General features: G+C 40.2%; 6 protein-coding genes across 17 annotated transcripts in view; 4 read left to right on the top strand and 2 right to left on the bottom strand.

The window, feature by feature from the left end:
* Positions 1-8899, bottom strand: part of GJB7 (gap junction protein beta 7) — a 12900-nt gene extending 4001 nt beyond the window's left edge. The window contains exons 1-2 of one of the 3 annotated variants that reach the window (XM_053937050.1): positions 8827-8899; positions 2575-2631 (exon numbers count right to left, since the gene is read on the bottom strand). The gene's annotated coding sequence lies outside the window, so the exon portion shown is untranslated. Of the gene's footprint in view, positions 1-2111; positions 2464-2574; positions 3169-4327; positions 4408-8826 lie in introns of those variants that run through there. The other 2 variants (XM_053937051.1, XR_008429726.1) reach the window with 2 other exon arrangements.
* A 3728-nt stretch (positions 8900-12627) lies between these two features.
* On the top strand, positions 12628-15208 carry SMIM8 (small integral membrane protein 8). Of its 3 annotated transcripts, none has more exons than XM_053938295.1 (3): positions 12628-12686; positions 13764-13905; positions 14858-15208. In XM_053938295.1, exons 2-3 carry the CDS (start codon positions 13786-13788, stop codon positions 15014-15016), a joined length of 279 nt encoding a protein of 92 aa, XP_053794270.1. In that variant the 5' UTR covers positions 12628-12686; positions 13764-13785; the 3' UTR covers positions 15017-15208. The 3 variants fall into 3 exon arrangements, with proteins under 3 accessions (XP_053794270.1, XP_053794269.1, XP_053794271.1); XM_053938294.1 differs by lacking the exon at positions 12628-12686 and adding an exon at positions 12878-13292; XM_053938296.1 differs by lacking the exon at positions 12628-12686 and adding an exon at positions 13306-13486.
* Positions 15209-41706: 26498 nt separating this feature from the next.
* CFAP206 (cilia and flagella associated protein 206) lies at positions 41707-57544 on the top strand. The gene is made up of 12 exons (XM_053937310.1): positions 41707-41961; positions 43247-43330; positions 43630-43720; positions 44764-44952; positions 45211-45369; positions 45836-46044; positions 46780-46899; positions 49347-49545; positions 50287-50424; positions 52389-52582; positions 53593-53736; positions 56016-57544. Exons 1-12 carry the CDS (start codon positions 41854-41856, stop codon positions 56244-56246), a joined length of 1866 nt encoding a protein of 621 aa, XP_053793285.1. The 5' UTR covers positions 41707-41853; the 3' UTR covers positions 56247-57544.
* A 310-nt stretch (positions 57545-57854) lies between these two features.
* On the top strand, positions 57855-74320 carry SLC35A1 (solute carrier family 35 member A1). 2 transcript variants are annotated; one of them, XM_053937311.1, is made up of 8 exons: positions 57855-58122; positions 61195-61372; positions 66497-66656; positions 67006-67158; positions 68399-68465; positions 71739-71915; positions 72315-72449; positions 73757-74320. In XM_053937311.1, the coding sequence occupies exons 1-8, from the start codon at positions 57894-57896 to the stop codon at positions 73819-73821; spliced, it is 1164 nt and encodes a 387-aa protein (XP_053793286.1). In that variant the 5' UTR covers positions 57855-57893; the 3' UTR covers positions 73822-74320. The 2 variants fall into 2 exon arrangements, with proteins under 2 accessions (XP_053793286.1, XP_053793287.1); XM_053937312.1 differs by lacking the exon at positions 57855-58122 and adding an exon at positions 58422-58688.
* A 1381-nt stretch (positions 74321-75701) lies between these two features.
* Positions 75702-106368, bottom strand: RARS2 (arginyl-tRNA synthetase 2, mitochondrial). 3 transcript variants are annotated; one of them, XM_053937308.1, is made up of 20 exons: positions 106285-106368; positions 105573-105646; positions 104830-104935; positions 101338-101421; positions 99922-100019; positions 98758-98813; positions 97123-97206; positions 93634-93710; positions 92017-92172; positions 90427-90533; positions 89720-89815; positions 87203-87263; positions 84004-84080; positions 82581-82705; positions 81245-81312; positions 81036-81145; positions 79948-80043; positions 78116-78190; positions 77134-77197; positions 75702-75844 (listed from the first exon to the last, which is right to left on the bottom strand). In XM_053937308.1, the coding sequence occupies exons 1-20, from the start codon at positions 106321-106323 to the stop codon at positions 75758-75760; spliced, it is 1740 nt and encodes a 579-aa protein (XP_053793283.1). In that variant the 5' UTR covers positions 106324-106368; the 3' UTR covers positions 75702-75757. The 3 variants fall into 3 exon arrangements, with proteins under 3 accessions (XP_053793283.1, XP_053793281.1, XP_053793282.1); XM_053937306.1 differs by lacking the exon at positions 75702-75844 and having other exon boundaries at positions 75851-77197; XM_053937307.1 differs by lacking the exons at positions 75702-75844; positions 106285-106368 and adding an exon at positions 106013-106104 and having other exon boundaries at positions 75851-77197.
* A 221-nt stretch (positions 106369-106589) lies between these two features.
* Positions 106590-141461, top strand: ORC3 (origin recognition complex subunit 3). Of its 5 annotated transcripts, none has more exons than XM_053938287.1 (20): positions 106590-106647; positions 109071-109125; positions 110790-110887; positions 114743-114887; positions 116134-116238; positions 116948-117102; positions 118044-118180; positions 119812-119971; positions 120777-120890; positions 122298-122431; positions 122920-122983; positions 125837-125953; positions 126874-126953; positions 130691-130824; positions 132723-132808; positions 133281-133378; positions 134266-134407; positions 138538-138654; positions 139711-139790; positions 140911-141461. In XM_053938287.1, the coding sequence occupies exons 1-20, from the start codon at positions 106624-106626 to the stop codon at positions 141014-141016; spliced, it is 2151 nt and encodes a 716-aa protein (XP_053794262.1). In that variant the 5' UTR covers positions 106590-106623; the 3' UTR covers positions 141017-141461. The 5 variants fall into 5 exon arrangements, with proteins under 5 accessions (XP_053794262.1, XP_053794263.1, XP_053794264.1 ...); XM_053938288.1 differs by having other exon boundaries at positions 106598-106647; positions 132726-132808; XM_053938290.1 differs by lacking the exon at positions 106590-106647 and adding an exon at positions 106884-107000.
* The last annotated feature ends 844 nt before the right edge of the window (positions 141462-142305 follow it).

Below are 142305 nucleotides of genomic sequence, written 5' to 3'. Positions count from 1 at the left end.
TTCAAAGGAGCTGCAAGTGTGCTTTGGAAAGGTTGTTTGCTTTATGACCACTGTTGCTATAGATGTGGATGTTAACTAATGCTTTTGCATCCTTTGAAGATACAATTAAATCACTGAAGCATTGCAAAGAACATATAGAATGGAAAAAATAAAACAGACTTCAAAGACAAGGAGTTACTCAACAGGTAAACAAGAGAAAAATGATTTATGGGACAGCACAGGCACAAGACTGATGAGGGGTCAAGTTAGCTCAGGCTAGAGAAGAGACATTAAGTGGGCTGTATGAAATTCAGAGGAAGGTGAGGATTCAGACAACAAAAAAGAAAAATCATCTAGTGAGCACATAGCTGGGCAGTAGGAAAAATATGGCAGTGGTATTTTGTAACACTTAAAGAAGTGGCAGCACACATGGCAGCAGATGCTGAGTAGTGTCAGGACATGATGCTTTAGCAAAATTATATTCTGGCTAATCTAAGGACAAGAGAGGAAAAGTGTGATCCAAATCCTTGCAGCCAAGGAGAGATTTCAGCCTTAGAATCTGGAGAAGGTTCATTTTGTGCAGAAAGAAACAAAGGGAGTCACAAAGAGAAGCTAGCTAAAAAAATTGAGTAGATTGTGGGAAATGTAGATGACATCAATTTGTGTCAGGGTAATGTCCAATGCTGAAGCTAAAAATGAAATTACTCAAAGTTTAAAAAAAGTTACAAAAGCATTAAAGTGGGATCTCTTTGGCACTGTGGACATAAAGACCACAAAAGAGACTTGGTCTCTACTGGAAACTACCAAGGAGGCATTAGAGAGTCTTAAACAGTAGAAGACAGGTTATTTGCACCAAGTAGTCAAGGAAACATTAAATGGAGCAAGAAGTGAAAAGCAGGGATTTGTGGTTAGATTTACTTCAACCCTCTGCTCAACAAACACATGCACACTGCAGTTTGATCAAAACTGCAGATTGGAAATATGTTGATTTGTTTTCCTCATTTCTAGCTGAAGTGAGAGTGATAAGCATGAAAACAAGATCTGCCAGTTAGGAAATAGAGCACATAATCTCTCTTTCTCATCACATACATCCTTTATTCCCTATATGGGATTTAAACACCCCCATCAACATACACATACACTTTGTCCTGCTCATGAAAGGCACAAATGACCAGAAGAGGCTTCCACCCTGTTTCCCTCACATGTATCAGTGACTTGATTTTCCCTCTTGGGGTTGGGCACGTGTTCTGCTGAGCAAACAGAGTAACCTGAATGCACCATTAACTTGTGAGTGTGCTGAATGTACTTTATTGAGTAAAGTGATTGAATAATGCCATTGTTGTGGAATATATTCATCAAATATTAATTTCTGTCATTCACTGACGCCTACAAGAGGTTGGCTAATGTGCATTGAGTAATGCATCCATTGAAAAGCACAGTGCTCAGAGAATTACTTCACCTAGATTTCAATCAGCTCTGCTAATTTAATTATTTTAAAAGCAGAAAAGGTATTTTTGTGTGGAGGAAAATGGCAGGCAGAAGACAGTGACAGGAAAGTAAGAAAATGCAAGAACAAACTGAATAACTGGAGAGGAAGTGGGGAAGCATCCTAAGTGTTAGAGGCACAAAGGGCAGACAACTTGGAGCTCAAAGAGCTGGCAAATTACAGAAAGAAGGCACAGTAGATTGGGAAATGGAGATGGAATAGTGAGAAATAAGAGAAAGAACACAAGCCTCTGAACAGTTGATCTATCAATTCTAATACAAGCAAGCTAAATTATCCTCACAGTTTGAGAGATGGAAGAGCTCCTTTTTCTGATCTAAACATTGCTGGAGAGTGTTTGCTTCACCTACAACTTATCTTTATTTATTTATTAATAACAGGAAGAAAGAGAACCATAAATAGTGACAAAAAATGATAAAGAAGAGAGCAGAAGTAGAATCCACAGAGGATACAGGACCATAAAAAAGCAGAGCTGGTAACAATCTTTAAGTCCATTCTCTCCTTTATTTTTTACACTTTAATCAAAACATCATCACAGCCTTTTTTTTTTTCTTTTTTTTCCCAAACACCGAGGATCCTCCCAGTGTTATGAGGAAAAGAAAAAACAAGTACTGGCACAATGGTTTCCATAAACAGCCAAACAAATAATGAAGCTTATCTCCAGGTGTTCATTTAGTAACTGCATTTTGCCCTCATCTTTTCTATTTGTTGATATAAGTAGGCAATGCATCCATTTTCTGGTTGCTGAGTCTGTTTCATGGACTGCCTACTGCTTCCTTACTGACTACCAGAGGTGTGATGTCCACACGCCGAGCAACACTGATTTGCTTTGCTCTCTGGCCCTGAAAAGGCTTAGCTGTGCAGAAACTGTTCCTGGCAGTTCAGTCTCTTCTTAAGTTGATGGCTGCTCCACTAGTCCCCTCAGCATGCTGCATCTATTCTATTGCTCTGCTAGAGAAGAGGAGGGATCAGGAAACCTCCTGGGAACACCAAGGAACAGTATCACTTGATTCAGAGTCACATTACCAAGCTGTGCAAACTATTGCATATCTGCAATAGGAGCTGAAAAACTCTTGCTACAAGTCACTAACCTTGCAATGACTTTGCTTCTTGTTAAATGGTGAGAGTGCCTCGGTGATCTCCACGTCCTTATGAGAGAGTCAGCAAGAGAAAACAGAAGACATAAAAATTAACTTTGCCTTCTTCAGACAACTCACCTCTTTTTATAAAATAAGTAAAGCTATAACATTAATGTAGTAGTGACACTTGTCTTTTAAGGCTCTGCAAAAAACAAGCCAGGTAGAGCCTGAAAACCCATGAGCAAACACAGCCCTCCCGGGTCTGTGTCCTGGCCAAGCTGTTCACCTCTGCCATGACCACTGCTAGTCGTTGGTAGTGCAGCAAAGCCCATGGCTCTAAGGCTGATGTGAGCCAAAATTTTCCCACCTAGTTCATCCTTCAGGTGCTTCCAGAGGAAGGAGAGGCCCTCAAATGGCAGAGGTAACCTGGCAATAGCATGCTCTTCTCATGCGCAGACAAAAAGTAGACACTATAGACACTTTAGAATGAAATTCATTGAATTGAACCCTTCATTAACATGTAATGAGAAAGGGCATCCTCTCCTACAAACACTGTCAATCTAGACAGAGAAAACGTGCTGTCAAGGGGCAGATGTGGTTTATCCAGCATCACTCAGCACAGCAGAGGCAGAGCTAAGAAAAGAACCATGGTCTTTTCATAGCCCAGCCACTTGCTTTCACCTGACTTAGCTTGCTGATTCTAACCTCTCACTGTTCCATGCCTTTTTTTACTTTTAACTCCTTGGAGCAAGAAAAAAGCTCTTTGGTCCACTGGAAGATAAACTTCTAACTGCTGTGATATTAAAAGCAGAAACAAATAGGGCTTAAAATAGATATGTGGTATGTAAAGACATTAGCCTAGATCCTTATTTGTCAACCAACTACAGGAAGGAGAAGGAAACACTAGATGGAAGAGGGCTTAGCTGGTCATTTAGCACAATGCTGGAGCTGGTTGATTTGGCTTTTACATCTGACTTCCACATGGGTTTCTGCAGTAGCTTGGGGTAAAACTCCTTTTTTCCCTGTGCTTCAGGATCTTAGTTGCCAAACATTCACTTTCCTGAAAATACAACTCCTAAACTATGGCAAAATCCCATCTTGTTTTGTGTTCAGGGAAACCACAAGCATCACTTAAAAAACCAGCAGCTGCTGAGTGTGATGCTTTGCCAGCTGCTAATTGCTGTGGTCTCTTCTCTGCAGCAATGAATGGGTTTTGAGAGGGCAGAAACAGTTCACTGTTTTCTTTGTTACTTTGTTAATGATGTTTTTTTAAAAAATTAAGCTCAGAAGTAGCCGAAATTACTTAATTCTTTTAAAGTGATGATAACCCTATCTCAATTTTATGACTACAACTTCATCTCTCATCACCTTTGTGCCAAACAGATAACCTATCTCTACCATGCTCTCCTGATGTAAACAAAAATCTCCCTCCACAGCAAATGATCTTCAATATTAATAAATATTATTGCTCCATTCAGGCTACTGTTGCTATTCTCACACTTTAGTCAACTTGTAAAATAATACAAGGAATTGACAAAGTCAAAAGATTTCCACTTGGACATGAAATTGTCACTGACCACATCACAGAGATTATAAGTCTGTAATATTATGAAGTCCTGCAATAATGCAACAAACAGGATTATGTCCATGGTTTATGTTGGCTGATGGGACACTTGCATGAGGCTACTATCAATCCTATTTAATATTAGAAAATCAATTTCTCATTCAATGAAACTGTATTTTATAACAAGAAAATCTAACTTACCTGTCTCAGTGAATGATTACAGCTGAATCCCAGCTCTCTAGTGGAATTAAGAATCAACAGTTCATTTCTGAGAAAGGGAGTTACTGTTTTATGTTTGGAAAATGGGAACTGCTTATCTCCTAGGTAATACAAACTAAATTAGTGCAACCTGATCCTCTCTGCTGGCACACTGCTCAAACCAGAACCATAAAACATCTTGTATCATCAGAAAGATATGAGGAAACTGGCATTTATTTGAAGATGTAGGATTTATTTTCATCTTTTGAGCACTCATTGGCATCAGCTCAGATGCTGCACTCTGTGTTTTCACAGTAGCACAGCCTGAAGACATGTGCTGTGAGCCTTAACTCACACCTTTTGCCCTTTGACATTTTACATCAGATTTGCATTTTGTGTTCTCCTGGGCAAGTCAGCTGTCCACAAAACACACATATTCTTTCAGGCACACGTGAGTCCCAACAATACATTACACAAATACTCAGAAAAGCCTTTCTCTTAGAATTTTAACATACAGTGGTTTTCCCAAGCAAGTGAAGCCTGGATTTTGTTATTGAAATGTATTTTGTTTACTGCACATGCTAATCAGTTCCCATACTGGCCTATGCAGCTGAATTACTCCCCAGCAGGAAGCCTATAACCTTATTTTCAATAACTAAGCAATGGAATAAGTGTTTATGTCCTGCCTTATGCATCCCATATCAGGGCTTTGGTGGCAATTTTACCTGGGATGTGGCTGTTCTGCTGAGTAACATTACAAAATAGGCAGAAAGCTGCTGAGTAACATTACAAAATAGGCAGAAAGACTGAACTCCTTGCCTCTTAAATGAATTATTCACACTATAATTTATTCATAGTATAATTTAATTAGCTCAAACTTACTGTGGCTTTTATGTGGGAATTACATGTGAATGTTTAGTAGTTCTATAGAGAGGAAGCAATCACAGAGACTTACACATGTGCCAGAACCTACACCTTGGTACTCTCTCTCCCCAGAGAAGCTGATGCCTTCAGAGGCACTGAAGATGCCAGAGCTTGGAGCTGGACTGCAGGTAATGCAAAGCTTCCCAGATATCTGCTGGCAGCTCACCATGGTGGAGAGCAGGCAATCTAGGAAGTTCTGAGTGTGTGGAAGGTAACTCCCTGACACAGCTGGGAAGGGAGCCTGCTGGGGCAGTGCTCTGCTAGACCTGCTGCTTGCTGACAGAGAAGGGCTGGTGGGAGGTGTGGTAGTCCATGGCCATCTTGGGCACAGCAACCACAAAATAATAATTTCTGATCCTTGGTGAAGTAAGGAAGGGAGATCAGCAAAGCTTCTACTTTGGATTTCCAGAGCACGGACTTCAGTCTGTTCAGGACACTTGTTCACAGAGTCCCTTGGGAAACAGCCCTTAAAAACAAAGGGATCCATGAAGGCTGGACATACTTTAAGAAAGAAATCTTAAAGGTACAGGAGCAGGCCATTGCCATGTGCTGGAAGATGAGCAGGTGTGGAAAAAAACTAGCCTGACTGAATAGGAAGCTTTTACTCAAGGCAAAACAGAGTTTATGACCTTTGGAAGAAGGGGCAGGAAACTCAGGTAGTGCACAAGAATGTCATTAGGTCATGAAGAGTGAAATAAGAAAGGCAAAAGCTCATCTAGAATTTGATTTGGCCACTGCTGTGAAAGATAATAAAAAGTGGTTTTATAAATACATTAACAACATAAGAAGGGCCAAAAAGAATATCCATCTCTTATTGGTTGTGGAGGGGAACACTATAACCAAAGATGAGGAAAAGGCTGTAGTACTTGATGCCTTTGCTTCAGTCTTCAACAGAAAGACCAATGATCCTTAGGGCAACCAGCCCCCTGAGCTAGTAGTCAGGGACAGGGAGCAGAGTAGACCCCCTGCACTCCAAGAGGAAGTAGCTGGTGGACTGCTGAGCCATTTGGCTCACAAGTCTGTGGGACCAGATGGAATTTATCCAAAGGTAGTGAGGGAGCTGAAGAGCTTGCCAAGGCCCTCTCCATCATTTATCACGAGCCCTGGCTAATTAGGGAGGTCTCAGTGAGATGGAGGTTGGCCAGTGTGACTCATCTACAAGAACAGTTAGAAGGGGGATCCAGGAAACTACAGGCCAATCAGCTTGATCTCAGTGCTGGAGAAGGTAATGGAACAGAACATTTTGAATGCCATCATGTAGCATGTACAGGACAACCAGGGGATTAGACCCAGCCAGCCTGGGGGTAGGGAAGACAGGTTCAACCTGACCAACTTCATTTCCTTTTATGACCCACACAGTGGATGAGGGAAAGGCTGTGGATGTTGCCTATCTGACCTTCAGCATAGCTTTTGAAACCATTTCCCAGGGCATTCTCCTGGAAAAGCTGGCAGCCCATGGCTTGGACAGGCACACTCCTCTCCAGGTTTAAAAGTGGCTGAGCAGCCAGGTCCAGAGAATGGTGGTGAATGGTGCTGCATCCATTTGGCATCCAGTCACTAATGGTGTCCCACAGGGATCAGTATCGGGGCCAGCCCTGCTTAACCTCTTCATTAATGATTTGAACAAGGGGATAGAATGCACCCTCAGTAAGGTTGTGGATGACATTAAGTTGGGTTGAGGCCTTCCACTTGAGGGCAGGGAGGATCTGCAGAGGAATCTGGGCAAGCTGGCCAATAAGGCCAATTTTATAAGGTTCAACAATCAACACTTCCATCCCTGGAAGTATTAAAGAAATGACTGGACATGGCACTTAGTGCTATGGTTTAATTGGCATGGCAGTGTTCAGTCAAACATTGAATTCACATATCACAGAAACCAGAAAGGACCACAAGGATCATCAAGTCCAACTCTTAAGTAATTGGCCCATACAGGGATTGAAGCCACAACTTCTATGTTATCAGCACCACGTTCTAACCAGCTGAGCTCCTCTCAGGGTCAATGATCTGGAGGTCTTTTCTAACCTTAATGATTCTATTCTTCTATGTGGTGGTATTTATATATTGAAAGACAACTGTAAGGTGCAGAAAATCTGAAGAGTTTCAGAATACTGTGTGTCAGATTCCCTTACAGCAGAGATTGTTCTGTTGAAATGGTAAAATTTCTACCCTCTGTAGTCTTCTTAGGAGCTGTGTTCCCTGCCTGAGATTAGAAAGGGTGCCTACATTAGAAAGGATTTAAAATTCTCAGACCTTAAACTGACTGGGAGTCCTGATGTCAGAGGCAGAGGTTAGTCCTGGTCTGTGCCTCCACTTCCAACTGCCTTCCCAGCTGCATTGCCCTGCTTACATTAGACTGTATTGCTCATCCAACTGAAAAACAAACTGTATTCTTTTTTCTTTTCTGGCAATGGACCAGGGAACAAAATTGGCATACTGCAAGGCTGAGCAATTATGACATTGTATGCAAAGAAGTCCAGAGCAATTACAAGTGAAAAAAGGTCTCCCCTTGCCCTTCCTTTTTGGAGGTGCAGTCTTAGCTCAAATTTGTCTTTAAATCACACTAAGGTATCTGGCTATATATTGTTGTAGTGAGAAAATTCAGTGCTACACATGTTTCTTTGCTCTTCTTTTGTAGTAGAAATCACTTTTTTCTTTCTAGAGGGGATGCTTTGAGTTTTTATATTCTGTTCCCAGTCAGAACCAATTTACCCACTCAAAATGAAAGTAGAACCAAATAAAGTGCTTTTTTCCTTCCATACTGAATTCAATTGAAAAATATTTATAAGCTTGATCAGTGTTTGAAGAATAACAACTGCTTTAATCTTTGCTGGAAAGCACGGCTGGATGATTTGTTTTGTCTCACAGAGACACAGCTGGCTAACAAATATTATAGAAGACATACACACTATGTTATGAAACATGGAAGAGTCCTGGTTTTAAAATGCATATTGCCTTAAAACTGTTTTGGATTGTCAGTGGTAGGGTCCCAAACAGCGCATGCTGCTGTCTGAAAACAGCTTTCTTTCAATGGGAACAACACAAAGGAGCAAAAGCTGCTGAAAATCAGCATAAGGACTCTTGAGACTGACACGAGCAGAGCAACAACCACACAGAAAACCCTCAATACCCTCAATGCCACCCCTTTCTAACTGGTCTGTTTGTTTCTTATGCATTTATGTCCTTAATATGGCCATACTGTTTCACATGCCTCAGTGCAACAATGATTACTCTCATCATTAGCTTTGAGCAAGGAGGAAAAAAATACTTCTAATTACTAATTTTTGCTTTTTCTTCTCCCCCAGATTTGTTCAGCACAAAACAAAAAAAAAAAAAGTCCCAGTTTTCAACTCCAATTAAAATGTTGTGAAACTCATGGTGCCAAAAACATTTAAAAATAATTTTAAAAGGTGAATTTCACATTCATGTATCAAAACTCTAACAAACATGTGATGGTAGTTGCCCCTCTCACAACAAGTCGTACCAGTGCTGAAGTGCCAGTGTAGCTGCAAAAAGATTTTTATTCTGCCCACAACAGCTCTGTAACTATGTCTCTAAAGCAAGGATAAGCTTATCAGTACCTTGAGGCACCCTGTCTTTATTCTGAAGACAATGTGAAGCTCTGTTCTTGTGCAGTACTTGAAATAAGCAGGAGCTGTGAGGTCAGTCAGCAAGGGCAGGAGGCACGGTGCTGCTCCCCAGACCGTGCCAGGCTGGTTGTCACATGCTAACCATGTCTGCAGGGCACAGCACCGGCTTTGCTCTGTTCTCTACAGAGGCTCTTCTGCAGCTCAAATGATAAGGGCATGCGAGTCTCAAGAAAAGCAGAAATTGCTGTTAGGCTGTGAATGGCTGGGGCACAAAGCACAATACTGAATGCAGAATCCCAAAGGAATTTAGTTGAAAGGAAAATAAATCTCAGTAACAGGCTCAGGTTTAGAAAAGGAAGGGGGTTTTGTGTGATTTCTTTTCAGGAGAGAGACTCAGATATTAAGAGGATGGGTGACTCAGAAATGCCACAGATGTTTACTATTCTACACTTTTATAGAGCCTGTCCTATAAAATAGACCAAACAACTTCATAAGCCTTAATGGATTGAATGTTTTAACATCCGTTTGGGTCGGATGATAGCAACATAATATTCACATTAAAGATAACATACAACACTTTCCCACAGTCATAAAGCAAAACTAGAAACAGCAAGCAGTCCAAGCCTTTCATCACTGCACAGTTAATCGGGTTACTTGGCACATGCTTAACATATGCCAAGTACCAGCATTCACATCAAAGCCTAAGCCCGTTTCTACATCCCTCTCTGCTTCTCTTTTTACACACAAAGCCTTTTCCTGCAGCTCTTCATATGGAGAGTATATTCTCTTCAGCCAGTGGTGTTTTTTGTACAGTGTAGGATCTTCCCCTATCAGTGATGCCTGTCCTTTATAAGATGGGAAGTGCTAGAGAACAAGCAGCAACCTAACAGTCCTTGCCACCAATATATTGCAAATCTGTTCTGGCATAAACCCATCCTACCAAAATCTGGAAAAAACTGTCATGACCCTGGCTGACTTTGGATCAGAAGTTTTATCTGCATGGGTGGTGTAACTGCTGGGAAGGGGCACATCAGCCAATAAGTGAGTGCACTTTCTCTCTGTTGATGTAATTCTTTTGGTTTCCAAAATGTGGGGGAAAAAAAATTGTTTGGAAGCCGTATGCAGCATCTCCTATATTACAGTAAAAAAATTCCCCTTCCCATCAAGAAAACCAAGCTACCTTCCCATAAACCAAGTTCTTGCAAAAACCTCGTATGGCTTCTTTCAATTAGACAAACATGAAAACAAACGAAAGCAGCTTCACTCAGATTTTCTACTCAATAGTTTCTAAACAAAACCAGCTGCGTGGCATATGTCACCAAAACAATAGCTACCAGATTAGCAGATGGTATGTTGTGAATTAATTGTTGACACAAACCCCAGACATACCACTCAATCCTCTCTTGACACCTAAACCTATTTCCCTATTATTTTTCTCACCTCATTTTATTTGCTTACAACAAGAAAAAAAAATTTGATACTCCATCTGGATTTAGACATGAAAAGTTAACCTGCAATTTATTATTACTCTGCTGTCTTTAAAAAAAAAAAAAAAAAAAGCAGTTTGATTATTGCAGAATAAAAACAAGGAACAGGAAGCTCTGTGAGCCCAGATACCTCTACATTTCATAGAATCATAGAATCGTTAAGGTTGGAAATGACTTCTAAGATTACAAGTCCCACTGCACACCGAGGGTCACTTTTCAGCACTAAACCATATCCACAACTGCCACATCCACACGCCTTTTGAGTCATTCCTGGGCAGCTTGTTCTAATGCCAGACTACCCTTTCAATGAAGAAATTTTTCCCAATCCAAACCTCCCCAGGGCAACGTGAGACCATTTCCTCTTGTCTTGTCAGCTGATACTTAGGAGAAGAGATCAACCCTCACCTCACTACAACCTCCATTCAGGTAGCTGTACAGGACAATAAGGTCCCCCCTGAGCCACTTGTTCTCCAGGCTGAAAAACCCCAGCTCCCTCAGTGTCTCCTCATGGGACTTGTGCTCCAGACCCTTCAGCAGCTTTGCTGCCCTTCTCTGGACACACTCCAGCACCTCAATGACTGTCTTGTAGTGAGGAGACCCAGAACTGGACACAGCACTTGTGGTGTGGCCTTACCAGTGCCGAGCACAGGGAAACAATCACTGCTCTGGTCCTGTTGGCCACACTATTGCTGATCCAAGCCAGGATGCCACTGGCTTTCTTGGCCACTTGGGCACACTGCCAGCTTGTGCTCAGCCACTGTTGGCCAAGACTTTTGTTTGTTCTCTCCTGCCTCCCTGGCTGCAATAACCAGGCACTCCACCAAAGTCCTCTCACTCACCCTCCAGGTACAGAAAAGTGTGAGCTGGGGCTGGTGAGTCCAGAGCTACATGTGCTAATCCAGCAGCTCACTGCTGCTAAAAGTGTAATACCATCCATCACATCTTAGTTCTGCCTGCCAGTTACCTAAGGAAGCACTGATCTGTGTCCCTCCCTATCCTCCAGGTATTATTTTTTCCAAAATTTCAATTTTCTCCCATATTTTATAATGCGGCTGAAACTGCCCGGTGGCATTGAAGTCAGTGAAGGTAGAAAGGGAGGCACAAGCAGTCAGAGGCAACCACATTGGCTTTCTTTCCTCTGGACTTCAAGCAATTTTATTAATTTTTACTGTTTACAATTAAAAGGAAACAAAACATCACCCCACAGCAGCATTTACGTAACCAGGAGTTTCCAGACAGCCAAAAATCTTAGATTTGGACCTACACAACAGAAGTTGCACACTTGAATTGTAGCATATTTCCCTGCTTAGCCGACTGTACTCCAGAGACCATCCCCACATTAATCACCCCTTCCTCATTCCAGCACTTGGGATCAACCAGACAGTTGTGGGATCCTCAGTACAGCAGAGACATGGAGCTCCTGGAACGGGACCGGTGGAAGGAAACAAAGAGTATTAAGGGACTTCAGCATCTCTCTTACAAGAAAAGGCTGAGGGAGCAGGGCCTGTTCAGCCTGGAGATGAAACACTAAAAGGGGGCTTCAACAGCATCTGCCAGTATCCGAAGGGAGGCTGCGGAGAGATGGAGCCGGGCTGGCTGTGACCATGCCCGGGTGCTAGGAGCGGGCTCAGCGGTGAAGGGCCCATCTGATGCAGCCAGCTCCTGCCCCTGTCTCCCACTTATTATTGTTGAATACTGCACTGTCTTCTGTGCTCTTCACTTTATAAAACACATTGAGGCACTGGAATGTGGCCAGCAAACGGCAAGAAGGCTCTTGAAAGGTCTAGTAAACGTGTCTTAGGAGGAACAGCTGAGGGAGCTGGGGTTGTTTATTCTCAAGGAGGCTGAGGGGACTTTTATCCCTCTCCACAACTCCCTGGAAGAAAGTTTTTGGGGCCGGTCTCTTCTGCCGTGCCTGCAGTGACTGGACTAGAGGGAATAGCCTTGAACTGAGAAAGGGGATGTTTAAATTAGACATTAGAAAAATATTTTTTCACTGTTAGGGTGGTCAGGTGTTGAAATATTTCCCAGGCAAGTGGTGGAGTCACCATCCCTGCAGGCGTTCAAGAGGCCTCTGGATCTAGCGCTGGGTGATTTAGTGGTTACAGGTTACAGCGGTAGAGTCGGGTGGGCGGTTGTACTGCATGACCTTAAAAGTCTCTTCCAGCCTTGACAGCTCTATGGCTCGGGCAGACAGCTCCACAGCCCCTGCCGAGGAGAACGCGCTCCTCCCGCCGCCACACGCATGAGGGGAGCGGCACGGCGGGGCCCGCGCCGCCGGCCTCCGCCCGGGAGGGGGCGCCAGCGCGCAGGCGCAGCCCCGCCCCGCCCCGCCCCGCCGGGAGGCGCCGCTGGCTGCGCGCGGTGAGTGGCGGGGGCGGGTGGCGCGCGCGGGGTCAGTCCCCCCCTCCCCTCCGCCGCGCCGTGCCGTGAGGGGGTGCCGTGAGGGGGTGCCGTGAGGGGGTGCCGGGGGTCTCCGGTGTCCCGGGAGCTCCTGCTGGGCTCTTCCAAACTGGGGCCAAACTGCCCCCTTCGTCCCGTCAGGAGCCCCACGCCGCCCGGAATGGGGTTGTGCGACTGCCCTTGCGCTGCCCTTCCCTTCCCGGGGGATTCCCAGCACCGCGTCTCCTCTGCCCCTCAGTAATCAGGGGTAGCCAAGGGCGTGTTTTTCCACTTTTGCTCATGTGCTCATGGAATGGTTTGGGTTTGAAAGGACCTTAAAAATCATCTCGTTGCAGCGCCCCTGCCAGGGGCAGGGACACCTTCCACAAGACCAGGGTGCTCATAAGCCCCATTCAGCCTGGCCTTGAACACTTCCAGGGATGGGGAAGCCACAGCTTCTCTGGGCATCCACAGCTTCTCTGGGCATCCTGTTCCAGTGCCTCACTACCCCCAGCAGAAAGAATTTCTTGCATATTCTAAGTAGCTTAAATTTCCCCTCTTTCATTTTGAACACAAGGCATTTGCAATGTGAGTGCAAAAGTGAGACCCGAGTGCTGGGCCTGGGGTGGGTGGCTAAAGTGACTGCATTACAGTGGTGCTTGGGTTGGCCTGTCATGTAGAAGTTTAAAAAAAATAAAATGTTTTCCTAGGATTGTCTTTTTAGCCAGTGGTCTGAAGACTGATGGTGTTTGGTCCACAGGTAGCTAAAGCATTAGCCAAAGGCAAGTGAAAAACCCTAAGCCCATCAACAGGAGATTGAGATTTGCTATATGAAGATGTGAATCTCCTAAAGTTAATTTTAGGATGCACAAAATTAACAAGATTGAAAATCACTGTGCTTAAGCTGGGAATGTTAGGTGACACTGGAGGTAATCAGTAATATTTACACTAGCTAAAGCTGATGTTGTAAGACAAACTGAGTGTGAATTTGCATTCAGTGAATATAGCTCTTCCAGTTTTTTTTACAGAAATTACGCCTGATTTTCATTCTACTTCTAGGAAGTACTCAACATTAAGTAACATGTCTTCCACCAAACCTCCAAATGAAAATGAAACACCCAAAGAGAGAAAACCAGGACTGAGGAGTGTTCAGACAACTATGCTTTTCCGAGCTGTGAACCCAGAGCTTTTCATTAAACCTGTAAGACAGTCGTTCTGAGAGGAACTAAATATGCTTGAAGAGATACAGTTGCTTTAAAGTGATCATTACAATTCTCTCTGCATTATATAATCACCTCTTGTTATGCAAACCAAACAGAAATGTTTTTAAAATGTTTTAAAAATATTTTTACTTTTTTCCGCTCTTGATTGTGGAGAGTGCAGAACATTACATTGCTTATTGCAGCTTTTATTTCATTGCTATACTGTCTGATTCTTTTGTACCTAGCCAAGTTGCTTTCAGAAAGACCTGTTTAGAGGTATATTACCCATGTAACTTGACAGGTTAAATAATATTAAGTAATAAAAACAACAGAAGTTGTTTTTAATATTTAGAAGGGAACAAATCATAGAATGCAAATTTTATTGGTATGAAGTGAATTGATTTTTGGCAGCTTTTCAGTATTTTGGATTTTCCTTTTTCTTGCTTTTATAATTAAGTTGATGATACTCAGGTTTTATTTGCATTTGCAGAACCCAACAATGATTGGAATTTTGTGTATATAATAAGTATAGATTTAATATAATAAAAGTAGATTTTGTGATAAGAATACAAAATGTGGTTTAGAGGATTGTCATCAAGCAGGACCAGAGTGCATTGTCCCAGTAGTGTATCCAGATGAATTCTGTTAAAAGTTTGAAGTGGAGACCTTCAGTAATTGGTTTTGTCTGGTTTATTCATAATCAGCATTTCCAACCAGCAAAATAGAGAGTACTGGGCAATGTGCTGTTCTGTCTCCAGAAGGAATCTTCTTTTCCAGAGGGAATTCCTTTTGCTGTCAGAAAATTCAGTCTACAAGACAGCAGTAATGATTTTTTGCAGATATCACAATAGTTTACTGCTCAGTTTCTAAGCCAGGATAGATGAATGCGATGTTTGAGTTTAATGAAAACTATTTTGACTAAAAACATTTACCACATTTTTTTCTTGTCAGAACAAACCTGTGATGGCATTTGGACTGATAGCAATTAGCCTCTGTGTGGCTTACCTTGGTTATTTGCATGCAACAGCAGAGAATAAAAAGGACCTCTACGAAGCAATCGACAGTGAGGGGTCCAGATACATGAGGAGGAAAACTTCCAAGTGGGACTGAGAATGTAAGAAAGGAGATCAGTAAATTACTCACAGAACCTTTCAAGGCAACTACTGCTTCTTTCCTCTTTCCTTTGAAATAATGGATAAATGTCTCTCTTGCTATTTAATCCAAGTTCCTTTATAAAATTGTGTGCCTGTACAAATAAACTGCAGTAAAGAAAATAAAAGTGATTTTAAGAATTGCCCTCTATGATCTTCACAGAGATCATTGTCAGAAAAAATCTCTTTGGACCTCCAGTCAGTACTGGTAAATGCCTTAAAAACTGATATGATGGTTCAGCTTTCTCTTTGCTTTGATTAAATGAAGTCAGGGGTTTATATATATATATTTTTTTTTTAAACAGAATGAGTAATATATTGTCTGTGAAAAGAAAAGTACTGTTGATAACAGTGGTGCAAGTAAACTAATTTTAAGGCAAGGAAGATCTGATAAAACAATTGGTGAAGGGTTTTATTTCATAAAGGTAACTGTGAAATACTGGCCAAAATAATCCTTGGATGTGTAATATACTCTTCCTCACAAATAAAAAAAGGTGAATCGGTACCACATAGAGGAGAAAAAGTGAACCAAGTGCTTCTGTTAAGAGAAAGGTAGGAAGAGCTCAGCCATTATCTTTCCTGTTTGGTATTATATGACAGATCAGTGAGCACGCTGGCATCAGCCTGCCAGTTGATAGCTTTAGCTCCAGCTTGGCCAGAGTTTGTGTAATATTCTTGAATAGTCAGCAGGACTAGTTTTATTTCAACTGCATTTAAAAACTTAATTTCTCTATATTGCAAAGTACATTATGTGACATTAATTTACTGCAGGTTTCTGAACTCAGAATAAGGAATGGAAGGTCTAAAATCCCCAGGTACTTCTGTGAGTGTGGCTGGAGGGTGGGTGGGCACTGTGGCATTTTCCTAGCACATGTGGTGATTCCTTGTGAGTCTTTGAGCAAACAGGCAGGTGTCTTCCTGTTCCAGCACCGAGTCCTTCTCCCATGAGCTTCCCAGTTGCTTCTGGGTGCCTGACATTTCCTAGACAGTGTCCCATTACCCAACTCCAGGACATGTGGTGGGAGGACACATACCAGGCTGTGACCTGTTTCTACCACGGAGCCTTACTGATGTTGTGTTGCAGTTTTCCGTTCAGTTGCTTATATTTACAGAGCCAACAAGGGCTCCCAGGAAGCTGAGAGACCTCTCTGCCAACCCTCTTCGACCAAGACGGCTTCTGTCAGGCCAGAGAATGAAAATGCAGGAACTCCTGCTTTGCTATTCTGGGAGTTGCTTTGGGTTTTAGCAAAAGATTTTGGTACCTTTTTGGTAAAAAAGGTGACTGGCTGCCTTGAGGGACAGCAGTTGCACCACGGGATTTCTCTGTATCTCCCTCTAAGTCCTTCACTTTGAATCTGTGAATTTACTTCTGTTCTTGTTTTATAGTTAATCTTAAATTCAGGAGGGCTTTGGTTAAGCTTCCTCCTTCCTGAGAAGGGAAGTGAGCTCTACCTATAAGAAAGTTTGTTTTTTTTTAAAAAAAGGGCATTTTTGCAGCCTTTAAAAGCAGATTCCCCTCTGTGAGCCTGCTGCCCTACAACAGCAAGGTTCCTGGGCAAATCTGAGGTTGCAGGTGAGGAAATTACTTGCCTTTTGATTGGCAAAGGAATTTTTGGGTGAAATGATCAAATATTCAGAACTCTCGCATGCTGTGCATATCCTGCAGAACATATTTTGTTTGGTGTTTGTGACGGATCTTTAGAATAAATCTGTTCTTTTAAAAATGGTTGCACAGGATTTTAGCTCTTTTCAGTTCATTAAAATGCACAGGTCTCATATGCTTGCTTGAATTTAACTAAATTATTCCCAAAGCAGTGCTACAAGTATGTATTTTTACCTGTTTTTCTGTAGGCTTTTAGAACACATGCTTTGATCCTTTGCAGATGTCTGCAGATGAATTGAAAGCCCATTCTCTTATTTTCACATATTTGAGAATAATGCAGGATTTATGTTCTCAAGATTTTCAGTTATGCTTTCTGAAGGGAATATGGATCTGGCAGTTACTGGGGAAAACAAAGTGAGACTGGAGGCATAAAAGATAATAGACTGACCTGGACAGGGTGTAGGCATGTACATGCCAGTGACACTTCTTACAAGAACTGTCTGAGATAGGGCCTCTTGAATGTTGGCTGGACTCAAGTCCTGTTGACCAGGTTACGTTAGAACTGCGAGGTTGAAGGAAGAATGGATATTTAAATTTATCCTGTTATTTCTTTGGTAGCTGCTGCACAGATAACTCTTAATGACACACAATTTATATATAAAAAAGAGATAAAGCAGTGCAAATACAGAGAGGTATGTGGTAGGTTAATGAATGTTACAGTATCAACACAGGCATTTACTGTTTTAAGTTCCTGATTTTTATCATAAGAACAATGTGTGTATAGGGATTAAACAGAAAAAAAAAACCAACCACCCAAACAAAACTGCTTTGATTACAAAATTTGTTTGCTCAGCTCTGAAAGCGTGGCACCCCTTATGCATCTGGAGGACAAACACAGCACCAGTATAGTTTCTTTTGTTCTCTGTTTTTCAATTTCAGTCTTCATTATAGTGATAATTATCTTTAAGGGATGATAACTGGCTTGACAAAAACTGTGAGTCAAAATTATTTCCTGGGCAGAGGCTCTTTGAGATTTTTGCCAGTTCCTGACTGTCTGTGCTGACTTACACATCTTTTACCAAGAGCAGCAAGGAAATGCTATGATTAAAATATCCGAAACAGTAGCTGTTTTACTGTTCCTAAGATCTCCTTAGACTACGTGGTGTGAATGGGAATTGTTTGCATTCAACAACAAAAAGCAATTAAACAATTAAAGGGCCAAAGCCTACTGTGATGCTGCTTAACTATTACCAGGGAAAGTTAGTTCTTTGTGGGTGAAACCAGCCCTTCCCCAGTAACAGTTGCTACATAGGAAGCTGCATTTAGGCTGGAAAGGGTCACTTCATAAAACCTTCCCTTGTCATCTTTCTCCTGGATGTTACTGAATTGTCAACATGTTTGAAACCTAATTGGGAAGCAAATGTTTCAGCTAACTTGGTAAATAATTGCCAATGATTTTTCTCCTTTCACCAGCTTGTGTGTTTTCTCTAGCAACAGTAAGTTTTGCCTGCAAATGAGATCTGTCAGGAGTAGAGTTCTGACACTCTAGTAACTATTGCAGAATGACACTGGAACACCACAGTGATTAGAAGTTCTGATCTGGATTCCTTTGTTGTGCTGTGTGTTCAAAAAGGGTACCACCACCAACTCCCAGTGCTGCTTTTGATCAGATTCAGGAGTATAAGCCTTCCAGAACACAGTATTAAATTCATTGTAAGATACTGGGAAAGTTCATTTCTGAAATTCCTTTCTTTTGTTGCAATCTGAGATTTAGGAAAACCCCAAGTCCTCTTGATTCTATGTGTTCTGGCCAGTCATGAATGCATTCATATCTTAGTAAGAACGAACTACAGCATATTAGTAACTCCAGTATATTCAGAGGGGGAACAAAGTCAGCTGTTCTGCAGTGCATGAAGGTTTGAGTTGGGCATAATGAAGTGTGAAAGGCGAAGGAGCTGCAGGACCATTAGCAAGTGTTTTCTGAAGCTCAAGTACTTTGGTAAGAACTATGTTTGATTTGACATTTGTGCAGATCATCCTTCAACAGGACGGAGCTGGGATATTTAATCCTGAATCTCATCTTCTTACACCTGATTGTGGCTCCTTACCTTAGACTGAAGCTCTGTACAGTCTCTTGAGGTTTGATTTTTTCATGGCATACCACAATGATAGCCTCAGTGATGAAGGGCTCATGGTAGCATTCATATGTTTGAGGATCTAGGAAGAATCTGAAATATATGCTGTGCCTGATTTCTTAGAAGTTTCTGATCAGCAGTGTAAAGTTTTGTAGAAATCATGTTGTGCATGGATTTTTATGTGTGTTGTGAAGAGGAATGTTTGGTTTCTATTTTAAATAATATCAAGAGTTTATCAGTGTCCTGAGAGCCCTGGCAGCAGGATGAGTGCCATGCATGCCTGGGAGCATGAGGCTTCAGCCTTACATTGATACAAACAGTGTGAAACACACACATCTCTTTTTCAATTATTTTCTCTGCACTGCTTGATAAAATGGACCAGGGAGGAGCTGTGTCATCAATGCACAACATGCTTTCATTACTGTGGAAATACCCAGCATGACAGAACTGAATGCTTGACAACCAAGATTGTAATTCTGAATAATAAAAAAAAAAGTTTCGTTTGGATTCTTTTTTTGTTTTTGTTTGTTTGGGTTTTTTGTTTTTGTTTTTGTTTGTTTTTTTTTTTTAATGCTTACCATAACCAGGACCTTTATACACCTGAGATTTGAACTCTAGTGCCAGAAGTACTTAGCCTGAAAAATTACTGGCTTTATGTTTGACAAGATGTGAGCTTGAGCTGGCTGGATTTTTAATTCATTTTCAGAACATTTCACTACTTTTTTTAATTGCATGAAGTTTCTGGACTTCATTTTAAGTTCATTGTCAGGCTTTGTTTCGTGATTAGGCACATTTCCTAAGGGCAATAAAGTAGAGGCTTAACTTTAAATCTGTCCTGAAGGTTTGTGTCCATCAATGCTAGTAAAGTGTTTAACAAATTGGCTTAATCTGCACCCTAAGTGAGGTGGAGGAGAAGGAAAACTGCCAGCATACATATATTCCTAAATGAAGCATGCCAGCTGTAGGTTTATGTTTCTCTATATGCTTGGCTCATGCTTTATATGACTTTTTGGATATCTGAGAAAAGACTGAAGTACACAGAGAGATCCGTCTGGATCTGAGCCTTCCTGCTTTCTGCACCACTTCACGGGGCTTTTCACTGCCGGAGCCCCCGAGCGCTCCTCAGCCAGGCGTTACTCAGCACGTCTGACACCTGTCATCGTAGTCTTGCAGCCTCCCACCAGATGATGAACGGCTCATGGAGAATTGCTGGAGTGTTTTGCTTTGGAATTTTATTTTATACAAGTTTCTAAATAGCTGTCTGTTTATACTGCAGGCAGTCAGAGCAACGCACTTGGCATCTGAAGAGGAAAAGCAGGGAGGTTTACAGTGGTCTTAAGTTTTCAACAGAGTTCATTCCATTTTATGGAGCTGTTTTCCAAGGGAGCTCTGTCTCTTGCTGTCATAGTATCTACTGACAGTAGCTGGCAGAACCTTAGTTCCTCATGTTTAACCATTCAATTACTTGAATGTAACAAGACTGTTACATATCTTCATAGACCTGAGTGCTCAGGATTTGAACATGTACCATTTGCCCTGATGATACTGGCTTCAGAGACTAAGGGCTGGGGAGAATTCCCAGGTGGAGAATTCTACAGCTGAAACAAAATAAGAGACAGATATAACTGAAGTAATTGCAAGATGTTTTATATTTGTTGGGGTTTGTTTCTTGCAGTTCATCTTAAGAAGTGTGTTAACCTTAATGAGCTAAGTGCTAACTAACAGTGAGCTTGGACAGCTCAGGGAGTGGAAAATTTATTCATCATCTGTCTAAACAAACACATCAGTGCATGAGTGATTGAAGTGGAGTTTTAAGTGTAGGATAGTTCAAAGTCCATCACTCTTCCAAACTAAGAAGTGAAGACAAGTGAAGTTACTGCTTTCTTGTGGAACAGTTTAATTCATATAAAACACTTCAAACAGATATTTGGCACACTCTAGCACTGTTTCTGACTGACATGTCTGTAAAGCCTTACCTCTCTGAAGCTCTGTGAATAACTGACGTTCCATGTTCATTTCCTTCTTACATGCACGCTGAAAAAATCCAAACTTCATGTTCACAGTTGTCTAATTAAATCCATAAACTGCACAGAACACACTGTTTGCATGTGTGTATCTGTGTGTAAGGCAATATGAGGGACAATTCTGCAAGCTGCATGTTAGATAACCAAGATAATGTTGAAGTGTTTCAACTCTCCTTGAACAAACAGTTCAGGTTCTCTCTCTGATAGATAAGTAGATTTGTTAGTTCTTTTCTACTAGAGAGGACATAATATAATCATCATTCTGCAATGCCTTACTGATCACATGGAAGGAAGAAGTCACCCTGTCTTAAAGGGTTAGCCCCCTTTTTATCTGGGATACAGTGGCAGGGACTGATACAAACCATGGCTGGCTACAGGGGTAGGTGTTGTCTGTGGTGGACCTTAGTCCTGGACACCTCATTCATCCAGACAAGACCAAGGGCAAGGGCCCTGGTGAGTGCACATCCCAGGCCCTTCTTGATCTACAGCCTTTGGAGGCATATTTGGAGACAGGCAGCAGGAGCTTCAGATCTGGCCAGCTGTGTCTGTACGTATCTATGCTGCCAGCACATTCTGGGATGGACTTACTCAGCAGTGTATGCACAGCACATACAGCTCATAACAGTCTGTCAGACCCTGGCATTGCTTCTCATTGCCTCTTGGGAAGGGAAAAACATTTTGTTTTGCTGCTTTCAAGTGTTAAGTTCCACTTAGAAACAGCATGTCCTCTTAAGTCTATGTGCTTGGTTTTGGAGAGATGAAAGGAGCCACAGCTTGGCCTAAATGAGTAGCTTGGTAATGTAGATAAAAAGATAGCAAGCAGTAGGATTGCTATGGGATCTGGAGAGCTATTCACCATGGACACTATTTGGTATTTCAAGAAAATAGTTTAGCAAGTGCGATTTAAAAGATTTTTTTTTTCCTTGTAGTTGTACTCACTGCACAATATTAATTATGATTTACTGGCAAGTTTTTAAAAAAGGCCATTTCATATACTATAGATTTCTGCATGTCAGGTACTGTGAGTTCAGGAGCTACTGGTAGCTAAAAAAAATGTGGGCTCAGACATACAAGCAAGCCTGTCTCTGCATGAAGCAGAGACAGCATATGTTTGTTGGCTTGATTTTGTTCCTGTTTAAGAAGTATTACAGCATAAAAAGTAACACTACCCACATTACTTGCAGCTCTGATTCTGAGGGAGTAATTCTTTATGGCTGAATGATGCAAATAAAGAATCTTTCTGATAACATCTGGATGCTCAGGTGCCAGTGATGGCACGTATTGACAGCAGAGTGCATGAGACAAAGCCTAGAAGGGGAGTTGTAACGCTGCAGTGAATAATACAGAAAGCAGGATTTCTCTATTAGTCATTCAAGAGATGTCTTGTCTCGCCAGAAAATACCACAGTTTCAGGAACAGTCAAACTTTCTAAGACAGTGTTATGGAAGACTGAAAAGTGGGTTGTCTAATTACCGTAGCTGAGCAGCTGAACTAGTAGAGAGCTGTGGAGTATGGCCGAGAAGCAGCTAATTAATAAAATAGAGACATCTTGCCCGTTAATCCCTCAAAGGTCTGCAGAAGAGCTCTGTGATATCTTAAAAGGAAGATATGCAGATTGTGAAACCTTTGAATGCCTCACATGGAGAAATGAAGTGTGAAAGGAACTAACGAGGCTGGTAGCATTTGGAGTGTGAGTGCACACTGTCTGTGCGTGTGAGGCAATTAAGGAGCTGTAGTGCCTGATGGGCACCAGAGCACAGAATGAATGCACCATGTCTGTGCAGGGGTGGAGGGCTACCCACACTGAGAGAAACCCAGCCATTGGGATTGGAGTTACTGGTGTGATTTCCTTTTCTGGGCTTAATTAACAGAAGGGCAATGTTACATTTGCTGCCACTCAAAATACAGATGGAGGAAAACAAAGTGAGTGACCAATTGCAGAATGCAGCAAGTGTCTGGTGGGAGATGCAGATGCTGGAACAACTGGCATTAATCTTGGCTAGTAGATACAGTACATGGGTGTTTTGGGGATATCTAGGCAGGGTTCTGTCATATGTCAGCAGTGGCCAGACACAAAGACAAATCCCAGAAGGAAGACTGAGCCAGTAACAATGATGGCAACATCCTCAGGAGTGAGAAAACCTGTTCTCCTTTCATTGCAGTTTACTGGGACTAGCAATCAACTAGCTGTGTTGGGTCTGTGAGCAAACCAAGAGTAAGGTAAACAGCTTGACTAAAAGCAACTAGTAATCTATCTCCAAGCCTCATTTTTATTGCTGGGTCTTGCCTTTCGTTTGTATACTTCGACTTTTCCACTCTACAGCTGCAGTCTGCTGTTGCTTTTCCTAAACCTTGGGTGACTAGAGAAAAATACTACTCATCAAGGTGTCTGAGCACCATATTTTTCCATTATTTTTCTCATAAGATTACATTCTTTCTTCCTCAAGTCAGTTTTCCAAAAGGCACAGGCATTTCCAATTTGTTTATTCAAAAACTTAATCCACAGTATAAATGGAATATTGCTGGCTATTCCACTTCATTCTGTTTTCCTTCATGGATTCTTGGCAACTTAAACTGCTGATGTCAGGTTACTTGCAAGGCTCTGGGTTCTATATCTGCTAGCCACAATAGCTGTAGTACCTTCCCTGTGTTGCCTATAGTATCCCACAATGATTCCTGGGGTTTGGGGGTTTTGGGATTTTTTACTTGATGTGCCACACATTACAGTAGTTAGATTTCAGAAAAAGAGTAATTTAAGTTTGAGTCTAGTCAAGTACTGCCAGTAATAGGTTTTGTAAAAGAGTAGTTTAAGGCTGGAATCTGACCTACTTTGACACCTAAGGTGTTAACCATCTTTGTTATGTTTGTGATAGTCTCTCTTTAGTATGAGGTTTATAATACTGATTTATACCCAGTTCTTATTTTCAATGTGGATTTAAAATTCAGTGATCCGGACCTTCACCCTTAAACTTCACCTTGAACAATCTTATAATTTCATTATATTGATAGGAATCTGATGCTGAGACATTTAGCTATTCTAGTGAGCATCTTAAGTCCTTCTGTCACGTTCCCTTTAAAATACTAAGTATGTCTGTCTGCCAGATATGCTTATTTCTGGGTCAGCTGACTAGATGATTACATCTTATCCTGTTTTCTGTTCTCCTGCTTCTACCTGGACAGCATCACTATTCATATTTAGTGACCTTTAGTGATCTAATGTCTCAGTTACAAAGGACATTTCTAGTATCAATAATGATCTCAAATTGAATATATCTTTCTATATTTTGAGGAAAGTGGTTTTTTTGCATACTGTTGTATTACAAACGCATTCTTCATATAGGAGAATGAAATTTAGGGGCTTTTGAAAAAGGTCATTGTAATAAGAGGAGATTAATTCTTCGGTTACCTGAACTAGAATATTTAAATGCATTAAAACTTGAGAGCTGACTGTCATGAGAAAATGACTGTGAAGTCCACTTTCAAAATACTGTTCAATGGGACATACATTCTCTGACATTTCCAGTCTGACTTGATATCTGATCTACATAAACTGTTGTTTACAGATACAGCTTTAAGTAACCTTGGAAAGTGTCTCTTGAAGCTCCCAACCTCTTCTTCTAAGGCCTAACATCTTCCTTCTGGACACCAAATGCTTGCACTTTTTGGCTTGTGACTTTCACTGGCTGCAGGTTGGAGGAATCAAGATGCCAAAACCTCTTAAGTAAGCTACCTGATAAGCAGATGGTCTCCCTAACCATAAATTCTACATTCAAAGCATAATTCTGGGGTATTCAAGAGCTTTTCAATAAACTATGAATTCAAACAGAAGTGTTCTTGATGTTGTAAGTAGTGGTTATGCGTGTAAATGCATCACGGCTGTGCTTGTGTCCCATTGCCCTCTAACCTAACTTCTAGCCCAGATGTGGTGACAACAGAGCAGGTATGTTCCTTTATCCACTGTGTCACCACAGTGAATCCTGGCCAGACTACCTGCATAAAAGCATGTTCTTGCTTATGAGTGCGTGGCTATGAGAATGTGAGTGAATCCCATTTCGTTTAAAATCAAAATTGCCCGTAAATGTAATACACAAGAGCCCTTTGTGTTTGAGGAAGAGGAAGGTGTAACACTGAAAAGGGAGATCATAATGCTTCTCTGAGCCTTTTCATTAGTTTGTTAAGTAGAACCAACACAGAAGGTTTTGGGCTACTGCACTCTCAAAGCCAATGTTCTCACAATTCTCATTTAGCTACATAAAAGTAGAGCACATTTTCTCTTGGACACTGGCTCAGAGTATTTCAGGCACTTTATAACTGAGGTTGTATTACAGTCTTTATAGTTACACACCTAGATAACGAGTTGCAAATGAAATATTTAGACAGCTTACCTGGTACTTCAGCCAGAAAAAGTATTAAAAATCCGTAGCAGAAACTTGTGGAGGCTCTTGCAAAGTCGTCGTTGGAGCTGCCATGGTTGAATATGCATACAAGTCATCTAAAGATGAGCAGTCCTGGAAAAAAAAATGTAGCCTATGGAGAAGACCTTTATGAATAGTTGCTGTCAAACACTACATAAGGTGTCATAAAATATGTGAGCCTTGCAAACTTGCTAATCTGTAACAGCCAAGGTGCACATGTTTCGGATACGTCAAAGCATGAACTAAAACCTGAAACATTTCCAGCACTGGCAAGGCTAGTATCAAAATGCCAGCTGGGTCAGCACTGGAGCTCAAGTGTCAGTTTTCCTCAAGGTACTGTAGGGCTGCAAGGCAGCACTAAAGGGGACCCTTTAGGAGTAACTCTTAGTACAGCCTCTCCCCCTTTGTACAGAAGGAGAGTTTTCTTCTTAAAACTGGAAAGTTATTCTGGGTTTGGAGCTACATGTTGAGAACAGATTATGCTTCTTCACTTTCTGAATCAGATACTAAAAGTACCCTCACCTTGCTAAAAAGACATTAGCATTACTTTCAAGTAAGGCCACATTTCACATAATGAATTCCACTTTAAGAGGGGAGAGTTGTGAGTCCAGTCAACACATATATTTGTAGATCTTTTGTTATAAAAAGATTCTCTTGATTCAATAGAGAACAAGGTAAATGCTTGCTGGCATGTTTAATGCACTATCATTAGTCATGTGGGGAATACAGAGGAGACACTGGCTGCTGCTGTATGTATGTATGTATGTATGTATGTATGTATGTATATATGAGTGCATAGCCATGCACTCCTAAGTGTTAAACTTCTCCTAAACTCTCTTATCTGTGAGATTAACTGTTTTGTGGTGTGTCTATATGTGTGTGTGTGTATTAAACTTTTTTCCCCACTAGAAATTAAAAGTCACATTTTAAAAGTCACTTTTGAATAATAACTTGGATGAGCTTAGGTTAAAGTTAACTCCCTGAGGTGTGTTTTGTTTTACAGGGCAACTACTGAATTCCACAACAGGAAAAAAAAAGCCCAAACCTGTAAATGTGTTTGTCTTCTGGCTATAACCTATATTTACACATTGCATCCTTGTGCCAATGAAAAAACAGAAAGCAAAGACAACAGATGGCATCACTGTGATGAGGAAGAGGAGGCAGCTCAAGGAAATGAAAAATCTCCCCATTTCTTAGTGTGTTTAATCAATATCAGAAGATAGCTGTGAAATGATTATTCTTGTAACCAGCTTGTGTTAGTTTCCCATTTCTATTTAGGTACTGATTAAATATAAATGGTAATTTGTCTATGAATAGTTGAGAATGGAAACTGATTAACTGTTGTATTGCACTAAATACAATTAACAAGAATATATGTATATAGTCAATAATATCCATCTCTTGCTTATTAAACAGATGGCTTCTATAGAAGGCTTGCTGACCTCTCCTGGATAAAGACTCCTAAATGGTTTGGAATGCTGTATTTGTTAATGAGAGAAATCTGTTCTCCATCGCAAGCTGGACTGATCCTTTCATCTGCAACAAACTACATTAGACGAAACTGATTGCTGTAGTCAAGAGCAGCAAATTCCCATTCCATCTCACAAACCATATAAAAGAAACTGTGTTTCAAAGCATGACTCAGATAAGGCTATAATACTGGGTTCAGTTCAGTAAGCTGAGCTTTGTAAGTGAAAGCTTGGAATTACTAACTTTGCTGCCAAGGGAAAGTTCTTACTCTTTTAATTCTGCTGCCAAAAAGGGCTCTACTGGCAGATACTGGAGAGCTCCTGCATGACTTGCTGGAAACCTTGCAATGTTACAGAAACCACCAGCCACCCAGTCTGCTGCATATGGGACATGAACTGTAATTCCCTGACATTATTGCTGGTCAATTAGAGGTGCACCTGTTTGACTGAGGCCTTGATCTGTGTCGCTGCTGTGCGAGCTGACACATGCTCTTGCAGGCTTGCCAATTCTGCACTGAGCTCTGCAGAGACCATCCTCTGCAGGGCTTTCACCAAGGACAATGGGGAGTTGGATTCCTTTCATAGTATGATGTGGGACCACTATGATCTTGCCAGAGGATTCCTGGGAAGCTGCCAAAAAGACAGCAAAACTTTCTTTTATTCCTTTCTTTTCAGAAGGAAAATATCCTGGGATTCTCTACATACACCACACTAGCAGAGGTCTTTCAGTATGTGCCCCCGGTCTTTTTAGCATTAAATCCAAGGTTAAGGTGTTAGAATGTACGTGGTTCAAAGATCCTCCTGAACAAAAAGCTTCTAATACTGTAAAAGCCTGAAAGTCTTAGTTTCATCTGTTCCTGTGCTTGGTTCTATCTAAGCAGCAATATGCTGAGTGACTTGGAGTGGGTCTTGAAAGTCTGGCAGTGTAAAAGGACATACATGGTATTGAAAGACTTCTTGAAACAACTGAGCTCATTTGGAAGTGAATAATAAGTTTCTAAAGGCCCTGCTGCTTGCATCTTTTTTTCTTGTTTACTGATATTATTTTTCCTTTAATAAAATTATCCTTCTTCTAAGAATACTAAAATATCTGCATATCTTTTTCTTCCTCTAGTGAAAAAATGACTTTTTTGGATACTGTAATCCTTAACATAAAATCTTTATATTTTAATTGTCTTGCAGCCTTACTTAGGACAAAAAGATCTGTGTTCCTGGAATTTACTTATCTGTTCTTACCCAAATGCTGGTACAGCAAGCAGGCTGGAAAACGTGAGGGGTACAATACTGTCTAAAGCCCAGGGGAACAGTAAGAACCCATATAAACCCACAGGAGGATGGCAGCTGATGTTAGATGGTGGCTTTTTCTTGGTTCTCAGTAGGTTCCTGTCAGGCCTCTTTCCTCTTGTACATGAAGTGTTTTTTTAAATCTGACATATGGCATTGAGGAGTTTCTGAGTTCAAACATGCTGGGCGGATTTCTCGCTGTGCACTGCACCAGGTCTCCTTCCACAGCTCCTGGCAATAATGTTCTTATGGCACCTTCAACTGAACTCTTTTAAAAGTGGAAATTGTCCTTACAGTAAAAAGTCACGCAGGCTTGATACCATAATGTGCTGGAGAAGCTGGATGTCAGTGGGTATCAGTATGACTTTATACTGAGGATAGCAAAACTTCTCTCCTTTGCCCTTTCCTTGCAGGCTATCTTAATGAATCTGATGTGTGTGGACCAGAGAAGTGGTGAGTCTGCCAAAGGATTTACAATGCTTGAAAGCTACCCTCTTGAATGTATGCTGGAGGTAGGAATTTCTTGAATATTTTGTAGCAATTTCTTTCTCCCTCCCTCTGAAAGTGACCATCCTGCAGTGTCACTCTATGTGCACATAGAGGGGAGCAACCACAACATTTTTTTTTGATGTATTTAAGTGGTTTTGAAAAATGAACTGGAGTCAAAGAAGCCAGAACTAGAACAAAAAAGTGTGAAAAATTGCAGAAATTCTGAAAAAAATTGCAGAAATTGCAGAAATTCTTCAGTGAATTACAGAGTCACACAGAATCACTGAATGGGTAAGATTGCAAGGGACCACAGAAGGTCGTCTGGTCCAACCCCCCTGCAATGCACAGGATTGTGTCCAGATGGTTTTTGAATATCTCCAGTGAGGGAGACACCGCAACTTCTCTGGGCAATCTGTTCCAGTGTGTGGTCACCTGCACAGTAAAGAAGTTCTTCCTCATATTCAGGTGGAATTTCCTGTCCATCAGTTTCTGCCCACTGCTGTTTGTCCTATTGCTCAGTACCACTGACAAGAGCTTAGTATAATCCTCCTGGCACCCTCCTGTCAGAGACTGTTACACATTAATGAGATCCCCTCTCAGTCACCTAAAAGCTGAACAGCTCTCTCAGGCTTTCCTTGTAAGAGAGATGCTTCAGTCCTCTCAATATCTTTGTTGCCCTCCACTGGACCTGGTCCAGGAGCTCCATATTATATACACATGCACAGTCATCTCTCAGCTTTATTTCCCCCTCACACATTCACCTCACACTGTATGCATAGCCCATTTTTCTTACCTGTTGTATTTTCTTTTTCTCTTCTTGACTACAAATGGTAGAAACATTGCCTGTCAGTACAAATAAGAGGCAAACATCTTTCCTTCAGCTGCAGGCCTCTAGTTAGACCCGAGTCTTCGATGGGACATGGAAACAGCTTTTTTCTTCAAATACTGATTGCAAGTCCCTTCTGCAGCTCATTCAAAGACTGCTCTGAGTCACTGGGGTAGAAAATTTTTGACCAGCAAAGTAGTCCAATGACTGCCTCACCCACAGATGTGTGTGCTAGGAATATCTGTCTTCATTAGAAGTAGGAGGTGCAATGCAGGAACAAAGCAAGAGGCTATTTCATGCAAGCCGTAACTACAATAGCATTCCAGTCTAGTATTGTGTAAATGTTTGATCTGCTGCTCATGTTTTAAGGTGCGACTTGGGCACGTTCTACTTGACCTGGACATAAAGAGATTTACTTCCTGGTATACCCATTGATGTAGAGTCATTAACTCAAGCTTTTGGGGGAAGTTTTACATTGTGAGTATTTTCCAGACAGTTCTAGAAGAAGTCCTATATAGAGAGGATACAGATCTTACTAGGCTGTAAACTTATATTCTTCCTTTTGATATTCTATATTTATTTGTCCATGTAGATGTCCATTATCTAGAATGATGTGAAACCTCCAGTGTAATTAAGTGGTCAAAGAAATGATCAGTCGTCTTTCATCAAAACATCCTTCCAGAATTTCACAAGTGCTCCTGAGAGCAGTTTGTGCATTAAGGGTCATCCACAAAGCTGAGAAATAAGCTTTTAATGTCAGTGTGGTCTTCCTTTAAAAACTCTAACTTTAGGAGGAAGAGGATATTCTTCAGGATTAAGTAAAAGGGGATGTAATTTTCAGAGCTGCCTACAAATCTTGAAGGTCTTCTGAAATAAAGAATTGCAACAAGTGGAGTCACCAGGCTTGGAACAGGCATGAAAATCCTTGCTTTGCTCCAGAAGTCCATTTCTCTAAATCTGTAAGTTACTGCTTTGATAGTGTAGGTCAAAGCTCATTCCTGAATTCTGTGGTTTAGACACTTGTATCGATACTTAATGTGTTGTATTTTAAATCTCATCCTATAGCGTGCTTACATTTTAAGTTAATTCTATCCCAACTCAGCTTTGAAAAGAGGTTGTGAAAGTTGTAAGTTGGAAGTTCTCAACCTGGTGTTTGCAAGCTTAAAGTTCAATATGATGTATCTTTTATCAACACAAATGATTCAGTCCTTCAAACACTATAAACCAAGAATTATACAATCAGATTAAGCTGATAATTGGGAGACCTATTGGGATGAGCTATACTCGCCTAAGAGTATAGCTTATACAGTATTGTCATGAAATTGAGCTAGGAGCAGCACTTTAAGGTCATTACTGCTGAGACATCAGGAATATGGTGACACACAAGTGGAGAGAATTACATGAAGTTCAAACAGATTAACAAAACCAGACTAAAGATAAAGTCCATAGAAAACTGATTAAAGTCACAGATTAAAAGTAAAACAAGAACTTCCTTGTCTGTCCTATAAAAGTGAACATACCCAGATGACTACAGAGATGACCCACCTTAGCTGTTTCTGAGAACAAATACCCTTTGTTCATTATCAGAGAGCTTAAGATTGAAATAGCATGATATTGCACATGTATTAAGATAGAACTAACCATGAAGAATAGTATTTAAAAAAACTCTGTTGAAATAAGTGCGTTATGCATTATGGTTACCTGTTTCAAAATTTGTTTCAGTAAAATAATCCTGTTCAGTTTCAAATGGAGCAGCACAGGGGTTCAGCTAGTCAAAGAAAATCAATAGAAACTATAATGAAGGTGCTTTTTTTGTACATGAATTTTGTGTTTAAATATAAAACTCTAAAGAGCTTGTTTTATCCTAAAAGATGACCTGACAACAAATTAAATTTTCAATTAAAGCAAGGCCAAATATTCTACAGCAGAGATAAAAATCAAACCCAGATTTTCAGATTGTAGTGGATTATCTATAATACCTCTTGTCTCACATGCAGAATGTCCATGATTTGCAACACTATAGAATCCACATCAAGGCAGATGGAAGTGCTTATCAACCCTTAGAGAGGGATTTAAGGAGCTGCAGGAGTCACAGGGCTTGCAAAAGCCAAGAATTCTGAAAAGTGAATAAAAGCCATGAACGGACTGCTTTGTTCCAGCAGGAATGAAAATGAGAGATTCACTTCCCTCCTGATCTGCCCCTAGAAAGCAGCAAGGGCACTTCTCTGAGAGGCCAAATACTGGCCATGCATTCTCTTGGTCCATGGCTGGGTGAGGAGAAGTCCCTTGTTGCTTGGGCTGGGACTTAAGATTTGGACTGCAAGGTAATACCCAAGGTCTGAAAGGCAAAAATGGGAGCAGAAATCAGCGCAGGTGATTTGCTCACCTGTGAGTGAATTCTGCAAAGATGTAAGAAAGGCTGCCATAAGTAGAGGCCCAAGTCAGGTATATGAAGTTTCTGTTTCTAATGCAGCCAACTATAAGCAGCTATCTAGTTAAAAGACATGTAAATACTGACTAGGAATTCTGGGAGCTGTCAGTCTGCCCTGGGCTAAAAGATATTTCTTACAGCTTTCTGCTCTTGGTTGATGCTTCAGACCAAGAAAGCTATTAGCATGCTGCTTCCCTCATGTGCAGGTGTCCATCCATATGTGCATGTCAAGATGTGTGTAACTTATTAATAGTCTTCCTCCCAGGTATCATTACAGATATCTCTAAAAGAAATTCTGATTAAAATGAGACTTAATGTTTACAAAAAACCAAGACTGTGTAAAAATGTGGTCTCTGTCAGGATGAGGGAGTTGTAGCATTGGCTGATGACTCTCTTGAGATGATGACTACCTCTGGTACTTCAAGGAAGCAGGGCATGCTCATGACTGATGGTCATGTGTTTTACATCCTTGTATCTCCACACAGAGCTGTTACTGAGGAAATGCCAGAGGGAGGAAACAACTGGCAAAGTTTTGGCAGCAAGGACTCAATGTAAATGTAGGGATTTTCTTTCTGCTCTTTCCAAATAGTCCTAGATGTTGCAAGTGACCAATTTGAAAGTGTTGCCCAGAATCAGGTCTTTTTGAAAGCTCTTACTTCTAGTTATATTTCTCAGTATAGCAATGTCTTGCTGCAGCACGTGAGAGCACTTGTGTTTTACATTTATTAATTTTGAAAACTCTTTTTATCTGCCATTAAGATTTACTGTGTTCAAAATGATCTGCTAGCAGACACATTTAAGTATCTTAAAGCTGTAAAGGATAGCTATTCTCTTGCCAAAGTGCTCCTGGTCTTGGTGCTGTGGTTGTGCACTTGGGTCAGCTTGCAGGTCTGTATGGCCTTCAGCTTACACTTTGATAGAGGCTTGGAGAAAACTCCAGTTTCACTTCAGTCATGGGAAGGAGCTGGAGAGAAAGTCAGCATGGTAAACTGTCCTAGCAAAGAGCTAGGACATGTTTTTTCAAGACATGCCTTTTATTCAAAGCAAGCCCAGCTTGTGTTTCTCAAATGTTTGTGCTTGCCAAAGAATAGGACTTCTGCTCTTCTGTCAGCAAGATGGATTTTATGACCATCACTAAATCCTTTCATTCAGATTTTATTGCTGTAGTTGAACAGTTCCTTCTTTATCACGTTTTGTGTACTTGTAATTTCACAAATTAGTTTCCTACCTCCTCAAGTTATTTTCTATCCAGATATTGTTGTCCATTTCTAGTATCAAGATCAGCTGACATGCCAGATTGAAAAAACAATCACAGCTGGCTAGTGCTGAATATCTGAAGAAAAGTCTTAGAATTAATTTGTAAACTAAAAGTCAAGAAAGAAGTGTTATTTCAGCATTGCTTCTGGTTTTCTGAAGGTTATCAGACATCCCATGATGTTAAAATACCACTTTTTTTCTAGTCCTTAGTGCTGCTTTTGAAGATTGCTACAAACAAGCACAGCTCTCTAAAGAGTTTTCCTGCCAAGAATTCAGCACAAATTGACAGGGTCTTAAGCCTTAATAGCTGCTTTAAGGGAGAGAGGTTGTATTGGGAATATAACTGCTTTTGGGCAAAAAAAAAAAAAAAAAAAAAAAAAATCAGAATTTTGGAGAATAGTTGAAATCTGTACATAACTACAAAGGTGTCTCTGGTTCTCAGCTCATTTCCTGACATGGGAAAAACACTGCAGGGAGGGCTCTGGAGTACTGTGGATAATAATCCTCTTGCCCTCCCTGTCTTGATTCACGGATCATTCCCTTCCTTTCTGACAGATGAATTAAGAGCATCCTTGTACTTCAGTGAGAAGCCTGTAGCTGAATAAAAGTAAGCAGAATGAGAAGTTAATTTACAAACTGTGGAATAACCACATTCCTATTATTAGTGCACTTTTTCTTTTTGCACTAATGGAGTCAGACACAGCAGGATATTTGCTGTAAGATTCTCTCCTTCATCTATTTATTGGGTAGCTGTAGTTCCATAACTTTGGAATAAGTTCCTGTAGCCTGAACTGAGAAGAAAGTCCTCAGTCCTGATGAATCCCATCAGTGCAGGTTGCTGTTCAGCAGTTGATTCTTAAAATTGTTGAGCTCAAGAGAAAATTACAGCACATGGGATTTTTTTGCTGTTGTGTTTTGTTTGTTTGCTTTTGCATACTGGTGGGATATTCTATATGTTGAAATGACTCATCTAAACATTGTACAAGGAGGTGGTTACCTGTAAAAGAAATTTAATGTTTCTGAATTATTATCAGGCCCAGTAGCATCTAGGTATCCCATGAAATAGCCAAACTCTGGCCAAACTACTGCTCTTTTGAAACACAGTTTGGCAGGAATATGTGGCAACTACTTGATATAGATTGAGTCACAGCTTGGACAGGAGCACTCTGTGCTGGGTTAGGAACTGGCTGGATGGCTGGGCCCAGAGGGTGGTGGTGAACAGTGCTGCATCCAGCTGGGGCCAGTCACCAGTGGTGTCCCTCAGGGCTCTGTGCTGGGGCCAGTCCTGTTCAATATTTTTATTAATGACATGGATGAGGGGATTGAGTCCTTCATTAGTAAATTTGTGGACGCCATTAAGCTGGGAGTGTGTGTTGATTTCTTGGAAGGTAGGAGGGTTCTGCAGAGAGACCTGGAATGGTTGGATGGATGGCTGGGCAGAGTTCAATAAGATGAAGTTTAATAAGTCCAAGTGCCAAGTCCTGCATTTTGGCCACAATAACCCCCTGCAGCATTATAGGCTGGGGATGGTGTGGCTGGACAGTGCCCAGGCAGAAAGGGACCTGGGGGTGCTGGTCGACAGTGGCTGAACATAAGCCAGCAGTGTGCCCTGGTGGCCAAGGAGGCCAATGGCTCCTGGCCTGTATCAGGAATGGTGTGGCCAGCAGGAGCAGGGAGGTCAAACTTCCCCTGTACTCAGCACTGGTGAGGCCACACCAGCACCTTGAGTGCTGTGTCCAGTTCTGGGCCCCTCAGTTTAAGAAGGACGTTGAGATGCTTGAGCACGTCCAGAGGAGGCAACGAGGCTGGTGAGGGGCTGGGAACACAAGCCCTGTGAGGAATGACTGAGGGAGCTGGGGGTGTTTAGCCTGGAGAAAAGGAGATTCAGGGGTGACCTTATCACTCTCTACAACTCCCTGAAAGGTGGCTGCAGTCAGATGGGGGTCGGTCTCTTTCTCCAGGCACTGACAGAACGAGAGGACACAGACTTAAGCTGTGTCAAGGGAAATATAGGTTGGATATTGGAAAAAAGTTTTTTACAGAAAGAGTGATAAAGTACTGAAATGGTCTGCCCAGGGAGCTGGTAGCATCACTATCTCTGGATGTGTTTAAAAAAAGATTGGATGTGCCATTCAGTGTTGTGGTTTAGTTGAGGTGTTAGGGCATGGGTTAGACTTGATGATCTTGAAGGTCCTAGTGATTCTGTGATTCTGTGATTCTGAGTCTATGATAAGTCCTGGGTCTAGCTTTGAGCAGATTTTTCTGGAGGGATGATTAATGCAAAATTCTCTTGATTACTTTTATAAATGCCTTTAACTGAAATGGTAATGTAATGTTGATATTGTTTGGGAGCCTTAAGTAGTGATTCATCTGAATACAGCTGAATAATGCATCTTTTGCGGGAATTTCCAGTCGAGGCACTGATGGTATGTCTGGAATCTCTCCACTCCCTCTGCACAGTGACTGCCAGAGCTCTCAAGGTTTGAAGGACAAATAATTGTGCTCTGCACCCTTTTCTGTAACCTTGCAAATACAATGCATCTATTGTGCCTGCTAAGGGATCCAGGCTAACAACAGTGCATTTATTAACTGGGTTTTTATACTTCTGGGTTTTTTTTCCACAGAAATACTCAAATGTAAGGTAAACTTTCTGTGCCATGTTATCTGTAATTTTTTTTCTATTTCAGAGTTAAAAGACAAATTGGGCTTCTTTGTCCAGCAAAATCTTGCTGCCTTGGTGATGGTTTCATCCTGGGGATAACTCTTGTCTTCCCTGAGACCCCTGTCCTGTGATTAAGTCTAAGCTCCCTTCCAGGTATCCTCATATTGCAGTGAAACTCTAATACAGTAGGAATTAGGGGGAGACACAGCACTGGCATTCTCAGATATCCCTTCTTTAATGCAGAGAAATGTTGGAGCTGGGAGAAGTAAATAGAAGAACAGTCTAACATTCCTTTATCATATTCCAAAAGGGCGGCTCAGACCCTAAACTGTACGTTAAAGAATTGCTATAAATGTTGACTAGGATTCCTTTGAATGTGAACCATCAGTCTGCACTGTGCCTCACTGAGTCTGCAGTGGTTACATGCTGACCACTTACATAGCTTTTCAGGAGATCCTGGAAGCTTAAAGTAGCACTGCCTGCTCTTGTGTGACTATGCCATTAAAGCTGAGCTGGTCAGCATGGTTGGCCAGCACCACAACTCTGTGCTCCAAGCAAGGCAGCACAAGCACAGAGGTTTCCATTTGTTGATACACAGATTTGAGGAGGAAGAAAGAATAAAAATCCTTGCACCAAAACATTCTCAGCTTTGAAAGTCAGCTTTATTGTGAACTAATAGGCAAGCTAAAAAAATCCATTTTGTGAGGACAGACAATTCATGTCTGTCCTCACAAAATGGATTTCTGACTGTGACACTTCTCCGTGACACTTCGGAAATAAAGCCAGATAGATGTATGTATTTTCCTCTCAAAAGAGACAGGCCTTTAATTCCTATTTGTGAAGACAGGCTTTCCTTGCACTGCTCCTTTGAAACAACCAAGCGTAATCAAGTGGATTTTAGTTTCTGCACCAAGGTGCAAGGTAGTTTCAGGACTCTGAAGAGCAGAAAACAAAAACCTGCATCACCCAGTTTATGTTTTAACTTCAGAGATGAGGAAAGGGACTCAGTTTCTGCTTGTGTCCTGCCCTGTCAGCTGTAAATCCTTACACTTAGGTGTATCATCTTTGAAGAGCTTTAACCAGTGCCTTGGAGTATTTGTGGCAGCAGAAGACCTTCAGGCCAAGGGGCTGGTGCTCATTCACCAGCAGGACATCCAGTCAGAGCAGGCCTGAGTGCAGAGAGAGGCTAACTGAGCTGGAAAGTCTCTTTCAGATGAGCCATGAGTGGGAATGACTGGAGGGTTAGTGATTGCAGAATCCCTTGGTGAATGTGGCTGTGTTAATGGAACTCAGACAGACTCTTGCTCAGCCCAGTATCTCCACTGGGCACAGGGCAATGGCTGAAGCTTCAGAAAGCAGTGCTTTTTGCCATCCTGGCAATTGTTATCTTCTGGGGTGCAAGCGCTCCGTTCACCTAATGTGACTCAGGCCGTGGCCTGAACTGGACTGCTGAGTTGTTACCTCTGCAGATCAGTGGTGTAAGAGCACTCAGCTGCAACTTAGTCCCCACACTAGCAAAACGAGGCTATGTGCTCAGACGAGCAACCTGTTAAGTAAATCCCATCTTCTGTATATAGCTGGATAACGGGGTGACTTCCTAGGTGTGATAGCCAGTTTAATGTGATAGCAAATACATCAAATAGCTGATATGCTTTTCCATGAATAAAGCACTAGGGTGTCAAACTTTACAGAGATTTAAAAACAACCGTGTGTGTTGTTTTTAATGACTCTTCAAATTAATCCGGTAATTCCTCCTATCACAATCCAGGAATCTCTTCACTGACCGTCTGTCAATAGTCACATACGCCGCCAGGGGGAAGAGTTTATCTGTCTTTCAGGTACCAGACCTCCATTCTGGGAACTGTTTAAAAATTGATACTAATTCTAGAAGAGAAATCCAACTGCTTTGGTTATAAAACAGTGTTGTGCAACCTAAAGTCTTCAGTAGGTTGCAAATAAGTTATTTTTGTGGTTTAGTACAGATTACAAGCCTTCCCTGAAAGTATGTTTTTCTTTGGAAAAGAAATAATTGCCTTTTCCCTTTTCCCTTTTCCCTTTTCCCTTTTCCCTTTTCCCTTTTCCCTTTTCCCTTTTCCCTTTTCCCTTTTCCCTTTTCCCTTTTCCCTTTTCCCTTTTCCCTTTTCCCTTCCCTTCCCTTCCCTTCCCTTCCCTTCCCTTCCCTTCCCTCTTCCCTTCCCTTCCCTTTTTGGATTCTAGTGCTATGTGAAACAGAGTTTAATACTACTGAAATGCTTAAAACACTAAAAGAATTTAAATTCTCAATATGCTAAACTGAAAATATATTGTTCTTTCCTTCCAGCCTGCAGCCTAAAAGTGTACAGGCAATTGGACATCTCCTGCTGGGATTTATGGATGTGAGCTAACACTGGTAGCTTTTTAGAAAGCTTTTTTTTTTTTTTTTTTTTTTTTTTTTTTTTTTTTCTTTTCCCCAGGAAATACTCCAACAGACTAACATGGCTGTGAATATTGGGATAGGGGGAAGTGGGATGTTAAGGTGTGTGGTTTTTTAATTTAGGATCAGGCACCTGTTCACAGGGAGAATCTCTACATAGTCCTCATCTGCTGTGCTTTGGTTTGCACAGTACAGCAGGCTTTGAGCATGTGAATATTTTGTATGGAATTAAGCTCGAAGGAGAGCTCTGGCAGTGCCCCTAATGCACTTCAGCCACAAACAAAGCACCAGTCACTAGGACCAGACAAAAGCTAGTCTGAAGTAACAACTGCTAAAGTATGTATGTTGTGGTTGTCAGGTCCTCAGCACCAAATGTTCTGCAGGGATTGTGCTAATTGCAGATGTAGACACAGACACATATTGAAATAGTCTGTAAACCATCTTTAAAGAGTCCTTAAATTGCTAAGCCAAAATTGCTCTGCATGCATACTAAAAACCTGGGCAAATCCTACCTGCAGATTCCTGCTCTCTCTGAAAATATTTGTATACTAAGCCTGTGAAGGTGTCAGCAGAAGTCTTGCTGACTGTTATGGGATGGGAACTGACTTTCTGCATCAGCAAGGTGCATGCTCCACCTCCATCTCTACTGCCCACAGCGTTTGGTTGACCTCTGTAAAACCGTCTGCTTTTAACTGATAATCTTTTCAAGAGGAAGTGTTGCCAGCACTGCTTTGAGCACCAAGGTTTATGACCGACTTGAAATTTGCCTTTGTAGGGAGAGAGCTGGCATTGGCACCTTCTCTTATTCCTTCTAATTCCCAAAACTACGTTCTTCTTCTCCTCTTGCTCCTCCCCACTTGCTTCTGCAGAAGCGCTGGTTTTTGTGTGATTTACCAGGAAGCACAGAGGAAAATCTCTGTGACCCTAAGCTCACTAACAGCAACATACTTCTCCTCCAAGAAGGGCCACAAAAGGTTCTCATCCAGCAATCTGTAGAAAAAGAGGTCCTGTAGATTTTTATTCTGTTGATGAAAATCTTGAGCCTAAGGGTGTAGAGTTTTTAAGTATCAATGCAGAGGACATATTAAGAAGCCCAATTAGCTGTGCTACTGGAATGAAACCTAAGACTTCACAATGTCTGTTGCAGGATTGTTTTGATCCCTGTTCCACAGATCTTCCCATGGGTTATGCTGGCACTCCTTGCACTGTACCTTTGTACACACACTGACAACATGGATGTAACCCTGCAGCTACTTGCCAGGTAACATAGTATCATCTTAATTTTACTGATAAGAGTGACTTGTCTGAGGTCACAGTGGGGAAAAAATTATCATCTTGATCTCATCATGATTCTCAGTGGAGTTCCCTCTGTCTGACAGCATAAATCAAAGGGAAAAAAATTAAATCAGTGGAAAACTGGTGTAGCTTTTCATCTGTTATCCCCACATTCCCTGTGCCTTTTGAGCTTACTTGATTGCCTTTCGGGGACATGGCTTTTAAATTGAATTAGCGTGCTATTACTCTTTCCTATATCTGACACCGAAAAGCTAGAATTAATTGCATATTGACTAACTGAAGCACTTACAGCAAGGCAGTTCATTGATCCAGTGGTGTGCCCACTGGTGTGTGCAAGAACTTGGGGCTCACTGGGCTGCTACATGCAGGCTGTGACCTGTAGTGCTTGCAGGCACTACACCCAGAGGAGGTGCCACCTCCAGCAGCAATCATGAGACCTGAAAGCAAGGATGGCTCTCTTGCTTGTGTTGCAGTGCAAAGTTGCCTCGTCTGTGCTGCCTCTGCCCGCAGCACTCGCTGTGTACCATACACACATTTTGTTTATACATGTATGTGTGAATTTATCTATGTATTGTAAGCATTTATAAGTGTGTAATGCATTTATCTGTACCAGGTCTGGCTGGGATGGAGTTAGCTTGCTTATCAGCATTCCTTGTGATGCTGTGCTTTGGATTTGTGGTGTGTTGCTAACACGCAGGTGTTTTGGCTGTGTGCTTGCCTGGCATGAAGGTTTTCTTTTTCCCACTCTGCCCCCTTCAGCAGGCCATTCATAGAATGGTTTGGGTTGGAAAGGCCCTTAAAGATCACCTAGTTCTGACCCCCGCTGCCATGGGGGTATATATATATATTGTACGTATGAGTATATAGGGGTCTAGAGGAGGGCCATAAAAACAATTTGGAGTCTGGAACACCTCTGTCATAAGGAGAGATTGCAGGAGGTGGGCGTCTTTAGTCTTGAAAAGACTGAGAGGGGATTTCATTAATGCACACAAATATCTCACAGATGGGTGCCAAGAGGATGGTGCCAGACACTTTTCAGTGGTGCCCAGTGAGAGGGTGAGGAGCAGTGGCCATAATCCAAAGCACAAGGTGTTCTACCTCAACATGAGAAAGAAGTTCTTTACACTGAGGGTGGCAGGGCCCTGGATAGGCTGCCCAGAGAGGTCATGGATCTCCCTCTGGAGATGTTCCAAACCCACCTGGACATGTTCCTGAGTAACCTGCTCTAGGTGACCCTGGCTTGGCAGGGGGGTTAGACTGGACAATTTCTATAGGTTCCTTCTGTGAAAAACGCCAATCACTTGGTTTTTAAAATTTTTAAAGTTTAATAATAATAAAATGGTTATAAAAATAGTAATACAATTAAAGTAATAAAAATTTAGAGTTAGGACAATTACAAGACAATAAAAAGTACGGACGTCCAGATGCTCTTGGGCCCTTAAGCCACGACAAGCATGCCTTATGAACAAAGGAATAACCTTAAAAGCAATAGCCTGTTGCATATACAAAACACTTCATGATTATGCATATATTTTATTTAAAACAAGAACTTCGTCTGGTACTTGTCAAAAAGTTTCTGTTAATCCCCAGGCGCCTTCGAGTCTAAGTCAGGCTTGAAGAACTTAGTTTCTGTTGATAAGGAAAACCATAAATTCCTCTTCTCTGGAAAATTCAGGGGTTTCTGTAATTGTTATCTCTGTGTGAAGAATTCCTTGATTATCTTCTCCTTTTCTAATAAAAAGAATATCTCACACACTTAGTTTCTATTTTAACTACTAATGCTTAATTTTGATTACAAAACTACATTTACTATATTATTAAAATGTTAATACAGCATAACTTTAAAATGTTAATACAGCATAACTTTTAAAATGTTATTACAGCATAACTTTTCAGCATAATACATATAGTAAATATCTGCGTAGAGCCATATAATATGCATTTTTCACACTTCCAACCCTAACGATTCTGCAATTCTGTGATATTAAGGCACATATGCTTACGCACAGTATGTATGTGTCTTTATACATACGTACGTATTTAGATTTACACACACCTTCATACAGCCATAGCTGCAGACGTCCACACGCACGGCTGGCTCGTGTGTGCGCCGAGACACTCACACCTCCGCGCCTGTGCCTCTACAGCCGCCTCTTTGGAATACACAGGCGTGTGAGTTTAGCGCGCACCCTGCCCCATCTCTCCTGCACAAACCCCGTCTCCCTGCGCTCTCTCTCTCTCTCTGTGTAAATTCACATCCCGCCTGCCCGCGGTGGGCCAGGCCGGGCCGGGCCGCGTCCCCATGGCAACGCCCGGGGCTGGCGCTGGGCCGCGGCCGCTCCCGCCCGTCGCCAGCGGCCGGACGCGGGCACGGCGGCGCTGGGGGCGTTTGGCGTCGGCACGGGCTGCTCGGCGAGCGGCGGGCTCGGGCCGGCAGGGAGCCTCGCTCAAGTGAATCTAACCCGGTTATAAGGCGTGTGTGCTTGGCCAGCATGTCCGGCGAGCTGGCCCAAAGTGTCATCAAGAGAATAATCCGCCAGGTGGGCCTGGAGTGCGCTGCCCGGGGACAAAGCCTCTCGGAAACCTTGGTGGCCTTCGTGGTAAGCGCGAAAGGAAGCGTTCAGGGGCTGGGGCAGCTGAGGCTTTCAGCGGTGACCCGAGTTTGGAAATATTTTGGTTTCCAATGGCCTGCAGTGAGATGTTTTAAAGGGACGCTCAGCGACATCCAGGTCCTAAAAACCTGAAAAAGTATCTGAAATCTTATGTGAATATAATGCTCCAAGACGGCTGCAGGTGCCGAGTCCTGCAAACACTCTGAGCTCCAACTCGGAGCTCTTTCTTCTGCAGGCAGATAAACCATTGTTTTCTTTCAGAAGTGAAAAGGAGAAGTTTTGCCAAGTTTTAATAACGTTTCTTCACACTCTCATTAATGAACCTGTGATGCATAGGTGACTCTTTAATGCAGCAGCTATATTTATTCTTCGATGTTCGCCTCCTCCCTCTCTTGTGATGGGTAATTTTGTTTGTTGCTCTGCTCAGACAGGGCCAGGTAGTATAAATGGGCTGAATATTTGAAGGAATGGGCTTTGATCCCATTTAAAGTGAAAATTTAATGGAATCAATCTCAGTATTGTCCTTGGTAGACAACTATAAATATGCTAAAAACATTTTACATTTTGGCATCTCTTAGGAGACACAGCACTGCTGCAGGATAGAGTCTGAATATGCCTGCAAAACTGTGTCTGAAGAAAGATGGGCTAGATTCCTTCTTTATTGATGATCAGCTCTTGATAAATTTGTATATAAATGTAAATGCTTCACAGCAGTACTTTTAATAAGCTATTTTTTCCCCTAAAGGTGACACTGGAGCTTTAGAAAAAAGACGGGCTCAAAAGCAGTATTAATCAACTAAGCAGGAAAATTTTAATGAGTAAAAAATTCGTACAAGTGGCTGGCAAGACACCCAGCATGAACACCAATTGCAAACATGCACTTATTTTCCTGCATGTAGGACACTATGGGGGTTTTTTTTATTCAAATGGTAAATGTTTATATCGATGCATATAACACCTACTTAGAAGTTTATAAACAACCATGATAGATTTTCAAAAAATGTTACTTAGGAAAATTTTTCCAAATAATTTTTAAAGGAGCTATATTTAAATATTTGTATCACAAAAATATTTTTTCTTCATTTGTGCCTGAGAACTGAGATTGAAACTGGCAAGATGTGAAATGAAGTAATATTGTTTCATTATCAAAGACTGAAAAAAAGAATAGTAAAGAAATATTGAATGCATCTGAGATTTTTCAGAAAATAAAAAGTGAGTTGCAAAGATGATATTTTGTGATATAAATTAGTATCTTTCTTTTGGCAATCTCTAGGTGAAAGCTGTTGTTTTAGATCCAAGAAATGATTTTAATATGGATCGAATACTTACAGAAAACGATATGCAAGATCTTATCCAGGTAATTCTGACATGATGTTGAGAGTCACTACTTATCTAAGACGACAGCATTATTTTCTACCTGTTCCTGTAACTAAAATGACATGAACACTTTCAAAATTTTAGTGCTGCTTTATTCTCACGGCTCTGTAGCTAAAGACTGGATTAAGTTTCCATAAATAAATGCCTTAGAAAAGCTTTATATGGAGAAAATGGTAGTGAGGGAGCTCTACAGCTCTTGCAAAACCTGTAGTAGATCACTATCAGTTCAATGTTTCCCCAGAGATGAGAAAGAACTCACTTCTCTGACTCTCTTTTTAGCTCTGTGTTGCCAGACTGCTTGACACAACAAACCCATCCCTAAGCACAATTAAGATGCAAGTTTACTTTGATATGAACTATGCAAACCGAGGTAATTTCAAATATGTTTTCATAAAAGTTGATGCTGAGTTTATAATTTAAGAATAGTAATTACTGTTAAATGAGTCCTGGCAGTAAAGCAAAATAAAAATCCCAGGAGCAATTTGCTGTACACGAGTCTGATATTTCAGTGTGGATATAGTAGGGAAAAGTCTGAATTAGATTTGAAAGTACACTCTTCTCACGCTGTCTGAAAGATTTACTGAATAGAATGTATTAGGTTGCTTGAAGACAATTACACTTTCAGGCTCAGTGGTTATCTGCTGTCAGCAAGAAAAGCTTGCACCTGCACCTGCACCTGAAGGCACTCAGAAGTCAGTATTTTACCAATATCCCTAATTGGGAGATTTGAGTAATCTTGAACAGTTACAGCTTTAGCTGAATATGTTTTTGTCTCATCAGTAATAATTTCATATGGTCTGAGAATGAGAATGTGAAAATAAAATGAGATGGGGAAAATGCCTCTGCTGTAAATGTAATTCCTGATCTGAAAGGGACAGTGGAGGCTGGCTGGGAAATAGAAAACACAGAACAAGAATAGACGTGAAAAAAGCATTTCTCTGTGGGGAGATAATGAAAATGTTTTCCTATTAGCATGGATTAAAACCAAAAATTAGCAACACTGGAAGCTGCTCCTAAATCCTCTGAACTCTGTAAGCTCAGTAACTCCAGCAAGTTTTTGAGATCTTGAGTAGTATTCAGACTTGAGCATGTATCTTCAGGTGTGTTTGAAATATGTGTGTAAGTTAGGTCCTCCTACAGTCAGAGGAGTCCAGAGAGCCAGAGACTTGCTGTTTAATTTGGCCTGAACAGTTCTCAGGACTCTACTGACTGATGTTAATTATGCTAATTTTATTAATGTTTAACTCAGCTGCTTTTAATTCTAATGGTTTGGTACTATGAACATCTGTTCCACATACCTGTGCTTCAGAAACCTTAAGTTGGTGCTCTGATTGTGCAAATGAATTACACCCTCTGTATGAGCCAAATTTCAAAGGATTTAGATAGCACTTTCTAAGTTACCTTCTTTCCTAGATGAATTACTGAGTGAGCAGGAGCGTGTTCTGGAAGGAAAACTAGCTCCTGTAGTTAGAGCCATCACAGAGAGTGGTCCACGTGTGCAAGAAGAAATGGAGAATGTGTATCAAAAGGTCGTTATCTATGTGCTGCTGAGATCTGGCCTGGGATCCCCAACAGATATTGAGGCTGTCAGGGAGGTAACAGGTCAGTAAACTCCCAGCTGTGAAATTGGGCTTTTCTTCTTGAAAAAATAAAATTTCACCTTCTCTTTGCTGATATTTAGATACAAACATGGTAAACTGTGATGAATGCTTGCTATCCAAACTGTCACTGCTCAGCCTTGAAGTGTAAATTTCCCATAGATTTCCTACTTTTTGCATTTGTTCAGGAGAGGCTGTTTTTGCTTATTGATTTTCTTTTCCCTCATACTGAGGGTTTTCTCCGACTTTGTAATGCTTACAGCTGCCTTGCAGAGTGTATTCCCCCAGCCAGAGATGATTACTTTCCTCTCACTCAGCAAGAAGGACAAAGAGCAACAGCTGAAAGATCTTGCCATGCTAGTGACAGGAATTCGTTTGTACAACAAGCAGTGCCAGAAAGGAGGAAGTGGCATTGATGACTGTAAGTAAACAACTGCATATGAGCTGGGTATTCCCAATTCATTCTTCCTGGACTTCTTCACTGGAGCTGCTCCAATAATTTCCCATCTTAGGGAGCCATGTTATTGTTATTGGTATTCTACAAGTTAAGAATCTGAGAATTGAAAATTGTGCAGATTCTCTCAGGAAACCCATGTCAGTTGTAGTAACAGAGTTGCATCTACGATACAGCAAGATTTCTCACATTCCTTGACTTGACTGTGATAGTTCCACAACTGTAATTCTAAATATTTGCAACAACCTGACTAGAGAGATAGGGTGGTTTAATCTGGTTTGCAAGTATTTAGAAATGCATGAATATAAGAACAAAATGTAGAAATCAAAATTTCATTGGAAGACCATTATGCTCAAATATTGCACTTTAACCATGTGATAATGATTTCAACAATTCTTTTTATACATATTTCATATTTATTCCATGTGAATAGTGCCAGGCATCCTGAACAAAGCCATTCCATTGGCCACGCGGACTCTGGATGAGCGTCTGAATTCCTGCCAGCTGCTAGCCCACCACTACACAGCCCTGCTGGAAGCCATGCAGGAAGAGCCCCAGAGGTTCTCCAGGCTTAGGTTCTTTAAATTAAAAGAAGCACTGTTCAATGTGAGACAGTATGAAGCCTTCCTTTGCATCCTTCAGGTGAGATGTTATATCCTGTGGGCTTTTATTGCAGATGTGTCTTGTTTGATGTCTTCAAGTTACCTACTTGAACAGGACAGAAATATAAGAAAAAATATTCAGAAATAAATGAAACAAAATGAAATATATCTTCAGACAAAGAACCACAGATTATTTGGGTTTGAAAATATCTTTAAAATCATCGAGTCAGACCATTAACTTATTAGCCTGGCACTGCCAAGTCCACCATTAAACAGTTGCTTGCATACTGATTCTCTGCCCCAAAAGGCATGAGAGAAAAAAATCTCCTTGATCAATCCATAAATCATCTCAGTTTTAGTCTGCAGACACCCCCAAAATATATAGAATCATCAAAAGTCTTTGAAGAATACAATTTAAATTCTTGTTTTGTTAATGAAAAGCTTTTCATTTGTCTTTTGAGAAACTGCAGGTTTTTATTAGTCTTTCCTGTATAAGGCATTGAAAAAAAGTATTTCTTTTTTTTTTTTTGGTCTTGTTTTCTTCATTGGGAAAATGTAGAAAATTTTCTATAAAAATTGGTAGTTTATGTGTGACTGAAGTGCCTGAACACCTAAACATTTAAGGAAAAATGTATTTTGTGGATAGCTACAGTCCATTTCATTCCCTAAAATAATTGTTCTGAAAATAGTTGAATGAAGAAGCCCAGGTAAATACTTATTACTAAATACTTGTTTTTTGGAGTGCAATATGTCTTACCTGATGTTCTTTTTCCAGTCTAATGCAATTACAAGTGCTCAAGAAGTTGAATCATTGGATGTTCAGTTTGAAGCAGCAATGATGGTATTGAAAAACACAGTGCAGGATAAGACTTCCATAGAGTCCAGAAAAGTTTTTGTAAGTATTATGAATGGAAAACCCATTAATTCTTCAGTAGAAAACATTATTAAAGTAAGATACTTTGCTGGTGTGTTTTTGAATAGCTTATATTTAGCAAGAGGCTACAAATTTTCTCTCCATTACAATATCATCTGTGGTTTTTGAAGGGGCAAATAAAAGACTAAGGTAAGAAGAAGCTAATGTACAAAAAGGGAGCAAAGGAATTAAATGGTATTTTACTGTGTCTTGAGTTGTCATTATTTGTAGATTTCCTTTTTTGTTTGTGTATATATTCTTTCCTGTTCCTTGTAGAAACTGTAAGAACATAATGATTTCAGAAAACAGCACAATAAAGTATGATTCTTTTAAAGTTCCCTCAGATAGCAATCCCTGTAATTACAGTATGAGTCATTGATATAATTTTTCTGAAGAAACTGGGTTTCTGTGATGGGGCTGTCAGCCTCTTTTGCCCTCCCAATAGCTTCTGAACCTGTTGGCAAGTTTCAGTCACATTTGTCAGAGTCCAAAGATCTCAAAATATGTAATTTTCTGCAAGTTTTAGAGGGAAAAAAAGAGCAACTAGAGACACACAATTAGAGCCTTACCAAGATCAGGTCTGAAATGGGGTTTGTGTGCTCTCTGGCCAGTGAGCACCACTGAAGGATTGATATTTGGTACTGTTGCACCCTTGGGTGGGAGCTACAGGACATGGGAAGGAGGTATTAGGGGGAAAGGGAATGAGTGCTGTAAACTACAGGTTTTATGAGAGAGGCTGCTTAATGAGCCTGTGAAAACCTGGGATTATTGTGCTGGCATGTTATAAAGGAAATGGGAGAGAAATATGCTAGAAACCAGCTTCATTTAATTTGCTTTTCTTTCAAGAGCTTGTTATTTTGTGTGATTTGATTATCATTCCAATTCCTTGTGCTTAGCTGCTGCACCAGCATGCAGTTTCATACATATTTTAGGTTATTTTTCAACATTCTAAGCTAATTATTAGAAAGCAAAATAAAGCCCACTGTGGAGGAAAAGGAAGATCATGACCCCACCTACTCAGACTATTTTTTACACTTCCCATAAGAGCATCCAAGCTGGAAACTCATGGGAACAGCACTTTAACTAAATGATCCAAGCTTCACTTTATGTATGCTTTTGATTTTATAAACCAGATGTTCTAATCTGGAGAACATTTTCCCCTTTTGTCCAGCTACTTAAAACAGTTTTTCCTCTTCTATATCTTTGTGGGGCTTGAGTGACTGATATACCTTACCCTTTTCCCTAAAAACTGTCTATTGTTGTTTGCTGCCTTCCTGGAATTTTTTCTCTCTTCTGGTTGGTTAGTTGTTTTGTCTTCTCTGCTGAAGACAGACTGTATAATGCCTTTTGATTTCAGATCCTTTTTCAGGTAGAGATTTTTCTGTTAACACACAATTTAAATAACTTTTCTTGTCTCTGGCTCGTTGCTGACAAGCTGGATCCTCTATAAAGATAGAGAAGCTGGGCATTCTGTCTTTTAAAAAGCAGAGGGTAAGGTCTATATTTGTAGTAAACATTTGTTTTAGGAAAAATAGTACATTTCATTAATATTTTTTGTTTATTCTATTAAGAATGTTTTTGATCTTCCTTTAGTTTCTTCCCTTTTTGTAACCATAACATTTCCACAGCATTAGCAATGCTGATGAATTCCAGAGCTGGCTCTGTTGGCTGCTCTTATGATAATGTTGTTAACATGCATAAAATGTGTGGTTAAGTGTACATCTCATGTTGGTTGAATCTCTTCCTGTAAATACTCTCTGTGTGTTTAGATGTAACAATGCACATTTTATGTCACTGTCATTGAAAATAGCATTTAATCTTAAAGCTTGTAGGCTGCTTCTTTATGTGCCTACACCTGTATGCCAAGAGCATGTCAGTGCTGGGAAGGGCAGCCTCCAGTTTTGCCTTGAACCCTGGAGCACTCTGAGGAGGTCTGCACCCCTTCCTTTTGACACACATGATGGCCTGGGGGCTGTGGTACCAACTCACTCTGGAAGCAAGGCAGACAAAATAACAAAACCTGATAGTTTGTGTATAGGTGTGGTTTTACCTACTTTGGTAATTAATCAGGTGTGTTCCTTCTGGTCCTTACTCCTGTACACTGTATTTTCAGTTATAAAACTGTATTGTCAGTGAAGTGCTAATTTCAAAGCATGGTCACAGAGTACATTTATTTGAGAAAGGCTCTGGAGTAAAATACAGAAAAGTACAGCTCTTGCCTGTGGGTTGACATGGATATACTTGCTTTAGGCATATGTGATGGAAGCTCCTCTTACAGTGTCCCTGAGTTCCCCTGGAATTTCTGGTTGCTGAAGGCCTTGGAGATCAGCCCTGTGTTGTTCATAGCTGAGATTGTTGTACACAGTGCTTGGGTTACACCGTAGACATAAAACAAATCTGCATTTCAGATAATTTTCTTTATATTGTAGCCTCTGTTTATGGAACTTTCCAAGCTTTGGACTGGCTTTCAGCATGAAATGCTACTGCTAAACTTCCTCACAAATATGGCTGACAATCTACAACAATTCTTGGAAATCCAATCACAGCTTTTTCCAGAGGAAATGTTAACATCTCTTCTGGAAGGAGTGACTGTGAAAAGTGATGTGGAAAGGATAAAAGAAACCGTGGGTATGGAAAGTTGAAACTTTTTGGTTTTCCTTAATTTTCCAAGATTTTGTAGTTTGAATTTTCTTTACAATAGATCCTTTACAGAAGGTGGTATATGTTGATTTTTTAATACTCAGAAATTGCACAGTAAATTAAAATAAGCCTTGTAGGGTATAGATTTACGTTTTCATGTAGTGTAGCTTATGATTCTATTTTTACATATAAAATTAAAATAGAACTTCTAGATACAAGTATACCTTACAAAATGGCAGCATGATCAGAGAATATTTATAATTTTTTGTAAAAGTTTTTAAGTGTATTTATGTCTTTTTATACCTTTCAGGACTTTTGAAATTGAGGGATAGGGTGTAAACAAAATAATTTAACAGGGCTTCAGTTACCAGAAGAGTTTTTTTGTAAGATGGTATCCCTAGGAACCAAGTTTTATGCCAGGGAGTTTGTAATGCATGTGAGGGTGAAAACAAAATCAAATAATAAAATATTATCTTCCTGTTGTTGTCCCTGTTGGTTTTTCTTCTCTCATGTTTTCAAAGAAAACTAATGCTACTAAAGAAGATTCTTGCAGAACTGATTTTCAGTAGGTTCTCTTTTAAGGCAGGACTAAAGTTTGGCTTTTGGGATCTGGGCACTACAGGTCATCCTGTGAAAACCAGAGTTATCTGGTCATCCTGTGATATTATTAGCTTTTAGTCATCTGATATTTTAATATTGAAATCCTTCCTTTGTTTTATCTTTTCTTAGGAACCAGAGTGAATGTTTCTGATTTCAGGAACCAAGAATGGCTTTTTCCAGAGACTACTGATAATTTTGATCAGTTGCTGATCCAGTACCATGGTTTCTGTGCATATTCAATTGGTGTGAAAGGTATTACCCTACCAGGTATGCTTTGTAGTTAGGTATTTTCCATACTGTATATTTACACAAGGATTAGGAAAAATGTAAAGGCATTCTGAATGCATCCTCCTCCTATGTCCAAACTGGAATACTGGTTTTCCACATTTGCAATTTTCACCCCAGGTAACTTATTTCCCTTGTTAAAGTATCTTTTTTTAAATACACAAATAAACTGCCCTTTGTAGAAGGTAGGATGGCTTGAAGAGGAAGCAGGGCAGAAACAAGATGGGATGGATAAATGTTTCTTCCTGCTCTGTGTGTGTCTGTATAACCTACACTGCAGCTGAATACAGGTTTGGTACTGTTAATGTGCTATAATGCAGGCATAGGGAAATGGCCATTCCTTCTATTTTGTGCATCCATATGTAGCAAACATAGCCATTCATGCCTACCTCATATGTATTTTTAAATAGTCATGACAAAGTACTAAATATCTTTCCTGAAAAGAATGCAAAAGTGCACTTGATTAAGTCAACTAATTGTAGGAATTTTTGGTTTCTCTAGGCTCATTTGGCTTGAAAGTTAGCCCTATTTCAGCTATTCCAGTTCATGTTTTCCATCTCCCTATCCTTTCTAGAACCTGTCCATATAGGATTTTTTTAAACCTATGGGAATTTGGGAGGAAAATATAGCCATTTACTTGTCAATATTAAAGAATAGATATTTTAATGGCAATGTAATTTACTTAGGCTTATTTAGTATTGCACATGAGAACAGCTGTCCTTAGTTGGATTGAAGCTCTCTCTAGCCCTCTATCTGATTACTGCACATGGGCAGTCATGTGCACTTTAAAATTATGAGAATTCAAGTCAGAGTGATCTTTCCTTAATTATATCCTTCCTTGTTCTAGCAGTTGGTGGTTATGGGATTTCCTCTGATTAATGTTGAGTCTGTAACCTTCTGTTTAATAATCCTTCAAAGAGATTTTTCATTTATCTAATTGATTTTGGAATCCATCTGGAGTTTGTCATGGGATGTTCTTATTCTCAAGATCCCCACAATTATAATTATATATGCTATGAAAAAGTATCTCTTTTTGAGATGGTTTTAAGCTCTGACTTGATAATTTCAACAAAGACTTGATAGTCCTTCTGTTAGGAAAATTACTAAATAGTAATTTTATATTGCACACAATTCATAGTTTTATAACCCCCTATCATATTATTTCTTTTTTTCTTTTTAATGCTGAGGAGGCTTTCTTCTTTAACCCTTCCTATGAAAGGTATCACAAGCCTTTGATCACTCCTAGCTCCCTTTTACTTGTTCTGTTGTGTTGGAACAAAATGTATTATTACAAATGTAGCCTATAGGTTGTTATAATATTGGTTTTCTTCTCTTCCTCTGTTTGCATACTAATAATTCCTTTTTTGACTGAGTATTTTCAGGGGATTGTCTATGATGATTCTGGTCTTTCCTGGGCAAAGACATTTAAGTACAAACTGCCACTGTCCTTGAAATCAGTTTGTGTTTTCCTATATAAGTTATTTGGCCTTTATTGACACTTCATTTTCTCTGTTAATTTGTTGTTCAGCTTCCCAGCTGCTTTATCTGCTTCTTCAGTTCATCTCAGTGTTATGCCCTTTGGTATAAATGCACTACTGATCTGCAATCAGATATGTGCTGGAGATTTTAGGGGAACCATTTGAGAGTAGAGACTGGTTTCTTATGCCTTTGCTATATGTGTTTTATCTATTGTTTTTCTGAGACCTAAGGCATGCTGGATGTGAACTGATCAAAAGCAGTTTTACTGACCTAACAAAATAGAGTTTTCTGTATTTGAAAAAAGCTTGCTTTCAAGGGTTTATACTGAGTTCAGAAATGAAGGAAGTGAAAATAACTTGAGGGAACACAGAATCTTGATTACAAATGTCTTTTGTATTGGATATTGTACTGTTCACTATTTTAATTTGTGGAGCTAATTTTGGGTTGCTTTTTCTTCTCATTTTTAGGAAATCCTGCTATTGGAATTTTGAAGCACAAGGAGAAATATTATGTTTTCAGTTCAAAAGAAGCTGCATACATCTTTGCTCAAGATCCAGATAAGTTCATTCAGTTGAATGTAGAAAAAGCAAAAAAATATGCAGAACTAATTCAACTGCTTGAGCTCCATCATCAGTTTGAATACCTTGTCCCACATGCACAGGTACACACTGCCTATGCCTCTTGCTAAACAGCTGCTGGGTCACTGGTTGGTCTGTCCTTTCTAAAAGAGAAGAGATGATACCTATCTTTAGGAAAGAAGTAAAATCCTCTGCCTAGCTGAAGGTCCATCTTTTCCAGGTCTTCCGAGCATTGAAGAAATATCTCTACTTAGTGTCATTCTTACCTTATTTATTCATAGGAGAATATGTAAATCCAAGGCATCCTGGCAGTGATAAAAGCTGCTAGTGCATAGCCTAGGCAGGTCTTGTGTCTGGTGTTTCTTTTCCTTATTTTTGCAAAAGTAGCTTAAAGGACCAGTACATAAATGCAAGAGAAAATAATGTCAGATATCACGTTAACTGGAGCTGTAGCTTAGCAGTCCATCCATGTGTGCTGGATGAGGGTGTAGTTGTATCTGGGGACAGGAGTTATGGAACACATTAAAAATAAAAGGAGAGTCATCAGTAATGAATGTGATGTGTTATTATGTGAAATCCAGAGACTTGATTTGGATTTATAGACAACATTCTCTGTGATCCACTTGTGAATTTTAGATCCCCAGCAGTGGAAAGAATGTAGTCTTGAACTGGCCCTTAGTTTGAAATACAGTTTGTATCCCAGCTATAGCAGAGATGTGTGCACTTCTCCCAGTTATGATTTGTGATTTTTAGTCCATTCATGAAGACAAACTGAGGTGCCTGCATTATAAAATACTGCTGGTGATGGGACCCATTTTTTCTAAAATCCAACGATTAAGCAATCACTAGGTAGAGAGGAGCCTGCAGCTCAGCTGTGGCCTCTGCCTCAAAGGTTTTCTGTCAGAAATTAAATCCATCAGGTACTTAATGTTTTCCTTTTAGTGGGGTCACGGGGAACAAAAATATTGTTGAATGTAAAAATCGTTATCCACTTGTGGTTTGCAGGTCTCTATTTGCTTTTAAAAAAGCAAATGCTATTTCTGTGTCTTCTTCTCAATGCCTTGCTTGGCTTTGGTTGTTTCTTTTCATCCAGGCCAGAAAGGCAAGCAAAGGTTCGATGAAACCACCCCCAAAATGTGAGAGTGGTACTCAAACTGATACTCATATCTTGCCTCCAACTATTGTGAGATCCTATGAATGGAATGAATGGGAACTGAGAAGAAAAGCTATAAAATTGGTTTGTACTCTTATTACCAGATTTTCATTGTTGGATATAACAAATTTGTGAATAAATTATTCTTAACTTCTGTTCCTCGAAACATAAATCTAACCTTTTATTCAAAGACATATACTTCATTACAACTGGTTCAATTTTTTTTCTAGATATTCTCTCTCCTTATTTTTAGACTTCTTCTCTCACTTCTTACATATGTTTCCCTGTTTTTTGAGCAGTGCTTCCACTGCTATGTCTATTAATTTCAAATTTTTCAGTTGCCTTCTTTATTAAATAAGAGTTTGTTGTTTTAAATTGAATTCCATTAAATATTAAGGTTGCTCTAAATTCAAATCAATTTCATGGGTTGAAGATACTACTGTATAATTTCTTTGTGAAAAAAGCCAGAGCAAATGTATGTCATACTATCAGGATTTTCTGATGGGTTGGAAATCACAGTCTGTCCATAGAAGGTTTACCACATTTTAAATTAACAGTAAATATATCAGAAGCTTCTTTCTAGGGTTTGCCATCACATATAGTTGTCAAGGTGTAGCACCTGATTTTCAGAATTCAGAAATGAACAACTTGGGAGTACAGAGAATATTGCAGTTAACAATATCAACTGAACATATAATGATAAAGGGTTGTTTTTTTTTTTCTTCTGTGAACAGATGCACTGTGGAGGCCTGTGGTCTACTAGGCAGCCTATTTCCTTTCTGTTTTCCTTTTTGCCATTAAATCCCTAGCATGATGAAAGGAAACCAAAATTTTGGACTGAGGAGTCTTGGCAGTGTTGCTAGCTCATAAAGGATTCTAAGAAATAGTTGTTACTGAGGTATATAAAGAAGCCAATTAGGTTTACAAGAAGCCTAGCTAAAAGCCTCTTTTGCTTTTGTAAAGGACAAAAGTGCATAAATAAACATAAGATGTGGTCAGTGTCTCTTCAGCATAAGCAAAGATGGATATTTTGCAATATCTGGTCATGAAGACCATTCACAAACAAATTTGTAGCTCATTAGTTTAAAATATTTAGAGAATGTACTTTAAAGTACTAAGGGTGTTTTAGCCTCAGCTGTCCAAATGTGAGATTAGTGATGTGGAGCTGAAAGAAAAAATCCAGATGCATGCAAAAGTGCTTTGACTATGCTAATTTGTAATATGGAGGTGATAAAACATTTAATAACTATGTGAAAAAATAAAAGAAATAGTTTACCAGTGCATCAGTGAATTTGATACTTCAGGGATACATGAGACATATTTGTGGGTTTTGTTAGAGGAATGAGCTCACGTGCCTTTGGGGTTTTTTGTGTTGTTCATACTTGGCCAAAAAACTTGTAGTGGTATGAAATGTTAAGCTATTACTTTGTTAGAAAACCTATATGCTGTTAGAAGTAAAATTTTTAGCTCACATTTGTTTCTCTGTGCAAGCACAGTTGCTTGTAATAGCATACATTGAGTCATTAAAACCTCAGGAAAAAAAAAAAAAAACCTTCCATTCCAGCAGAGAGAGACACCTCAGTGGTGGAGGCTGGAGAATATTTTAACTTGTCCTGATACAACATTCAGGACATTTGGCCAGCTGTATCACTCTCCAGCTTCCACCGACTCCAGGGACTTTCTCACTTAGATGGAAGGGTCTGAATTCCAGCACATGAGACTGTATTTTGTGTATTTTGAGGAGAACATTATATGATCATTTACTGTGTTTGTATTTTGTGTATTTTGAGGAGAACATTATATCATAATTTACAGTGTTTCACATCATTGCTGACAGAGAAGGCCCCATGGAATACGGAACAATTTTTGTTTCAAGTGCTGGCTTTGGAATGTTAACACTTTGTGAGAAGTAGTTTTGTTGGTGTATCTATGACAATTTCTGTGAATAATCAGCTTTAAGCATTTTTAAACTTTTATCTGATACTTTGTGACACCAACCCCTAAACCTCATCACTTTTGGCAGAAACCAGACAAAGACTGGAAGCACTTGCCATGAAAACATTTTATTCTAACAAAACAAAGGTGAAGCATTTAACAAAATTTGAAGGACTATGACCAGTGGTATGAAATTATTAAGAGACTAATTTAAAATTGTGTGGGGTACCTAAAGAGCTGTTCACACATCCTGTTAGATCAGGATTTACCAAATCACAGTCACAACTGTGTATTGTCAGGAGAGTAAGGTGGGCCATGTTCCAGGTTTGTGAAGCCCACAGATGTAAAATAGACAAACACTCCTGAGTAACTGGAGTTAAAATGTTCAAACAAAGTTTTGCTTAATCTGATTCTTTTTGTGTCTTTAGGCCAACTTGCGCCGCAAGTTAACTCATGCCATGCAGACTGATCTCAGCCACATGAGAAGAGAGAACTTCACCCAAGTGTACTTGCCAAAAGATGTTGGCACCCAGACTAAGCGTGACAACTCAAGCAATGTACCCAAACCCCAGATTTTCCTGAAAGGTCTCCGAGGAGGATCATCTCCCACTACTCATGTGCTCACAGTAGACTTAACAAGACCACTGGATGAAACATAGGTGAAAATGAGAAACCTGAAGACACATCTTGCACGTGTATATAAAAATCCCTGAATACTTCTGAATTTAGACACTAAAGATTTTGCCGTGTCTGTTGATTCCAGGAACAGTTGGTCTGTTTAATTTATCTTATCTGTTGGGACTGCTGACTGGCATTAAGTGACAGAAGTGATAAGCCTGAAGCACAGATTTTAAATAGCAATTTAGAATCAAGATGTTCCCAAGGACTTTCACTTCCAACATTTAAATATGTAGCATTCTGGGATTTTACTGAAATTTGAATGCAACAATTGCTTGTTGAAATACTGTCTTTAAATGAAAAAACTTACCCTGGGAGAGTCACTCAAAGGTCACAGCTCCAGCCTTAGAGCAGAATTGTCAAGAAGGCAAAACCAACAAAATGAAACCAGTCTGGGTGCTTGGGCCTGTCTGTTTGTGCTGGTGTTAACCCAGCCCAGTGAGCGTAGACCGAGGCTGGCAGGTTGAGAAGAGGGCATCTGTCTTGGGTGGTTCTGGCACCCTTTTATGTCTCCAGCAATTTCTTGGCTAAACAGTGTACTGGTGAGCACACTGCAAGCCATAGGAGCTTGACTTCAGGGGACCTCTCTGAAAGCTCTGTTTTGCTTGTGTTTGAGAACTAAAGCACAACAGAGAAAAAGTTTTTAGCTTTATGTCATTGTGGCAAAGAAATATGTGCCGGGTCTGATCAACAACTGCAGATGGTATTTCTGTTTGTGAAAACCCGAATTATTTGAGCTTCAGGATGAAACATCTTCTCAAATGGAAATGGGGTACTTTAAAACAGATTCTTTTGATGACAATAAAGACGTCCTTAAGCTGCTATCTGCACAATGTCCAGATGCACAACTGTGATTGCATAGGGTGTGCTAAGGTTTCTAAATCTCTTTTTTTCGTGTGTGCATTGTGATGCAGTGTGGTTTCCTGGCTGGTAGTTGGACAAGCTTGTGACAATGAAGCTCGAAGATTCAAGCTGCTGAGTGATTTTTCTGTGGCATTGTGCAGGATAGCATTCTCTTGTTGTTTTTCAAAGTATCTGGCTTCACTTTTTAAAGTTACACAACAGGGACAAATCACCAAAGCATTATTAAAAAAAGCCCAAAGGAGCGTGAGGAGAGAGCACTAAGCAAGAACTTTTCTAAATCGTTTCTGACTACGTGATTTTCTCCTTTGGGAAAATAAACTAATCAGTAGCAGCTAGCTGTGCTGCTCCTCCATGTTTTTAAATTATGAATGGGCACCAATGATTCGATTTATTAATTAAAATATCAATGAAATTACTAGCTGCATCTCTTTTTTTTTTTCCCAGAGAAAAATACCCTGTTGCTTCTTTATATTACTGTGGTCTCTCTATATTATCATCATTTGCTTTGAGGCTTTTATGTTACAGTTCTTACCAACAAACTGGTATTTCAAGAATCCAGAAATACATTTTATTTAAAAGTAAACCGATGACTGAAATTTCATTTTATCCTACTTTGTTATTTTCCACTGGCGGAGGTACTGCAGTGCCGTAAAATACTGGGGAATACAATTGTAACCTCCATCTCGGTTTTTCTCGCGGCAGAAACGTGTCGGTGGCTACGAGCTTGCTCCTGGCAATGAGAAAGACGTGTGTGAGATCCCTGGATGTTTGCTGCCAGTGCAACAGTCCCGAAATGCGGCCGGCTGGAGCAGGATGCTCTCCAGGATGTGCCGGCGGGACGGAGCTCGACTCGATGGTTCGGCGCGGGCGGCGGGGCGCTCTGGGCGGCCGCGCCGCACTCTATGGTGCGATGGGAGGAGCGGCGGGGCACGGCGGGCGGCCCCGGCCCGGCGGTCCTGGCGCCTTCGGCGAGCACCATGACGCCTGCGAAAGGTAAGGGCGGCGGTGCGGGGCGCCCGGCGGGTCCCGCGACTCCCGGTGGGAGCACGGCCGGAGAACGAGGACAATTTCCACACGTTTTCCCAAGAGGAAACGCGACCCGCGCGCAGGCTCCCCCTGCCTCCCCCCTGCCAGAGGGAGTGGAACTGTCCTCCCCGCTGGGGCTGTGGCAGCGGACGCCACCACCGCGGGAGCGAAGGGGGGGAAGGGGCTACGCGGGGCCGCGGGGTCGCGCTGGGGAGGGGCTCTCCCCGCCCGCTTTCCCGCCCTGCCGTTCTCCTCACGCCGCCCGGGAGCTTCTCCCCGTGCTGTGGCACCGCTGCGTCCCCGGCGTGTGGGCGGCGGGTACTCCCGGTACGGGGCTTGCCGGGTCCCCGGAACGCCTCCGCCTTTAGCCACAGTCGTGTCTTCCCCGCCGCCTGTTCCCCTCTAGGAGCGGCTGACCGTGGCGCAGCATCTTTGGGGCTTATCCCGGGGCGCAGGCGGTCAATGCACAGGGACATCCCCTGCACCCACGCCGGGGGCGCCGCAGGTGTCCCTGGAAACGCCGCCGCATCCAGGTGCATGTTGGAGTGGGTTTAGGTTGGACATTAGGAGGAATTTCTTCACAGAAGGGATGATTAGTTGCTGGAATGGACTGCCTAGGAAGGTGGTGGAGTCACCATGCCTGGAGATGTTTAAGGAAAGACTGGATGTGGCACTTCGGGGCACTTGGTCAGACTCGATGACACCAGAGGTCTTTCCCAACCTAATTGATTCCCCGCTTCTCAGGGATTCTGTGTACAACGAGGCCAGAGCCCGCACGGTCCCGAAGCCAGAACCTGGGGCAAGCCAGCAGGGCTTAAATCCGCCAGGACGGCGCTGCCTGCCCCTCTTCCAGCTGCCCCATGGAGGGCCTTGCCCAGGGCTCCCCAGCTGCGGCAGTGCGTGGCAGGGTGAGGGGCAGGAGGCTCCCAGCAGTGTGTGCCAGGCGCCTGCCACCCTGGATAAGCTGGTGGGCAGCGGGCTGGGCTCCCATGCCGGGCTTGGCCCGGGGCTGCCTTCCAGGAGCCCTTAGATGAGCTCTGGAGATGTGTGGGAGGCCTGCACTTTTATCCTGAGGCTTTTGGCCTGTCTGGTCCCTTTTTGCCAGAAATCATTTCAACCAGGTGGGATTTACTGGAAAAAAACCAAAAGCTTCTTCCAGCTCTTCTTTTCTTTAGGCAGGTGTAAGTTCAGATTTATCAGCAGAAGTTATGTGTGCCCCAGCTGTGCTGTTCTCCTTGCTGCACTGGTACTGATGCAGACATGGGAGCTAGGCTGAAGAAATGTCCAGGCTGAAAAGAATTACAAATACCTTTTTACATAATGCTGGAACTATCTAGTCTAGATACTAGATTTGTTATGTCTTGCTGCCTTTGGTTTACCCAAGTTTCCAAACCATTGCCAAATTGGGCTTTTTTTTTTTTTAATTAAAGAGTAGTTACTAGTGGCAAGCATTAAGTTTAGCTGTAGTTTGGTGGTGCATAGACTTAAAATCTTTGTGTGTCAAATTGCAGCGTTAATATAATTTCTGTCAGCACTGAAACATATTTTGAAGATACGTTTCTGTAAAACCAGATGGGGTTAGTTATATTTCCAGGTTGTTATGCCCTTGTATTTCCTCCCCACAGTCCAAATTTAATTTTAAAGTGGGTTACAGCTTATAAGTCTCTTCTAAGCATTGTTAGTCCAAAAACTAATTGGCTCTACCTTTTAAAAGTGGTTACTGACGTGGGTAAGATTTTTATCTATAAGGAAGTAGCTAATTTAAATGATTGCAGTGGCAGGAGGTATTAACTGTACCTTGCAGAAATGTTATGTAATTGAAGACATCTCTGGCTTGAAAGAAACATGAACCAAAGCATTGGTCTCACTGGATTCAGCAACTCATTCCTTTATTAAATGAACAAAGTTATTACAAAACTACTTATCCTGTATCTCATTTCCTAATCAGCAGAGGAACGCAAACTTACACCAATTAAAACACATTTCTTTAGGATATTTAGAACATGACAGTGGCCCCAAAGGTGCTGCTGAATGACCAATACCCACCAGAGAGATGCCAAACATAACAATCTACCAGTCTGAAAAAGGATTTTGTAGAAGCCACACATTTGCTGATGTCTTGTGTTGGGTCTTGCCTTTGGGCAGAGAAATCCCATTTGGAGCTGTGTGCTGTTTTCTTAGCTGGTTCAGATGCAGGCTTAGCCATTCCCTGACCTGGGAATGCACTGGAGTTTGCATTCTCAGGCCTTAGAGGAGTGCAGATGGATGAAAAACTGCCTTGTTCCAGGAGACCTTGAACAGGCTAGCTCCAAAATTTTGCAGAATAGTAGTTGGTCCGGGTCAAAATTGTTACAAGTATTGCTACTGGTGTAAGAGTATATCAATGGGGAAGACAGAGGGGATAACACAAATTATACACCTTGTGTGGTTTAATTTACTGGAAGAGCTTTAACCTTAAGCCTTTCTACAGGGAATTTTTCAAGAAAGCCCTTTGTGTGAAGTCCCATCACCATTCAGAGTAAAATCTTCTTTTACTAACTTAGGTTGAAAATAGGGCTGATGGAAATGCTGCCTTTTTAATTAAGATTTGCTAGATTTCTTTGCTTATACTGAACTTCTCCTCTCTTTGCTTTTGCTAGTCTGCCAACACTCTTTGTGTCAGAGTTCAGTATATTACATGAAGAGGATCAGCTGCCATTTCACAGCAAGCACCTACTGTCAGCTAAAGAGCAGGAAAACACAGAAAGACTTTTTGATTGTTACTAGATAAATATTAATGTATGATTACTTTTTTCTAAAATGGAGGATGATTACAAGGGCAAGAGAGCATCTCATTTTCAAACATATGGTTTCTCTACAAGCTTCTTTGAGAAGGCTCTAAAATTTAACCAAATTATTTTTATGGAAAGTGTTTCCTAACATTGTAATTATTGTGTGCTGACACAGTGGTGTTTGATACATCCCTCCAGCTGGAGAACACACTGAGTTCTTAAATTAAAATGGGGGTCACACTGAGTCCTCTCCTCTGTTTTGTTTCAGAAAATGTCAGCTTACTGTTCAAGCTGTACTGCCTCACGGTGATGACCCTGGTTGCTGCCACGTACACGGTGGCACTGCGGTACACCAGGACAGTGGAGACAGAGCTCTACTTTTCAACGACAGCTGTGTGTGTCACTGAAGTTATCAAGTTGTTCCTGAGTGTGGGCATCCTGGCTAAGTAAGTGTGGGAGTGCTGATCATTGTTTTGAAAACCAGTCCTTGCTTCTAACCTCAGATTCTCGGGTCCTGAAGTGCAGGTATGTTTGAGAATGTGGCTGGATAATGGTGCTGTGGACGGGTAATTTTAGAGCGGGTTAGAGCTTGTGAGTCCTCATCAACTGAAACTGCTTTGTATACAGCACAATATTCAGGTGTATCCTTTCTACATATTTTCTGATTTTGTGTACTTTGGAATCAGTTCAGAGTGTCAGCATGGATTATCCATGATGTTTTAGTCTTTAAGATGTTGGTGTAGATGAAAGTTGGACTTTCATCATCTGCTGTGAGCCATCATCTGCTGAGTTACATAAAATTCTAATGTTCTACGAACACATTTTCCCAACCAATGTTACAGACAGATGTTTTGCTGTCTCTAATAATCCACAAACCAATGCTGAAAGACTGTGATCAAAAAATATTAGCTTCTGTAATCCCAGACTGCTGCTAAAAACTAGAACTTTAGTCCATGCATGAGCATCTCAAGTAGGGAGGTTATCAGTCTGCTGCCTTTTCTCTCAGCTTCCCTGTGCTACATCCTTCCTAGGAAGAATCTTTATATTCTGGACTTTCAGTTCTTGCTGCTGTGGTAGAATTTGTTCTTTTAAGGTTTCTGTCTCTCTTTGTGGCTTGTGGTACATCAGAAGGCTGGCTGTTATGTGCTAGAGGATCATGGAGTCACATGATATACTTCAGATTTTCATCAGCTCTTTTCCTCTTAACGCACAAATGGCATTTTACTTGCTTTAGAAGTGAGGCAATATTTGAATTTGGTAAGGCAGCCGTGACAAACTGCCTTTATTTTTTTAACCTTTCATTAAATGGAATGTGTTAGAGAAGTGAGATGAGACCAATGGGGAATTTCTGTTTTTTCTTACATGCACTCTGGACTTCTCTGTCAGCACAAAATGCTGGCAGAAATGACTCTGCTGACACATGGTTCTGCTGTGGTTCTCACTGTTGTAACCAATGAGGATCCCACTGGCTCTCTGGAGGCTGTAGCAGCCCATGCTTCCCAATAGTGAGGGTAGAGGGCTGCCTCTAGATAGCCTCACCTCTGTGTGTAATTTGTCAAATCTTGTGCACCTCAGACCCAGGATTTTTATAGTACACCTAGTGCAGCAGGGTAAGCAATCCCTTTTGTTAAGGGTCTGTAATATTTTGTTCATTAAATTTACGAATGGTCTTTTTACTTGAAATAATTAAAAATGAAATTACTTTTGACTCAGAAAGAAGTCTTAGCATGTTGATGTTTTTAGAACAGCCCTGCACAGCAGAAAGTCTCTGTAGCCCATTATCTTCTCTTTGTCAGCAGAGTATGTGTAGAATGGAAGTGTAGCCAAGGGGTAAAGCATGGGCTGAACTTTCCTAGCTGGTGGCAGAAACTTATGGATCCTCTTGTCTTGTGTTAACAAACAGGATGAATAATCTTTCCTCCTTCATTTTGCTTTTTGTAACTCTACAGATCTGTGTTTTCATCACTAATTTATTTTCTAAGCCAGGAGCCCTAGTTTAAGTTTTCTGGGATCATCATAGTACCCATCCTTAGAGCATTTCCAGTATTGATACATCCCTTTTGAAACAGGATCCAGAGCTGCATGCTGTATTCAGGATGTGAACGTGCCATGGCATTAGGCAGGGGGGGTGAAGGTGTTTTCTCTCTTGGCCTCAGTTCCTTTCCTAAGGATTTTGCTCATTTCTCTGAGGCTGCTCTGAGCAGCTTTCTCATGAAACTGATGCTATGCTTCAGCTTGTGCCATCCAAGAACTACTTGCATCTTCTTGCCAGGTGCCCAACACTAGATGAGTGGGTTGCTGTATATAGGGGTGGCCATTTCCTATGGTTCTTTCTCATTTATTGACACCTGAGCCTTTTTTACCAGTTAAAATGGGAAGAATCAGATTCACTGAGCTGTTTGGAGGTTATAATGTCTATTCTGATTTGGTCAGCTGGTGGGGTTTTTCTCTCCATAGCTGAGGGAGAGATGGGCACCAGCAGACACCATTCATCAGGCCATGCTCACCTGTCCTTGGCAGCGTGTCTGGCATGCAGGTGGGCCCAAAGGTTGTCAGCTTTCTAGTAACCTCCCCTTTTAGATCACTTATGAATATGCTGAACAGCATCAGATCCAGCACAGCTTCTTTCTGTGTCTCCTTTACAGCTTCCTTCAGTTTTAAATGCTAATCAATTTGTCTCACCCAAGGTAAGGTGCCTTTGTAGCTCAGTAACCAGTCCTGCTTTTTCACTGTACAGGAGTATACATTTGTGTGGGTACCTTTTCTTTTTGAAAGAGATAACGTTGGTAACTGCAATATACAGGATACTAGAGTATAACTCTCCCAATGTTCCAGCTGCCAAATTTGTTTTCTTACACATTATTACATGATGCCTTCATTGTTTACTCTTAAGGCGTCTCCTGGAGGGCATATTGAATGGATGAATGCCAAAGAATTATCTTTCAAAAGAGAAGCTTATGATAGTTTAAGCTGTGCTAATTGTTAACTGAAATTCTCCATTTCTCATGCTTATTTAAAGTCCTGTTCACCATCTGGTAATAGCATTTGCTACGTTCTTAGCTGGTACATAACTACTTAGTAATGGATGAAGGAAAGCAGAGCTGTTTTGCAAGCTCTAGTTTTAACTTCAGCTTTTCTAACAAATGCGTTTTTCTGTTGCATAACTGATAGCTATTAGTATCTCTCACCTCTTCATACCTAGAAATTGGCTTTGTCAATGGGGTAATGAACTTATGAAAGGGGAAATGGCTTTAAAGTGAAAGAAAATAGGGTTAGGTTGGATATTAGGAATAAATTCTTCTGTGTGAGGGTGGTGAATCTCTGGAACAGGCTGCCCTGAGATGTGGTGGATGCCCCATCCCTGGAAGTGTTCAAGACCAGGCTGGATGGGGCTTGGAGCAAACTAGTCTAGTGGAAGTTGTCCCTGCCCATGGCAGGATGTTGAAACAAGGTGGTCTTAGGGTCTCTTCCAACCTAAACCATCCTACAAAGAAAATTGATTATGTTTTAAAATTCAAACCTAGATCAGCATCAAGAAAGCTGAACTCAAGCTAGAACATTTTTTATTTCTAATCTGATCTTGCAACGTAGTTCTTTGGGCACCTAGTTTTGCATTATCAGCTGTACATGGAGGTTTGCTTTAAGTTATTTTTTGGCCATGTACTGAATTCAACTTACAGTTAGAGATTCTTAGTATGTGCCTGCTTCAGAAAGCACATCCACTGCACAGATGAACTGTTAGATAGTTTATCTTCTTGTTCTCAAAATCTAAAGGGAAGATGGTGATTATTAGACACGTGTTATTCTTCATTGCTGAAATTTTGTTCTTGAAGTCAAAGTAGACAGAAGTTACTATTGCTGCTGTGACTTTAAAAATGTGATCAGCAAATTCACTGAGCATGGTCTGGAACAGAAGCAGTTTAAATATTATTTTAAATATTATTTTAAAATTATTTTGAATATTGTTGACAGCCCACCTTAGTATCAATGAATAGAAGAAGTTATTGCTGTGTGGTATTTTTTTTACTTCTTATTTTCATAGAGTAGAACTGTGTCTATGCTAAATATATTTTATTTTCAGTTAGACATTTGAGATAGAAGCACTTAAGTCCAGCTGTACTTGAGTATTACCCAATTTTCTTGTACATCTTATCTCCCAATCCTAGATAATTTAATAAACACATTCAGAATTGGAACAAACCAAAAATTTGCCCATAATATCAATGACTCCTAACATTTTATACAGTTCTGTATCTAGTGCAGTTAACCATGGTGAGCTGTGGCATGAACTCTTCCCTTTTCTTATATTACAGACTTCACTTTAAGTGCTATTTGTCCATGGATTTTCTTGTCACGGTTGTTCCCTGTGGCCAGACATGTCTGGTTTTTTGTGTGTGCTTTCTGTTACGGAAAAATACAAAAAGAATCCCTTGCAGCTGCCTCTATAATGACTGCTCTCCCTACAGGGGAAAATAAAACAGGAAAAGAAAGAAAAGAAAGAATATGCTTGGTGCAAGTAGGGAGGAAGGCAAGGAAGGAGAGAAATTTAGATGGAAGGATCATGACAGGGTTAAGTCTATAATCTTCAGAGAGGAAAAGCTGAACAACTGGAGTACAGAGTCAGTGGTTTATCAGGAAAGGAAAATATGCTGAAACGAGTTAGTTAAAGCTATTTATTCATACAAATGTGTAATAGAACCACAAGGAGAGTTAAATTTAAGAGTAGTACAGTTTACAAGTTGAAAGGCCTGTGGGAGGGGGCAGGAGTGATTTTGGATGTTGGTGTTTGTCAGTGCTAAGCGAAAGAAGATTGGAAAGGGGAGCCGTGGGAGAACTGGGAAGAGGACTGGAGCAGCAGCAACAAGTAAGCAGCAAATGTCAGATTGATGTACAAGTGATAAGGGAGAACCAGTAACGCAGAGGCCAGCTGTGAAAAGCTGAGTAGCAAACTGCAAAAGCAGCCAGCAGCAACACATTCTTCCCCATTGCCTGCTCTGTCACACGCTGTAATTACTTGAAGGAGAGGTGTGAAATGCAAAGACAGGGACAAGAGACAGGGAGCCCCCACACACCCGCCAGACCTCTTCATGTGTGTGCTGGTGCTGGTCCAGCATCTCCCACAGCACAGGTGAGAATGGGAACCCATGGCTGAGTGAGGAATGAGAGGTTTTTCTAGGTAAGTAGTGTGCAAGGGTACAATCTTTTTTTGACTGTACTGTGAGGCCTAGTTTAAATTTTCTCATGGAAAATCATGGGCATTTGACATCACATACAAACATTAATACCCAGTAAAAAAGGGGAGATGTGAACAAAAGCCTTCTGTTCCACTGCCTATATTGATACACTGCTGCACATGAATGCATCTAACTTCCTGATTCCAGAATGTCTCTCTCATCTTGTTGAAAACCTCACTTGTTTTTTGTCAGTTAACCTTTTTTTTTCTTTTATGAGCAGAAAGTACAACTGATCGTGGAAGACAAATTTTCAGCCCTCCCAAAGGATTCATTGATTTCTGTTTTAAAATAACAGTTTAGGAATGCCCTCCATTATGCTAATATTTTATTTTGCAGAGAAACTGGAAGTCTGACAAAGTTAATAACATCTTTAAAAGAAAATGTATTCGGAAGTGCTAAAGAATTGCTAAAATTAAGTGTTCCATCTGTGGTGTACGCTCTCCAAAACAATATGGCGTTCATGGCTCTTAGCAACTTGGATGCTGCAGTCTATCAGGTAATACAGGTTTCTGTCAGTAACAGACCTGGAAATATATTTCTCTTTCCTGGTTCATTAGGCACATGTTTCAGGCACACAGCACTCTCTTCAGCCTCAGTGTTACAAGCGAAACTGTGCTTTGTTCTATTCAGAGCATACACTCTGCTGCAAAGCTCTGGCTTTCTGAGCCAAGCCACTCACTGCTAGAGTCCCTTCAAATTCACATTGTTGTAATTGGAGATGGATATGTAGGAAATCAATGAATATAAAAACCTGTCATTCTGTAGTTGAATTTTCTATTTTATTTTCTTCTTTTGGAGAAGTTTATAAAACCATGTCCTCTGCACTACATTCCCATCTTTTTTAGGTGACATACCAGTTGAAGATCCCTTGTACAGCTTTATGTACAGTCCTGATGCTGAACCGTACCCTTAGTAAGTTGCAGTGGTTCTCTGTCTTCATGCTGTGTGGTGGCGTTACCCTTGTTCAGTGGGAGCCTGCTCAGGCTACAAAAGTACAGGTAAGAGTTAAAATTTTCCCTCTGCAGATAAAGAATAAATGATCCTTGGCTTTCACCTTTGTTGTATTCCAGTTCAGACAGGCTTGTGCTATGGCTCTGGTCTCACTTGTTGGAAATGCAATGGATTGCTACAATTAGTATAAATTATCACAGCCATCATAATCTAATGCACCATCCTAGGAGTGTAATAGATTGTTTCCAGCAGTTGGCCTTGGTAACATTGTAATTGTTGGAACTTTGAATCAAAGCTCTGCAAAGAATTAGGAGCAAAACTCCAGCGTAATGTGGGTATGTCATTTAAACACACCCTTCAGAGGCACTGACCTAATCCCGTTGTAGGGAGAAACAAGTGTCTTCTGTTCCTTAGGTCACAGCTGCTGCTCAGCTGCATTAGTGGGAAAGGTAGGTCATGCCTCTGGGAGCACTGGCCACAGCCAAGTAGACAGTGCCTCTGAGCACTGTGGGAGTACCCACAGAAAGTGAAACACCACACAGCTACACTGAGCTGATCTGAGGGACAGCCCTAGATCAGCAAGGGCACGTGGTACTGCACTGAAATGCTAACAATTTTGCTCTGCTTAATGAAGTAGCTCTGTGCTCTGGTATAGAATTAACTGGGATAGAATTAAATTTCTTCCTAGTAACTGGTTCAGTGCTGTGTTTTGGATTTAGTATGAGAACAATGCTAGTAATACTGGTGTTTTATTGTGGCTCAGTAGTGCTTAACCATGAGTCCAGGGCTTTTCAGTGACTCCTGCTGTGCCAGTGAGAAGGGGCACAAGAATCCAGGGAGGAACATGGGCAGGACAGCTGACCTGAACTGGCCAAAGGGATGTGCTGTACCATAGAATGTTGCACCCACTATGGAAAATCAGGGAATTTGGCGAGGAGGGGGGCTGATTACTGCTGCAGGATGGACTGGGCATCTGTCAGTAGGTGGTGATCCGTTACTTTGTGCATCACTTAGTTTTCTTGGGTTTTATATCTCTCTCTCCTTTTGTTAATACTAGAATTATTAGTAATTTTTATTTTGATTTAGTTATTAAACTCTGCTTATATCAAGCCACAAAGTTTACCTTTTGTTTTCAATTCTTCTCCCCACTGTGGGGCTTGCAGGGAATGAGTGAGGAGCCGGGAGGTGCTTAGTTGCTGGCTGAATTTAAACCACAGCACTCTGGAATTGTTTATTGTGAATGACTAAATTGTTGTATCCTTTTTAAAATAATGGTTGATGTTGCAGGTGGAGCAGAACCCATGGCTAGGGTTTGGAGCGATTGCTGTGGCAGTGTTTTGTTCAGGATTTGCAGGTACAGTATTATTTCTGTATGTGGGCTGTATCTAAAGGACTGGAGAACTCACAGTGCTTAAAACTGAACATTCTACATTTGTTAAGTGCCGTCCTCTAATAGTTTATTCCCTCTACCCATAATTGTCTTATACTTTTGGTAATTATGGCAGATTCATAACATGATTATTCCCATTGTCAAGCAAATGATAGGAGCATGTACCATTGGTTTTACACGATGCAACATAGAGGGCTGGTTTGCAATTGGAAGTGTCTTTCAAATGCTGTGAATAAGACTGTAGGGAGCAGCATAATGACTCACTCTGTACATTTAATTAATGTACATCGATTTTATAAAGTTTACTTTGCAGTGAATAGCTCCCCTTTGGTGATCACATGAAATACTTGCATTTTTTTTTACAAGGGGAGCTGAGCTCCTCGCTCAGTTCTTGTACCAGCTCAGCCTTGAAATATTGCCATAGTTCTGTAGGTGGAAAATCTAACTGGGATGTAAAGGGAGCATGAGGAAGGAAGAGAGTTAGAGTAGTAGCAGGAAGCCTGGATAAACTCAGTGAAGGATTTTGGTTTTATTTATTTTTGCTTTGTTCTACAACCAGTGTCTCCCCTCTGCGTAGTTTTTTCTCTGGCTTCTGGAGAAGGAGACCAAAACTTTGGGACAAGTGAACTGGTGTTCAGAAATAAAGAAATGCACATTACTTGTTAATTTGAAATTTGGCTCACAGGGGCATATTCCCCTGACTGTAAACTGGATTCTTCCCCTCTCCTCTGTAAAAAACAAGGTACTATCACCCACCTCTAGTACTGGAAAATCTTGCAAAAATGATCTTGTGATGTATGTAGATGCTCATTACTTGTGGAAAAACATCCTGGTGGGTAGAGGAGAAGAGTGTAGTTCTTATTTGGTGTCGTTTCAGTAAAATAGGCACTTTGAAGCAGAGATGCCAGATAAAACTGTGCACAGCTCAGTCAGCTTTTTCTGGAATGTTATGAATTTCCTCATTTAAATAGATGCTCCAAAGCTGCAAGACAAAATACAGCCTTCAGAGTCTCCTAAAACTCCTTCTTTCCCCCATAATGTGGGTCAACAGCTGTGCTTCCAAAGGTCTGCACATTCAGAGCAGCATGAGACACTTAGGGCTTTCTTCTCCTGCAAAAGGATTGCAGCTTGGGTTTCCTTGCTGACAGCTGAAGCTCTGGGCAGCTGGGAGGGACTGTGTGTTTCATCCACAGAGCTCCTTGTGCCTTTGGGGCTTTACATGTTGAAAACATAAATTCTATTCAAATTCTCTTCCTGTTCTTCCTTCCCACACTCACATGAAGCAGTTATTTTGCCAGTAGACCTCCAGTTTCTGAACTGACCATGTTTTACAGAGAGTTTTGTTAGTCCAGCAAAATGAAAAAGAGGTTGTGTGTGTTTGTCACTTAGAGAAGGAAAATATGTTTTTTCTTCAAATTGCTGATAATGTGATAATTTCCAAGTCTATGGGGCCCCAACAAGGCTTTTAAAAGTATTGGAGGGATAATTTAGTGGCAGATCCTTTGTGACTTAAAACAGTTCTGAGGAGTAGATTCTCCTAATCAGCCCCCATTCTTTCCTTCTTCTTGCCTAGTGGATTTGTGAATTGTATATTCACAAATCTAGAAGCATAGTTTTATTGATTTGCCTACCGTTCTCTCAGTTTATAACACTTACAAGTATGGTTCATACTCAAGCCAAATTTCTGTTATGTTGATTACACCTTGTGCTCTTTGGGTTTTCTCAGGGGGCAGAAATCTCAAGGTAATTTTTCTGGGTTATTTTAAAGGCTGCAATCACTAACAATACTAATTTGTTGTTGTTTACGTTTCAAAAATTTATATTCTTATGAGATAATATAGTATTTCCTTGGTTTTATAATTATTTGAACCCCTGAAATATAAATCTGCCTTCTCATTTATTCACTATAAGTACTCACTGTATTCTATTAAATTATAAATTGTATTTTTCATTAATAAAAGAGTAGAAAAAACTTCCTTTAAGCTAGTTTGGGGAATTTTTTGGATGGGAGGGGTGTGTGCCTAGGGCTTCTAACACATGGGTCTTTGTGCCACCTTTGTTGGTTCCATATTATTTTCTCATATTCTATGAAGGATGGTGTGTGATATTAATCACCAATAAACTTCTAGTCAATAGGGCTCTCACCAGAAGGTCATGGAAGTCTCTGGTAAGAGTCCTGCAAACTGCTCTCTTTGTTTTGAAATGTGGAGGAAAATCCAGAGCTTGGCAAAGTCCCGACTGGGTGAGCAATGGTTAAAAAGGCAGGTGGTGAGGGCCTTGCCAAATGTCTCCCTCCCAAGTAGAATAATGAAGAAGTATTTGGGGAGTTTGAGTAATGCAAAGCATAAAAATAATGCTCTTCAATGTGGTATCGAGAGCTAGAGCTTTAGATTAAAATGAATTCCACTTCCTCAAAACCAACCTGTATTTTCAATTAGCAGAAGGCCTCGGTTTTCATTTGCTCTTGTAATCCCCTGAAGCTGTGGTTTCAGAAGGAGCTGCTCTGCCAAGTGCTCTGCCAGCACAAAGCTCCTGAGGAGTTTTCAGTTTCAGTACTGAGGTAATATAGATCCTCCCTTCCTCCCCTACTCTCTGAGAAAAATTGGACTAAAATAAATCTAAAACTAAAGTCAACATAAAATTATTTTCACGGAGGCTGTGGATTGAAAAAGGGTAGAGATAAGAAAGGGTAAGGATAAACAAGATTGAGGGAGACCTTCCTGTTGAGTCAAAGTGGATCCCCTTGCTAAACTTAGCCCCGGACTTGACCAATGGTTTAGGCCTGAAGGTTTTAACTGCACTTAAATATAACAGCCTAATTGAAACAATTTAACAAAAAATTCTATGAGACAACAGTAACTCCTTATAGGGCTAAGTTAGTTACAAATCTGAAGTACTTGAGAATGTAAGAGAGGAACATTCATAGTCCCTTTGCTGTAGCATATTCATACTCACACAGATGTAAGGGAGTTTGTACAGGGTGGAAAATGCCCCTCGAGTTCAGTGAAGTACTCCCATGGGATACCTTTTCATCTTCTCAGTGGGCCAAGGGTTGAGCATTGAGGAGTGAGGCACCAACCCTGGATCCATCGTTGGTGTTCAGCAGTGGTCTTCCACAGACAGTGAGCTTGAGAGTTTGCTGGTTCTAAGAGGTTGTCTGGTTTTTAAATGCAGTAACCATGAATCATTCTTCTCACTGAAATAGTTTTGGGTTTTTGTTTTTCGTGTTTTTTTCAGGAGTTTATTTTGAAAAGGTGTTAAAGAGTTCAGATACTTCCTTGTGGGTGAGGAACATTCAGCTGTACTTATCTGGGATTGTGGTGAATTTATTTGTTGTGTACGTGTCAGATGGTGCCAAAATTCTTGAGAAAGGGTTTTTCTATGGCTACACATACTACGTCTGGTTTGTTGTCCGTAAGTATCTTGTGGTTTTTGTCTTTTGACATTGTTTTTCTTCTTTAACAATGATACAACTGATTGCAGGAAGCTACAAATTCAGTCTGACACACTCAAGTGTGTTTTGAGGGATTTTATTTTAAAGTATCGTTTTTTTGGAAGTTATTCAATTAATAAGTTTAAAATTGTGCTGAAACAGCAGCCTAAATAATTGACTAGCAAGTAGATCATCTTTAAATGAGTTATATCTTATTTACTGGATGCCACGCAGACATCCCATTCCATTGAACGATCTGTTAGATCATTAATTAGGACAATGTAGCCCAAAGTAGGAGCACACTAGTGGAGTAAAATGCATCATTTCAAGAATAACCTACTGCACCTGTACTTATGGTAACACCTTAATCTTCTTCCCAGTTCTGGCCAGCGTGGGTGGCCTCTACACCTCCGTGGTTGTTAAGTACACAGATAACATCATGAAAGGCTTTTCTGCAGCAGCAGCCATTGTTCTCTCTACTGTGGCATCAGTCATCCTCTTTGGCCTCCAGATAAGTAAGTGCCTTTTTGCCTTTGATTTCATGGCCATGCATGTTTCCTGCCTGCCCAGCCTGCTGCACACAGCTCATAGCAAGGCCATCGTTTATGCCCCCTCCCAGTTTTTTCTGGTTTTAGCTTCAAGTCTTCTCCAGGACTCCTGTGCCCTAATGCATCATTGGTCCCTGTTGTGGTGCACAAAGGTGCCTGATGACTCTGCTTTCAAAGGCATCGGTGCTTTGTTCTTTCAGAAGCATCTACAACTTCAAACAGAAAGAACCTTTCTGGTTTAAACAGCTTTATGTTTATGCATCACTTTCTGATGCAGTTTAGTATGTGATACAGCTGTTAACCTGGGACTGCTGCTGATGGGTTATTATTTCTTGTTGGGTTTAGTACAGCCAGTGCCAAATTAATTCCTCAGCTATTTCTTCAAGGGCTTTACACAGCCCTGATGAGTTACACCCACTACTGCATTACCTTTTACTTTCCCCATCTGCTGTGGACACCCCCATGCGAGAAAGTCAAAGAGCAGCTGGGGCTGTGACTGACTGATGTGGTGAATGTCTTTGAGAGGGAACAGCAGATGGCTCTGGGCTGTTCTGCAGCTACACAAAGGATTTTATCCCCAGTCAGGTCTGTGTCTGATACTGTGCCCAGCACTCCTGCTCAGTCCTTCGCTGTTTAGTGGGTGGTTTCCTACCTTAATCCAAAGATGGTGTGGGAAAATGGGGGGGAAATTAGCTTTTTGATGTAGTATTAGTGAGATAAAAAGTAAGGACAGTTTGCATAAGGAGAAAATAATCAGTGTTTGGCTGCAAAAGAGCACCATAAAGCAAGGGATGAAAACTTACTTGAGCAGTGTTTTCTTGACAGTTGACACAAATCAAACCTGAACTAATTAGCTTTCTGTGAAATCCTCATTAATAGAGTTTCTAAACAACCCTGTCTAGACATGGAAAGGCAAAAAAGGTGTAATCACAGGCTACTTTTATCACATCCACTGGCTTTTTGTGATTAAGTTTATTGTCATGTAAACCTGTACAAATGGCACCTGGGGCTGCAGGAGATACTTCACTGTTTCTTTACAACGACCATCGCTACATTCTTGCTGATGAGACCAATTGGAACTGTGTGGGGATTGTAAACACTCAAGAGATCCCAGTGACAGAGGATGAAGCTAAATGCTGTGACTTATCAATAGGCTGCTGTCTTTTTTAGTTTTGGGTAACTTCAATACTATCATTCAGATATCATAATTTACATGGCTTGCTGAAGGTTTCTTATATGAATGTATTTATTTAAACTATTTTGTCTCCTTTCAGCTGTTACCTTCTCCCTGGGTGCCCTCCTCGTGTGTATTTCTATTTACCTCTATGGATTACCTTGACAAGACACCGCAAAAATCCAGCCCTCAGAGACTAAGAGCTCAAAAGAGAGACTTGCTACTGTGTGATGTCCGTAAAAATGGACAGATGGACAAAAGAAAAAATAGACTTTTAAAAAAACTGTTTTTTTTTTTTTTTCCAAAATTAGCCTTAAGCTAGTCATGAAATGGTTTAAGTGGGATAGACTAAAAGCAGAAGTTAGTTCTGCTTTACACGTGGAGTTTCCAGTGGCTGACACTGAGGCTACACTGCAGCTGAGGAGCTGGCTGGGTATTTTATGGAAGGTATTCTTCATTCACATCAACAATGAAGAGTCTCATTTACAAGGAAAACCCAGTGAAGGAACTGATCACTCAATTGTATATAATGTATATAACGGAGGGAAATCGGTTCTTTGTGTATTTGATAAACTGCCTTGCTCTTTGAGGGCAGGAATGCCTGAAAAGCTTCATAAAAAAAACCTATTAAAAAAGCAACTACTGCCACCATTTTCTCTTAAAATACTTGGCAATTGCAGTTTGATTAATGACAGGACAAGTTTCTCTTCTAGGCAATAAGCATGAGATGACACAACTCTACAGGGAATACCCCTGCTTTGAGCATCACCAACCTCAGAGTGCTTAGAAGTAGCCTTTGTTGTTTGGTTTAAAAAGTCAAATGAAACGCTCTGAAGCTGTGGCTTTCCTTTTACTCTTTAAGTGTTTTTCTTTATATTGGCTGTAGGTGGTAAAGGGATCTTCTATGCATAGTACAGGGGAAGGTTTGTATTTGTTCCTATACCTCTGGACTTAAGTGTGAATGAGTCACAAAGTTTCTATCTAGATCTTTTCTCTCTCAACCTCTCTGTGCATGCAGATGCTTGAAAAGGGCTCCTGTAATGCATGTTCACCTTTAATTTATCAGTGCCAACTGTGCAATTTCAACCTCCTTCCTCATCTTCTGAGGCCTTCCAGATAATTCAACTCTACATTGTGGGAAAACTGGCCCTGGTGCATTCGGGCAACTTGTTGACATTTACAGTGGAGTTGAAATGTGACCAATTTCATGCTCTTGGCTAAGTTTCTTTGGACATAAATTAAGGAGTTGGATTTTACTTGAAAGTGGGGCATGTTAAACACAGCAGTAACAAACATGCCTAAATTCTCTTCAGTGGGAGAGGTTGGTCCTCCCTGCCTTTCATCAGCTGTTCCACCACAGTGCTGCTTTTGGGAGTTGAGGCTTCCATGGTTGAAGGTATTGCCAGGCACCTGCAGGACCTCACCGGTGCTGCTTCACCTCTCTACAGCAATGTGAGGCTCAGGGGTGCCAAGCAGCACCTGCATGTCTGCCTGTGTGCACAGTGCTGAGGGAACACTGCGCTTCCTGTTCCACCAGCTGGGCAGCAGTCTCTTCTTGCCGGCCATCACGGCAGTGGGACTGCGGAAGGGCTGAGGAGCAGGGTGTGACAGCTGCAGTTGGGCTTGGCTGAGCTTTCTGAAGGAGGAACGCAGCACAACACCCAGGAAAACGTTTCTAACTCGTTTTGTTACAACAGACAGAGAACCTGAAGCCATTGTGCCACCAGTCCTTGGTACACAGTGGCAACCGCAGGAACAGAGAACTTTGCTTAGGGCAGGACAATTAACACCACTTCCTCTATTAAAAGGGTGTGATATTTACATGGCAAATACACAGCAGTTCTCTTTTATGGGAAATTCCAAGTAGAGTAGTGTCTTAGGTACACTGCTGCAACCAAATGTCTAAAGAAAGTGATTATGACAGCCTTGCCCCTGCAAATCGGCTATGCCACACCTGGTGGCAGGATGGAGAACACAAACCTGCCAGAGCAGATGGAGTTTCCAGCCTGCAGTAGCAGGAGACACACAGGAGAGGATGCATATTATTTTGGAAAAAAATCATTTTAGTAAGAGACATGACTTGACATTGGATATGGCCTCGTTACATTTGAGTTACAGGTGTAATGCCAAGAAGTTTCATTCCATTGGCTAGAACTGAGCGTGCTGCATGGAAGAGACAGAGCCGTGCCTGGAAAACAAGGAAAAAAAAAAAGTCATTTTAGGGTAGTGCTACAGAACAGGGTGTGGTTCTTGGGACAGGAGTTAGATGCCGAGGTGAGAACACCATGTGCAGCCTGTCCTTGTGCAGTCCCGGCCCCCACTGGGACTCGAATCTACACAAAACCTGAATATTAAAGAACATACCAATGCTGCCAGAATTCACACCAGCTGTTGGCAGCCCACTGCACTGTCAGCAGAGGGACACTTTCTCAAACAAAGGAAGGTGGAAAGGAATGCCCAGCCCAGCCCTCGGGGCAGAGCAAGCAGAGATGCATGAACAGGAATGCAATGACTAAAAACTGAAAATCTTTCATGCACCAGGGGCTAGTACAGCCTGAGGATACCGCTGGAATCCCTCCCCTCGCTATGCCTGGGTGACAGGCTGTCAAGCAGCTATGGGCTGCTTTGAAAATTTCACTCTCCCTCGTCAGTGTCCTGGCTGTTACACAGCTGGCTGTTTGGGAAGGGCTCTGTCAAGCTTGCTCCAAAAATCAGAGCTCTTGGAAGCTGTCACATTACAAGATACTTAAAAATATTTTTATTTACAGGATTAGGAACTGAAGTTTTCCCTGAAGTTTGATGCAGTCAAAGGCATGAATGCCTACAGTATCTAAGCTCAAATACAGACTGCAGCTCCACCAATTCCACTGAATGTTTTTCCCCCACAGCACAGCTCAACACTTAAATGTGATTTCCTACCAAAATCAAATAGGTAATTCCTTTTGAAATAGATGAAAGAAAATAAGAGAGACAACGTAATTAATATATCATTTACCCAGTCGTTAGGGGGTCAAACATTGCCTGGGAGATCAGCAAAAAGAATTTGCATTTATTTGGAATGGCACATTAACAGTTGCCAGCCTCTGTGCTTTAGCTAGAAAGGAAATACCGACAACTTGGGATATGTAGGTGGCAAGAGGGAGGAGACAGATTCAGTTCTCTCCTAATTCTTTATCTTCCCACATAACCACTAAAGGAAACCATCAAAAGTCAACTAGCAAGTTAAATGCTCAGATGTTTACTCTTAAAACATTTAGAAGGAAAGGTGACGAAAAGGTGTTTGACTGGGTCTGGAGCAGCTGTCCTTAGGGAGTGTTGTGTTTTTGGAGGATGAAGCTGGAGCAGCCCTTTACTGCCCTGGGAGAGCCTGGCTGTTGGCTCCTCTGCCTGCAGGCTCGTATTCCCCCCAGTGGTGACACAGCTGGGCTGGCAAAGCCCTGCTGGATCGTGCTGCCCTCCAGCCCCGCCGTGCCGCACCTGTGCCACGTCGGGGGCGCTGCCTTTCACGGGGAGGGTTTTGTGTGCCACGGCTGCCAGATGGCTGAAAGGGAAAACACGGGAGGGAGCAACGGTGAGAAGGAGCAAGTCACTTGACAAACGCAGCAGAACTGTGGGCTACAGAAAGCAGCAGAACTGGAAGAGCCACCCACAACTGCAGCATGCCACGGGCTGATTTCTAACAGCCTCTTCACCTGGCTGAAGGAGGGCATGGTTTTCTGTAGCCAGCATGGCACTGATGACATGCCCTGACAACTTAATTCTCCTAAAATAACCCCAAAATAATCTCCCTGCTTCACACATACCTTCCCACTCCCTGCCCTCCATCCCCCCAAAAACCCCACAGAACAGTCTCAAGACTGCTCTGGGAAGATCCTTGAGAGCCTACCCTGTCATGCCCAAGATGCATGATTTTTTACACTATTTTCCTTAATTTGTTAAAGCCTTTCCCATACACAGGCTCTACAGCTTCCTCCACCAAGCCTACACCAGCATTTCATGGTGCTGTCCAATCCCTCTGGGAATCAGATACACAGTATGACTTACACTAATAACAAGCTTTGTTCATGGGCTGAGATAGTGGTTAAAAGCAGCTTGGATAAAATTTCCTAGCTGAAATGTTGATATTGAGAGGATGTTATCAGCTAAAATCTGCTCCTTAAGACATCATTAGTCCAGTATGATTTTGGGTTCAGATACTGGGTTTCAGCCAAATGATTATTTTTTCTTAAAAGCTGTTAAGTTTCTCAGGAGGGTCCTGGCTCCAGCCTTAATCTCAACGATTTATTACATTATTTGCTATCCTACTTTATATATTTCCTGCTTCAGGGAAACTGTGCCACAAATTTGCATCTTCCCACTATTTTTACTCTTCAAAGCAGTGCAGATGTGAGGGCTGCAGAGCCAGCTCAGGGAGACCTGTCCTTACTGGAGACACAGCCAGTATCAGCAAACACCTTACCTCAGTGTGAGAAGGTAGGTGACAATGTGCTTGGGTTGCAGATCCTGAGAAGATCTATACAGGACCTCATCATACCTGTGAAGGAAGGAAAGGATTGTTTGGTGCTGAAGTGGTACAAGGTGTACTCAGATAGAAGGCTCATCAGACTTGCTTAAGTCAGAACAAGCACCCAACCACAGCTGTAGAATTAGCAAAACTGATCTGAAGCAGATCTAAGCCATGTCATTAGCACACAATAGATTATTCCTTCCTCGTTCACTTATTATTGAAGGAGATTGCTTCTGCTCCTCATCATGCAAACAGCTCAGGGAGGCAGGCTATAGCAAAGAGAACACAAGGGCTATATTTGTTCCTGGAACATTATGTCTGGTTTTACTTCTCAACACTAATTGTACGTTTCTAGGAGCAAAAAATGTGTTAAATAACCAAGGAAGTCAAAATAATCCCTTAGAGGACATTGCCTTTAGTAAATGCAGCTTAGAATTTTAAGTAGATAAAAGGAAGCTTGCAACGTCAGAAAAAGACAAATCCTGGAGTACAGAATCACACAGAATGGTTCAAGTTGGAAGAGACCACAGTGGGTGATCTGGTCCAACCTCCCTGATCAATCAGGGTCATCCAGCATAACTTACACAATACACTTGACTTTGGACTTCAATACTGACAGTATTAAACAGGGTAGTACAGGCAGTCATGACAGCTATGTTTTTTTCTTCATGTGCTTTGCTGTCCTTTTTCACAGCCTGCAAGAAGGTGCCAACACCTCCAGGGCTGAAGAGAATTCAAATTCAAAGTAGGGACTGGACTTCCTGATCTCTGCTCAGCTCCCAGGTCCATCCCTGCCAGCATGTCCAAGCTGAACTGCCATGGAATCTTCCACTCTTAACTCAAGCTGCAGAACTGGAGAGCACACGGTGATAGCAGCTCAGCAGTCATGTAAGAGTATTAAAAAATCCCAAGGAACAGCTCCCATGTTTTCTGTGAAGTACAATGGCACTGCATAAATAAGACACTGCTGGTCTTGCTGAGAGCTGGCTGGTCCTGCTGCTGCTCAAGGGAGCAGCAAAGGATGGACTGCAGGCAGACCTCTGGAGGCAATTACAGTTAATGGCAGGGCTCTGCAGCCCACACATGCAGGTCAAAGGAGCCACCTGGTGCACTGGCATGACTTTTGAAAGTCCTAATTGTATTCAGGGGGCCTCAGGAAGGTCTTAGTATAGTCAAAAAAGTTTTCTGGCACTGCACAGTGTGCAATGCAGTATATAGGAATTCCCAGAAGGAACTCTGAAAGCTTCAGCTGTTTCTGACTCCATCACAGGCTGCACAACATGGACAACTCCCTTGTCTCCACAGTTTAATTACACATCTATGAACTAATGAAAACAGAAACTGCTCAGCTTAAAGACTGAATTAATGAAGAACACCACTGTTATTAACAGGTACCAGTCGTTGAGCTCCCGAATGTGCACACACATACTCCATGTACCTCACCACCTCTCTCTTTTCTCACATGGCAAAAACAGAACAAGAGGGACCAAGCAAATCTACAGCTAATATTTATACAGAGCTGAGCACACTTTTGTGAAGATAAAAAATAATTAGGAGGCTCATGTACACGGAGTATGTGCCAAATACTGCTTTTTCCATTATATGGCTTCTAAAGCCAGGAACATTTCAAATATTGCAATCCATGTGGCACAAAAGGCAAGTCATTGCCTCAAACAAGCCATATTTTCTTATGGTCATGCAGTCTGTGCCCTCTCAATAGGTCAGTGGCATGTTCAGATATTTATTTTAAGGGAAATGGTATTTGGAAAGAAAACTAGACAAACCTGAGAAGATGCTGAAGAACAGAGATGGCATCTGGCTCTTGCAAGCATGCCACATTCACATCAGTTAGCTCTGCATTCCCATGCATTTGTTCTAAACTAAAACATAAGAATGGAAAACAAATGTTGGATGAAAACCACCTTTTAGCAATGCTGAACAAAAAATCCCACAGTAATCTGTGTTTTTAAGAAAACAGGGTAGGCTCTGCTCAAGCTGAATGGAACACTGAAATAAGACTAGCTGACTTCAACCTAAGATTAAAATAAAAATAAAAATGTGTGCTGGCCATTCAATTATCAACAGTATTAGAGATGTGCGTGGACAACAGGTCCAGAAGCTAAAAGGACTAGGGAGGTAGACAATCCCCCACTAATGGTACCCTGGAACCACCAATACCTACATGACAAGGGAGTACAAGAACAGACCAGAGAAAGGGATCAGGCTTTCCTGAACACCATGTCCTGCTACCACTGCCTCACAACATCAGGCTGCTTCACACCTTTGGCCTCACCCAAAGAAGAAATCTTAAATGGAAACACATATTGAGGTCTGCTCTGGCAGTTCAGTATTATTGATAAAACTGTTCAAACTGGACTCTTCTGAAACTCTTTTAAAAAAATAATTAAACATGTCAAGCGTTTGACCTGAGTCAACAGGAAAGGATCTCCTTTTAATATTGGCTATCAACAGTGTGAAATAGCAATGTTAAAAATAATCCACTAGTTACTGTGGGTAGCCAAAACATCCAAGTTCTATGATGTGGTGTGTTTTACAAGTATGGGCATTTTGGCTTTTACATCAGTTTCCTTAGCTCTTGGCAACCGTTCCTCATCAGTGACACCAACCACAGAGAAGCTGTTCCTAGAACTGAGAAACTACATGAACAGTCAGTTCCATGGAAATGAAGTAGAAAATTAATTTTAATTGGCCTGCTCTTCTGGAAAGTCTCAATGATTTCTATCTTAAACTCTCACTTCTGCAGAAAAAGTGAACATGTATCATATTTAAGGAGTTAGCACTACTACTTAGCAAAGCAGTAAATAAGGTTAAACTTCATGTCAGACTGTGCTGTGCAGAAATATCCTCTTACCTATGGAGTCTGGCATGGGTGTACTGCAAGAACACACCTGTATCTCCCCGACTTTGGAGAGCTCGGTCCCAGCTAAACTGGTAATCAGATGACAGAAGGCCCCGGAAATCCTGGAATGATAAATTGATGTCACCCACACATGGCTCTTCATCTCAATTTGCAACTTCTCACAGACAATGCAGACACCTCGTGAAGCAGCTCAGACTCACCTGAATTATGAGTGCTGCAAGACCAACCTTCTCTGCTGTTTCCACAGGATCTTGGACCTCTTTGGTTGCTGAAGAGAAACAGAAAAACATTGTTAAGTCTGCAGTACCATACTGACTCATACTGCTCAGACTTAGAGATGCCAATAAAAGAGCAGATCTTCCACAACTGTAAACTAGCAATATGGAAATTGTCAGGATGCATGCAGCAAGGAATCCAGGATATAAATCTTTATTAAAAGCTGAAAACACCTGTTTCACTGGCTTTTTCCCACTTCCCCTTATATGTGTAGCACAGATTTTGAGGTGAGAAGGGTCCATTATGACAGACTAAGCAGGCTGCACTGAATTCCTTTTCATAATTATGACAGCCAATCTCCAAGATCAGGGAAATGCAGATTTTGTTGAAAAACTGATAAAAAGCTCCAAGTGATACAAGATGCATAAACAAAGAAAGTTGTTCCAATGGCTAATGGACCATTTGGATGTACATTTAGGGAGTATTCACACCATCCACTGTAAGTGTCTAAACTGAGGGAATATGAACAGAGAGAATCACAGAATGCTTTGGGTTGGAACAGACCTTTAAAGATCATCCAGTCCAAACCCTCTGCCATGTGCAGGGACACCACCTCCTTGTCTATTTTACAAGGAAAATCATCTCTTTCAAAAAAGCTGAGGAGGCAGAGCAAGGAAGATTCATACTGCTTAAGCTGATCAGATGGCTAACTCAATCCAGCGCCTAACTCCAGAGAGCACAAGAGGGGGCAGCATTTCACTGGGAACTGCTTGGATCTGTACTGCATCAGGAGGAAACGATCCTGGAGCCACAGCCCAATGAGGCACAGGCAAACCCCCCTTCAGCACAATCTGGGGCAGAGCAGTGATCTCCAGGGCACTCAGGAACAGACACGAGGTTGGCAGGGTGACAAGCAGCAGAGGCAGGCAAGCAAGGGTCACTCTTGCCAGAGAAAATTGTCAGAGCTATAAATCCTTTGGATGAAATCTGACTGATCCCTGAACTCCAGCCCCAAATCTACTACTGACTAATTTGTCCCTCCATAAAAAAACAACTGTTGTCCCCAAAAGGTACTTCCTTCTCAGTGCATGATAAATAATTTCACTGAATGTTAGAATTTGCAAATCTGCAATTTAGGGGAGTTCACAGAGTTGCAAAGAATTATTGTAATTATGTGTTTATATTATGGTTAGTACGAAAAGGAAAAGAGCATATTACTGTGATTAGTGCAATACAGGGAGAAGTGAAGGGTGGAAAAGATGACACAATGTGATCAACACAGAACATCAAAAGAAGCTAATAAGACCTGAAATAGCTAACTTTTTGTGGAACTCATGTTTTGTAACATCCTTGAGCGAACTTCATTTAAAACATCTTCCAGAAAAATTACTTCTCCTCTCCGAGTCTTCATGCCTTGAACTAGACCAAAAGACACATGCTGGCACCTGTGTTGAGAAGCAGCAGGACCAAAATTATATTTCAGTCAAGAGAAACGTTTGCAGTGTTTTTTCAGAGCTGGATTCTCTACCAGAAAACAGCAATAACAGCTGAATAAATAACACTCCAATGTGGGAAGCTTGGAGATATAATCAGTAACTCTCATTTCAGCAACCAAGCTCTGTATTTATTATAGAATGGGAAAATTATGATCAGAGTTATGATAGCCTGGTTATTTGCGTGCTCTCAGGAATCTTTTGCTACTAGCGTTAGTACAGAGGCCTCAATGCAATAATTTGCAATAAATTGAGGAGAGGCAGGATGTAGACAGATCAAATTACTGTGGCAACAGAGATCTCTTAATATAATTAGAAAAGGAGTCATAATAATTCTATTGTGGCCACATTAAGCGAACAGTATAATTAATCATTGCTAATAATAAAGTATTCACTGTTTCTGCTTGTAATAATCCCAGGCATTATTCTTGATCCAGAATCTAGGGTAATTTTAGCACAACTTTATGCACTGTGAAAGGAGGCAGGTTGGTATTCCTGAAGGCTAAAACCCTATATTTAACCACAAAAGACATGCAGTCTGGCAGAGGAATATGATTTAGTCTGGAGATCCATTACTGACCTTTGCTCAGATTGCTAACAAGATAGGTAATTACAATGAATAACAGCAGGGATACACTTCCCTGGAATAGATACTTCAAGCCTGAAGCATGATTCAAACTCAGATTCTGATCTCCGCTAAAATAAAATACTTTAAGAAGTAATAACTTAATATGTGACAACACAATATTGCAGAAGCTATGCCATGAAGTCTCTTAAAAATGGTTTCCTTTTTTCACGTCAGGCAGTTATGAAAAACCTGTTAAATGAGAGACAGGGCTGTTTTTCACATCCTAAACACACAGCAATGACTCCTTCCACAAATAAATCAGACCAGCAGGAGTGGACACACAGAATGAAAAGGCTGCTGATAAGGACCTGAGGCCCACACTGCACATAGTTCTGAGGGTTTGTTTCTCTGTTGGACTAGTACTAGTTGGGTTCTACAGGCCAAATGTCTGCTTGTACTCTGGACTCCATTACTTGCACACCAGCATCACATCTTGTAGCTTAGTTTCATCCAAAATGTCTACATGATGTGTGCTACAGTATGGTGGTGGATGGACACCATCAGGAGATTCTCCTCAAAAGAGCAATTGACTGAAATTCCAATGTACATATTATATACATTTTTGAGGAAAAAGAATGTAACCACCAAAACCAGTATATAATTACGATTTTTAAGTACATACCTTTCTGCCCAGTCATAACCCATGAGCTTCAATATTTGGAATAAATGTTGAAAGTGATTACTTTGGCTTTTATCTGTCTAAGGAATAGAATTGATGCATATCAGAAAACACTACAAGTCTGATAAGGAGTAGCTTTTAACACACAATACCACAGTGCCAGTAAGTCATTTCAAGCAAAATTAAGACCCATGAAGACAAGCAAGACTTGAAAATTGTGACAGCTGGAATCTATGGCAATGGGATTTTGAGTTATGTTAGAAAAAGAAATCCACCATTTCAGAAATGACTATTCTCAGATCATGAAGGCAAAGACAGAAGTGCAAGGAAACCTTAATATTTACTTTCTCATGATCTGAGAGCTGCCCATCAAACGAAGCATCTCTGTTTTCACTTCAGAACCTTGCTGCTCTTGTTATTCCCCTGGGCTGTATTACCAAACTCCAAGGGTCCTTTGGCTTAGAAACAGAACATCTCTTTGGCTGTCTGCCTCCAGAACCCACTAGTTTCTATTGTCTCCTGCATGATTTGTAGTTTTACATCATAAGGCAGATACATAATTCAAAAAAATATATAAATCATCACAATTTCATAACAATTATTCATCTTGTGCTCTCTTCCACTTTCAGTTACACTCTCCTACAAATTGAAGTTGTTTCTGACTGTATGTTATGTTTAACAACCATCTTAATATATGTTTCTAGCTACAGCAGTTGCTACAAGGTTCATTTTCCTACCTACCTGTTTCGACTGCCTCACTCAGACTCCTTTTTATTCCTCCTTAAAAAACAGTGCAGAGATAACCTATTCCTATCATAACCTATTCACTATTTCCTCATTTGTTTGCTTTTAAGACCTCTCTCATTAGGTGTCTGGCTTTAAGGTAGAAGTCTGACAGCATGGATTGTATTTAATTCTTCATATTAATTTTTCATCTCCTTCTTGAGTGCAACATTCAATGGAATCTTAGTATCTCTTTAATAACATGCCACACGCTTTAAGATGTTTTGAATATTTTGCTTGTATCACTGCCTTTTGATGAAATTAGTAGGACTTTTTTAAAACCTAAATTGGTGAATGCACTAATTTACAGCATTACAAGTAGTAAACCAATTTAATGTTCTCTTAAAGAAGCTGATCTGATGAAAATAAGACGATCTTGTGAAATAAGACTCTAGAGTCTCTAAATAATTTTCTTGTAACAAGATTAGCATTCTGAAATACATTTGTATTTAATTATTAAAGACTAAAATCATTAGCATTCTCACTTAATCCCATGAAGTCCTCCTGCCTCTGGTAACACTGAGTGAAGTCCTAACTCACTACAAAGCAGTGCCATAAAACAGCAGCAAAGCTCAGCAAGGCTGGCAGTTCCCTCACCAGGCTGTCTGTCCCACAGGAGTCTCCTAAGATTGGTTTCACTCTTTTATGACCCACTTTCTCAGCCCTCAGAAAGTCAAAAATTATAAAAATACTAACCATGTCCTCTGAAAACCATACAACCTGAGCAAGGCTGAGAGGACAGGACAGGCTAATCTGTCATTTCCCACTTGAATGACACATTGGCTATGATGGACACGTGACTCACATCCCAATCTGGCTGTGCTGTGTATCTCTTTGGACCTGAAGGAGACCAGGGAGGCCCAGGCAAGGAATTAAACACTGACTGGAGTTCAGCTACAGCAGCTGTCTGCTCAAGACTCTTGCTCCTATGCTTACTCATGCCATTAGCTGAAAATTCAGCTAACATCTTGATTTGTGCAAAGCGGACACCCAGCTACTCTTTTCTTATTGTTCCTTCTCCCTTGATTCCTGCTACCTCCAGAAACATCAAACACAAGTAATTGCCCACCCACATGAACCAGACAGGAAGCATCCTTAACATCTAAAGCACTGCACTTTCACAGCCACACTGCCTTTTGATGCCAATGAACTCACTGTTCCAGCCAGCAGGGGCAAAAAAGCTCCCACCATAATTACACAGTTCCCCCCCAGAATAACCAAAAAGTCTCTGTTCTATGACAACATGTAAGGATGGCAAGCTACAGGAAACTTCCTGAAGACTGAAGCTAAAAGGAGCAATGTGGTTTAACTAGAAGTTGCACTTTAAACTGTATATTTAATATTTTGCTTACTAGTCTCTCTCAATATAATGTATCACATTATATTGACTTTTGAAAAAGCTGTACAGAGAAGGTACAGGGACATTACCAAACATGACCACATAAAAATTTTTTCCACATGCTACTAATTCTGGACTTCATATAAAAGAACATGGCTTTCATAATTTTTCCCCTAAATATGAGAAAAAGAAAATTTAAAAGCATCACATGATATTTTCTTGCTAATATGAGATCAAAAAACAGTTTCAGACATGAAAGGAGACAGTCTTGCTATTCATATCCATTACTGATGCTGCTAGAATTGTGAAAAAACAAAACAACAAAACCAATAAATATAAAAAGATTCCCTATCTACAACTGTTTCATTCAGATTGATTAAATAGTATGTGCAATTTCTACATAATGAAACTAAGGCATTGTTCAAAGCCATTAAAATGTACATTTCAGATAAGATATCAGGACTTCAGAGTAGACTTAGATTCATTTTAGACCATTAATTTCTAAATTAACATTTTAAAACCCTTTATAATAGTAACAGCTTTTTCTGATTTGTTTAATTATTACAACATCTATAAAGAAAATAAAATGTCAAATCAAGTAAGATTTCCTGGAGTAGAGAATAACTCCAGAGCTAATTTTCATAAAATCATATGAAGGGTTGGAAGGCACCTTAGATCATCTTGTTCAACCCCCCTGCTGTGGGAAAGGACATCTTCCACTGTACCACCTTTCTCAGAGCACCATCCAACCTGGCCTTGAACACTTCAGTAATGACGCATCCACAGCTTCTCTGGGCAACCTGTTCCAGTGCCTCAGCACACTCAGAGTGACAAATCTTTTCCTAGTATCTAATCTAAACCTACTTTCTTTCAGTTTAATGGTATTTTTCAACCATTCTGGGGGTCATGCACTGAAAGAGAACAAAGAAACGCTGCCACACAGAGGCACAGCTGCTGGGCAGTAAGGGCATCCATTTTACTGCCAAAAGTACTGTGTGTCAAAGTCATATTGCAAGCCAGAGGCCCCTGGGTTACTAGAGAGAGTCAGCACCAAAGTGTGCTGAATCTAGAATTACTTACCACATAAATCATGGTATCCCAGCTGTGCTTATTCATTCTGTCTATAGCAGCTGCAAGATCTCTGAAAGAGATAATGAGAAATTATTTGGACTTTCAAACATACCTCACTACTTGCCTCTTAGAAAAAGAACCTGCTTTTTATGGAGGGGAGAGGACTTCCTGAAGAGAAAGATCCATGTATGCCTTACACATAAAAAAAAGACATGTTTACTTTTGCTGATGACACATCTGAAATGTTTTTTTAAACCACTACCTAAGAAAGTTGCTGAGGAAACTGTTCTTTGGTGCAGAGTAAGTCCAGTGTCTGTCTGTCTGCTGGGACCTGAGAGAAACAATCCTTTCCTGGAAAATTAACCCATGTTCAGCCTTAGCTTAAATGGTACAAAGCTCATCTATACAACACAGAAGCACACAGGACTGTCACAGGAGAACTGTCAGCCTCATATTCCAATCTGAAAAAAGCATTTGCAATTGCACAAGACTTGTTATGGAATGCTGAGGGGAGGTAAGAAAAGAGAGGGAGAAGACAATAACAGGGATGGGTGGCTTGTAAGTCAATTGCTGGTTAGATGTCTGTGTAGTTCTGTCCTGCTCCTCATCAGCACAGTCTGTCCTGTCTCCCCACGAAACTCCATTTCAAGCTCTCCCGGGGTGAGGGGTCTCTCTCCTCTGTGTGCACATGTGTTTGGAGTCTCAGCAGCTGCAGCTGAGAACTACAGCTCCTGTAGGCCATGCATCTGTGGTGTCAGAGACTGAGGGGACTGGACATAAGTGAAATGAAATTATAACAGCTGGAGCCTGACCAGGGGTCACAAGGTGTCTCAGCCAACAGCTGGAGAAAGGGCACACACATCCTCCTATGACTGACAGCAAATATCAAGCTGAACAGACAAGCAAGTAGGCAAAGTATCCTGGGAAGTCTCCAGATGTGCCTGCAGAGATGGGGCACCCAGAGGAGTCTGTACTGTTGGCATCAGAGGGTCCAGGCCAACTGCTGGAGAGACCACAGGGACCTCCAGCTATTGGAGGGATTCACAGTGCACATACAATACATATGTATATTGATTAAATTATTCAATAATACACATATCACACACATAATGCAAGTGTATCTATCACAATCATGTGTATCATGTACACATACATCTCTATACACATACATCTATTTCTTCACAGGAATAGATACTCATCCTAATCATCAAGAGGGGAACAAAATGCCAGCTGTGCTGAGTCGTTTTGGGCCTGTGTGTGGGCCTGTTGAGATCAGGTGCTCATGCTTACTCCTGGCTGACCTGTGGGCATGGAGCTGTGGCATCTTTGTCTCCATTTGGCTACAGGATTCAGTAGCTCCCTAATGTACAGGATTGACTGCAGCATCTCTCTCATATTCTTGCTTTGAAAAGCTGTACAGAGTTTACCCTGAGGGCTAGACACTAGATTTATTTACATTCCTCGCACAAAGAAACTGTTAAGGCTTCCATATTAAAATACCCAAGAGGAATTTTAGGATACTGATGAGATGGCTGAAAAAAAGCAATAAAATTGATGTTACAGCACTGGTGGTCCACTGAGTCAATGAACACGAGGCTGAACAAGCAATTGTTTCCTGTATCACACCATCAATAAACATTTTAAGCAAAGGTCTTTTTAAAACCTTTATTATTTGGCAACTATTTATCAGATCCAGAGATTCCAGCCTTGTTTTCCAAGTTAGTAGCTGGAGAAAGTATTATGATTTATGCAAAGAAGAGATTTACTAATATTACTTAATGTCCAAGATTGAGAAGCAACATGTTTTCTATTGCCATCTGTGTAGCAGTTGTCTTCTGGGCAGTTTTCCTTATCTCCTGTTGATGGGCCCATGGATGTCTCACCACATGACTCAGAGATAGCTCCCTCCAGGAGCAGTTTTTGTTTAGCAGGTGATCAAGGACCCACCCATGACTCAGAATGACATCAGCCCATTGTGAGATGCTCTGCCCAGGGGGGAGGAGCTAAGCATTCCCACCTCGATATATTCTGGGATTTTTGGACAGAATGGCAGCCTTCCCACAGGTTTCCAAGAGGACACAGCTGGGCTTTCCACTGGATGACTACACCTTTTCTACAGGACCACTGCTCCAACAGAATCACATCTGCCACTCCAAGAGGACTGCAGCCACTCCAATTTGGACTGCTACCAACACACTGGCCAAAGGGGTGTCAGGTTGTATTCTGACTTTGTCAGTGGTCTTCCTTTTGTATTATTGCATGTATTTTGTTTCTTTTCCCTTTTCCCAATAAATTGTATTTCTGACTTGGAGTCTCTCACTGGTTTTGCTTTCAAACCAGAAGACTTAGGGAGAGGAAAAGTATTTAAAAGCCATTTTCATCCCATCATAGTTACATGGCTAGTTTCACTTACAACTATCCTAGAAATAAAAATCTTCAAAATCCATGCCATCAGTTATCAATGTGCTCATATTGAAAAGCTCCCTGGCAAAATGACTGGCAATGAGCACAGATGGGCTTACTTGCCTTGTTATATAAAGAGATGTCCCATCACTGCGCATGACGGTGGAAACTGTTGAGAGGTCTTTTTTCTCCGAGAGATCCACAATTCCTGTCCCTTTTCTGTAAGGTGAGGGAAAGTACTCATGTCACTGCAGGCTATTACACAGGTGAGTTCAGCTAAGACTGAGGTCAGAGCCAAAACCAAGGCCTCTTGCCGCAAGCCCCTTTCCCTCTAGATAGTCTCATTCTTTTTCTTTGAATGACCATTTCCTTTAAGTCTTTTTGAAGACTGTTCCTGTAAGTTTGCTGTCACCACTGCTGATACCAGGGAGCAGCCTGCCCTCATACTGGTGCATTCCATGATTACAGCTCCCATCTCAGTTCAGCCAGGCACCTCTTTCATGAAGGCAAGGATCTCATCTAATTCTGCTCATTAAATGGCACACAGAGCTGCCAAACTAATCAACAGCCTAAAACACCATTAGGAGTTGAACACTGTCATTGTACCCAATTTGTCAAGGCCAGGCTTCTGTGCTAGTCACAGAAAAGGAAAATGTAAATTTTAGCTGTGACTGCACAAATCCTAGTGGTCTTCTACTAGAACAGCTTTGAAAACCATGTAAAGAAAACTCCTCCCCTCAGATTATGTACAAACCTCACTCATCTTATCTTGTTTCAAGTGCAACTGAGATGTTAAATAAAGTGCACCAACAAACTGAATGAGTTCATACATTGTTTTCTGAAGGAGTCCTTTATCTTCCAACACCTTCAGAACTTCCTGGGCCTTCTCTTGGTAAAGTGACTCTCCAGAATATTCATCAAAGTGCACTCCTAGGCGCTGAAAAGTTACAAGAATATCAAAGACGGGTAATATCGTTAAGAGCAAGGCTAACCATTTTTCTTCAGATTAAGTCAGATGATAGGTCACAGATCAGATACAGTACAAAGATTAATGTTATTCCAGGAAATCACTTCATTGTTAAAAGGAAAGGATGCCTGGATTTTCATTTAATTGATTTCTGCATTAAAATGAATCTCTCCCTGAGGTGAATATGGTGTTCAATGTAACATTCATGAGAAATTAGTAACATTCATGAGCAATTCATGAGAATTGCTGGTTAGAGCGATTCACACAATTCTGAGGCAAGTCTCTTTCTTGCTGCGCTGGAGGTGAAACCAGTGGGCTGCAGAGGAGCTACCTGGACATGAAACCAACCCTATTTTAAAAGGATGCTAAAAGGAATTTTAAAAAGTAAAAGCTGCTCACAAACATTGCTGAGCATATAGAAATTAAGGCTGAGGGTACATTCAGAAGAGACAAGATGACCTTAACTGTCAAACCTGGTCAGTTCATCAGTTCAATAGTTTTTAGTTTAAATGAATTTGGGAGAGAAAGATCTAGCTGTACCAACCATCATGTGATCAATAATGGGTGACTTTCAAGATGTAGCTGCATACACAGACCAGTACCTAATTACTTTCAGAGGTCAGCTTTCCACAAAAATTATCAAGTGTCTCACTTAGGAGATCTTAACTTAAGAGTACTTTCTTGGCTCCAGTGACATGTTTCAGGGAAGAAGTTAAAGCACAGCCAGGTTATCTGCATTATAAACGGTTTCAAAATTGTTAAGGTTAATTTTTAGGTCAGTAGCACAAACATGTCCCATGAAACAGTGGACACTGGCTCCACTCATGAGATCACAGTGAGCAACAAACAGCTGTGTATTAGCTCAACTCCACCTGCAGGGAATTTCTGCTGCTGTAACATCTTACACCCAATTTAATATGCAACATTACAACTTTAGATCAGAAATGTGAAAACAGCATCATCTTCTAATAAAATTTATTACATGGAAACTTTTAGATTTGGTGGGTTGTTGCTGACTTCAAAGATAAAGCAAAACCAAGCAATATTTATTCAACATGGATTTGCCTTGCTGCTTAGCACCACACTGAGCTTCAGGACTTCTGAGCAGGGAGAATTAGTCTAAAGGCCAGTTACCTGGAAACTATTAAATAAAATGTATCTAGCACATCAGCAACTGTAGTGACAGCTTGCTTGGATAAGAAATCAACTACTGTGCTTTTTCCAAGCAGAATGAGGCTTAGGCTGGCATACTAAGAAAGAGCTTCCCCACAACATTCTAAAGTTTATGGGAAAGGCAATGACCTGGTAACATTAGAGCAATATCTGATCCCAAGTGAGTCTACTGCTTGGCAGTCTCCTACATGAAAAGGTGCCATGCACTGTCAATTATGCTGATGAAGCAATAGAGAAAGAGATCATTTTACCACAGAAAGAACATTTGGATGATTTGTACCTTATAAATCCGGATGTATTCCTCAATACTGAGGTCTCTAAATTGTTTCCAAATTGACAATGTCTGCTCATCATGCTCCTCCAGTTTTCTGAAGAAATCCTTAGCCAGCTTTTTTGTGTTTTCATCTTCTGCTGCCTTGTTAATCTGCACATACACCTAAAATTTGACACTGAAAATGTTGAAGTGGTATAATCCTCTCCTCCAATAAAAACAGTTCAACAAGAACAATACAAATACATTTAAAGTTGACATTTTTAACATCAAAAATTTGAAAGACTTGTCAAAGCAACACATTCCCCATTTAAAGAAATAATGAATAACCCAAAGTCCAACATGAAAATGTGCAGCTTATCTTGAAAGAAGACTAATGCCCTAATTCCTTACTGTCACTATCATCCTCTTCATAACCTTGAAACAACTGCAGCAGCAAAATATAGGAGAACTAATTTATGCATGGAAGGGAACCTATAAAGGACTTTTAAACCACAGACATGTCTTCAGAGGACCACAACATCAACATTTATGGCAACTGCACTGCCTAAAATTGAGACAGCAGTTGAAGCAGCAAAATCTTTGATAGACTCAGTATTTTACAAGCTTATATTCATAGGAAAGACTGATTTCACACACCAGCAGAAAAAGCATCACTTTGAAACACATCTCAGTTTTTGATACAGGCAGGCATACAGCTGAACAAACACTTAAAAATTGGGAATAACTGAGAAACTAATTTGGTCTCAAATAACTACTGTTATGCATTTTTACTGAATACTGTTGTTACACTTAAAGGCAAATTTTTAAGGTCATAAAGCCTACATGCTACTGCAATAGCTGGTATTTTGAAGCTTTAGTGCAAAATTCAAGCATAAAAACTTAAATTCTAAGAGTGGACTGAAATAATAAATAAAAACTATGTAATACACAGTGATGCACAACCCTAAAAATATGACTGCTTCTTGTTTTCTCTTTAAATCAGTTCTACAGATCTAAAACACCTCAGTGCTGAGACTCTAATGGTTTAAATCTGCAGGGCTCAGGGATGAGGGAAGAGTGAACAAAGTTTACCCGTGTCAAAGAAGCTGGTGAGCTCAGAAGGAGCTACCCTGCCATATAAACAATCTGACTGACATGCATTCAGCTGCTGAGTACCCAAGTATTCAAACACAGTTTGTTCCTTTGCCACGACACAGATTTGTAGAGAACAGTTATCCTGTGGCACACTGCCTGAACACCAGTATTAGCCACAGTTCCCATATCCAGCCCTGAGGAGGAAGCACAGCTCAGCTCTGTGGTAAGGAAACACCTGAGAGTGCCACACAAGAAACCTGAATAAGCCCCATTAACATGTAAGATCTTTTAGAGCATGAGGGGTTGAACATTAGCAATCCAGGGATATTGCCCCCTTCTCCTCACGGTTACTGGGTCTGTGCAGGTCAGTAGATAAATCCCTTATGTGTATTGTATCTATATCACAGACAAAGACCACTTACCAAAAAAATCAACAAAAAGTAAATACTAACTCAGATGGTATCAGGCATATTTGAATGCAGCAAGCCAACAAACCATAACCTGTTTAATCCTGGAAAGACAAATCTAGTTGGTCGTTGCTGAACTTACCTCAAAAAGGTGTTGCAAAGGACTAGATTTTAGTTTTTCTTTGTTGCCAAAGGATTGGAAACCAACACCCAATAAGCCTTGAATAACAATTACATATAGAGTTAGACAACAGACCAGAGTATATTGACAGGTTATTTTTGTAAGTCTAGTCTTAACACTGTAACATTTTAAAAGAATATAATGGTGTATGCTACAAAAAGAAAATCAAAAGCATAACCTATTATTCCACTGCATAAACATCACCCAACCACCAGAAATATAATAGCTAGAAAATAGTAAGAAATACTATGTTGATTTCTCAATTCCTCATGAAAGGAATTTGTGTTTCTAGACTTGCATAGAAAATTATCTTTTACACAGCAACAAGATGTAAATGAGAAGCCACACAGTGGAAGCTGTCCAGCAATAGAACATGCTCAAAAGTCCTTGTTTTGCTTCCTCCCTTATTAGTATTATCATTTTAAGGACAGTAAGAACTAGGATACAACATAGAATTCCTCATACCACTCATGCAATGTTTTCAAGGGAAATTTTTCCTGCCTGCTTAGAATATGCAGCTTTTTTGAGCATCCAATTTGTCTTCAGGACTTTCCAAAAGCCATCTCAAAGGGAAAGAAATCCAAATCCCAATCTTTTCGTCTAAATGAAAAGACCCCATCCACTCCTTCAGTAATGCAGCAATATTGACCCATCAGCCTCCTAGATTATCTGAGACTGACTTTAAGGCCATCTTATTCCTCTGAGCTGACCAGGACTGATGTAAGAATAGGTATGCAGGTATCCCTTTGGAAAACTCTCCACAACTAAACAAACAGCACTGTCTCAATAACTTCCCTCTTAGAAACACTGAGTACAGAAGTATAGAATAAGTAAGAAGGCATGGCAGACTTAAAGAAGAACAGGTCAGGTTTTAGGAAATAAAATTAGTATTGTATTAGTAATCCTACTGAAAGGAAGTTTAGTTAAGAACAGCTTATTCTATGAGCAATCAGAGGTGGGTTTCCTAATGATCTCTTACATATTAGTGTACCTAAACATTCCACTATTCAATGCTGACTTCATGCTCCAGTCTTCAGCACAACTCTCAGTCTTTATTCAACCCAAACACATCCTTCCACACATTTTCTGTCTTTCCCATATTATCCCCAGACCTTGTTACACTCACCAGTTAATGGCAAGATGCAACCCATGTTGGAACTGATTCTGACTTAGAGGTGCTTACTGGTTAGCCAGCAGGTTAAACACAGAAGTTAACTTTCTCTCCTAGAGGTCAACACATTGTATTTCCACCCTTACTTGGCTGCCAACTGTCATAACGCTGAAAGAAATTCATTCTCATGGAAATATTTTTCTTTGTCAGATCTGGCTAAAGTTGCCCAATGGGTTCAAATTTATTAGGAGCAGAGTGACAGGAAGACAGATGGACAGATAGTGTGACTGCATACGCTTTGTCACCCTAAGAAACCTGCCCCAAAACTGCCTAAAGGCTGAGGGCCTCTTTGCTATGTTTCAGGAAAATATGTTTTCAATTCTTACATTTTAAAGCCTTTGACGATAGCAGCTGTAAAACCAGCTGACAGATCATTAATTACAGCACTGCTTCTGAGAATGGACCATTACAGTAATATTGCTATGCTATAATTCTGTGAAGCATGACCATTATTTGTTATAATACTGCCATATATTTGAGCTGAGCCAGTCCAAATAAAGAGGGGAGTACCTACTTTGAAAAAAATAGTTGGAACTACTAGGTCAAAAGCATGATTCTAGGAGTTGTGTGCTGCACAAATGGCACAGGTGTAAATAACAGGTATGTGATGGTTATACCTTCAGGAACCTTTATATTTAAATACATAAAATTCTTGATATCCAGACTTCAGAGTGCTACTTAGTATCTTCAAAGACAGACTGAATGAGGTCAGGTGAGAAGCCTTTTATCCACACAGCATTTCACTGCTTCACTGCCATTGCCACGTTCATTAGACAATAGTGTAATGATAAAATTATGTCTTAAGTGGCAAACACAAAAGAAATATGCAAGCATGAAATTTACTCAATTTTTGGTGAACTCATTCTGTATTCAGTTCTTATGAAACAAATCATAAGTGAAACAAATCTCTGTTATAAGCTACAGCTTCATGCTATAAGCTACAGAAACATGATCAGGAAAGACAAGCTGCAGGGGATAGAACTTAATAAAGGAAAGAATGTTTTATTACCGCTCTCACAGTCCTGAGAATGTTATACTGCACTGTCTAAAATCCAGGAACTTAGTCTACAAGGACAACAGGTAGAACTGAATGTATTTTAGTTATCTACACTTACAAATCTGAATATAAAAATGGAGTGAAAGTAGGGTATTGACTTTAAATTTATAACCCAGTTCTGTTCATATAATTGATTTCTCGATGTGCCCAAAACCAGCAGTACCATTGAAACTGAAGGGGGCAGAAAAAGGGCTGGAATAAGCAAAAGTGACCACTTGAAAGACATTGCACTTTGTGTTTGCCATTTAAACATAAATAAATGGACAGTTTCCAGAGCCTACTGCAAAAGAAGTGGGGATTTTTATAGTTTTCAGAGGTATACCAGCTTTCAAGAATGAGGAAGTAGGCATGATTGCCTTTTTTTAAAATGCCTGAAAAGATTGTAAAACCAGCTTTTTGGGGGAAATTAGAAAAGGAGAAGAGAATATAGATAATTTTAAAATGTAAGATTAACAACAGAAGTCAACAAAGTTGTCAATCCTATGGATGGGTCAGTTGCCATAAGAGAGGGATAGCTATAGATCCAGCAATGGGACATAAATGATCTGTGGTGTAGCAATAAATATCAGTCCATGCATCCTCAGGCTGCACTTGAGAGGACTTTTCAGTCCCCACTGATCTGATGATTTCAGAAGAGATGGGGGTGCCTACGTGTGTGCATACAGGACTGATAGTCTTACAGTCCCTATTCACTTGCACATTCTCCATCTACACACCTCTCTTCTGCTACACTTTAAGGGGAAACCGAACATTTTGGGGAAAATGTAGGGATATCTCTAAAGATACCTCTCTGGGCCCCAATGTGCCAAAATGAGGTTGTTGTGGAAATTAATTACGCTCTATGAATAATGAGAAAAGGAACAACAACAATTAAAAAATAAAAGAACCCCAAAATCAAGCAACCAAAAAAACAAAATCCAAACCCAAACTAAAACATATAAACCCCAAACTACACATTTAGTCAGAGAGGAGCTACTGAGGGACAGTTGGATAAAAATGGTCCTTTTCAGCATCAGTACAGGACATACTGCTGATGGATCAGTCTGGATTGTTTGTTCAGATTTTTTAAGGAAATGAACTATATATTACCCCCATGGAAATAAGGTATCATTCCTTATGAGTACAGAGTGAACCCAATGGGCCTACAAAAACTGACACTGGAAACCCAGACCATACTATACAATAGAAAAGGGCACAGCATAAAAGAAATATTGAAACATACCAAACTGCATGCCCCAGTCACCAAGGTAATTTATCCTTACTACTTCATGTCCCAGTGCAACTTTGAGATTTGCTATAAAATTCCCTGGTAATGAAACAAAAATGATATTATTATTCAGTTGTAGGTAGTCTCTCATCCCTATGGAACAGATTTCTGGTTTTGTATCACCTGTATTCAAAATGAAGAGGAAAAGCAATCAGATGGAATACTTCACAGGATTTGCTAAAACCTGGCAACTGAAAGGAGCAGTAATAGTAAAAAGCAAGTTCCTTTCTGAGCAGGAAAAGAAAAGCTGTGCATCTCAGCAGTGCCACAAAGTGTCTCACAACAGGGACAGAAACATACAGAGGTGGATGTACATGCACATATTGCCAAGTATGAGACCACAAAAACCCTTTTAGAGTAATCTTGTATTCTCACAAGTAAGTGGCATTATACATAACTCTATCACAGTCAGGCACCTTCATACCAGGTTAGGCAAGCACTCAAAATTCACAAACTGCTGTTGTGATGCTAAAAAGAGAACATCAAGTCCTGAATCTCTGTAGACTGTTGGAGCAGTTCTGAGCTCTGCACTTAACAGACTATGCTCCAAATTTGTCAAATCATGTAAGGACATATAAATAAGTTCCAGATGCTCTTACAACACAAACCCTTCATCTCTCCCCTGAGCTTAGTTATAACCTTAGAATTACAAAGAAGAAATATCCACATCCCTTCCTCTATTTTCCTGTGCTTCAAGGGTAGCTTTTAATTACAGTACTGTTGTAAAGGATGCAGAAAGGTCTCTCTTCTTGTATTGTTATAACACTACATTATAGCTTGCAATTACTTCCAGTTCCATTCTCTGTAGTTAATTAATTGTCTTACTGTGGGACAAACATTGCTCTACAGAACTACTTCTGAAAGTAGGTTTTTTTTTTTTATGTTTCAAAGAATCCAGAAATTGAACATTAAAAAGCCCAAAATACATAATTTCACTCAACTATCTGTCATGGAAGAAGCAATTACTTTACATAATTAATAACTATACATGATGAATTAAGTATCATTAAAGCCTGATACATTATTAGATACACATATTTTGTAGGATCTTCTGCTACAACCTACTAGTTTTTATTGTGATACTAGGAAATGAGGGACAAATACAATTTTCCAAGTACCATTAGAGCACTGCAGAAGTAATTTATTAATTATTCTATTAGATATTAGAGCAACTGTCTCAGTAATACTGGCATAAAGTGATTAGCATATAAAAGCAAGCTTTTTGCAGGACAGCCACGAAGATATAACTATCTGAACTGCTCTGCAGTCCAGTACAAATTGAGAATTTGAAATTGAAAGGACTCTTATAACACCTCAATGAAAACTGCCTTGGGTGTCTTTAAAGACCAATTTTAAGCTACTTCATTTAATATCCACAGTTGTAAAACTCTATTATGTGTGACTTAATAAATCTGCCAGCAACACACCACGTTCTTTTCTTCCCTGCATAATTTTTTATGGTTTTAATTAGCAAGTGAAGCCTGACACGGCCACTCACACCCGAGGAGGGAGATGTCAGCAGTGCTCCCCTGTCAAGTGAGGCAGGCAGACAAAGCAGCCCTCCCAGGAGGCAGTGAAATGCACACTCACCTACTATGGTGGAACGCAGATGTCCTATGTGAAACTTTTTGGCAATATTAGGGGAGCTGTAACAGATTTTAACAAATAACGTTTGTTCAGTGGACAAAACTGCCAGATCAGCAAGTTAAAAGAATCCAACTCGTGCATCGAGAAGAGCTGAAATAAATGCCCTGTTTTTAATTTTCCCATAAGATTCCCCGATTAGCTTCTGTCCTAAACAGCAAAACAGGTTTTGCTATCCAACCAGCTTTCCCTCCAGTATCAGTTAACAGGCAGTGTTGTGGTCAAACCACCCCACAAACCAATCCAACAACAACAACAAAATCTAACCAAAGCCCACTTGTACTGGTGACAAAGAACCAAAAATACCTTCTCACTTTTTACAAGTTTTAGACATATGGATCATTCTCCTCACGTCTTTTTCAGAGATAAACCAGGATGAGAGATCTTGTGCACAAGGATCAGTAACCAAAATGCCATCTTGCCAGCAAGGCCCACCCCCACAAAGAAAAACAACTCTTTACATAATTGTTTGCTTTGATAACAAAAAAGAAAGTTCAGCTATGAAAATTCAACCTTCAAATTAAAGCCAAGTTCTTACTTTCCGTGACTGTAGAAGCCTGCAGAGGGAATATTACTCAACAAAAAAATTTATACATAAAAAAAATCTGAGTCAGCCAATTTTCATTCCATGAGTAGGCAACAATCAACAGAATTGCACTGGACAAAAATTTTGGGGGCAGCAATTAAGAAGATTTAGCCAGCCAAATGCCTGCCTGCTTTAACAAGTCAGGGAAGAAGATATTAATGTGCAAAAAGAAATCTATTCGTGCCTGGAAATTCAGATTTTGTTTCTTCATAACAAAATAAAAAGAAGCTGTCTTAAAAACTGAATGCTATTATGCATTAAATGAGAATATTCTTAATGGAGGGCTGTGTAAAGCATGAACTCCTTAAATACCAAAAACATGCTCTGGGAAAAAGCCTCAAATCCCTGAACATAATTTATATTCTACTTGGTGAATATATCAGAGTATCAAATACAGCTAAATATGATACTGGTTAATATGGTTTAACATCACAGGCATCATGCTTTACAGCAATGAATATCAACAGAAAGTATCAATCAGCAGACAAGGCACTTGTCTCACAGGACCCCTCAGATGTGCTTACCTGAACTCAATCACTGCCTTTTGTCTGGGAACTGTAGAGAAAAGTTCACTTTTTACTCCATACTCTGAGCCATCTTTCCACACCTGCTGCAGCACAGTCTAAAGTAAAATAAAAAAGAAAAAAAAAAGAACAACCAAAAGAAAACAAAAATTCACACAAAAGAGTTCCATCAACAGAAAGCATCGCCAGGAAAACTGTTCACCACCCACACCCTGTATTCACATTAGTAATTAGATGGCTGGTTTGCCAAACAAACAGAGTCTCATACACAGATAAAAATGCCACTAACATTAGAAAGCTGTATCTGATCAAATAAAAAATTTAAGAGAAATTGTAGGCAAAGTTTTGGTGAAAATTAAGACTGACTTTTGTGAAAACCTTCTACACTTTTAGTGCCAAAGAAAGGCAGCTCTTCCATCCTAATGTGCCCAAACAACTCTTCTTTCTCTCTCCCACCTGCAAGTCTGTAAGGCCAGTATGAATGATCTGTACTAAAATATGTCTGCTTTGAAAGTCTGGAGACTGTGCAAAATACCTTAAAATATTCCTCAAGACCATTTGTGTGAGTTTTGTCAGTAATGTGCTCATAGCATCAAGTCATCCCTACATAAACTGAAATGTGTAAGGTCACACAGGCCAATGCACTACAGACCTAATCTGTGAAGCTTCGGGACAAGCTTCCCGAAGACAACAGAAACCTTTAACAATGTGAAATAAGGTGGAAATCACACTTCATTCAGTGGAAATTTTTCTCATTTTTCTCACTCAAAAAATCACTTTAAAGTTTTTCTGCAACAGCTATTTTTTTAAAGAAACAGCATCTGAAAAAAGCCTTTAATTCTGTTCTTATTATGACACCTAAGAAGGCAAGCTAAACACAGACACAAAATTGACTTATAGACCTATTCTCTAATAGACATTGGCTTGGTTACAAGGTATATGTATACTTCAGTCAGGATATTGAGGAATACATCGTTCCTTTGGGATTTTTTTCCCCCTAGATTCTTTTTTTTTTAGCAAAGTATATAATGAAAGATCTATCAAATATTTCTATGTCAGGTAAAACCAAGAGTAGCTACAAGAACAAAACTTTTGACTTGTACACTGTAAAAACTCAAAGTAGATGTAAATAAGCCTGCATTTTAAAGCACAGAGAGAGGAAAAAGAAGAGTTATTAGTGAAGAAGATTATTAGTGAATGCAGTAGATGCATTGTTTCCTCACAAGAGGAAACTTTCTTGAGTGTTGTTTCAAATTCTAAGCCTACATAACAAATTAGCAACAGGGACCCTCAGGAAAAGCTTGTGAAAGACAATTTTACATAGAAAATACCTTCCTAAGACAATAGTAGGTATTCTATAGTTTTATACTGAGAACAAGTATTTTCACCTTAAAGCACTTGAAAGACACTACTCACCTTTGCTAATAATTCCCTGTTTATTGTAAAATTCACTGTTCCTGGACCAGCGCTGATTGCACTCACTACTGAATCACATTTTAGCTAAGAGAATAAAACAAAACATACTTTAAATGAAAACAGGTGAACTGGAAAACTGTCATTCAATCCACTGTTAATATTAATTTAATCCATTGTAAACATTATGATTGCTTCAAACAAATAAACAACATTTAAAGGGATCATTTCATCAATGCTCTTGGAAAAGGGACAATTTTATTATTTCCCATTCATGCTTAATAAGCTCTGAATACAACTCAGCTTGAAATGCCACACATATGTTCCACTTCAGACCCTGCCTGTTCACAAGCTGTGTTTTCTTTTGATTGGGAACAGTGGTTGAACTCCTTGCACAGACAAAAGCTGAAATAAATGTGACAACTTACACAATAGCTGCCAGCACTTAACAAAAAAAAAAAAAAATCAGTGACAACATTGTGGTACCCTGTGTCACAAAATAAAGATATTAAAGGTCAATTTATTAAAAATTTCATTTACAATTTCCATAAGGCACAGGTCTTGAAAATTCTGAACCCATAAGGCATATTTGGTGAACCAACACCTAATGTCAACAGAAATTTGGGTCTTCACAGGCCAAGAGCTTTGGATCTCAACCTGTCAGGCTTGAAAGTTTCTTATTAAACTAGCTGTCTTTCACAGTCAAGAAGTTGTCTAAAAAAAGGAAGAAGAGGGATGGAAACCATATGAAAATATGACACAATCACCTTCTCACTCAGTCAGCATCTATGAGAGAAGCAAGTTACACTCCTACTGAAGCTCATCACTGTTGGGATCTGTGATATTTAAATGCTCCTGAGATTGTAGAAAGTCTCTGTCTTTCAGCCCCGCTGCCAAAGAAGGAGTCGTAATCTGTGCTGGTTTTCAAGGTTGTTTATTTCTTATCTAAAATATTTTCTCTCTGACCTGCAGCAGGTCTGTCTCACAGAACAGTGTGCAGGGCTCTGCCCCTCAGTGGGATGTTACAAACATTCTATACTAGAAACTACGTGTGCTGTATTTACAATAACGTGCCAATATCCATCACACATGTTGAACAGTGTGGCCCCAGCCCAAACCAATAGAAAAATGCCAACAGCACAGTGAGACATGGAGGGCAAGAAGAAGAAAAAGGACAAGGCATGCCCAATTTCCCTCCATCTTGCCCCCTTTGAACCCCTCATCTAGAATCCTAAAATTCTACTTTTGCACCCGTGCCACACTAATTACCACTTATATCAAACACTCAGAGCCTGTAATTCATCCTGTAAGATTGAAAACTCTTTTCCTTGGATAGAGATCAGAGACAGTGTCTCTCGGGGCTCTGTACAGGGGGGTTCCTGACCCCCTGCCAGGGTCCCAGACCTTCCAGAGCAGCCAGAGAGGGATGACCTGGATTCCCACAATCACCATGAAGAGGAAATTGAACCCCCATGCTGGGTCTCCAGCTTAGACAGTGACCTACCCAGGAGAAATTGTAGCTAGCTTTGAAATTCTTTTATTTTCACAAGCTCTGCTAACAACAAATTCCAATGCTATCTCCCAAGCTATGTGAAAAAAACATTTACTGTGTTGACACTGAATTTTCCACCTTACTGTTTTACAAATGGGTCTTTCTACTTATGGAGCAGAGAGAAAACAGAAATACCCACTGGACTTTCTCCACAACATTTGTTCTAATAAATGTTTTCTACATAATTTGTCATTTGTTACATCAGTAGTTTTTAATAAGAGTGCTCATTTGTCCTCTCCAGGGCTTTAACCACCTCTTCTCCAAGTGTCCTGTGGTCCTTTAGTAACCAGATGTCCCTGTGCCCAAGGCTTGGACTAGGATGCCACTGTGCAGTACAGAAGCACTAAAAAACCCAACACAATGCCCCCTGCACAAAGAGGTAACAGTACAAAAATGAAACAGGAATCAGCCAGCCAAATGAAATCAAAATCCCAGGGAAACAAGACCCTTCTGACTTTCTAAAAGACAATTTTCAGTACTTCAGAGCACATTGCTTCATCTACTTATTGTCTCATAGCCCTACTATTTAGGCTATTTTAGTCAAGTGGAAAAACTTCCATCTCTTTTTGCCTAACCTAAATACCTGTATTTCAAATATTGTGGCCCATTTCCTCAGAAGTGACTAAGAGCATTCTGTTGAACCTTGAGGCACTGCATCAACTGTTTATCATGACAAAATCCAGTAACTGCCTGCATTTTTCTCTCTCTGCTAGTTTCTGATACATGGTTATATTTTGCTAGTTTATACACTGCTTACCTTCTTTGGAGATGACATGACCAGTCTAAACAAGTTAAACTAAATGCATCTCATTTATTCACCACCCAACAAAAAACTCCTTAGAGATGATGGATTTTTATTTTCCTTTGTCTAGCTGGCATAGTCTATTTAGTTTGGGAGCTTATATTGATGGTCTGTTCTTCTTTACTGTTAAAATTTCTACTCCACTTCTTTAGCTGTAGGGCTAAATGTTTCAGGATTATTTAATTATTTACTGAGTCACAAACAATAAAGAAGGGAGGAAACCTGCAGCTTCCTAAACCCTGGGAATAGCAGCTGTTTTTAAAATGACACACAAGAAAAAAAAAAAACAAACAACTTGTTACTGTGATGATACAGTCATTGAAACAAATTGAGAAGGAGGCTGTCAAATCCTTGGAGGCTTTTAACACCTCACTGGACTTCAAAAGTCCTCAGCAACTTCATCCAAAATACCTGCCCTGGGGAGGATATGGGAACTGATAACTTCCTGAGGTCCTTTCCAACCTGAATTATTTCATGTTTCTAGATCATTCAGTTGTTTCAGAATTTTTTGGCCGTATATCTGTGCATCATCACTTCTTCCACCTGAGCCATATTTATCTTGCCAGAACAGGTCCAAGACAAGGATAACTTCAACATCTCAACACCTCAGCAGTGAAGAATTGCACGAGAAATAGTTTAGCTCCTCACTATATCACAACTGGTTTTATTTGTCCTTTTTTCAGTATTAACAGCCCAGCTACTGCCATTTCCCGAACTAGCACACCTGAAAAAACTGCTCTTCCAAGAAATCTCAATTTCAAGCAGATAATGATTTGAAAGTTAGGCCTGTTTATCCCACAGGCCAACTTTATCCATTGGCTTTCCAGAGCTGGGTTTTGCAGTCTTTGGCTTTCCAAGCTACCACACTTTCAATTTCTTCCTCAAGTGCTGGGCAGCAGCACAGACCATGGCACACCCCTTAGGTACCCACCTAACTTCACCAGCACTGTTTACTTCAGACTGTTTGAGAACAATAATTTCATGAGAACCTTAAGCAAAGCTGCTTCTCCAATCTCTGTGTACAATTACAGTAAGTACAGCCATCAAACTGAAAGAATACTTTTTTATCTTATTATGCCCCTTACATCTCTAGTCTGGAAGTTCATTATTACGTACACATGTGATTAATTCATTAGCATACCCTTTCAGCAAGCTGCTGAGCTTGAAGATGCAGGTCTTGTGCTAAGCAATCACTAGAACTGTTTTCTTTTACAGAAGCAAGGGAGAGCTGGAAATCAGCAACATTCCTGGGGAAAAAAAAAACAAAAAAGAAACAACCAACATATGAAAATCAGGAAAAAAAAAAAAACCTGCTGAAATGCTGGGGAAATTTGGCAGATTCAAGCTGACTCTGCATATGACAAGTGTAATTGCCAAGCATAACCCAGCCACAAATATCTGAAGATTCACTGTATTTAGAAAGCTGGACTAGAAGCCCAAATATCACTTTTACTCTAATACAATCAGAAAGTAGATATGGTGAGAACACCATCTCAGACTACACAAAAACCATGCTCATGAATAAGTAAAATTTACTTGCTAACATTACTGCAACTCTTGAGCAGGACACTGAAAAAAACCCCATGTAACTTCAAATTGGTTCTATGCAGTTTCACATTCAGATCACCAGTGTTGAAGATTTGCCATTCATCCACTGCCAGTAATTTGTACAGGCTTGTAAGCAATTATATTTACTTTGAGCTTTCTTGAAAAAATACAAGCATTTAATTCGATTGAATGATCTAATAATTACATTGGCATAAAGAGTTTGGGGGTTTTGTCTGTATTTTTTCCCCTAAAGTCTTGTTAAGCTTTTGCAATAATAGGCATGACATAAAATAACAAAACATGACCAATATTGTAAGGCAAAACGTAAACAACTACCGTTTTTTGGAGACAGGAACTGCAGATATGGACTTTATTAAATTCTCTGGTGGCAGATCCAAAACTTTTGAAAGCTAAGTTGAAAATAAAGAAAAAAGTGACTTAAGCAAAACGACAACGATCCAAGGAAAAATATTACTCCCTGTTTAAATAGCCACGGGGATGCACCTTTTATATCTGAAATCTAATTTCAGCCCAAGTGGAAAAAAAAAAAAAAAAAAGCAAAGACTTCTTAATTATTATGACCACTACAATAAAATACAAACCTAAGAGATGCTAAATGAGTCTTAGAAAAAAGGCAAGGCAAAACACCACAGAAAGTTGATTTTTTTTTTTTTTTCTCACGAAGAATCCCATCGAAGCCTTTATGGACTGAAGTAGTCACGGAATGACAGAATGGTTTGGATTAGGAGGGACCTTAAAGATCATCTCGTTCCAACCTCTGCCATGTGTAGGGACACCTTCCACAGCAGGCCAGGCTGCTCAGGGGCATCCACTGTGGCCCACAACACCTCCAGGGACGGTCGCGATCCCTTCCCTCACTCCCTCCCTCACAATCCCCGCGGGAACCCCAAAGCGCGCCACGGGCGGGGCGGGGCGCGCCCACAGCGAGCCGCCCGGGCAGGGGGGACCCGCGGTGAGGGCACGGAGGGGACACCTGGCTCAGGGGGCACTCCCGCTCCGCGCCAGCGTGGGAAGGAGCGGTGCGCACCTGGGAAGCAATGCTCCTCCGGAAGGAACCTGCTGCCATGGCCACGCCGCCCGGCGGAAGCTCCACGGCCGACCCTTATCTCCCCCTCCCCGCCCCGCTCCCTTCCGCCCGCCCAGGGGCGGGCTGGGCCGTACCATTCTCAGGCTACAGAGTGGGCCGTACCACTGCTCAGGGAAAAGGCGGGGGGGGGCAGTGGCGCGGGGACGCGCAGAGAGGTGGGTGGTGCGTCGGGAGCGCGCGTGCGCGGGAACTCCTCCTCCTCCTCCTCCTCCTCCTCCTCCTCCTCCTCCTCCTCCTCCTCCTCCTCCGGCTCTCCGGCACCGGCGGGCGAGGGGCGACATGAGCACGTGCTCCGTATCCAAGGTGAGGAGCGGGAGAGAGCGGGGGGGGGCTCCCCAGGGAGCAGCGCGGCCTGTGCGGGAGCTGGACTCGCGGCGTCGGCCGCCGCGCCCTGCGCCTGCTCCTCTTCCCGCCTCCTCCAGCCGCTGCCCTTCCCGCCTCCCCGGTGCCCAGGCTCCCGGTTGCGCTGTTCCGCTGCCCGCCCATTCCCAAAGCCTTAGTGGCTCTTCATCCGTGCCCGGCCTCGCTTTGCCCAAGGCGCTGTTTGTCTTCTCCGCAGTCCCTCAGAATCCCGGAGTATCCTGGGTTGGAAGGGGCCCACAAGGACCACCGAGTCCAGCCCTTATCCCTGCAGTCCTATAGTCACACCGTGTGTGGTGAGTGAGCCCGCAGTGCCACCTGCCCGCTGCCTTCCTGGCACAACGAAGCCCATTCCTACTTGGAGTAAATCTCACCCAGAACGGAGCCTGGGGTGTTGTGGCTCTAGGTTTTGTCACTTCCAGGTAAAGTCTGGTGGCATTGCTTGCTGCCAACACTCATTGCTTCACCCACCGACCCTCCCCCCCACCAAAACTAATTCAACCAAGAAATAGAACTAAAAGTGCATTCCCCACCACATAAATATCTGTTATTGCCTTGATCTTTCTGAACTGGAAGTTTTTATGTGGGGTGTGTTCAGAGCGGGCAGTAGGGATAGTGATTTCATCAGAGCATCAGTGAATAGCGAGACTTGAAATGTTGGATTGAAACACTTCACTTCTTTCATCTCTTGCTTGATCATGCAGTGAACAACAGCCGTGGTTCACAGCGTGTGTTTTATCAGCACAGGAAAACTCCTGCTTCTCACTGTTTTTCACTGAGCTGTGATACGCAGCTGCATCCTTTGGTGAGGAAGGCACTGTGCAGGTGATTACTTCCAGAAGTGAAGTGCTTCCAGACAAACTTAAGAGTTGATCTGAAACAGCTGGATTTCATTTTTGACAGTGGCTGTTGCCTGATAGTTTGGCAGTGAATCATGTCCCTTCACCTTGCCTCCCACATCTTATGTGTAATACTTCTTTGCAGTTTTATATTCTAGTTTTATTCCCTTTTATTCTTAGCCATATTTAGTGGTGTGGAAAAGCCAATGCTTGCAAAGCATTCAGCAGTATTTGTGTTTGGTTTGATTAAGCATCCATTCTTCTTTTGTGTATAGGATTTATACTTCCTGTGGCCAATTCCATTTGTGCATGTAGCAGCACAAATAAATCTGTAGGACACCTTTTTGCAGTGAAATTGTTCCAGAGTGTTTAGCACTTGTTGAACAACCGCTACTTTTGGCCAGCTGTTTTTAAATGGTCCTTAATATAGGTGGTAAAATGGAATGTGTCTGAAGGCATCTCCAGTTCGTGAGGCTGTTTTTTCAGAGAGGGTCAATAAAAATGTTGGTGTTTTACTGCAATTTCTTATTTGTGTAAGAAAGGAAATAACATGTCTGAAGTCACTCAACAGACACGTGATGAAAATTGAACATACATACCTCTTGTGTTTGATTTTCTCTACGTCATTCTTACTCTAGTGGCTGAACTATCCTAGGTTGAGTTGAGCAATCCTTGTGTAAGCATCTCCATTGAGAAATAGGGGATTGAATCAGTCTGTTTATTTCCAGGACTTAGGTGTTTCCTTCCCCCTTGCTGCAGCACAAGAACTTCACATGAGAGTTGAGCAGTGCAATAACTCTTCAAATGAGATGAGCTTCTGTAGAGAGGATGGGGGAAGAAATTTCAGATTTTCTAGAAGAAAATGAAAAAAATCTTCAAGAGCTCAAAGCTTAATACTTGTGTGATGAAATAGGTCTAACTGGGTGATGGCTGGTCTCTACAGGAATTCCTTGGAACAGAGGGTTTTATTTGAACCTTTTCCCAACCATTTGTCATTCTGCTTCTAACCACCTACTTTTTTTGAGTTGGGATGCAGTTCACTGTGGCTTGGGCATGTCATTTCCTTTATAAGTGACTTAATAATGCTCATTGCATTATTCTGGATTGTGTTTTCCATTCATCTCAGCCTCTTGCCTTTTGTTTTGTATTTAACTGAAACTGTACTGAGAAAACCATACTCATGTGTCCCCAGGGAATAATTTCCTTTTAATTCTAAACCTGTTGGAGGTTTTGAGACATTTAAAGAATCTACTGCTGGCCCAGTTGGTGGTTGAATTGCAAAACACAGTGGAAAGATGAAAAAGTCTGTAACAAGTGTGCTGGGTTACTGCTTCCACTAGTGTTCCAGCTTGAAACACAAATACAAAGGGGCAATATGTAACTTGATATTCTTAAGAGGCTGGCAATTCAGTGCAAATTATTGGTTTAATGGAGCACTGAAATAAAAGAACAATAAAGTGGCCTCTGGAGCCAGTCAGATTGATGCTTGTATTGAAGTCTGTTTGGGGTTTTTTTGCTGTTCTCTAGGGCTGCTTTGTTTTTAAACCAAGTACCAAGAAGAGAAGATTCTCTGATAAACCAGGTTAGTACGTTTTCATTTATGCTTCTGTTTTTGAGAAGGGTTAATCCTGAAAGGTTCATCATATCTGATTGGGTTCATATCATGAGTTCTGTCATAGCTGTGTGAGGTTTTTTCTTACTGCTTGATTGCTGAAAACTCATTTCTTCGGAGCAATGCAAGCAAATTATTGGCTAGAGTAAATGCTGGGTTTTTTTCATCTCCAGCAATCAAGATTGTATAGCCATCTTTGTCTTTGCACTTTTTTTTTACAAGAGAACTCCTCACCATGCTACCGTAAGTTTTTGCTAACAGACAAACAACTCACCTGAAGGTCTAAATGAGGCATTTTTAAGCTGTGGGAGTCAGAAATTATATCCCATCCATAAATCTCACATTCTGGGTATTTTGCCTGAGTTTCTTCTGGAAAAGAAGGAAGAAAAGCCATTTGTGACTTCTGTCCACTAGTACTTGCTGTGGACAGCAAATACTTGCTATACGTTTTCTCTAGATGTGTATGCACAGCTGTTTTCATTTGAGGACTGACTCTTCTTGGAACCAGAAATAATGTATCTTAAATAATTGCTATTTGAGACTCAGTTGGGAAATGTACTGTTTTTATTCCCAGGTTAAACTGCTTTTATCATCAGAGCTGTCAAAAGGTTTGATAATTTATAGAAAAAGATGGAGAGGAACATAACGAGGCCAGATTTTTGTCATTGCAACAACCAAGGCCTGTGCACTAATGCCACACTGAAATTTTACCCCTTACTGGATATTATATTTTTGCAAGATTAATTGTTCTAGTTAGCAAATGCTTTGAGGCAGAAAAATAAATTTGACTAGACTAGCCCTAAAAGAGAGAAGCAGAGGTGAGCTGGTTTGGCTTTTCACAGCAGTTGGTTAGAGTGGTGCTCTAAAACATGTACTTGGATGTGCATCTGTCCAGTCTGGAAGCCCAGTCCTGTTCCATTTAGTTGTGGAACTCCTCTGCATAAATAGTTGATAATACTGTTGCACTCCACAAAAGGCCTTTAGGGGACATTTGCACCTATAGTTTGAGTTTTGGTAGTGAGAAAAGGATATTTTGCCTTGGTATGTTACCAGATAATGTGGTGGCTGGATTTTCTTCAACTAAAAGTCTAAGATCTGTGTAATCAGAGTTGGTTATGTATTCTAAGTGATTTTTCTTAGGGATACACATGAGGTGATAGGGAGACAATGAAAATGGAGGTGGAGGGATGTCTCTCACTTGTCATTTACAGAACTGTTTTGCGTGGGTTTAGTGCTTTAGGAGAGATTATGCTCATCAATTGGCTCTTTTCTAGAGATCAAGCCACTGCTGGTGCCCCATTGAATGGCAGCCAAGTGGACCCACAAAGCTTTCTGAAACAAGAGCAAGATGATGATGATGTTTGTTCAATAATAAAGGCTGTTTATTTAGTCTTTAGCTTATCTAAGACTTGAGATAGAAGCCTCTTCTTTACGTTTTGCCCACATACTTGGGTAATAGGTTCTGCTTGTTCCCTTGCTTAATCTACCAAATACCAGCAATTAATGAATTGCTTAAGAGAAAAGTCATCTCCCTGAAATATATATGTACAGTTGGGTCATTTTTTATTCTCAGGAAAAAAAGGTTTTATTTTCATGAGCTTATTTATGCTTTCCTTTGCTTTCTGTGTTTCCAGCTCATGATTTCAGATGCACAAGCAATGATACAGAGGATACTGAGCTACGATTTATCACCTGTCAGTCTTTATGGAACCAGATCAAATCTGAAACAGAGGTGAGTCTTGTGCTTCACACTAAAGTGGTGTTTTGCATTTGTAACAATGCTGCTTGCTTTTTTGTTTCTGGGGGTCTTTTTGACATACTTAAGAGTGTATGGCAGTTAGTTAAAGCAATGGGAGGGCCAGAAATATTGACTGTCTAAAATATAAAGTAGTAATAATAAATGCATCAAGTACACATTACTTGTAACCACAGAACTGTACACTTTTTGCTGCTTCAAGCTGCTGCTTCTAAGCTTCTCTTCCTACTAATTGTCTTTTTTATTAACTCCTGGCATACTGCTGTTTTAGTTCAGTTAATGCTTGCCAGCCCTCTGAGGATTTTAGACTGGTCTTGACCTCAGTGTTCCAGAATTCATACACAGCAGCCCAGGATTCACAATGGATTTATGTGAACATAACTGCATGGATGTCAAATATGGAATGACACCACTGCAAATAGGGCCTATTGAATTAGTATGGATGGTGTGAATGGGCTCAGAGTTAATTTCATACTGAGCTGTGGCCTCCTGACAACAGCATGCTATGTTGTGTGTTACATGGTATGCTGTTGTTGTGTCCCTATAGCCAGCTGGCTTGCAGTATAGTATGAATAATTGTGGCATCAGCTCTCTGGCCACAGAGCAGCACACAAGTTTCCCAGCATTGTCCTGGGGAAGGCTGTAAGAAGATCGGAGAAAAGAATGATAAACAATTCTTATCTCCATTTGCTGCACCTGTTGTTGTGAACATGTGGAATGTGTTATGGAGATTTGTTTACCAAAGGATGGTTTCTTAATTGGCCAGTGGTGATGGTGTTTGGATTTAAGGACCAATTGGGTCCACTTGTTCGTGACTGTCCATAAAGGCGATGGGTTTCTTAATAAGTGCAGAATAATAAAGTGATTGATCAGCCTTCTGAGAATCATGGAGTCAATGCTGATTATTACCCAGCTGGGGATGCCATGTTACAACAAATAATTGCTTCCATACAGCAGAGATTTCCTCCCCTCCTCTATTCAGTGTCACAGATTCTGGGCAAGTGTTCCATATTCCTCTGCTTGCTCTTGGGCTCTACAGACATCAGGAGAATTTTTTTTCCCAAAGTTTGTTTTGTGATGTGCAGTAGAAGCCAGATAGATGTAGCTTAAAATCTGGACCCTTGGTCTAAGCTCATGAATTCCTCTAATTTCATTCCTACCCTTGTTTTCTTTGAGGCTATTAGGAGTTTTCCAGATAATTTCTTCTGGTCTTACTCTTCCTGATGGAAGACAATTCCTTCTATACTGACATATTGATATGAGCATTTTTTTTAGTGTTTGAATTGCCCATGGGCAGATTATCTGCAGTTATTTCTGTTGCTACACAGAGAATTTTCTTCATACTTCTTCTAGTGTATCTGTGATATCTTTCCTACTGAGTTTTGAATCATCATCCTTTTATTTCACTGTTGACAAACATGGAGCTGATGGTTGTTCTTACATGTAAATCAGTGTGACAGTTTAGGTTGGAAGGGGCCTTAAAAAATCTCTAGTCTGAGCTCCTCTAAGTAGTATCATCTGTGAGGTCAGACTCGATAGGTGAGGGCTTTAGCTAGTCAGGATTTCATTTCTTAGGTGTTTTCAAACCCTACTGTAGCAAACCTGATCCATGGCAGAGTATGTGGGAAGCCTGTGGCTTGCTGGTTTGGGCTTTTATTCTAGGGATTCTGGTAGTGTGCTAAGGAAGCCTAGCAGGACATTCTCCAAAGGCTTTGCCAGGGCACTGCTGCCTGGTGACTTGTTAGCAGGCCTTGTGCTTGCACTGGTGTTTTCCTGGTTCTCTGCCTGAGGTGTTCAGAACAGGATTTACCCTCCAAGGCACTTTGTTGTAGAGCACTCTTGGCCTTTGTATGTCCATCATAAACTGTGCTGTGGTTGTGGCAGCACCATCTGTCATCTGGTTATGATGTCCTTTCATACTTCCCACAACTGAAAAGCTGACCAGAAGTGTGGCAGGGACTGCTCTTTGTTTTTGGAAGGTGAATTTTGGACTTTTTTTTTTTTGCTTCAGTATTGCAGTTTTGACCCGTACTGTCAGAAGTGGCCTTGCAGATGTTGTTATGATAAATCTTATCAAGGGCTTACAGAAACATTCTTCTGCTATGAGGCAAGAATTTGTTCAACTAGGATCTGGGCTAGCAACAAAAAAGCAAAGTGCAGGGCTAAAATACAGTAATTTTTGCTCTAATATGAAGATAGTGGTTTTCAGACCACATAACAAATAGTCATGACAAAACCTGGTGTCATGGCAGTAACTGAACTTGCAGTTCTCATGACTTTTCTGGAGTGAGAATACCATGTAGGTGACTTGGTCACTTGAAATGCAGAGCAGCCTGGTGAACTTTCTGGAACATTATTAAAACAATGCCAGTAACAAAGTTGTTTTGACAAGAAAAGACTGATGTATTTTAAGAAAGGTAGGTAAATGTGTAATGCTATGGCAGAATGAATTCCATTGTCACAAGTGCACAGTGGAAGAAATAAAATGTACTGTAATCATGCAGAGTAAGAATTCAGGTTCTTGTTAGGTCAACTTAGCAAAAACAGTAGTGATCACAGGAAGTTTAGGGTTTGATGGAATCTGAAACAGAAGCTCAGATTGTTAAAGGATCTGTGGAAATACAGAAGTTGTTACAATTGTGTTATAATGCTCATGGTGTAAATTCTTTCAAAAAATGTCATGTTACAATTTGTTCTGAGTTGCTTAGGATTTATCAGGTGGGAGTTCAGAGCTGCACAATCAACAGCAGAAGGGGCAGAAGAATATTCCTCAATAAGTGGAGGATGAAAAGACTACAATTATTTTGTGTACAGTTTTATCAGTTGTTTAGGAGACCAACAGAAGCTCTTCTGTATTATGGAAATGGAGTTCAGGCTATTGAGCAGGCATCCGGGAGATGTGACTGTCACTCTTTGATAGTGGCCTCTTCAGTGCTGCTAGAGACACTTTGCTCAAAATCAAGTTCACAGCTGTGTGTGTCACTTTTTTGTTGCTAATAAATCTTGATGATGATTTCATTTGGAACAAGAGTTCAGTCTTGTTTCTAACGTGTGGTCTAGAGTATATATTGATATCCTGAACTTCATAGTACAGGAGGGTTTTTTGTCTGCTCTAGCATAAGGCATATCTTGGTTTAGGGACAGATTTTCAAAGGTACATACATAAAAAAAAAAAAACCACAAAATGCTACTGACATATATTTGCCTTTAAAAGTTTTATCTCCCCCCATTTTCTCTTACCTTTTTGTATGTTCCTGTTTATACAGAAAGTAATCCTGAAATGTCACAAGACAGTGTAGCAAACATAGGAATCACATGGTTTAGTATTTTTTCCTATAAAACATATTTAATGATTTCCTTTAATACTGTTTTTACTTCTTTCATCCCGAATTAGATTCAGAGGAGTGGAATATTTGCTCTCATTTAGATCTCTCAGGAAAATGTTTGCAGGTGTTTTGTAAGGTGAAAAGGAAGAATAGGAATTTCCATTAACATTGTTCCAGCAACTAATTCTATTGTTTTTTTCTGCCTATGTCATTAAGGCTTTGTCAGTATGTTGTTTTTTCCTCCTATCTTTAAAGCCTGTGGTGTGAAAACACAGTTAAGCTCACTTACTTTTCAAATTATTCTTGAGGCACTTGACCAGAGGTTCTAAGATGGGAAATGTCTGTTTGCCACATAGTTAATAAATTAGTGTGGTTTATAGATCACAGGAAAATTTAAAACCCTGGGGTTTAAGGGTTAAAGATTATGCAGGAAAGGAGTAGAAAAAGGAAGATGTAGTGGTGTTTTCACATTTTATAGATGAATTCTCTCTGTGTATGTTTGCAGCAAATACAGGAAGACTTGAGTAAGCAGTTACTTGATAATTTGGTGAGTTTTTTGAGCCGGTCTCATTCTGACTTTCAAGAGAAGACAACAGAATGGACTTGCAGGATGAAGTTCAGAGAAATCCCTACTGCAGCTCTTGTCTTAGGTAATTTTTTTAAGATATTTTTTTGTAATGTACATCTGATTAAAACTCAGACACATGAAAGAAACTTACTGAGTCCCAACAATTACCATGAGCAATATGAGCTTCAAACATGTCAACAGAAGAGATTGGGCAGGAAGAAGGAAGTCAGATAAAACCTCCTTCCCCTTTTGTTTATGTTGCTTAATAGTCCAGAAAGTCAACAACTCCCCTACAGGTGTCTCTTAAGCAGCTGGTAGTGATTTGAGGCTTTTTTGTTTGAGGCACTGGAGATAACTTTGATTATGTCCCTGTTTTTGCCACCAGCATGCTTGGTGGTTTCTACAACTTAACCATGGAAATTATATAGCTTCTGTATTTCTGATATGTGTTCTTGCCATGCATCTTTGCATGTAGGAAAGCAGTGTCTTTATCTTGGGAAAAGAGCACAGAGGGGAAAAAATAGCTGGAAATGAAGTTAGTGAAGTTCTGAAGTACTTTTTTTCTTCCTTTCTCATTTCATTCAGAGGTTTGTACCTATAAATCCTAAACCTGATTCAAGGCAAGTTGATTACATTTTCAGTGGATTATTTTAGTGAAATTAAAATCAGGCTTGTGCTTCAAACTTACCATGTAGGCACTAACAAAGAGTGAACAGTACTCTACTTTTATAGATAATAGAAAATTAAAAACTATTGCTTCAAATATTTCTGTGGATAAAGTTCTGAATTGCCTCCTGGAGGAGTTTGTTCTATTTTTTCCTGTTGATTAAGGATATTAACAAAGGCAGTAAATACTAAGTAGTTCATAGTGAATTCAGACTAAGTTTCACAGTAATTTACAATAATTTTCCTCTTTACGTGAGCCAGGAGAGGATCCAGGTATGGATGCAGTATTCTTCTAGAGAAGGTGAATTTAACTTCTTGTCTGCAGGCCTTACATGGCTGTGGATGGCTTCTGAGGGATGTTAAAAAAACAGTCCTGCTTCTTGCAGGTTTGCACCCTTGGAAAACTTTCTTTAAAAAACCCCACCAAGCTATATGAGGACATGTATTCACAGTGACTCCCTGTTTCTCTTAATCAGGGACTGTCAACATCTTGCGCTTGTTTTTCATCTTTCCTCACAGCTGATGTGATACTTTTCATTCTTTCCTTAAATATTTGAGGTATCTTCTGGTTTTTGTCTATTGTTCAATTTATTGTCCAATCACTGTGCTCATGAATCATGGGAAAAATGCCCTTAAAATTTTGTCCTTATTTTTTTTTCTAGGTGTAAATGTTACAGATCATGACTTGACTTTCAGAGGTCTCTCAGATGTCCTTCAGGATAACATTACTCCTTATGTAGCCTTGCTGGAAGCCAAAGATTGCCCAGGTAAATACTGCAATAGTATAGCTGCTTCTTTTGAATAAGGTAGCAATCAACTAGGAATTCTGGCTTTTGTCCCTAAATGCAAGAGTAATGGGGAGGGATCTTGAAGACTTTCCAAAGATTTGCTCAAACCTGCAGAGTAGTAATGCCTACTGTATTTTTAGAGGTATCCAATTCCATTTAAAACACTGAAGATCGAAATGCTTCTTAGCTGTAGCATAACAGTTAAGAACATGCTGCTTGACGTATTGCACGTTGATGTTGCAGATTGGTTTTCTTCTTGTTTAATTAGACAGTTGATGTCTGCATTCCACTTTATAAATGCATACAATCACATTATTTAGTGAGAGAATGGGCAGAATAAAATTGTCCCTTGTTCCTTTTTTATTTTTTAAATAAAAAGATTAAAATCACATGTGGCAGCATCCTCAGTTCTGTGGAGTGGCTACCTTACTTACTTCTAGGTCACTCTTAAAAGCATATGGCTGGAGCTCAGGTAAAGATGGAAGACCAACATCTTAACCTCAGTTGTTGCATGAACAGCATGCATATCATCAGTGCTTTCAGGTGCATTCTGGAGAGAGAAGGAGAATAATTAGAAATGTGGAAAATAATGAGTAATAACTTTGAGTAGTTTTTTATAGTATGAGATGGAGAAGTGTTGCCAGATAATCAAATGTCTTTACCATGTTTCTAAAAACGTTTTGTGAAGGCATAAAAAATCTGATGCAGAAGCTGATGGGGCAGCTGATGAACTGTGATATAGAAGTGGACTCACTGGAAGATGAGGACTGTGTGCAGGCTTCACAGAATAGAATACGTTGTTCAATGCCTTCTCTTATCAGCTGGTATGGCAGTGTAACAAAGGTATGTTGTTGGCACATTTTATCACCAGTTTATCAAAATGTCTGACCTTTAAAACAGAAATTCAATAACTCAGCTTTGTGTTTAAAACAGAAATTTAATAACTCAGCTTTCTGTGAGAAAATGCCAAATGTTAATTAAAAAAAATACACATGATATTGAGATTATTTGAATATAATATGTGACACACAGAACAAATGTGGAGGTTGTTACTGATGATGTATGAATGTCAGAATTCTGAAACACAAGCAAGAAGCACTATTTTATCATATCTTTAATTGGGAACTGGAAGCTTAAAATGCAGTATCAGCTTCATGCCAGATGCTTTTCTTCCTGGAGTGCTGAGATTTTTTGTTTATTAAAACAAAATTTTACAGAAGTACAGCCATCCAGGGCAAAGGTACTGTATTAGTGCTAATGGGCCATGATGTCATCTGCAGCCCACACTACATTGGCAAGCAGTAAGGAAATAACTTTCAAAATGTTTTTGTATCTTTGTATTTGCTAAAGCTATTGAAGTTTTAAGTTTTGTTTCTGTCATGAATACAAGTTACAGCTGATTTTCTCATTACTTCATCAGAGCAGTGTGATAAACTAAAGTGTACTGAGTGCATGCTCTTTTTATTACTGGGTAAAGATATAGAAAATAAGCAATGTCTGTGTACACAATTCAAATTTCCCTCCTTCCCAACAGAACTCCACCAGTTCTGTCTCTCAGAGCTATTCTTGTCATTGTTGGACTGTGTGTTTAAAATCTCTTTATTCTTTGTACTTCATGCTGTGCCAAACAGAAGGAAGAAAAGTGGCAGTTGTAGGTGCAAATAATAAATACAGCTCACAAAAAGTCAGTCATGTCAATTTGGAGTATTGTGATATAGATATGATTCAGTCTTTTTTTATTTTGCTGGCTTCTGTGTATTAATGTTTAATTAACGGCTTTAAAGAAAACTGATTCTGAAACTCCAAGCAAAAAAAGAAATTCCTCCTCTAGACACTGGCAGTCTCCTCCAGTTGTAGTCATATTCAAAGACATGGAAAGTTTCACCACAAAAGTTCTTCAAGACTTCATAGTCATCAGCAGGTAATGTGACTTGAACTTTAGTTCTTCTACTCCTTTACCCATTTTCTATTTGTAGCTGTTTTGAAATTTAACACTGAGGCCAGTGAAGCATTGGAATCAAATATTGATGCTGCTTCTTTGCAGCAGTGATTGAGCAAAAAACTACTTGCTAGATTTTAGAGGTAAATTATCCTAAAGCTAAACTTGAGACTGTGAATCAGAGTGTCTTAAGGGCCAGGTTGAGATAAGGAGGGGCTAGTTTAATTCTTCACATAGTAGGGTTTACTGGTACTAGTTGTTACAGAATTTCTGAATGTGAAACTAAATTTTTAAGATGTTTAGATCTTTTACAATTGTTTGTAGAGTGTATTTTTGTGTGACTGCTGAGGTAATGCTGCTGCTTAAAGGTCACTAGCTTACTAATAAGGGTGTATATAAAACTTCCCCAGCTGGCCAGGATCTGTAATCAGCAGCTGACTACTTCAGGTGCTCCTGTACTTCTGTTCTTTTTAATGTAATCAGTCTTCCTTAATGTAATCTCAGGCATGCTAATCAAAACCTCATGCTGCTCTCCAAAAACAGCATCATGCACTTAAGTCCCCCAGTTGGAGCTGTTAGAATTGAGGCTGCAATTCCTCAGCAATTCACTTGCTGTGCCAGCAGCAAGAAATTGTATAGCTTGTGTTATTATCTTCATCTCAGTCTTAAACATGTTCAGTAATAAAGGTGAAGTGGATAAATGTGAGAGATTCCTCTGATTTGTTAATCACAAGTTCTGATTCCATTTTAAGATTCTCTAAGGTTATCAACAGTGGACAGTAATATATGAAGTTTATTGTTTTTATGTTTGTCTACAGCAATTTCTTTTGAGGAGTTAGAGAAACGAAGTAATTGTGGGATAACAATTAAAATCCAAAGTCAAAAAGTTGCTGTGGCAAAAAAAAAGGAAAGGAATAAATCCACAATTTTAACTTAGAAGATATTTAAGATAGCATATTTTGTACCTCCTTGAAACTATTAAAAATGGCAAATAATGATGACACGATACTGAAAACACTGTATTTTGTATAAATTGTATGCTGTCCTCAAGGAATACACATTCAGCCCTGATTTTCAGTTCTAAAGCAAATACTAAAAGATTATTTGAAGAGGAAGATTAAACTGGAGAAGTTGGGTTTTTTTTAAAGTGTAATTGGAACACAGACATTGGAGATGTTTTATATTTATTTTGAATTTGTTAAATTGTGTCAATCTTGTAAATTTTCGTGGCTAATACCTATTTAATGTATCTTCTTACTTTTTCTTTGCATCTTTGAAAAAGGCCTATTATAAGACTCAGTTCCCTGAATATAACTTTTTGGGAAGGTAGGATCAGCACAAAACTAACTGAAATGATGCTTTTTGTGCCACTTTCTGAAATTTGAATCTGAAAATGGAATTTCATTTTCTTATCTACTTTAGGGCTTTAAATAGCATCCTTGCTTTTTTAATTTTATTCCACACCAAATCCTCTTTTGGTTTACTGGCAGCAAATCTTTTAATTTACCCCTTTCTGCATTTAAACTCAGTGCTGTAGTAGGAATATAATGCATTTGTTACACAAGCTTCTATATAAACTATTTCTTTTTTTTTTCCCTTCCCCCATTATCCAGTCAACATATCCATGAATTACCTCTAGTGCTGGTTTTTGGAATTGCTACATCACCAATGATTATCCACAGACTACTTCCTCACTCAGTTTCATCTCTGCTGTGCATAGAGCTTTTCCAGTCCCTTTCCTGTAAGGAGCACCTGTCTACTATAATTGACAAGGTAATTCCCTTTCTAAATAGAAATGAGGAATATATGTGTGTTGAAGCACAGTTTACATGTGTGGCCTTTAAATGCAGGTTTGTCTGAAGGTTTTAGAAAGGACTCTGTTCCTGAGAGCTGTGGATTTCAGATATTTCTACTTGCAACTGCAGAGTAGTGCAATACTGAAAGCTCCCTTCTCATACTGAGACACACATACACACACCTGCTTTCATCTTTCATTTGCATTGCCTTGTGCAATTACACTTTGACATTCACACTTCTTCACTGGAGATGAGCTGTGATTTCAGTTTTACTTTGTTCCAGAAAAAGATAGCTTTGAAACTTAGCTAAAATTCTGAAAGATAAAGTTTAGCCTGAGCTTTGCCACCTGTCAGACATTAGCTCAGTTATCCATATGTTCAAGCCATATATAAATGTTGTGCCTGTGGATTCTTGGTAGACCACAAGATTTCCAAAATCTCTGTTGCACGTGCTGAAAATAGTGGTATCATTGTTTATTACAGCAGTCTCTGTTCTATTTGTAATTTTACAAAAATAGCATTAAGCAAAATTAACTTAAAATGTTGTATTAGTGGAAGATACTTACAAAAATGTGGTAAAATAATAAACTGAAAATCAATCTTTGCATGGATATTTTAGTAGAAATAAATGTTTTTAGAAGCTGCAGTGTATTTAGTATCTCATTTAGTTGAATGTTAACACACACTAAGAGTTGTATCAAGTTGTATATGTAAGTTTTACTGATTTGAATTCAGGAGAGAATTTCTGCTATGGCTACTTTTAATTTTTGTCTCCCTTCTAGTTGCTTCTGACATCTCGGTTTCCCTTTAAACTGGGAGAAAAAGTTCTGCAGGTTCTCATCAACATATTCCTGTACCATGATTTTTCTGTCCAGAATTTTATCAAAGGATTTCAGGTAGGCAGTGGTAACAAGAATTCAAATAATGATTGTGAAAACAAAGGGTAATTACTAGGCACTGAAAGATTTCTTAGGTCCTAGTACTGCTGAATTGCATGAAAAAATATCCTTTGGAAACAGCTTGGATCTGTGAACAGATGGGTATTTTAAAATCTTTACTGATAAGGATTTAAGGGCAGACTTGTAGGGACCTGTATGAAGAAGCAAATAAAAGCTTACTCTGCCACAAAACCCACAATATTTTAAGGTTACGTTTAAAAGGGTGACCTGGCTTAGTGGGCAGAAAGAGCTGTATTTTGCTATAGATTAATTTGTAGCTTTCTAGCACTGCTGGCTGAACACCCCAGTTGTGGTCATCTGTACCAGCTCCTCGGTCTCTGGTTTGTCTTGGTGTGAGTAGGCTACAGCAGTATTTCTTCCCCACTTGAACTCCTCTGGCACAATTTGTGGATGCACATTTCCTGCCTTTTCAGGGAAATAGGAGCTGCAGAGTCATTTACTTGGTGCCTCAGGAAGGTAATACTTGTGCTCCAAGCAGTTGTGTAGCAATGTGGCAGTTATATTTACCCTCTCTCAGGAGACAAAGTGGAAGAGCTCAGGGGGTTTCCAAAAAGAGTCTCTACAGAGCATGATATTTAAGTTTTTATTGTCTTGCATAGTTCTTCATATCTAGATGTATTTCTGTGTCTAGGTCTCCTTGTAGCTTTTGTGAATTGCAGACAAGAGTTCTCTGAAGAATTTGTAGGTGCTGTAACATGTTTTAATGCAGGATTGTGAAATGGTTTTTCTTCCTTACCTAGTTCCATGTGTCAGCCTGCTAGTAAAATATGTCCTTTTCAATGTCATACACATTTAGAACTTCTCTGATTTTCTGATATATAAGATTCAATGTGGCCAGGAGAAATATCCTGGCCATAGTACCTCTTCCTGAAGACAGACTTTTGTGGGCTTTCATAGGTTTCAGTTCCTCTTATTTGAAAGAGTCAAAGTTGAGTACTTCTCCATTGGCCTGACATGCAAATACAAGTTTTAGACCTAACACTGTATGGCTGTGTCCATGTCTGTTAAAAGAATTCAAGGATGAAGCAATTTCAGGTCAGATTTTCAAAGGGATAAAAAGAAGAGATCAGCATCATGTCATTACATCTAGGTGTGATGTGACATAAGAGGGGGAAAAGGCTGAGGTACTGAAAATGAATAGTACATATAGCAAAGAAGGTAATTATGTGACTGTATGCAACTGTATAATCAATGGAATATTTATGAATTGTAATTAATTTTTTTAAAGGTGTACCATTACTCCATTGTAGTATATGCAATGTAGTAGTAAGAAAGTATTAAAAGGTAGATATAGCAGGGAGATTTAATTGTTTTAGCATCCCTAGTTCTTGGTTTGTTTTTCAGCTCTGTATTGTGGAGCACTTCTATTCCCAGCCTCTCAGTGTACTGTGTTGCCACCTGGTAGACATTAAGAAGAGAGTTTATTCTTTATCACATGATCAGTGTGAAAACATTCGGAGACTGCCCTCTTTTAGAAGGTAAGGGTGGAAATACATTTCTTGGGCAATCATGTATTGATTTGCTTTAAAAAATGTTAAAAGAATCTGTAAATGTGGTTCTGTGAATACTGTAGCTCATTTGTGCACATTTCTATAGCAAAGGTAAATTGATCAAACAGAAGACATTTCTAAATAATTTCAGGAAACCTTAATGTTCTAGTGTAGAACAGCTTCTGTGATAATCACTTGAATTTACTTTTTTCTTCTTCTCGTTCTATACACAGAAACAAGTTATTCTGACACATAACCATAAATCACTTTTGAACTTGTTAAGCTGATTTGCAGCATCATCTCTAGGGTTTTGGAGTGGCCTTTCAACTTGTTGGATTTTACTGTCCTTTTTGAATCTTTCCAAAGAAAGATACGTATTTCTTAAAGCAGCATAAGCATTTTAAATGTTTTTAATCCTGGGATCTTCCTTTACATTATAATTTTATGTTGATTTTTATTTTTTTTCCTGCCGTAAGGTATGTGGAAAAACAAGAGTCAGGAAAACAGATTGAACTGCTGACAAATGACAGCTTCTTAAAGGTAAAATTTTAAGAATGTCTTTGGAGAACAGAAATAGCTAGCCCAATGTATCACTTTGTAGAGCATAATAAAATACAAGACCAAGATGTATAGTTCTGTGTAATATCTTTCATACAGAACATACTGTGCTTTGTGACCAGTAGTGAGGAATTAGGATTGGCAGGTCAAAATTCCAGATCTCTAGGGTTGCCAGGTCAGCCTTTATATGAAGCTGCACAACTTTCTTACATCAACCTTTAGCTATGTCTAGAAATAAAACTGATAAAAAGAAGGATACAAGGTTTATTTATGGCCAGGTCTTCTCATGCTTGCCCAGACTGACTTTCTTGGAAGGTCAGTTAAGTGTTTGAAGAATGTGTAACTTATCTTGGAGGTTATTTCATAAGCTTTTAATCCTTCATAGCCTCTACATAGTTGCTGATTGAACTCAGTAGGGCAGAGTGTGTGTCCCAAGGCACACATTCACCCTACACCTCATTCAGGATTAAAACTAATTTGTTACATGTTTATCTGAAGCTTTGCCAACTGGTTGAAGTCAGACTACTACTATTGTGAGCTGTTTAGGAATTCACCAACAAAAATCTGTTGGTTATTTTCACCATCTGAGCCACTCCCAGTAGCAGCATTGCTGAAGGTCAAGGGTTTCTCCTGACTCTTCATTTCAAGTATTTGTAACCTGTCAGGCAAATGGTACTTCCCTGGTGTGTAAGGCCTTTTCAAGTGTGAAGAACAATGGTAATGGCTGGAGGGGAGGTTAGGAGCAAGCAATATGGCAAGTACAGTTACAGTATTCAAGATGAGATATGATTTTACATCATTTTATGATCCATTATCTTCATTGGCAAAAATAACTTAAGCTACAACTGTTCCCTTGCCCTTCATTCACACCTGCTTTGAAAGCTGAATAATCATCAGCTTAAAAATTATATGTTTTCAACCTTACATGTTTAATAATACACCCCTTATTTCACAAGCCTCAACTTTTAACTTTGGGAAGGAAGCTGGAATTCTCCTACTTAGGTGCATATGATGCTTCTCACAGATTTTAATTGAAGACATTTGTTCTAATCTCCTCAATAGAGGTGGGACCATTACTGCCTTGCCAAGCTGGCAGAATATTCTGCCTGCTGCATTAATGAGGTGCTGTTTATTCTGATGTCATACTAATCTGGTGTCATGGCCAGCTTTGGAAACACTTTCAAAGTCACTTTAGTAATCTTTCACATGAACTTGATGTTTCAGCACCAGGTCACTTTAGTCTTCCAGCTTAGCCCCTACACCTGCAATACACTTTATCAGCCTCATTTATATTCCATGTTGTTACCACTTTTTAAATAAGTATGGGAAGAATTTCACCTATTTAAAATTATCAGTTTTAAAAGCAATTTTACATCGTAATTATTAACAAATCTGTCTGAAATGTTCCATGGCAAATTTAATTTGAAAATATGTAAATGTGGCAGTCTGTCTTTTATCTCTGTTCTGGAAATAATAGTTCATAGTCTTCTAATGACATTTTCAAACTCTTCTAAAATGGATAATGCCTTCTAACTTCACTTTTTGGCAAAATACATTGCTATTTATTTACATTAACTATGTATGTCTTGAGCTAGGACCAAGATGAGGGAAATACAGATGTGTTAATGTTTGGGGAAATAAGGTTGGTGAAGCAGCATTAGAGAGAACTTGTTTTCTGTTCTTAGCTTATTTTGTGGTGGGAATAATTTTTTTCTTAATGATTCTACTTAAAATTATAATACAGACTTGTGAATGTCTACCTTAAGATTTTAGAGGTTGCCTTAACAGTTGTTATATCAGTGACTCTTAAATTTCCATATATAAAAAGTCTATGGGGAGAAAGATTGTTAATGTTTTTAATAATTTAAAACTCTTTTTAACATTATAAAGCTCTCTGTAGCACTGTCTTTGTTACTTTCAGTCTTTGCAATATGATACCTTTTCTTTCCATACATTTGTACTTCCTTATATTGCCTGTATACAAGGTTTTTACTTTTCATTTATCTTTAATACCCTTTGTTTCACTTTCACTCTGTAAAATTTCAGTAGCTTATTTTGTTTTTCTCTTTCCATTTGGAATAGTTTGCTCAGAGTTAGGCAGAAGGGCAGTTAAATATGTAGAGGATTCTGTGGTTTTTCCTCTTTATTTTTGACTGAAGACAGAGGAAAGAAGATCTTTTTATTCACAGACTTAAATGTAATGACCACAAAGACTAAATTACTTCAGTACAGTTACCAGAATTTTTGAGTGTGGCTTTCCAGAAGCAATATATTCTTCCATGGCAGGCCAGTGATAATGTGGTGCCATCCAGAAAATTCAGTAGCAGTAGTCAATTTCTATTTCTTAAATGTGATTTTTTATTTCTGTGGTTCTCAACACATGAATAAGCAAAAGTCAAATTAAAAACACATAGGAAAATCAACTGAATATTTCTTTGTTTTCTGTGAACTGGTCTTTTTATGTATATGTAACTAATAAAAAACAATAGCCACCCACAATATAAGAAATACGTTTTAAATGCATTTGTAGTATAAAAATGCAAGTTTTCGAGTAAAAGTAGCTATGTAACTTCTCATTGCCTACTAAAGGAGTAGTGTATACTCTCATTGTTGTGAGATGGCATATAAGTCTAAAGGCCTAAATATAGTTGAAAATGGTAGAATAATAATGCTAATGAACTGATATACAGCTCATTTGCTTAGTGGTCTTAATTAAAAATTGGTGATTTAAATCATAGCACACTACAATATCAAAACTTCAGAGTAATTTGAAGTGCTTTATGGGAATTTTGAATGGATGTTGGAATTACTTTTAAAGCTATTCTATCGCTGTAGGAAGAAACAGAGAAGTTGCTGGAGGACTTACATGTTTACCATGAAAATTATGTTTCAATTCTGAGATGTCTTCATGTTTTCACATCTTCTCTTCCAAAGTATCCTTTGGGCAAGCAGGTGATGTACTGTTATATGTGGGTCTTGTTGGGTTGTTGTTATTGTGGTTTTGGTTTGGGGTTGTTTGGTTTTTTTTTGCCTCAAAGTATGACATCTAAATAAATATTTACTCTTTATTTATTAATGTGCTGTTTTGCCCCCTGCTTCTTAAAATGGAGAGAGATGCTTTCTTGCTATGGGTGGAGGATGAGAGTATGTGGTTTCTTTACTGACATGGATGATACCTTGTCAGTCAACAGGAAGGAGTTTCCAGGAGGAGGCAGTTGCACAGATCAGCAAAAAGATCCTCACATTGACTTTCTCACATCTGAGATTACCTGTATGCATTGCAGACAGTGCACACTCTTCTACTACCTATTAGATCACTAGTCTAATTCGGATGAAGAGACTGAGTTTTTAGCAACCTTCTTTACAGAAAAAAGCAACTGTAGGAGGAACAGTGATAATTGCTCTGTTAATAGTCCTATTGCTTTGATGTTATTTAATCCACCTTCTCATGCTAAGCAATTTCTTCCACTAGAAGAGCAATTATATATTCTGTGCATGTGCACTTGTCTCTCAGTTCTCAATGTTTTCCATACTGTTACTAGAATCTGTCACTGACTAAAAAAGCAGTGTGAACTGTGCCACTGTTTGAGAATAAAAGGATGTTTTAGCTGGGGCATTTGATTGGAGTTCCTTTCTGTTCACTGCAGCTGTCTTCACCTGAATGTTAGTTGTTTGGAACCTGGTGCAGAGCAACAGTCTCCAGCAGAAGCTTAGTTCTGGAAGATATTAAGAGCTCTCATTCCTTTTGCAATCAGTCTGCATCTTTGGAAAACAGGCTCTAAAGGAATTGCATATTGCTTGAACAGCTTGTTGTAAGATTCCCATAATACTTTGTAAAACACTTTATCCTTTCTTCACCTTCTGCATAACAGATCAGGGAGTTGCACTGTGCTTGTTTGGAAAACCGAGTGTGGGAGACAGAGGAGTATGAGTCATCTCTTCAACTAGCAAGGTGATTTTTTTCCCCATTTTGTGTTAATACCACTGTACACATGGAAAGTATCAGTCATCAGTTATTCTGGCACTTAAAGCTGAGGATATTACCTGTTCACAGCTAGTTTTAGGGTTGTTTGCAAGTGTAATTGGCTGCTGTTTTCAGTTTGGTTTTCTACTGATTTCTGTGAAATTCAGCCAGGTTCTAATATCTCATATGCCCTGAGAAATTTTGCTGAAACCACTGCAATTACTTTGTGTGAATGAGTTGGGCTTTGTCTTTTAAAGTATAATTGTGGTAGATATTATCAATCGAATATTAGTCTTAAATTTTAATCTGTTGTGAAAATTAGAATATCTTCCAAATGAATAGTAGCTAAGGCCTTTCTTTTTTATTTTACTGTTTTCCTTCTCTTCCTAATTTGCCTTAACAGTTTTTACAGGGACTGAGTTAATTTTTTCTGATACTGTGAGCATAGGACTTTAGGAGAGGCTGTACTTGTGTTGTCTGTCAGTGTTTAAAATGCCAAAGTCGTCAAAGCCAGTTTTCTTGATAGAAAACCTTTCAATTGCAGTGTTGTAGCTAAAGACTTCTAAATGTGCTTTCAACAGACATGTGGCAGTGTCTGTCTCATGATAGCTGCACTCATTCAAACGATCCCTTGGCTTTGTCACACAATCCCATAACTGTAACTGCCTCTCCCAGACCCCCTGAGCTGCTCGGGTTTGATGTGTCTGGCAGTAAAACTGCACAGAAAAACCATATCAGTGATGGATGGAAGGTAGCTTTCTGGGCTGATACACAAACACGAGGAAACACACTCTTCAAACTGTACCTTTGCCATACTGAGTGGTTCTTGCACATAGCCACTTTTGTGTGTTCTTTACCCTCATCCCTTTGAAAGGATGACATGCTTGAGTTGTCATTTCTGCAGTCTTTCCTTTGTGTTTTTCTCTGATTCTCCTGAATCTTGACAGCACTCAGTCACCCCTCAGCTCTTGCCCACAAATGTGTCATTCTGCTCTCTCTACTGTCTGTAATCTCTTAATAACTCTTGGCTTTTTTTCCCCTCTTTCTTCTCCTTTGTTTAATTTGCTTTCATCCTCTCTGAATTCATCTGTCTCTTCTCCTAACTCAAAGTTGATGCTGCCATCAGATTCTGGCTTGCTCCCCTTTTATTCTTATCTGTTCATCTCCCTCCTGTTGTTCTTCTGGTCCTGGCTCCCTCTGTGGGAGCCTCTGATAGAAATACAGTGATCATGGTCTCTGCTTTCATGCATGGCAATTCTATGATTTTTTTCTTTTAATTCAGAAATTCTGTCATTTTCCTAGCAAAACCTGTCCAACACAACTTCTTCAAATACTTGGAATTCTAGCTGTTACAATTTTTCAGCTTTTAACTTCTGTTTGCCTTTTTACAAATAATTCCTCTTGTCTCTGCTTTTTCTATATAGAATCTTGCTGTTATCTTTTAGAAGAAAATGATAAATTGTGGTCTTTCCCCTTCTACTCAAAATCTTTTTTTCCCCTTTTGCTCAGATTTAAAAGTTATTCTCTGTTCCTTAATATCTCTGCCTTCCTGGGAGTCACATCATCTGTTGATATCCTTATGTTCACCCTTCCCCATCCCTTACTCTTTTTCAGTGTTTTGCTGGAATCCATCTTTTTTTTCCCTTGCATTTAGAAAGTAAAAAATATAGAAGCTTTAGATCAGCTTATTTCTCATTTTCTAACAAAGTACCTCTTTTGCCTTTCATGAATTATGCTTGAATGTAAGGTTTTAAGTTTCTGAATTGAGTTTCTTTTGTGATTGGCTTCTCTACTTCAGCCTTTCCCTGGACAGGCTTTCATGCGTTCTGCTAGAAGTGATCTTCTCAAAGATGGTGTTTCAGGTAATCTAATTTGAGCAATCTAGACTGTAGTTACTCTACCTAAGTTTTCCAGAGTCTAAAAGATGCCATGGGGCGACAGAGAATGTGTGAGCTTCAGTTCATTTTGCATTAATTCCATCAGAAGAGAGAGATCAAGAAGATTGGAGAGCCTCTCACTCGATTGGTTATGTGGAGCTAACTGGCTGGGACATCTCGTCAACCTTTTGGGTTGCAAAACTTCAAGGACTGTCTGCGCTATTGTCTTCTGTTTAGATATTGTACTCTGGTTTTTGTTTGCTAATTATGGATGGCTTTTCACATCATCACATGCTAATTATCACAGTCCTGCCCTTCTGTGACCGGTGCTGACCAACATGGTGTCGCTTCTTCAGGTGATTTCCCTCTTCAGCATTCAGAAGAAGTTTCTGTGGACTTCATTGTAGCTTCCTTTCTTCTCTTGTATTACTTGTATTACTAATCAGAGTTAGATTTATTTACTGCCGTTTGGTAATCTGAGATCTTCCTTCCTGCTTTAAGCCTGACTCCTCACCAAATTAAAATCTTAACCCCATTGATACCTGGCATATCTTGCAGTAATCTCAAACCTAAACAGTTGCAAAGGATCCTTTACTGTTTTCTCATATGTGATAACTGTCTTCTTGCCTTTTCTTTGGGCCCTGTAATCCCATTGTTGTTGTAAATATTTTTTTCTAGAACTTGCAGTTTCCTTTTGAATAATACTATGAAAATAAATTTGTTCTTTCCCATTCGCAGATCTCCAGATCTGCTTATCTTCTCTCCATATTGGTTAACTGCAGTGTTTTGTCTGGCCTGGAACAAGGCTATCTTGTTTACCATTATAATACAAGACAGTTTCAAAATGTTTTGTATGGTCAGGGTCACCCTTTCTGTTAACTCCTTATGCTTTTCTGTACAAAACAAGTACATCTGAAGGCAATACCTGACCTGAAAAATCTGTAACCCTGAAGCAGATAAACTGAAGTTTTAAATTGTAACCTTTATAAGCATTTAGTATCCATTGCCAGTTAGGAACTAGAACTCAAATTGCAATTGTCCCTCTAGATGTCCACAGAGCTTCCCCAGCCTCTTCTGAATTCTTCCTTAAATTTCTTAGACACTTTTTAGGTAGCTGATATGGAAACCCACTGCTTGAGACACAGATTGCCATCATTGCTTTAATATATTTTAAATTAAGATTTTGAGACTGGGGACTGCTTAGTGACATTTGGGAGAGGCCCTAAGAGCTAAATAGTAAGTAAATGCAGAGCTGGACATTGGCTAGGTCTCAAGAGATCCCTTCCAACTTGAATGGTTCTGAGATTCTAGTGATGGTTAGATTTACAGAGTTAAATACAGAAAAAAGCATACAGATTTTGTTTGCGAGTCATTTTGAGTCACAGAGATTCATTTTGTGGATGTGTTTACATAGTGATTTTTTTTTTTACCGTTTCATGTGCTGTTTTTGGGAATGAGTTCTGAACCCTACCATGATTGGGTTTTGAGTGTTGGGTTTTTTTTAATTTTGTTTTGATGTCTGACTCACAGTTTCAAAAATTGCAACTCCTGTGTCCAGCAGGTGTCTTTAGATAATGAGAAAAACTACTGTTCTTCAGGAAAATGTGAAGGACATTGTCACCAAAACTAATTGGTTTGTTTCTTTCTATTAATGAGAGCAGGAAAAAAAATTGACTTTGTTGCAAGACTGAATGCTTGCAATCCTGGAGATTTTTTCTTTTAAAAGGAGTTTTTCAGTTTTTCAATTTGTGTTTTTTTTTTTTTTTTTTAACTTTTTTCAGCTAAGAACATTGAAAACTGTTTCATCATTCTGCATTTCTACTTCAGCCAACAAATTGTGTCTTTTAGGATGCTGAATAAGACTGATTTGGTAACCATGCTCCAACAATGTGTGGAAATTTTGCTATCATCTTCTGGAAAGGAGTTTGATAGGGCAGTAGAAAAGTTGAAGAAGTTCTTGACTCAGTTTCAGAATCTAGAAGGTGGGTGCATGCCATCATGTATTCTATCAGAGATTATATAAAAGCTATTTTGTAATCTGACCAATGAGTAATCAGACCATTTTCCCTGAGATTGTCTGTCATCATATTAAACCATCATATTTGCAGGATTTTTTTTTTTTAATACATGCACAAATATAGGAAATGTTTATATTCTCTACTGGTATGTGGTTTGTGTTTTTTATAATATCAAGAGTGATATAAGATAAGAAATTGGACAGATCAGCAAACATTACCCCCTAAATCTCTCATACATGTGTTTTGAGCATTTTAGCAGATGTTGCAGTTGCTAAAAACAAACTGTTTTTAAAGATAAATAGCAGCAGACTTCCTTATGACATGGTATTTAACCCAAATGTATGTAAGGTTCCTTCCTCTGCACATTCAGAGCTAGGACCCCAAGTGCCAGTTGTCAGCTCTGCTGACAGGCTGTGGCTTGTCAAGCCCCCAGATTTGATTGTTCATGGTACAGGACATATTTCAAAGTTTAGCAAGGCAAATGGGTAGAAGCATTGTCTTTCTGAGGCAGGTTAACTGAACCTGCTGCATTTTTTTCTGAAGCACGAGTATGATGTATTCCAGCTTTCTTCTGGAATAGGAATGTTGTTGCTTTCCCTGGATTATGGAGAAGCACTCCACAAAGGCTGGCTTTTGAAGATTAATTGGTTATCATCTGGTCTGTTTTATGCATATTAATTAAGCTCATTATCAGCGTGGTTGCTGTACAGCATTTGGACAAGTAGGCAACAATCCCCAAATGCAGTCAATATTAATTAAAGTAGTCACATTACCCTGTAGGGTTAACTGGGGTTGTCCAAAAGAATCAGCTCTTGTCTATACCATGTATTTTTTAATAGTTGCAGTAAAAGCAGAGCTGTGGTAGAGAAAATAGGTCATCACTTTGAAAAAGCTGTGTATGTCACTGCTGGTACCAGCACTGAGGAATCTGAACTATGATGAAAAACCAAAGGTTTTCTAGTTTGGAAAAAAAGAATTAAAGCAAAATGCTTTTAAGTAGTTGGGTTCTTACCTTGAGAAAATAAAGAACAACAACTCTGGGGATTCAGAACTTGCAGAACTATAAAGCAAAAAAACAGTATTTATTTTTACTTAGGATTTGAAGATGGGTTTAAAATAGAGAACATCTACTGAATCCATAAATGATCTTAGTTTGTTTTCAAAGTGGATTTAATTTAGGCTCTAAAGGAAAAGTGAGAAGGGGAAGTTAAGATATACTGTACATGAATAGATTGCTGATTACTTTATGTGATGGTGTTGATCTTTAGTGAGGGTTCTCAGATGTCTGTTTTGCTTCTTTGTTTTTACCTAAAAATTACTAATAATTGGTGCAATTGATCACTGAACTACATGTCCATGAAGATGAAATTTTCTTATAAATTAAGGTGAGAACAAAATTGGGCAGTGAAGTACCTTAGCATGCTTCTGTTTGCTGCTCTGGTTGCAGTTTCTGCATTTGGTAGGGAGAACTCATTTCTTACTCATTATTTTTCTGCACATGAGAAGGGAAAAAAATGCAGCATATGGCTTTTGGAATATTCCAAAAGCATCAATAGTACCTAGTCCTAAACTGTCAAATTAACAAGTGTTGAGAGTATGACCTAGGATGACCTAAACAGAATTAAAGTGATGTGCAAGGCTTGTGCTGGGCCTTTGCTCAGGGCTGAACTGTTACTTAATCACTGTTGGCTAAGCTATACTGCAGACTTTATAACACTCTTCTACAAGGTGCAAGACCCAAAAGCTGCCTGTGGTTGAGTCTATGTGAACAAGGAACTACTGAGTACTTTGGAGATTGCTTGAGTTAGGAGGTTTATGTAGGAAAAGTCTACCCCATATATCAAACATTAGTTTTGTTCTAGTAGCAGAAGCTTCCCAAGAACGAGATGTGTCCGTATCGCCACAAAAGGAGCTCCAGAAGAAGACAGACCTTTATCACCTTCAGAAGGTTAGCCCTGCCTAAGCTTTACTGACTGATTCCTTAAATTAATGTTTTAAAATGTTCATGGTTAGTTCTTCCCAGCTTGCTGGAGCTCTGAGTAAAGGGCTGTGTGTGAGTCTCATCTTAAAAATGAATGAATAAGTACCAACTATGTATTTCAGGCCTTCCTGACACATAGAAAATTATAGAAAATAATCTATCATAAACCAGGATTTTAAAATGCAAATTAGATGTTTCCTTTTTATTTAACTTGTAATTTAGACATTCTGTCTAACATATTTCTTTGAATTTCTCAGACTCCTATGTGTTTGAGAACTGAATACATTGACCTAAATAAAAATAACTGCATGATTACTTTTCAGACATTATCAGTGAGAACATGCCAGCAAAAATTAATTATACATGTTAAACACATAGATTGTGTTCTCCAGGGAATAACTGCCTCCCATGTAGTCTTATGCACCACTTTGTTTTAAAGACTTTGCTGGAGTTGAAGGAATCAAGGAGGTGTAAGAAACTGACAAAGTTTGAAATGCTTCGTTTTGAAGTTGTTGACTATATAGACAGTCTTGTAAGGTGAGCCTTCCTGTTTTATATTCCTGCATTAGTTTGCACCATAAGTTGCAAATGAAATTTTACTAACATGTTAATCTTGTCAAAATTGTGTCTCGGTCCCTGTGGCACACTTTTTTTCCCTTCCTATTCTTTCTTTGAGGGCTCTAAAAATAATAATTAAAAAAACCAAAATCAAACAAACCCCACCTCTTTTCCAATAGATCAGTTGAAATAATTAGAATACAAATGGACCAACCTACTTTGGCTACCGAGACAGTGTTGAGGGAGGAGTGGGTATAAGTGGCAAAATAAAGTCAAGAGTCTTTACCCTAATCTTTGCTGATCTGTTCTACTTATGAAACTGTACAGATGTCAAGTGTGATATCCTGTCCATTTTGGGAGCTGTTTTGGTGAGCAAGCCATAGCAGATGCAGTTTTGGAGGCAGCTCTGCAGTGGAAAATGTGAAAGGCTTGTGGTGGGGGAAGAGATGAAGGCATTTGTTAATTATAGAGGATGGGGGGGGAGGCAGAGAAGCTAACAAAAGTATCACTGCCAAGCAAAAAGCGTCAGCCAGGGAGGCCAAGATGAGCAGAGACTCTTGGTGAGACCTTGAGATGAATAAGTAAGATCTGTGGAGTACTTGATTGGGTTAGCACTGCCCTTATTTTTGAATTTGTCAGTGTCTCAGCTAGAGTTCTGTGCTAAACCCATTAGATATAGAGTTGATAATAACAGACTTCTCTGCTTTAAAGTTTATTTCAGTGCTGTTCATCTTGTTTTTCAGAGATTTTTCAGTACTGGATGGGAAACATGCATTTTTATAGTCTGACAGCAGTAGACTTGTGTTGTTTCCCTTCAGCTGAAGCTTGTGTCTCCCCCACACCCCCCATACCTCATGCTTTTCCAGAAGATACCTTGTACCTGCAGACAACAGGACCCTGCATGAGATTGTGTATTTCAACGCAGCCGCTGTTCTCCGAGGGCACTTGAATGCTGCCCCCAGGACTGCACTGCACACAGCTTTAAACAAACCCCACTGGTACCTGAAGGTGAGAAGCAAGGGGGCTCTTGGGGTGCTGGGGTAGTTCTGGAAGGCTGTGTGAGCATGGTGTACAAGGCTGAGTTTTGCTGTTTCATGAAGCTTGGCACATATTCAGCTGTTTTGCAGAGAACTAGCAAGCGCTGATAAGCAACTGGGAACTTTGTTCAAGGAGCTGGGGAATCTGTCTGGCAAATGTAATTCTGGAAAGAGTTCTGTAGGAGGAATCCATTTTTCAGAGCGTGTTCTAGCCATGATATCTGTAGATGTAGCAGAAAACTAATTTTGTCCTCCACTACAATGAGGATGACTATCCACAGGGAAAAATAAAGTGTCTGTTACTCTTTCCAGAGACTTTCTTAATAGGGCTGGTGCTCAGTCCTCACTATGTAGATTAGCTGTAAGGTAAAGGCTGTTCAGGTGGAGTCATAACATTAAATTAGCATAAATACAGTGCATTTAACCAAGTCCTTTGTTTTCCTCTGTAATTTTATTTTAATGCTTGTTGTGCATTGATAACCTGTGTTTTCTGAGTCCAAGAAAAGGATCAGCCTAATCCTGCCCTTTTCTAGAAAAGCAGACTATTCTCTACTTCTTTCAAACTGAAAGGATAACCAAAAGAAAGAAATAGACTAGGATTTGGAAAAGCAGTGAACATGCATTTCTTTTTATTTGATTATAGAAGGTACTTGAAGTTGTTCTTATTACCTAACATTTTTCTTAAAAAACTGATTGTAATTTTGAAGAAAGTGTTGGTTGTAGCTGTATCTGAGTAATGCACTACTTGAATCAAAGGTAACACTTATCAGGAACTGTAAAGGCTGATAAAGATCAGCCTTTGAAATCTACAGCCTGATTTGTATTGGGTTTGTTGGCACTGTCCTCGATTTGAATGGGGGTTATCAGTTTTGCTGTGTGCAGGAGTTATTACTAAAACCATTTACAGAGCTTATTTGTGAGAACAGTAGTTAGCAAGTTACCATTAAAGAGACCTAATATGAACCTCAGTAATTGATATTTTTAGCAAACCTGTAAATATACAGGCTAGGACAGCCAAGAAAATCTTAACTACTGATGTCTTTAATAAGTATTCTATTCTCTTTGATGAGTTGACAAGATTTTAAGCCCTCTGTCATTCTGTACTTTGTACTTGGACTTGCTTTAACATATTTCCAATGTTTTCTGGGAAGATTGTGATGTTTTGGCATAGCTTCTAACAGTAGCAGTATTGGCTGAGTACCTTGCTTAGCATTTTAATTCATGTGAGTCAAATATTTTCTGTCTTTGACTTTTGCATGGTTTGTGTTTTTCTGCACCATGACCAGAGCAAAGTTCTCCAGAACTGTTCCTTCCAGAAGGCCAGGACAGAAAAGTGCTTCAGTAGAGTACCAGTGAATGATTAATATGGGATGCACTGCTTACAGGAGTCCAGCTAGTTATTTAGCAAAGCGTGAACCAAGGGTCATATTTATCAGGTGAGGGGGAGAAGAGAACCCCAAAACAACTGCACCAAACCCAGTATAATTCTGGTTTCACTGATCCCTTGATAATTTAACAAACTGAAACTTGAGATACCAGCTTCCATATCAGGGAAAAGAGGATTTGGTCCTTGAGATACCAGCATTGATTCCAGAGCAAGGTATGCTGTGTCCTCTGTGTAGCCTTGGGGCAGGGTCAGGCAAGAGCAATTCCTCATCAGCTTTGTTCTGGATTGCTCCCACTCCTGTTCTCTTCTTTTGGGAACAGCAGCTCTGTGCTGTACAGATGGATTGACAACTGGCTGCTCATTGTAGGGCAGCTTCCTGCTTGTCAGCCTGGTTATTTCCTCTCAGAACCACACGTGTGCTGCAGCCTCAGAGCCGAGGTTTCCCCGCTGGCAGCTGCAGCTCCCTCCGGCTGCACTGCAGAGGCTTGGCCCAGTTACCACAAGGGAGGCTGGGATCAATCTGTGCTGCTACAGGTGAGCCTGTTCCAGGAGTGTGCAGTTGCTCTGGAAGTTGCATCCTCTCTTGGTTGTGGTAACTGTCCTGACATTAAAATTAGAAAAGCAATGCAAAGGGTTCAGCACAATCCAGGTTGGCACATGGATGAATAGTAGAAAACCGCAGAGCTGGGTGCTGTAGGAGAGGGGAAAAGACAAGGGTTTAGTGTTGTCCTTTTGGGCAGTGGTGAGTCACTAGATCTAGATCAGCCAGAAATGGAAGCTCATGTGTGCCAGGTACTAACACAGGAGTATTGGAAACTATTGTGGTACACTCCTGAGTTATGGAAGTGTACCATAATACTCCTGAGTTCCTGATAAACTAATGTCAGCATTGTAGCACTGTGAGGGGTTAGCCATATTTCTCTGAATTTTTCTGAAACTGTCTTGTAATGAACTGACAGATACTAACCTAAAGTCTATAGCTTTTATGTTCCTTGAAGAGGAGATTAAATAAACTTGAAAATTGCTACGTGTTCTGGAAATTGTGAAATGTCTCATAAGTGACTCCAAACTGGAGCTGAGTCTCAAAAATTGCAGGAATTGAGATCTATGGGTAAACGACAGATTCTTGAGCAAAGTTATATTTTTGGCTTAGCCTTCTTTCCTGTCTTGAGAAGTATTTTTCTTTGAAGGTATCTGTCATTGCTACAGCTTTATAACTTCCCTAAAGTTGCTTGTATATTTTACTAGCATATGAAAGTGTTTTAAAACAAACTTCTATGACCTGAAAGGAATGATAAGTGGTTATTTTCATGTTAAGACAGCTGACTTCTTAGAGTGCATGAAACTGAAATGAAATGCTGTAAATTTCTGCAGCTGTACAGAGACTTTTGCCTCTGGCTTGAGTGGCTTTTCAGCTTCGCAAAGAAATGGTTCAGTGCTGATGACCTTGAATCCAAGAGGCTGGGAAGCTGCCCAGCAGAAATGGGCCTGGGAGTGCTGGTTGACAATGGCTGAACATGAGCCAGTTGTGCCCAGGTGGCCAAGCAGGCCAGTGGCATTGGCCTGGATCAGCAATGTGGCCAGCAGGAGCAGGGCAGTGATTGTGCCCCTGTACTCAGCACTTGTTAGGCTGCATCTTGAGTTTGTGTCCAGTCCTGGGCCCCTCACTTTAAAAAGGACTTTGAGGTGCTGGAGTGAGTCCAGAGAAGGACAACAAAGCTGGTGAAGGGTCCTATGAGGAGCAGCTGAGAGAGCTGGGGTGAAAAGGAGGCTCAGGAGGGACCTTCTCGCTCTCTACAACTGTCTGAAAGAAAGTTGTAGCTAGGTGGAGGTCAGCCTCTTCTCCCAGGGAATTTGCAACAGGACAAGAGAAAATGGCCTCAAGTTGCACCAAAGGAGGTTTAGGTTGGATATTTGGAAAAATTTCTTCCTGGAAAGAAGCAGCATTGGAACAGGTCGCCCAGAGGAGTTGTGGGCTCACCATCCCTGGAGAGATTTAAAAGACATGTAGATGTGGCAGTAAAGAACACAGTTTAATGGTGACCTTGGCAGTGCTGGTTAATCATTGGACTCACATGATCTTTAAGGGCTTTTCCAACCTTAATGATTCTATGAATTTCCTGCAACATAGTGTACTTTGTTAGAAATTAGACTTTTGCTTTACAGATGCTGAGTTTCAAGCCAGAAATAAATTTCAAACATAAAACTCTGAGATGAGAGAAGCAATTATTTTTAGTACATATGAAAGATCTACAGTAAATCTTCCTCTTCGTTTCAAGAGGGCTGGGGGAAAAATTATGCTTTCCTATTTTCTACATGGCAAATCATCACTAGTTTCTTCTCCTGACCTCCATAAAACAGAGTATTTCTCTCTCATATGTAAATAGAACTAGCAAAAAAATTGCATAAAAAGATAATCAGATAATCACTCATTGCAGTAGATACTGCTTAAGTGTTACACAAGGAACACCAGGATTGAAGTAGCTGGGGGGGAGGGTTTGTTGGTTTTTTAAAATAGTATGCTTCTTATTTTCCTACTTTTTTTTTTGTATTTTTTCTTTGTACCATCAACTTACTATTAAACTCACAAACAGCAAACATTTGCTTAAAATACCTACTGTCTGAATTACCTGAAATAATGTTTTATCTAGCCCTCGGAATTGCTCAAGATTAGACACTGATCAAAGTTACTGCCTTCAATTTTTTTTCATCAGAATCAAGCTTTGAAATGTGATGGAGGAGGCATTTCTAATAAAGCCCCTGACATATGCATAGTGTATAAGCTTCATTTGGAATGCGGCAGATTGATTAATCTCGTTGATTGGTTAGAGGTATGTGATGATGCAAACAGTACCTTCACCTGCTTTCAGCATTCTGATTTATCTTCTTGCTGCATGTCTGCTTTTCTTTAGTGCCCCTTTTGACAGTTTAAATCATTGCATACCTTGGTCCACAAGACCACAAGAACCCACAGTAACTCCAATAAGTCTTTCTTTATTTATTTCCAGCCCTGTTAGTCTGTGATGAAACTGTTTTGCTTCTGCTTCTATTTCGTGCTTGGCATAGATCAGATTTTGTGCTTAACAAAATTGCCTTTCTTTTTTTATCTTTAAGTATTCTGTGACACTTTTATGGAAACAGGCAGGTGGGACTCTGGAGAGAATGCTTGTGCCAGGGAAAAGCCTGGGTCCTTCTAGCTTGATAACCTGTCTCACACTGTAGCCAAAAGCAGGGAGCATATAGCAAGAGAACATACATTAATATGATAAAGTCTCCCTGGCTAACAATCACATTTTAGTTCTAAGGTTTCCTAAACTTGAGTGCTTCCTCTGTATTTCATAAACCTACCTGGATGTCATTACCAGTATATTTTAGTAACCCCAGCATCCTCTGCAAGAAACTGTAGCTTAACCACCTGCAGTTTAGAGGATACTCCTTTTACTTCTTCCAAGTGTGTTTTGTTTGCTGCTGCTGTGGTTGTGTATTGTATATTCCTACCCAGACTCTTGCTGTCCCTCAATTTTATAGATTTATTCACAGCCAACTTATCTCTATCACTTCCCCTGAATATTTAAGCAGTCTCACTTCGAGAATATTTTTTCAGTTCTGTAGTTTCTCTGAGAATGGGTCAGGACCCAGAACCATTTGAGATTTAAAATGCAGGCACACAAGTTCAGAGAGTGATGTCTTGCTTTCTGTATTCCTGCATGGTAATATGTAACCTTGCTTGCTCTTTGATTCCTGCTGAACTGACACACTCTTAAGAGTTCTCCTTCCAAGATCTTATTCCACCTGAGTGATAGCCTTCAGCTCAGGGGTCACTATTTTATATGCAGATCTGTCTGTCCATGAGCTAGAATAAATCTGTGCTGCTTTTCCCTTTCTAGGCTTTCTCAACTGTGGTGATGGCAGCTGAGCAACCAAATGCAGATGCAGCTTCCTCAGACCAGGTGGATGATGTTATCCAGTATCCTTTCTCATTTTTCTCAAGCTTGACATGGAAAAGCTTACAGGATTTATGAACCATGGGTTTTAAAATACAGTTTCATGTACACTGATTCACTAATTTCAGAAAAATTACTTTAAACAGCCTTAATATATTGAAAATGTCTATGAAGTAGATCTGTTGAAATAGTTGGGCTGGGAATGGTGAGGTAAGAGAGCAGCTTTTGTCTACAGGAGGCATTTGGGTCTGAAACAGAACCAAAAGTCCATAAAACAAGTTGAAACTGTTTGGGTATATAATCAAAGAGCTGGTATAGCTGCTGGATAGGGGTAGAGCATTACTGGGGAACAGATGGGAGGAGGGCTGTGACCTAGAGAGCACATGGAAAAATAGAAGCAGTAGTTCATTATGTTCCAGTACCTTGGAGTTGAGAACTTTGCACAGGACACCCATTCTGCTTCTTTCTTTGTCCTGATCCTGAACTGAGGTCTAAAAAATATTTAGTAGATGAGCATTAGAACCAAAATTCATGGCTACAGCAGTAGTGCTGCCACAGAGAAGAAATAATAGTTGTACAAAAATAGGCTTAACTAAAGGAAGGATAATTATATGCTCTAATACTATACCTGGCTTTCCTGGCCCTTCATTTTTTTACAAGCTCCACTGTTAATTGTCACTCACAATAAATTTAATTCTCTAACTTGGGAATATAAACCTGTATGTCAGGGAGGCAGCAACAAAGGCAGAGTGAATGAGAAGGTGGTGCCATGAAACCTCAGAAAAAATCTCTATAATTATGTATACATTATTTTGTCAAGGGACATAGAAGTATAAATTCTTCTGAGACACTACAAAATTGGTATGTTTGTAGGCTTTAAGCTTGTCTTAGCATTGGGAAAAGGAACTCTTCCTTTGCTGTCACGTCATATGCACGTGGCAGAACTACTGATCAGTTTGAAGATTTGTGTTTCTGTAGGCAGCTTGTGCTTTACCCTTATTTCCAACAGTTTTATTGTGCAACACATTGTGTAATCTGTGCTTATCCTGACTTAGAAATCTTGCCCTCCTAGAAGAGAACAGTGTGTCTGTCACTGTGTCGTCAAAAGTGTACTTAGTTTCTTTCCTTCACTGACATGTCCAGCGCTCGCTTTATTCGAGCTGTTTCTGAACTGGAGCTCCTGGGCTTCATAAAGCCCAGCAAGCAGAAAACTGACCACGTGGCAAGGCTGACATGGGGAGGCTGTTAATGTGCCACCAAGGTGCTAATAAACCTTCCCAGCAGAGCAAGGGCTGTGTTCCACCACACTACTCGCTAACTTTGCACACTGAGTCAAAGTCAGCAGTGCCTGAATGTTGTGAGATACGTTTTGAGTGCCTGGGCAAGCTTGAATAGAGTTGTTTTTTAATGCTCATCTTCCCTGTGTAATGTACTGCTGTATTAATGCTCATGTTCCAAATACTTTATTGTTGTGCCAGTTCCAGTCTTCTTTGATGTGTGATACTTAAACAGTCCACTGATACAACTCAGGCTAGCAAGTCAAAAGGACAGCACACAGCCACAAAAGTGATGAAGCAGTATTATTATCATCCTTATAAGCTGATAGGATTTGAGTCATTATTATAAAATGCCTCCTAGATCCTTGAACTAGATTTAAAAATAAATAAAACAAATATGCTAAAGAAGACAATGAACTTCCTTGTTCAGCCTCTGCTGTGTGTTCTTCCAAACTGGTCCTAACTACCTCAAAACTCCTCGAGGAAGAGAAGGGGAGACAATAATTGTGAAGATGCCAAGCTTTGCCCTTTGGCAAGAGCAAAAGTGAACTGTTTGAATTCCTTTTTCTAGTTGAAGTTGATGGGTACTAGCTGACTTCTGTTAGGAAAACTTGTGTGTGAGCAGACTGCGAACATGGCAGTTGTACACTCAGGTGGAAGGTAGGAAAATCCCCACCTAAAGCAAATGCTGTAACCTCCCTCTTTGCCAATGAAAGCAGGCAAAGGAACCAGCTGTGTGAAAAGGAATGTAGGCTGAGTGTGTACCAGCACTGCTCATCTGATGATCTTCAAAAAGCCTTCTCAGACCAACCTTTTCCCTTGACTCTGTGTAAGGAGCAAATGGGTTTATACTGGTGTCTGTGCCCTGTTCATCAACCATGGGAAAAGCCTTAGGGGAACCAAAGGGAAAAGGTTGCATTGCCCTGCAGAGCAGTGCTTTGATAAACCCTCCATAATCACTTCCATAAACCAGATCCGTACTGGGGAGGGGAAGTCCTGTTACAAGAACCAGTAACTTAGCCAGCTGTTTCCCCAGGAATGTATATGAGATGTCAGGCTTGTTTTAAATACACAACTCCTACCCTGAGTGTATTTTCCAGCTGCAGGAATTGCAGAGTCACAACACATCCTGCTGTGTCTAAGTGGTTCTAAATGCTGCCAGCCAGTTCAGAAGCAGGAGGAGGAGGAGCTTATCAGACTCTACTGGCAGAACATACAACTTGGGAAACAATGACAAAATCCTCAAGAGCATGAATTTTTA

This window comes from Vidua chalybeata, chromosome 3 (assembly GCF_026979565.1).
Source record: "Vidua chalybeata isolate OUT-0048 chromosome 3, bVidCha1 merged haplotype, whole genome shotgun sequence".
In the NCBI taxonomy this organism is placed as follows: domain Eukaryota; kingdom Metazoa; phylum Chordata; class Aves; order Passeriformes; family Viduidae; genus Vidua; species Vidua chalybeata.
Note: the sequence above shows the minus strand (reverse complement) of the source record. Positions and strands in the feature narration are given on the sequence as shown.

Bases quoted from the DNA above. Each gene is read 5' to 3' on its own strand.
- SMIM8 (XM_053938294.1), top strand. The intron at 13,906-14,857 runs GTAAGACAGTCG...TTTTCTTGTCAG, and splicing joins CAGAGCTTTTCATTAAACCT to AACAAACCTGTGATGGCATT.
- CFAP206 (XM_053937310.1), top strand. From the start codon at position 41,854: ATGTCCGGCGAGCTGGCCCAAAGTGTCATCAAGAGAATAATCCGCCAG. The intron at 43,721-44,763 runs GTAATTTCAAAT...CTTCTTTCCTAG, and splicing joins TATGAACTATGCAAACCGAG to ATGAATTACTGAGTGAGCAG. The intron at 49,546-50,286 runs GTATGGAAAGTT...ATCTTTTCTTAG, and splicing joins AAGGATAAAAGAAACCGTGG to GAACCAGAGTGAATGTTTCT.
- SLC35A1 (XM_053937311.1), top strand. From the start codon at position 57,894: ATGTTTGCTGCCAGTGCAACAGTCCCGAAATGCGGCCGGCTGGAGCAG. The intron at 61,373-66,496 runs GTAAGTGTGGGA...TTTATTTTGCAG, and splicing joins AGTGTGGGCATCCTGGCTAA to AGAAACTGGAAGTCTGACAA. The intron at 68,466-71,738 runs GTACAGTATTAT...TGTTTTTTTCAG, and splicing joins GTTTTGTTCAGGATTTGCAG to GAGTTTATTTTGAAAAGGTG.
- RARS2 (XM_053937306.1), bottom strand. From the start codon at position 106,323: ATGGCAGCAGGTTCCTTCCGGAGGAGCATTGCTTCCCAG. The intron at 81,146-81,244 runs GTGAGTCTGAGC...TTATCATTCCAG, and splicing joins TTGCAGCACTCATAATTCAG to GATTTCCGGGGCCTTCTGTC. The intron at 78,191-79,947 runs GTTTGTCTAGTT...CTTCCTTCACAG, and splicing joins GTTCTTCAGCATCTTCTCAG to GTATGATGAGGTCCTGTATA.
- ORC3 (XM_053938287.1), top strand. From the start codon at position 106,624: ATGAGCACGTGCTCCGTATCCAAG. The intron at 110,888-114,742 runs GTGAGTCTTGTG...GTATGTTTGCAG, and splicing joins AGATCAAATCTGAAACAGAG to CAAATACAGGAAGACTTGAG. The intron at 133,379-134,265 runs GTGAGCCTTCCT...ATGCTTTTCCAG, and splicing joins TATATAGACAGTCTTGTAAG to AAGATACCTTGTACCTGCAG.